At 37.6% G+C, this 106,536-nt stretch overlaps 16 protein-coding genes and 2 long non-coding RNA genes across 47 annotated transcripts; 11 read left to right on the forward strand and 7 right to left on the reverse strand.

Moving 5' to 3' along the window:
* Positions 1–363: 363 nt before the first annotated feature.
* LOC113707900 (uncharacterized) lies at positions 364–1,795 on the reverse strand. Its single transcript, XM_027230295.2, has 5 exons — positions 1,393–1,795; positions 1,156–1,267; positions 968–1,049; positions 805–856; positions 364–735 (listed from the first exon to the last, which is right to left on the reverse strand). The coding sequence occupies exons 1-5, from the start codon at positions 1,735–1,737 to the stop codon at positions 592–594; spliced, it is 735 nt and encodes a 244-aa protein (XP_027086096.1). The 5' UTR covers positions 1,738–1,795; the 3' UTR covers positions 364–591.
* Positions 1,796–3,030: 1,235 nt separating this feature from the next.
* LOC113708922 (uncharacterized) lies at positions 3,031–7,060 on the forward strand. Its single transcript, XM_027231647.2, has 8 exons — positions 3,031–3,425; positions 3,534–3,627; positions 5,124–5,243; positions 5,361–5,409; positions 5,779–5,878; positions 5,959–6,020; positions 6,174–6,232; positions 6,598–7,060. The coding sequence occupies exons 1-8, from the start codon at positions 3,271–3,273 to the stop codon at positions 6,700–6,702; spliced, it is 744 nt and encodes a 247-aa protein (XP_027087448.1). The 5' UTR covers positions 3,031–3,270; the 3' UTR covers positions 6,703–7,060.
* A 6,181-nt stretch (positions 7,061–13,241) lies between these two features.
* On the forward strand, positions 13,242–15,037 carry LOC113708715 (uncharacterized). The gene is made up of 2 exons (XM_027231293.1): positions 13,242–13,396; positions 14,106–15,037. The coding sequence occupies exons 1-2, from the start codon at positions 13,382–13,384 to the stop codon at positions 14,592–14,594; spliced, it is 504 nt and encodes a 167-aa protein (XP_027087094.1). The 5' UTR covers positions 13,242–13,381; the 3' UTR covers positions 14,595–15,037.
* A 1,190-nt stretch (positions 15,038–16,227) lies between these two features.
* LOC113707722 (E3 ubiquitin-protein ligase UPL5) lies at positions 16,228–22,812 on the reverse strand. Of its 4 annotated transcripts, none has more exons than XM_072064314.1 (4): positions 20,536–22,812; positions 17,921–18,516; positions 17,247–17,301; positions 16,228–16,744 (listed from the first exon to the last, which is right to left on the reverse strand). In XM_072064314.1, exons 1-3 carry the CDS (start codon positions 22,436–22,438, stop codon positions 17,263–17,265), a joined length of 2,538 nt encoding a protein of 845 aa, XP_071920415.1. In that variant the 5' UTR covers positions 22,439–22,812; the 3' UTR covers positions 16,228–16,744; positions 17,247–17,262. The 4 variants fall into 4 exon arrangements, 3 of the variants coding, with proteins under 3 accessions (XP_071920415.1, XP_027085814.2, XP_027085815.2); XR_011820884.1 differs by having other exon boundaries at positions 16,643–16,744; positions 17,870–18,516; XM_027230013.2 differs by lacking the exon at positions 17,247–17,301.
* Positions 22,813–25,214: 2,402 nt separating this feature from the next.
* On the reverse strand, positions 25,215–29,278 carry LOC113707764 (F-box protein CPR1). Of its 4 annotated transcripts, XR_003452328.2 has the most exons (5): positions 27,902–29,277; positions 26,729–26,806; positions 26,451–26,512; positions 26,111–26,338; positions 25,215–25,544 (listed from the first exon to the last, which is right to left on the reverse strand). XR_003452328.2 is itself a non-coding variant. In XM_027230076.2 (3 exons), exons 1-2 carry the CDS (start codon positions 29,110–29,112, stop codon positions 26,767–26,769), a joined length of 1,251 nt encoding a protein of 416 aa, XP_027085877.1. In that variant the 5' UTR covers positions 29,113–29,278; the 3' UTR covers positions 25,215–25,544; positions 26,729–26,766. The 4 variants fall into 4 exon arrangements, 1 of the variants encoding a protein (XP_027085877.1); XR_003452327.2 differs by lacking the exon at positions 26,111–26,338; XR_011821103.1 differs by having other exon boundaries at positions 25,215–26,338.
* A 5,329-nt stretch (positions 29,279–34,607) lies between these two features.
* On the reverse strand, positions 34,608–37,926 carry LOC113709003 (F-box protein CPR1). 10 transcript variants are annotated; one of them, XR_011820995.1, is made up of 4 exons: positions 36,613–37,922; positions 36,206–36,279; positions 35,204–35,312; positions 34,608–34,927 (listed from the first exon to the last, which is right to left on the reverse strand). XR_011820995.1 is itself a non-coding variant. In XM_072064778.1 (3 exons), exons 1-2 carry the CDS (start codon positions 37,719–37,721, stop codon positions 36,240–36,242), a joined length of 1,149 nt encoding a protein of 382 aa, XP_071920879.1. In that variant the 5' UTR covers positions 37,722–37,922; the 3' UTR covers positions 35,791–36,029; positions 36,206–36,239. The 10 variants fall into 10 exon arrangements, 4 of the variants coding, with proteins under 4 accessions (XP_071920879.1, XP_071920878.1, XP_071920881.1 ...); XR_011820994.1 differs by having other exon boundaries at positions 34,608–34,931; XR_011820993.1 differs by having other exon boundaries at positions 35,204–35,400.
* An 8,324-nt stretch (positions 37,927–46,250) lies between these two features.
* Positions 46,251–49,617, forward strand: LOC113708964 (tonoplast dicarboxylate transporter-like). Its single transcript, XM_027231711.2, has 6 exons — positions 46,251–46,836; positions 47,708–48,185; positions 48,343–48,386; positions 48,466–48,561; positions 48,672–49,182; positions 49,314–49,617. The coding sequence occupies exons 1-6, from the start codon at positions 46,369–46,371 to the stop codon at positions 49,388–49,390; spliced, it is 1,674 nt and encodes a 557-aa protein (XP_027087512.2). The 5' UTR covers positions 46,251–46,368; the 3' UTR covers positions 49,391–49,617.
* Positions 49,618–50,359: 742 nt separating this feature from the next.
* LOC113707627 (cysteine proteinase inhibitor A-like) lies at positions 50,360–51,036 on the forward strand. The gene has a single exon (XM_027229890.2). It carries the CDS (start codon positions 50,443–50,445, stop codon positions 50,815–50,817), a length of 375 nt encoding a protein of 124 aa, XP_027085691.1. The 5' UTR covers positions 50,360–50,442; the 3' UTR covers positions 50,818–51,036.
* Positions 51,037–55,721: 4,685 nt separating this feature from the next.
* On the forward strand, positions 55,722–61,866 carry LOC113707952 (putative MO25-like protein At5g47540). Of its 2 annotated transcripts, XM_027230361.2 has the most exons (12): positions 55,749–56,465; positions 57,018–57,179; positions 57,353–57,471; positions 58,224–58,298; positions 58,487–58,580; positions 59,062–59,121; positions 59,890–59,958; positions 60,687–60,785; positions 61,110–61,154; positions 61,259–61,361; positions 61,453–61,574; positions 61,708–61,866. In XM_027230361.2, exons 1-11 carry the CDS (start codon positions 56,343–56,345, stop codon positions 61,527–61,529), a joined length of 1,026 nt encoding a protein of 341 aa, XP_027086162.1. In that variant the 5' UTR covers positions 55,749–56,342; the 3' UTR covers positions 61,530–61,574; positions 61,708–61,866. The 2 variants fall into 2 exon arrangements, with proteins under 2 accessions (XP_027086161.1, XP_027086162.1); XM_027230360.2 differs by having other exon boundaries at positions 55,722–56,465; positions 61,453–61,866.
* A 599-nt stretch (positions 61,867–62,465) lies between these two features.
* Positions 62,466–67,750, forward strand: LOC113707949 (inositol monophosphatase 3). Of its 6 annotated transcripts, none has more exons than XM_072065128.1 (12): positions 62,466–62,712; positions 63,474–63,523; positions 63,750–63,800; positions 64,552–64,632; positions 64,762–64,865; positions 64,968–65,052; positions 65,456–65,510; positions 65,597–65,640; positions 66,201–66,269; positions 66,357–66,514; positions 66,737–66,843; positions 67,423–67,750. In XM_072065128.1, exons 1-11 carry the CDS (start codon positions 62,667–62,669, stop codon positions 66,831–66,833), a joined length of 840 nt encoding a protein of 279 aa, XP_071921229.1. In that variant the 5' UTR covers positions 62,466–62,666; the 3' UTR covers positions 66,834–66,843; positions 67,423–67,750. The 6 variants fall into 6 exon arrangements, with proteins under 6 accessions (XP_071921229.1, XP_071921228.1, XP_071921232.1 ...); XM_072065127.1 differs by having other exon boundaries at positions 62,467–62,712; positions 66,737–66,867; XM_072065130.1 differs by lacking the exon at positions 62,466–62,712 and adding an exon at positions 62,767–63,326 and having other exon boundaries at positions 66,737–66,867.
* An 80-nt stretch (positions 67,751–67,830) lies between these two features.
* LOC113707951 (uncharacterized) lies at positions 67,831–70,648 on the reverse strand. Its single transcript, XR_003452383.2, has 2 exons — positions 70,449–70,648; positions 67,831–68,281 (listed from the first exon to the last, which is right to left on the reverse strand). It is a non-coding gene; the product is annotated as an uncharacterized lncRNA (long non-coding RNA).
* Positions 70,649–71,525: 877 nt separating this feature from the next.
* Positions 71,526–72,962, reverse strand: LOC113709002 (cytochrome b561 and DOMON domain-containing protein At4g17280-like). Its single transcript, XM_072064699.1, has 2 exons — positions 72,281–72,962; positions 71,526–72,107 (listed from the first exon to the last, which is right to left on the reverse strand). Exons 1-2 carry the CDS (start codon positions 72,911–72,913, stop codon positions 71,526–71,528), a joined length of 1,215 nt encoding a protein of 404 aa, XP_071920800.1. The 5' UTR covers positions 72,914–72,962.
* Positions 72,963–75,709: 2,747 nt separating this feature from the next.
* LOC113707947 (mannosyl-oligosaccharide 1,2-alpha-mannosidase MNS1-like) lies at positions 75,710–82,357 on the forward strand. Of its 5 annotated transcripts, XM_072064381.1 has the most exons (12): positions 75,710–75,726; positions 76,593–76,691; positions 77,014–77,058; positions 77,163–77,265; positions 77,357–77,950; positions 78,071–78,282; positions 79,307–79,450; positions 80,702–80,791; positions 81,040–81,210; positions 81,398–81,441; positions 81,831–81,939; positions 82,033–82,357. In XM_072064381.1, the coding sequence occupies exons 7-12, from the start codon at positions 79,310–79,312 to the stop codon at positions 82,174–82,176; spliced, it is 699 nt and encodes a 232-aa protein (XP_071920482.1). In that variant the 5' UTR covers positions 75,710–75,726; positions 76,593–76,691; positions 77,014–77,058; positions 77,163–77,265; positions 77,357–77,950; positions 78,071–78,282; positions 79,307–79,309; the 3' UTR covers positions 82,177–82,357. The 5 variants fall into 5 exon arrangements, with proteins under 5 accessions (XP_071920482.1, XP_071920486.1, XP_071920484.1 ...); XM_072064385.1 differs by lacking the exon at positions 81,040–81,210; XM_072064383.1 differs by lacking the exons at positions 75,710–75,726; positions 76,593–76,691 and adding an exon at positions 76,789–76,807.
* Positions 76,015–77,433, forward strand: LOC140004437 (putative MO25-like protein At5g47540). Its single transcript, XM_072064700.1, has 5 exons — positions 76,015–76,080; positions 76,593–76,691; positions 77,014–77,115; positions 77,163–77,265; positions 77,357–77,433. The coding sequence occupies exons 1-5, from the start codon at positions 76,015–76,017 to the stop codon at positions 77,431–77,433; spliced, it is 447 nt and encodes a 148-aa protein (XP_071920801.1).
* Positions 82,358–82,597: 240 nt separating the features above from the next.
* Positions 82,598–83,490, forward strand: LOC113709108 (uncharacterized). The gene is made up of 2 exons (XR_003452559.2): positions 82,598–82,740; positions 83,159–83,490. It is a non-coding gene; the product is annotated as an uncharacterized lncRNA (long non-coding RNA).
* Positions 83,491–84,733: 1,243 nt separating this feature from the next.
* LOC113707693 (inositol monophosphatase 3-like) lies at positions 84,734–88,802 on the forward strand. Of its 4 annotated transcripts, none has more exons than XM_027229977.2 (11): positions 84,734–85,006; positions 85,127–85,176; positions 85,403–85,453; positions 86,206–86,286; positions 86,416–86,519; positions 86,622–86,706; positions 87,107–87,161; positions 87,248–87,291; positions 87,853–87,921; positions 88,009–88,166; positions 88,389–88,802. In XM_027229977.2, the coding sequence occupies exons 1-11, from the start codon at positions 84,967–84,969 to the stop codon at positions 88,483–88,485; spliced, it is 834 nt and encodes a 277-aa protein (XP_027085778.2). In that variant the 5' UTR covers positions 84,734–84,966; the 3' UTR covers positions 88,486–88,802. The 4 variants fall into 4 exon arrangements, with proteins under 4 accessions (XP_027085778.2, XP_027085779.2, XP_071920480.1 ...); XM_027229978.2 differs by having other exon boundaries at positions 84,735–84,979; XM_072064379.1 differs by lacking the exon at positions 85,403–85,453 and having other exon boundaries at positions 84,735–85,006.
* A 422-nt stretch (positions 88,803–89,224) lies between these two features.
* LOC113707948 (cytochrome b561 and DOMON domain-containing protein At4g17280-like) lies at positions 89,225–91,720 on the reverse strand. 2 transcript variants are annotated; one of them, XM_027230357.2, is made up of 3 exons: positions 91,310–91,720; positions 90,237–90,868; positions 89,225–90,047 (listed from the first exon to the last, which is right to left on the reverse strand). In XM_027230357.2, exons 2-3 carry the CDS (start codon positions 90,852–90,854, stop codon positions 89,460–89,462), a joined length of 1,206 nt encoding a protein of 401 aa, XP_027086158.1. In that variant the 5' UTR covers positions 90,855–90,868; positions 91,310–91,720; the 3' UTR covers positions 89,225–89,459. The 2 variants fall into 2 exon arrangements, with proteins under 2 accessions (XP_027086158.1, XP_027086157.1); XM_027230356.2 differs by having other exon boundaries at positions 90,237–91,065; positions 91,310–91,719.
* An 8,011-nt stretch (positions 91,721–99,731) lies between these two features.
* LOC113708587 (uncharacterized) lies at positions 99,732–102,844 on the forward strand. Its single transcript, XM_027231080.2, has 2 exons — positions 99,732–101,692; positions 102,367–102,844. The coding sequence occupies exons 1-2, from the start codon at positions 100,295–100,297 to the stop codon at positions 102,427–102,429; spliced, it is 1,461 nt and encodes a 486-aa protein (XP_027086881.1). The 5' UTR covers positions 99,732–100,294; the 3' UTR covers positions 102,430–102,844.
* The last annotated feature ends 3,692 nt before the right edge of the window (positions 102,845–106,536 follow it).

The raw sequence follows: 106,536 nt of genomic DNA on the forward strand, positions 1-106,536 counted from the left end.
TAAACTAAACTTACTCTGTCAAAAGTATGTTTGGAATATAAATTAGTAATTTATCTCTTTACAAAATAAGTTTCATATTTATTCCAATTTACCTTTTGAGACACAAAAGTTACTAATTATTACGGTTAACTTACTATTTTAGATGAGAAACTTATTTCCTTATTTTTAGGCATCATCCTATTTAGGTGGATAGATCCAACAGGTAATTAAATGGTCATTAAAAGTATAATAACCTGTTATATTAGGTAAAAACTATTTAGTTAATAGTTACTACAGCATTTTCCTACTTTGAAAAGCTTATTAACAGTGTAAACTAAATTTGGAGGATGAACTGAAAGCTTTCAGTGTGAGGTCCATGCACAAATGCCCTTGATACCGTTGTTTGGAAAATACAAATTTGGCACCCTACATCGCGTTGGATCTAATTTATGCAGTCCAAACATGTAATTTCTCATTAATTTTTGGCATTGATAACTCTACATTTGCCGCTGCTGTCTGATGAATGGTTAATTGCAAAGAATGATGTTCTTCTTTTAGCCTTGAAACTGTCACCCCTACCAGTACTTCTCGACTCCATGGATACATACATGCCTAGAAACGATGCCTGAGATAGTACAGTAATGCGGCCACGAGAAATAAAATGAAGAAAATTTTCATTGCTGCTTTTGCCTTTCCTTGAAATGAAGCCCTGGAATAGATGTCGTCCATGGCACTCGTCAATGATGTAATTGTTTTCTGTGGAACATCAAGGTTAGCCCATTCATATTGCACTGGGAAGTAAAATTGAACTCTAACCATACTCACCAGTCTGAGGGGTTCAATATGAAGGATTGGCTCCAAGAACATATCTACGTTACTGGATTATAAAGCAATCAAACAGAAACAATTAGCTAGTCACAGTTGAAGCTGACAGTGAAGACAACAAACTAATGCAAGTTAAATTTCTTTCATCTGTTATGCTACTTACTTTATGACCACCTTTCCCTGATAAATGTGACAAGTGTAGAAGCTCAGACCTTTGCCCAGAGGGACGCGATTCTTGCCCCATTCTGCAGAATGGACATAAAGACGAAGGATATTCTTTAGTCCACGTTTAGACAGGAAAAAAAATAATTAATAAATATGAAAGTTGTTGTGATGAGAGGGGGAGAGAACCTAGTTTCCAAGATACACCAACATTCATTCCGTCATGGAATGTCGGCTTCACCACGATTTCAATGTTATTTCCCAAGTTCTTCATGAGAGAAGAGAAGAATCCCAATACTTGCTGCATGCGAGGGTATACAGGGAAGCCCAGACCAGAAGGTTAGATGTGCACTCAGGAGGGTTGGACTTGGAATCAAGATGATCAGATGCAGGTACTCTTTTGTGTGTGCGCGCTATTAAGCTTACCTCCTTACCATGAAAAGGGTGGAAGGTGGAGACAAAATTGCAATTGCATAGGCATTCTTCTCCAATTATATCAGACAGTTCATTGAAGTTCTTATTCTTGATTGCCTTGTAAAGCTTGAGAACTGTTTCCAGAGCTCTGCGATCATCATCTTCTGACCCTAATCCTTGAGCACTGCATTTGCATGCCACCGACAATGTAGGCTGGTCTCTGGGCCACAGCTTATTTGTGGAAGAAGATTGAAAACAGTGAAACCTGTCCGAAAGACATGCTCTTTGGCGTAGGGGTTGGCGTGGTACTTCGTACGGCATCGTCGGGCACGTAAATGGAAAGGAAATAGAGATCATTTGGCTGAAGAATATGAAGGCAGGAAGGAGATTGAACCTGTGAATTGAAGATCCAAGAAATGAATGTCGGATTTAGAATTGTTGGAGAAAAAGAACAAATGTAGTGCATGGATGGAAGGTAATAAGATCGTATATAAAGAATAAAGCAACAATGCCGCAGCTGCAAGCTTGGAACCTTTCTGAAAAGTTGCGAAAGAAAGCAATACTCACATGGACTATTACAAGATTTCCTCTAAAATAAGTTTCTCTTATATACCTTCAAAGAAATTTAACGCCAAGATTCCGACATCATTCTGCAATCGAAATTCGAAACCTATACTAGGCTTGAAACGAAAATCACATGTCACCTGTTAGTAGTGTACTTTTTTTCTTAACAAGGTTTTGTTTGACTTTTTTTTTTTGGACGAAATCAAGGTTTTGTTTGACTAGGAAGTGCTTATACTTGGATTGCCATTTCTCCCAAAAAAAAATCTTCTATTTTTCGTGAACATATTTTTTTAACTATTTTTTTAAAAAAAAATTAACGAGGTTTTGTTTGACTGGGAAGTATTATTTGAATTGTCATTTCTCTCAAAATTTTTTTATATTTTCTGTGAATATATTTTTTTAATAATTTTTTGTTTCACATATATTAAATCGTTATAATATATTTTTTTTAGAAAAACTCTAAAGTAGCAATCCAAATGAGAATGCAGCACATCAATTACTAGAACCAAAGGTTGGTTGGGACTCCAAAGAAATTATTATTGAACCCCCCCCCCCCCCCCTCTTCTTTCTGTAGATGCTTTTTCTAGAGTGATTAAAAACACTCTAGGAAGATGAGTCAGTACATTATGATATTGAGATGGAAATCACACTTTTCAAAACAGTTCTACATTTGTTATCTCAAATTACTTAGATTTTATTGAGAAGCATTTAGAAGAGTGCATGCACCAATTATTCTCCAAACCCCTTTAGGGGTTGTAGTTTGTGTTAGAGTTAAGAGGTGAACTAGATTATTCAATACTGGAATTGATATCGATTTCATAAGAGTCCGTTCGAATTTAATTAGCCAATTAATCAAACTAAGTTTGAACCATATTTTATATTCAATGAAATACAAATTCAATAAAAAAGTTTGTTCAACCTTGATTCGAAAAATAAACAAATAAAATTTAAACAAAATTTTAAATTTATTAAAATAATCAAATAAATTTGAGCACCAAATATTCAACTTGATTGGCATATGTACACCCTAGCTTGCATTGGTTCAAACAAACTTTGCATACAACTGCTTGGGCTAACAAATTTAGTGAAGAAAGCCCAATACATAACAACGGCGTTTGACTGGGAAACCGGATAATTGCTAACTTCCTTTCGTTTTCCGTTTTCCCTCAAGGGTCAAAATATCCGCCGTCACTAGACTGTAGCCTTCTGGTTCTAAATCCTAACGAAGCTCTGTGAAAGAGAAGCATATTCTTTTCGATTGGATTGCGAGAAAGCAGAAGCCTAATAATCAATTAATCAGTCAAGGGGAAGGAAAAAAAAAGAGGAATGGCGGAGGATTTGGTACTGGACACGGCGATAAGGGACTGGGTGTTGATACCGCTATCGGTGGTGATGGTCCTAATCGGAGTCCTCCGCTACTTCGTCTCTAAGCTCATGCGTAGTTCTTCCCAATTGCCCGATCCTAAGATAGTCAAAGAAGGGTATACTTGCTTTCCCCTAATCTGGAGATCTATGTTTTGGGTATAACCAAAATATTTGTCTGTTTTTTTGCCTTTTTTTTTAAATTTATTTTCAACTTAATTGTTCAGGCAGGTGATTATTAGGGCTAGGAATTTAAGGGCTGCTGCCAATTTTATCCCTGCCAAGTCCTTTCGTGCTCGTAAAGTTTACTACAGCAATGAGGTTCGATTTTCCTTCTTCTCCTTTTTTGTTTTTGTTTTTGGCTTAGGTAATTGTTATGCAAATCCCCCTCCCCACTTAAAAGAAAAGGTTCTTGTGCCCTCTTTTGCATCGGGATCTAAGAGTCGGTAATCCCAAAAGCATTTTTACTCGTTGCCTTTCATTTGTGCAAGCATTTTGACTTTCTAGTTAAGAAAATTTATCATTTTCCCCGGCCCCCAGGGAGGTGGCTTGGATTGGCGAGCAGGAGGGTTTTTAGTCTAGTGCTAAAATAATGGAACTTTATACAAACTATTGAAGAAATGAAAGGGAATGCAAAGCCAGACGTTAATCTGAGAATTGAATTACAATAAGTGATAACTAAAATCTGTGAATATTTTGTAGTATAATGTGTTTACTGTCAGATTTAAGGGAGGATTCTATTGATGATGAAGTTATTGTGGAAACTACAGCATTACTTAGATATTCAGAGCATGTCCAGACTGGAAATATGTGGGATGCCACAAATCTGTGAATATTCAGAGCTGCGAAATAAATGAATAAGCTGAGAAGAAAAAACTTGAGCCAAAGGCCCAAGGGGATGCCACCAATCCTGCCAGAGATAAGACATCTGGCCATTACCAACAACTATCTGAATTCACTTCCTAGCCGCAGCACATAGCTTTACCACTCACTTTAGAAGTCTTATGCCTAATGTTGCTTCATTAGTCATCCTTTACCTTTGAAATTAGTTTGAATTCTGCTGTTGGGGCTGATAATAGACTAGACAGGTTTAAGAAATACAAACCCAGGGTGCTGATCTTATGCTTGGGACTAGCATTCTTTCTAGTCTTCATGTTTATTACTATCCCCTTGAGAAAATGCCTGGCTGCTAATAAGGTTGGAAAAAATCAGTATGAAACTCTGTGTTGTTTACTAGGTAGTGCACTTACACTTGTTTTCTTAGGAGTAGGCCTGGACTGTGAACTTAGACTGCTGAAAGGGTCAGAGGAGATGCAGCCATATGTTCCTGTGACTAAGGTGCAGCAGTGCTATTGATAGAACAAAAACTGTTTATCTGAAATTTCAAATTAAGTAAGAAGATAGATGATGGACTACTTATAAGGAAATTTGATTGGAAGAAGTTTGAGCAAACTATTGTGCCCTCTCTCAAGGCTTCTCATAGATGCAATAATCTTTGGCCTTTTCTTGGTCCATAAAAATCTAAATATAGTGAAAAGCTGTAAAAAGAAATTAACTTATGGGGGCAGGCTAGGGTAATCTAAAAAAAAAAAATTTTCAGTAATGACAGATCTAGGGCGAGATAAGTATAATTTACTCAGGAAGTATGTTAACTAATTTCTGTATAACATGGGCAATGGAGGTTACTTGATTAGAGAGTAAAGAAGCGAGGTTTCTCCATGATGTGGGTCTGTAGAAATCGAAAATGAATGCATTTTGTTTACTCATCATTTGCTTAACTTATATTTTGATATGTGGATTATAATGTGACATTTCAGGAAAATGGACTGTTATTCGTGCCCAAGGGCCAAGCTCAAAACGCACAGGCACAAATGTTTTCTGACCCCAACATGGCTATGGATATGATGAAGAAGAATCTTTCAATGATCATACCACAGGTGAGAAATAATCGATTAGTAATTTTTCTTGATGACACAGCCTATAGCTGAATCTTTAATGGTTTTACAGAGATAAAGCTGAATCTGGCCATTATAACTTTATCCTCTCTTCTGCAGACTCTAACTTTCGCGTGGGTCAACTTTTTCTTCTCGGGTTTTGTAGCAGGTCTGCCTGTTCTTTTTCTTTCATTCTTTTTACCTCGTCTAGTACTACATTGATATTGTCTCTGTGTTACTTCTGTATGACGAGCCATTCTATGATCTGGTCTTCTTGATGTAGTTGCTAAGTTGGCTAGAATTTGAAGGTCTTGGTTGTCATATAGTTTATTGTATATATGTATCTGCAACTTTGATTTCTACATCTATGTTGTTGATTCAGTCTGGCTCTTTCTTGGGGATTGAAGCATGACGTTTTTGCCTTTTGCTTGGATGACATACTTTCTATAGTTCTCCTCCTAGTCACTGATATTTTTTTGATGTTGGTCTTGTATCCTAATGGATACTGATGTAAGCGTCTTAATATGTTCTTCCTCAGCAAAGATACCGTTTCCACTGACACAGAGGTTCAGATCAATGTTGCAGAATGGTATCGATTTGAGTACTGTTGATGTCAGCTATGTCAGCAGCCGCTCATGGTAATTGAGTGTTGTTATCAGTAAAGTTTTTCTCTAGTATTGCATTGCTTGGATGTTAATAAATCTACACTGCGTATCAGGTATTTCCTCAACCTGTTTGGGCTAAGGGGCTTGTTCAGTCTTATTTTGGGAGAGGAAAATGGTAAGTATCCTGAACGTTACTGGTTCTTTTGAATCATCAATCTGGATATGCATTTTCCTCTCTCTCTCTCTCTCTCTCTCTCTTCTGTTTGCCTATATGAAAGAATGAAAACGTTATCATTCAGTGAGATCTTAATTTGCTGCTTTCATACAGCAACTGATGACACACAACGTATGATGCAAATGAGTGGGTTTGGTATGGATCCTTCTAAGGTATGTTCTTGTGGACTTTACTGTTGACCATTGATGCTTGGAACTATTAAATGATGTGAATATCACTTCTTGGTTTTCGAAATGGAAGTATGCACTTTGAGGTGAAAACCCTCCAGAAAAGCACGTAAAGCTCAATATCCTGATTAGTACTCGACTCTTTTACTGACATTAACTTGTTTAGGGTTTTCAGTTATTGCGGAAATGCTGTTGTGCTAAATGTGAAAATAGTGTGTTTTTAGAGCCAATCGATTGATTAATATTTTTGCTTTCAAGTTTCCCTGTGAGACATGGCTAAAGCATACTCTGTCACGTTTGATAATTTGACGAGTGCTTTTAACTTGAACCTTTTTTGCTACTCTTGTCAGAGTTTGAGTGCCGAGAAAGATGGTCTAGATATAGTCCAGCATGAATGGGCCTTGCCGAAATTTGAGCAGCGGGCGGAAGCAGTTTTGAGGAAACTCGTCAGCTAACAACCGATAAATGGAGAAATTATGCGTTGCCGCATCTGATCGTGCAACTGTATTTGGGGATTATGTCATCAGCCTGGAAGTTGGAAAAGATTTTACCTACCATGTAGAAAAAGATCAAGATGACCGAGCCCTTGAGCTCCCTGCTTTTGGTGCTTCCATTTGAGAAATAATTTTATTAGGCGATCGGCCTCTGCTTCAACATATTTCAAAGTGTGTTATGTAGTTGAATCCATAGGTTAATGGCTTTGGAATTTACGCTAGTAGTTGTAATGCAACAGCTCTGAAAGTTTGTAGAATCTTTTTTTCGGGAAAAAAAAAGGGTGCAAGAGACCATCTCTGGTTGCCCCTCTTGGATTTTTTTTTTTGTTCTATTTATTCAGAATTTGCGTGCAGGGAATTGTGTATCTGGATGTTAGTCTAGTCTGTTATATTTATTGCTGATTATTCTCTGGAAAGACAGAATAGGAAAGCTGCGCCAATATAAAATTCGAGTGTAAGATGCAGTATTGTAGTCAATGAGGACCTTGACGAGGCACGGTGATGATACGCTAAACGAATCCACCGGCAAATAAAATTTGAAAGTTTCAGCTGATGCTGCAACTAACACTGTGGATTAGGGACGGCAACGGCCTGCTGCCCACTAATTTCCCCCGTCCCTTGCGCCCCCCGCCCCTCCTCCTCCCCCCAGCCCGCTTCTCTCGTGGGGGAGCTAATAAAAAGTTGCCATATAATTTTTTTTTATAGTCAAATTTTGACAAATAATCAAGTAATAAAATATTAATACATTATTTATTATAATTTTACAATTAAAACTTACAAAAATAATTAAAAAAAAGTTATTTGAATATAATCCAATATCATGAAACAAATATAACTAAAGTAGCCAAATTTTCACTTTTGATACAAATATAATAATTATTTTTTTTGAGAAAAAAAGTGTTATTATGTTAAGTGTAATTATGAATTTAGTATAAATTTATTAGTTCATCTAATATAATTAATTAATAATTTCTATTAGAAAATATGTATAATTATTAGTCTAATTGATAGTATCAATTATATTACATATACTAATATTCATTATATAATACATATAACTAATAATATTATTATTATAAATTTATAACTAATTAAATTAAATATTATATATATATATATATTAACGCGTGAACGTTTCTAAACATCGGGGGCCGGGGCGGATTTCCCCTGTCCCGTCCCATGAACACCCCCCCCCCCCCCACACCCCCAATGAGGCGGGTGTTTGCGGGCTTCCGTCCCGGTTGCCATTCTTACTGTGGATCCTCTGTGAATGACAATACTCTTCCCAAATTAGGCATGTCAGGGTGACAAAGTGGCTGCTGATGTGTTAGAAACATACAAACTACTTTTATCTTTAATATGATGGTAATGGAAATTATATGCACTCCGTTCAAATATGGTAATGGAAAATAGAAATGACTGAACGAAACGATCCTGCAGCACGAGGACGGCAGGGAGGAGACAGAATTCTGTGGTCTCTCTATTTTCTTCCTTGTGCCTTCACTAACTTTTTTTTTTTTCTTTTAATTGTCGGATTGGTCATTATGCTGCCTCGGAACTTGAACTTGCCATAATCTATGGTGGAGACCGTGTCAAATACGAACAAACACAGTGCCCAAAGCACATCCAACTCTGCCAGGTGCCAACCCCGAAAATGTAAACTTCAAGATTTGATTATTCACTGATTACCACCACCGTAGCCGCTGCATGAACTGGTTCTGCCTGCGATCATGCTAGTTGGTATGTGCATTGATCCTTCATTGAGGGATGGGACAGAAACGAATTTAAACGTTCAATTCTTGAGTTAGTGGTCTTCAAAACGGCTGAATCTTTAACAGAGAAAAGCTTTTCGTAGCAGAAATTAAGGATTCTTGACTGCTAAAAAAGATCACGAGACAAAAGCGTGAAAGCGGACCAGGTAAGCTGCCCAAAGTAAGGAATTTACGAAAAGAAGAGATGATAGGGCCCCGTATCTAACAGTCCACGGTTAAATTTATCACTTATGTATCACTGGCTGGCTTTAGCCTTTCGTTTGCGTGATTAACGGGGGTTTGCAGGGAAGAGCGTGGCCTTGTTATTATTCATTAACGAGCTTAATAAGATGATGTCCCATCCAACCCAACAAATGCAACTTAATTGCAACTGTCTATGGGTTGATTTGAGAGATCCCACATCTACATAAAAAAATGTCGGGACCGAGTACCGAGTGCCGCTTTGAAAAAATTATTATGCTCTTCTTCTTTACTGAGTCATGATTCAAAAGATTGTTGGCGGTGAACCCTCCTGTTTTGGATCTTATGCCGAACCCTTTTTTGAGGCGTCTTACTCTTTGATGGTGAATGCCACCAGTAGGAATGACAGTACCATGAAGAGGAGACACCGTTAGGAATTACGGTACCAAGAAAAGGAGGAGATGGCCAAATACTAAGCTGCAAAAGACTTGTTGGTGGGTTCTTTCAGCTGCTGGCTTGTAGTTTTGAAGAGAGGAAACCTTTCTCCATCATCCAACGTCAACTTCACCAAAAAGTGTTTCCGCTTGCTAGTTACTACTGTAGTATTTACTTGGGACTTTTGCTGTGGGGAGGGAAAAAATGAAAGGCTACAGCTGTGCCTTCTATCTATGCATAGCGGACCAAGGTCTAGGAACCAGAGAAATTTATCAACCACTCCTTCCTTTGTTAATTTTTTCCCAATTCGTATTGCATTAGAGATATCGCCTTTCTTTCTCCTTTTTTCCCCACATTGCGTCAGCCGCATGGTCCTAAATTTTGAGGCAGCCGATTCGATCGATGAACCTGTTTGAGAAGACAATTTCAACAAGAACTGCATCATGTCCACGTCTTCTCTAGCCAGCTATGCATAGTAACTCCCTACATTGCTGCCCCGCAAAAAATGTCCTATTACAATTGGTTCTCCCAAAAAGGAGATCAAAGCTTGAAATCATAAACCCGTTGGAAGGAACCAAGTGCCATGACGTGAAAGCAAGAAATTAGGACGGGGAGATGACCGGATGATTTATACATATTGTTGGGATCCATAATATGTAGAGAACAGGAGAAAGGTGGAGAGTGAATGTTAAAGGATCATCACGTCCATCCCATCACATATAATAATAATATTCGGATGGCAATTATGTTATGCAAGACCGGACCAAATAATATGACGAATGTGTGATATTTTTTTTATTTTTTTTCATACTTTTAAAATTAGTCAGTTGAACCTAATTCTAAATTTAACCTAAAAAATCGACAATTCTGAAGATAAACTCGAGAACTTAACTACCACATACCCCAATCCTCTCTGCTAGCTAGCTAGGTCTTAAAAAGAAAAGAAATAATGAATGTATGAAATGGAGGAGAGAACTGAAGAACGCGGTCACGTCCGATGTGATGTCTGGGAGGCACACGTGGCATGCGTCCACTTGGTCAACAAAACCAATCGAAGTGGGCCCCAAACCCACCGTCCAACTCACGCTTGAATCGACATTTTCCTCTTTTTCACCTTAACTTTACAGGCCAGCCGGAGGCGGAGAGGGAATATATATACGCCAGGAGGAAATAGGCTTGAGTCACTCGAGAGAGAGAGAGAGAGAGAGAGACGAATGATTCTGATGGGCAGCAAATTTCACATCTCGCACCACCTAGGCTGCCATGCATGCCTCTCCAAAGAATCTCTACTTAATTACTACTTCCTATTCCCAGGTTATTTATCAACAACAACAATCAAAATAATAATAAATTAATGCGGCTCTACTCTACAGTCATTGCCAGCTGAACTAATTAGTTTTGAGATGAGGCATCATCGGGCCATTAATCGAATGTAATTAGCAGCAGCAAATCAATACTACTGCGTAGGCCTACCGGCTAATGAATGAGATACTGCGGTTTGCTAAAACCGGAGGCAAAAGGGGAAGAGAAGCTTCTTCGAAGACATTTGATGGTGATTGTGCACTTTGTTCAATGGTTAGATGCCCCTCATTCCCATTTGATGGTGATTGTGCATCATCAACTTCCCTCTGTGTACATACATATATATGTGTGCATAGCTGGCAGCTGCCGTGTCCACCGTGGAATGTTAGGCAGGTGCCAACACCAAGTACGCCCGTGGGGTGCCCTTGATAAACCAAAAACCAATATACAAAGTAATTTGTGTTACAGATCTTGCCTACCCATATCATCCTTGGATCTAAAAAGTATTAGTAGCGGGTTTAAAATATATTCCGGTGACCGAAACAAGAACCATGGGAGGGACCCCAGTCTGGGAGATTCAAAATCCAAGGCCACAAAAAATTTGCATGATTTTTTCTAATAAAAAATATAATATTATCGTTTCATTAAATTTGCACTATTAATAAAAATTACACCAATTATACGCGAGATTTAAAGAACGAAGAATACATAAATACTATAGGTTTTTAAAAAATAAAAATATACTATCACACGGAAGCTCCAAATGGGTGGCATGATTTGATGAGAGAGATTGTAGAATGGCCGAATGGGGTGATGAGTGTGATCAAGCGTGGCAAATCAGGCGGCACGCAAGTGGGTCCCCCTTCACGAGTTGTACTATCTGGAAAGCAAAGCCAGCAGTTGCCGCTGAAAGATGGATTCAGATGGGACCCATTTTTAGAAAGGGCGGTTTCCAAAGCTCTCAAGTTTTTTTTTATTGTTTGTTTGGTTCTGCAAGTACGCAGTTTTTTTTTTTTTTTTTTTAAATTCCTTTGGGTAATTTTCCCATTATATCAAGGTTTAAATTCATCCCCTCGAGTGTTTGCATAAAAAGTTTTATCCAAACGAGCCTATTTTTCACGGTGTCCGCACCAAATAGGGGTTTGTTGTTTGGAAAGGAATTTTTTAATGAAAAATTTGTACGTTTTTCGTGAACATATTTTTTATTTCACACATATTAGATCGATACAGTATATTTTCTACAAAAATTTTAGAAAATTACAATCCAAACACGACCTTAAATCTCAATTCTAAGAAGAATAATAATAATTCCAACAAAAAGTGACAGAAGTTTTGATCTAATAGTAATAATTAAAGCAAAGAATCGAAGAAGAGTTAGGGAGTTATTGAACTCAAATTCTCCACTGCTACTTCTGGCTGCAACTTGCCACGTCACTGTTTGATGAATTTTGGCGGGTCCACGTAGGTTGGTAAATATACCGATCCACGTCAGTGACAATGGGTCACTGTCCCCATTGACGTCTGCTTGGATTTTGGCTGATGTCCACGCAGCGGCAGCATCAAAGTCCCAAGGCCGAGAGCGAGCGAAATTTCATGGCATGGGTTTAAGCTTTGCACCTTCCTATTTTTTGGCTGCTGATGGAGATGGCATTAATTGGTACCAACAACACATGGGGTAGATAATTATTACTTTCACTCCTAATTTAGCTGCTCAAGTTAATCAAGAATTCAACGTATTTTATTAATATATGATTGATTACTCCGTAAACAATAAGGAAATCTGTTTTAGCTAGTTGATAGTATTTTAGAGGGTTTGGAAAAAACTCTCTTTCTAGCTGCACAAGTTCTTGATACTCTTTCTATCAGACTGCGACAGTTGATCATGAAGAAGCATATTATTGTTTTTGACGTGGCCCTCTGTCTGGATTTGAATGACCCCTAGAAAATTCAGTTACTAAAATTGGACAAAGAAAAGAAGAAGAAGAAGAAGCAAAAGAAGAAGAAGAAGAAATACCGTCCAACGAATAAAATCCGACCAGGGTTTTGCATGAAGATCCTGACTAGAATTAAAAAGACAGTTTTTTTTTTTTTTTTAGGGTGGCCAGTTCCCAATAGTCTAAATGCATTCAAGTCAACAATAATCTTACCAAAAAAAAAAATGTCTGCTCGGAACAGATGTATTAGTTAACCGGGAAAAGGAGCTACGAAGCCAAATTCTTGGGTTGAGAAAACTGATCAAAACAGAAGAGAATGCCATGCCATGCATTCTAATATATTTGTTCAAAAGCACTTGAGCGGCAACATAATTCAAAGTTCTCATTCGGCTTTGCTACTGCAGATGCAATGCTGCATGGCTTAAAATCATTATGCCTTTCCTCTTTTTTTTTTTTTTTTTTTTTCCTTCTTTTGGGACTTCAGTTTATGATATAGTTTTTAGATTCTTTCTCCCTCTCAATTTGACAGTACATCAGATAATTACCATTTGACAGACAAGTCACCTGCGTGCCCTACTGCACAAAACACAGAATGAGCCACTCAAGAAAAGCTATGATGGCCAACGTTAAATGGCCTCCACCATGTGGAATTGCCAATCCACAACAAAAAGTTATATTATCAAACAATTAATAATGCACAAAATCCTCAATCAACACAATATATAGTTTAATTTCATCCTCTGCAAAGTAAAAACATTTACAACTAGACATCGTCCTAGTGTCCTTCCTGTCACAGATTTGATGCGTGATGTCCCCCATTCCTCTCTACCATTGTTTATGATTAATCACCACTCTTTTACTTCTCTATAAATACCCTCTCACATTCCTCTCTTCTCGTCACCTCCTCATTCGCTCGCTCACTCCCTCACTCACTCTCTACTTCTGCCTTTTGCTTCCGGCCCGCTTCTATCTTTTTCTTTTTTGATTCCATAGTTCACTAGTTCTCTTTGATTAGCAATGGCTACCGCTGAGGTACATAATATTACTTTTATTTTTCTTTCTTTCTTTTGTATTTTTTCCCTCCACTTTAGCTTTTCTCGTATTCATAGTCTCGTTGAGCGTTGTTGTATATCTGAATTCTGAAGTTGAAAGTTATCAGAATTCAATACACAGCCGACGAAGCTAGCTCAAGAAACCATGTTAATTGGGTGTATAAATTAAGACTTTGCTAGTACTCCTACTTAAAGGGTGAAGTATTTATATTTTGTATTGATGATCAAGTTTATGATCTTCTACAGGTTCAAACGGAGAGTTTATTTCTTGATCCGTGTCATCCTGTTTCTTCTCAAAAACCATTAACACTTTGGAACACACGTACTAGCAAATCATACATGTAAACGATCGGATCAACTTGTGATCGATTCATCAAATAGCAGTTTGCCTTAAAATAGGTAAAAGCATGGAAGTTAGTAACCTAAATAATACAGCAAAAAATAGATTGAGGGCCTGTTCTAAATTTTCCTGATACCATTGGAGTGGTGTACAGTCGGTTGGGCTAGCCAAAGCCGACCATTAATATCATCCAAAGATCCATCACAATCTATAGCGCCTAAGGATCATATCACCACTATCTAACTCGATAAATTCGCAAGCTTTTTACTTGCAGGCCAGCCAAATGCTCATGATCGATCAAGCAAAACCATTTACTATCATTCTCATAGTGAGTCTCTGTTGTTTTCAGGTTGAATCAGTTCCAGGTCCAGTTGCAACCGAGGTGGAAACTACCATCCTAGAGGCCCCCAAGGAAGAGACAACAGTGGAGACAGCAAACCCTGAGCCAGCGGCCGAAAAAACAACAGAAGCCCCAGCTGCAGCTGAGGAATCAATTGCTGTTCCTGAAGCCGAGAGAGAAGCACCGGTTGAAGTTGAGACCAAGGAAGTTGTGCAGGAGGAACCGCCCAAAGTTGAAGATCCTGCTGTTGAAGAGAAAACAGAAGAAACTCCTGCAGTCAAAGAAGCTCCAGCAGCAGAAGAAGCACCAGTAGCAGAAGAAGCAGCCAAGATCGAGCCTGTTGAAGAAGTAACAGCCCCGGCTGCTGCTGCTGCTGCTGCTGCTGAAGAAGTAGCTCCAGCTCCGGCTGAGGAAGCTCCTGCAGCCAAAGAAGAGCAAGCAGCTCCGGTTGTCGAGCAGGGGAGCACTGATGTTCCAGTGGAGAAGAGTGAAGAGTAGAAGGCATCCAATACGCGTAGGTTGAATTGAGATACTGCAATATGTGGTGGTTTCTCTTCGATTTTCTACTAGGCTTGCATGCTAAAGTTGGTTTAAATAGTTTGTTTTGCTTTTTGCTTATATTTGGTTTAACTATTGTTATGGTTATGGGACTATGAGGCGAGGCTTATTTTTAGTATGGGTTTCAAGAGCTAGAGCTTATACTGTCCCTGGGGTTTGGTTGACCTCACCATACAGGCACAGCAGGGCTACCTGATCTTGCGTGACAGCAATGAGCAACTTCCAAGTGTGATGGTCATCGGCAGTCATGCTAGTGGATTGAACGGGATAGAAATTGTCGTGGTTATTGGGTTAATTTGATTTACTTTGTCTACCATGGTTTGATGGATGTATCTCTAGCTTCCAGTAATAAGAATATCATATTGTTGATTTTTGTTTTATCATTCTCACGTGGTCTGGTTCTGCATCTACCTAGAGTTTCCTGTTACCTTATGGCATGCTTCAAAGGTATTCTTTTTTCGTTTCTTCTCCTCTGCTCCTCCTTTTGTTTGGAGAACAGATGGTCGGACATGGGAACTTGAATTGGACAATTAATTCGGGGGGTTTCCATCATCCACAAAGAAGATGATAGAAGATTTCCAAACGGAACTGTAAGTGAGATGCGCATCTCACTTTCTATAGCATTTCCATACGGATGTGACATCAAAACCGTATCCTTTGATCACCTGCCTAGATTTTTCTGAGCAAAGAGAAAATTCGGGCATTGAATGGGAATTCCCTCAGGTCCACGCATCTCCCCTACGACCGCTACTACATTACCTGCTCGCCTTTGACATGAATCCTCACTTCAACATGGTTGAGGACAATTCAAGGGCAGCAACAAAACAATTCATTCCTGGACGCCAAAACAGTTGGTATCTTAAAAATGGCATGCTTCATTCCATATCCAGCTGATAGAGATAAGCTGTTAAAGAATGGCCATTTGCCATGAACTCATGGCTGCTCTCTATCTCAATAACACCACGTAAAATTAACAATCGGCTTCTGAATCATGCATTGTTTTCTCAGCCAACACTTGTCCGCTTTCCGCATCAGGAGAAAGAGAGAGCCTTCGATAATCGGGTACAATAGAAACATGTAAGGTCTGCATACATCTCTATGTGCACCACCCAAAATGTACAGTGTCTCTTTGAAACAAAAAAAATTAGACACAGGAAAGCTAGCTGAACACAGATCAAACGACCAGCCTCCGACACGCCCCTGCACCTTCGAGGCGGCCGGAAAGCTTTCATTGGCTCTCAAATGAGAAAAGGTCCAAGGCGTTCCCTGCACATGAATGATTTAGAAAGACACTATATTTTTTTTCCCCTTAACAAGAAAGAGGTAGGATTTAAGAAATGAGGAGGGAAAAGAGGAATTTGAGCCCAGAACTTTTTTTTTTCAAGTCCAGAATCTCAACCTTAGCTATCAAACCAAAGGCTCCTCAATACGAAAACATTGATTTCTAAATGTCAGAAACCCCAATTTGCCCAATTTGTTAGACGATTTGATCCCCAAGTCTAATAACAAAGAAAATAGCAAACAATACGATTTGATCTCTACGCCTAGAAACAAGGATAATAACGCTCAGACAGGACCAACCAAAAATTCAGTTGATGTTTAATCCTTTCAGCCTTGACTATTTATTGTTTACTATATCAATATAAACAATTGATGGATGAGGAGACCACCAAATTACAACCTTTCTGGAAGTAGACAGAATTGGAACAACACCTCCATCCAAAGTTCCAAACCTTGAGATGAGAACAAAAAGAAGAATTTCTATATTCTGTACAGGCTGGCTAAAGATCTTTATGTGCAGTTCAAAGTCCTAGCATTTCCAGTTATCACCACGTGCCAAAGCTGCAACCAACATGCTCTTGAGTGATGAGAGAAAGCCGATCCTGCATAATGGGCATAGAAGGGTATGGTGGAAAACATAATCGGTAGAAGCAGGTATGAGAGGAAGGCAGGCGATCATTAGGTTCAAGAGTCCTGTAAATGTATAATTTAGAAGCCAAACCACCAAAACCCTCAATAGGTAAATGTTTTATTGAGGTCCAAAAGAAGAGAAGAATCTTTTTCTGCTCAGCTGACATTTGTTCAACAATCTGTAACAATTGCATTTTAAGCGTATGTTAATAAGTCAAGAATTGATTCCAAAACTTTAAGTTCATCTTTATAAGCTTACTGTAAACACAAGCACAACAAGCTGAGAAGAAATTGACATTTAGAGTACCACAAGTAACATGAAGCAGATTAGTCTACATTTGTCATTGCATTATTATCCTGACCCTCCAAGGTCTATGAAACATAAACCTCTATCTGCATATAACACATTTACTTGGACTGGCAGCGACTCACCATAGTGCCCTATGAAAACAAACCCACACCCACCAGTTAATTCCAGCCAAGTTTGCATACCCATGCTTGGCTGGTGCAGTTTCTATAACTTGGTGAAAGCATGGAATACACAACACTTTTCCAGGAGATTTTACCAGGAAGGCGACGGTCTTGCTTTGCAAGTAACACGGTAATCAAGTATAAATAAGGCTGCCATCTTGTTCATATATAAAGAAATATGTGTGAACAGTGTGAGGAAAAGAAAGCCACCTGATGACAGCTTCAGTCATTGAAATGGATGCACAACCAAAAAAACTTCAATGAGCTGAAAAGAATAATATATGAACCATCTCCGAATTTCCATGAAGTAAACCACAGTCCACACAAATACATACAAGCAAGCCAAATTAAAGAGTTTCCCACAACCTGGAATTAGGATGTAGTAGTAGATGAATGCAAATTTGTGCGAGTTTTAAAAGTCACTGCTTCATACATCAAAATGATAGCTGAACAAATAATTAATGATCTAGATATTCAACAATAGAAGAGGCAAGACAATGAATAAAATCCTAAAAACATTCTTAAAACCTTTCACTTCCTACTCACTTCAGAAGCCAATGTTATAACACAAATAAGACAGGCTCCCTTTACCATGTAGCAGCTAATGACAACTTTAGAGTGGTCTAATGACACGTATAACCATCAGAGGTACAATTCCTTTCATCTATGAAATCTCGCAGCAATTTAGGGACACCAAGACCACTACAAGCAGGAAATTCAACCGTTGTTTCTACAAGCATATTGGACAGTAACTATCACTCTAAAGAAAAGGGTAAAGTAACAAAAAAGAGTGCACTTAGCATTAAAAAAGCAAAAGCACCAAGAATGGATACCTCTAAATATCAGAAAATGGAGATAACACAGAGGAATCAAACAAGTGCTACCTTCCAGAACCAGGATATCTGAGGATCAGTATCTTTGTAGCCATTCAATTCTGTATGTGCTATCCAGTCTTCCACAGAAATGGCATTTTCACTCCCACGTAGCATCCAGTTAAGATCTTCAGGCTCCAGGCTTTGGAAAAAGGATTTGTGAATGTGAATGCTTGAGCCACTCATAATGTTGGAAAAACCTTCACCAAATTTCCTTACAGGCTCAGAAATTGAAGTAACAAAGCGATGCTCAATGAGAAAATCAACATACTTCTTCCTATTTTTGCTATTCACAACAATGTTTTGCCCATCAGGACAAAGCTCAATAACCTTCCTGGTGCCCAATTCTTCAACTTCTTGAACAAATGTCAGACCAAGAACATCTTGATCCACAACCTCAGGATCCATCTCCAGTATCTGCTTGCAGCTATTGTACAAGTACGGGTCTACATCCTGTATGTCCTCTAACGAAACATCCTTTCCAGCTAATTGCAGGACAAATGCACGATCCAAGACTATGCCCACTTGTATTTTGTGCATCAACGCTAATGCTATCACTCTGCCACAGAATTTATAATAATCAAGGTGCAGAGGGTTCACCTTAGATGCTGCAAACAGAAAATGGTACAAATGACTAGCATTAATTTTCTTGCAATGAAAATGACCTTGTCATATAAATATCTTTTCCAATGTGCTAAAAGCATAGAGGAACATATAACTTCAACCAACAGTCCATCAGAAAATCTGCATTTTCAATGAAAATGCAAGTAACAAAGTAATTTTGACAAGGCCAATTACACTTAAGCTAAACAATCAGAAGTTTTTCACTGTGAAGTAACAAAAAGAAGAGCACTTCATTCATGACACATCCAAAGGTAGTCTCGTGTTAGGCGATTATTTCCAGAAAGACTCTATGAGCTGGTTTTTCAAGAAGGCATCATCAGTACTAAAACAAATTGACATAAACAGTGTTAGACTTCCATATTATCCCACATCCAATTTGTAGTGTAAGCATAAAGGTCTACTGCATATTCCTGAAGAATTTTCCTCAATTGGATACTATACTCTCTATAGTTCTCTTGGTGAACATGCTTAATAATAACTGGTGAATATCAAAAGGCTATAGTGCATGGATCCACAATGTGTCAATCCATCCCTCCCCATAATGAGCACAGCCTCAGGGTTGCCAAAACCATACATCTCAAAAGTGCAAACCATTAAATCCCAAGCTGCTAAAATGCTTCACTTTGTTAGAAAATTGTCTAGTGCCAGCATTAGGTTCAAAAAGGCAAGATTTCACGGCAATACTTGGCCTTGAGGATAGAATGAAGGAGGGATCTGAATTACTCAATGTTTGCTTAGCAAGCATTGCTTGGTTAAATGCTCTAAGCTCTCTAATAATGGGTTAAATTGCTTAGCACTAATCATGGGTCTCTTAACTTCAAGAGTTTGTCTCATCAGGACTTTACCCTCACATGAAGGTTCTGCTCAAGCTTATAAACCCTTACCATAATAAGATGAGAAGAAAGTAACTGAGAAAGTCATGACGGAAAGGGAGAAGAGAAGATACAAAACAGGAAGTTCTTAAGCTATACTTTTCCAGTCATTGTTAAGCAGATAATATATATTGAAATCAATCTCAAAGCAGCAGCTTGAAAGCACTCAATCCATTTGGAGGATTCTATATCATCTATACGTTAACAGTTACCACTGCGATTGCAGAACAAGTACGATTTAGATCATTTTGATTCTTTCAGCCATCTCATCAAAGCCTTTTACCTTCTGAAAGGTGATAAACAGAAAGGACTTGCTCAACTCAACTAAATTTCACGTAAAACCCAATAAGGTCTATCCCTAATACCTGGGTCAGGTGGGAAGCAAAAACAAAAGAAAAGGCAAAACGGAAGCATCAACATTCAGTATGGTAACTTTAAGGGAAGGACAAAAATGAGAAGGCACCTTTCCATAAAGCAGCAATAACAGTCTTCCACCATAGTGAAAGTATTAGCATCAAAGTGTAACATGGGATGAGAAGTGTAAGTCGACATAAGAATCCCTCAATTTACTCAAATTTATGATATCCACAAATAAAGGCATCAGATGAAGACAGTTTTTTTTTTCTTTTTTGGGTGGGAAGGGGGGGGGGGGGGAGGGGGGATTGGGAAGCAAGTGTGGTGTAATCCAAATGGAAGCACTCAGAATAATAAACTGCTATAAATTTAGCGAGCAATATTTTAGGATTTTTTTTAAGGGACAACATTTTTAGCGGTTTGGCATCAAGTACCCAGGAGCTAAATGAAACACCAAATGGTGCCACATTTGAACAGTTGTTGGCCTCAACCACATATTGCAGCACCTCAAACAGATAACCTAAGTTTGACGAAAAAAGGAGTTGACATGAAACAGACATCAGCAAAACATGCACTATGGATCCAATAAAGATTAGACTATCTCAACAAGAGATGGTTAATTGTACCAGTTTACAATAAATAACCAGTCATCCAAAATGTTAAAAGTGATGTCAACCAACAACCAGATGTCATTTCAATTTATCACAAACATGTCAGACTTCAGCACAAGGAACTATCAAACTTACTAAGAATGCTCAAGATGCAATAAAAGCTTACCTGGATTTGGAAAGAACCTTCTGCGATCCTTTGGACAAGCCTTAAAGAGAGCATTTTGAGGATTGAAGATTTCTTGACAAACCAAGAAAAACCACTCCCGCAACACACCAGGTCCAGTAGCTTCCTCATTCTTGAACTCCATAAATAAGCCAGCACGCAATGAGTCAGAGGCTGCATTGGCAATGTATTCAAATGACTCTGATAATAACTGCGACCTATCAATAAGCATCTCATGCAGCTCCTCATAATCATCCTTTACCTCAGGCAGTAACATCATTGCTAAATGCCTCCTCACCTCAAAGTTAGTCACTTCCTTATGGTCAGTAATCCAATCATTATCATCACTCCTCTTTGCAAATTTGAGAACCAGATAACATAACGCCACCTTTCTTTGCCCCATATGCGTCCAAAATATCTCCTCAGCACCCTTGTACAATTTTGATATGCTACCCAGTTCTTTCAAAATAGTAAGATACTGGCACCAACCAGGTAAAAGATGCTCTCCCTTCCCTTTCTCAGCAGCTGCCAAATGCTCCTCCAATTTCTTTAAGCATAGGTCCATCTTCCCCAACAAATCATCAAAAATTACACGCAGAGATTTTATCTCATCAGCATAATATGGAACGTTACACTGCCCAGCAATACCACCACCACCAGCAGCTGCACGGCGCCTATTAATGCCCAAGTGAAATGCAATTGTATTCCTTATCGGAAATGAAAAGGCAACAAAATCGAGCACATCACCTACTGCTGGTCCACCACCTGTGCTTGACTCTAAACTCGATGCTAAGTCCTGTGACAACCTACCCGCCAACTCACGAAGAAATGGAAAAATCTCTATGACAGCAATACCTCCATCCTTGGACATTTTAGTCTCCCTGCCCCCAAAGCCAACATATTCTACCATCGAACCTAAGCAACTACGACAAGTATTGTACAAAGGGTCCTCAATCCCAGCTCCCCTACCCAATAACTTACAGAACTCTAAAACTAAGTGAGCCAAATGCCCGTAAACCTGTCCCTTGCAAAAGGTCTTGCAATTCTGGATGAAATGCTTAATGCAATCATCAGCACAATCTCTATTACTCTTTACAGGTGACAAGTAAAGCATTACCAGGGCGGCAGGCACAGAAGACGAAAGGAATATCTGGAGGTAAGAGATGGATGATTCTACGTCTTCATCTTTCTGGGGAATGTCGTTGAGGAATTCGGCAAGGCGCGATTTCACGGTAGGCCCCACGGGTCGGGTCCGGTCGCCCTTGTAAAGATGTAAGATTTTGGATAACATATCGTCGACGCAGTGCCAAGCATTGGGATGCCTAGTGCTGCGCATGCGGCTGACTAGTTGCAAGCCGGTGTCGTTTTGGACGTCACATTCCGACAGCGACTGCTCCCACTGGAGCTGCTTCCCCCGGTAAATTAGCCTCTGCTCCTCGATAGGAATTCTGGTGACCGACTGAATTTTCTCGTGAACTGACTTGACGGAGTCGGAAGGATCGGCGTGGATGACGAGCGTCTTACCGCCGGAGAGCATCCGTACAAAGAACTGGAGTCCAGGAGCGAAGAAGGAGGAGGAGGAGGAGGAGGCGCTGCTGCCGCCGCCGCTGGAGTCGTCTTCATCGGAGGAGGCAACGGCGGCAGCTGATGATTCCGAGGACGAGGGTGAAGATGATCGGGAGGGTTGGGAGGGAAGAAGAGGACGGGGGCAGGTGAAGGAAGGGGCAAGATGGTCTTTTCGCATCCTGGCCAAGGCGGGGAAGAAGGAGTTTCCTAGGGAGAACAAGTCGTCGTCGTCGGAATCATCAGAGTCGCTGTGAAAGTCGTCGAGCTTGCGCTTGATGGAATTGGCGGCGGTGGTGGTGGAGACGGTCCAATTGTGGATGGTTTCGAGACGAGAGGACATTTGGGAAAGGAGGTGAGAGGTTTTAGCCAAAACAAAAAGAAAAGAAAGGGAAAAAAGGGGATGGACCGAAACCCACCGAATCGGAATTCAATAAATCTGAAGGAGAAAGGCCATGGGACGAAAAGCTAAGCTGCAAGGAGGCGGGGTGGTGGAGTAGGGACTAATGTGTGAGTGTGTAGGAAAGAAGAGGAAGGTGATAACGATTGACGATCATGAGAAGGGACTGAGCAGACCTCACCCATAGCCAGGGAGAGAGAGAGAGAGGACTAGCGCAGCCGCAACCACTGAACAGTGAGAAAAGAGGAATTAGAAGACCTAGGAATTAGTTGAAATGACTAAAGAGGACTGATTGCTGCTTTGCCGCAACGCATTACGATTACGACGGTCTCACTCTCTTCTCTATCTTCCACGTTATACATATCGCTATCACACGCGCCTCGTTTTGCTTACTTGCTCGTAGGTGTCGTTTTTTATTTAATGATTTATTACTCTCAGCCTGTCTGACCCTGTTTTCCTTTTTTATACTGATCCCCATTCCGATGTTGGCTATCTACGTCTACGTATATATCAAGGTTTGTAAAATCGGGATCCTACGTAGGATCGATTTTAGTTTCACAGGATCGGATCGTAGAATCGTAAGATCCTACCAAAAGTTATTAATTGCAATTAAAGGTTGCAATTCTTTGATAAATTACAAATATATCACAAATATTTTCATTTATTTGCAAAATGGAGCTTCGTATTTCACAAATTTACAAAAAAATTGTAGGATCCTACGATCCTACACGATCCTGCACGATCCTGCTACGATTCTATGGGATCCTGCAAAAAATTAATATGATTTGCGACTCTGCATACGATCCGGATCGATTTTGGTTATCCGGATCGTAGGATCGTACGATCCTACGATCCGGATCGCGATTTTGACAATTATGATATATATATATATATATATCTATTGTGGACATTGGATATTGATGAGTTTTCTTGTAGGGTGGTTTAACGCTTAAGGTTCTGGGGATTGATGTGAATTTGGATAATTATTTCTAAATCCTATTTTATTTATTTTTTTTATGCCTAATAAAAACAAAAATATGATGTTATCCAACAGCTTTTTTTCCTCTCGTATTAGAAGAACTTATGGGACTGACGACTATAAGGCCATTGTTGGGTTAATATATACTCCTTCCGTCTGACTTTGATAGTCCAGATTTTTTTCACACAGTATAATAAAAAGTAATTAATTTTATTGGAACAATCAATTTAGGTAGCTATTTTCTTAAAATACTCTCACATTAATTAGAGTACAATTTTATGGAAACTTGAATTGATGGTAAAATAAGAATCAACTCTTATTAAATGGAATAAGTTTATAGTAACAACAACTTATATTGAATAAAATTATTTTAGAAAAATTAAAATACAACTACATTTTTCAATTAGAAAATGAACTATAATTTATGATAGACGAAAAAGGAAAACAGGACTATTAAAATGGGACGGAGGGAATATATATATATATATATAAACACGCACAAATATATAAGATATTGACATATCAAACTAATACACATGTACATATGGAAATTGAATCAGCGAGCGATGGTTTTAACTTTTAACATGCGCGCTGCCGACTTGTAGAGCATCTTATAAGCCAGCCGAGTTTGGATTAGAGTTTTTGGGAGCTTTTGTTACAAAATAAAAAAAAAAAAAGAAAAGAATATTGTGATGATTCACCGAATTCCCCTGACTTATTTAGATCTCCCCTAGATTTTCTTTAAATCATCCTCCCTCTAAAGTAGAAGCAGCCATGGTATAGAATTCATCGTATTAATAAAAAAAAAAAAGAACTTTTTTTGAAAAACTCATAATAATGCAAGTGGGACCAATCTGACTTGTGTCAGAATCTTGTTTGGGTCGAAATCGAATCATCCTGTACTAAATAGTATTGTTTGGGCCCAAATAGGATTGAGCGCACGAATTTCACGTACGCACAAGAGGACTTGTTTGGGCTTTTTTTAAATTTTCAATCAGCTCATAGATATTTGTTTTTGGATCTATTTATATAAGAAAATTTTCTTTACACACCATTTTTTGGTTAATTGCACTCTCACCACTTGTTGTATTATATAGTTTAGTAAATAAAAATCACGTGATAAAAATAATAGTGAAAATGTTATTAAAAAAAAATGGGAGTGCAAATAATATTTCTTTTATATATTAAAAATTCCATGTATTTATTTTCCTCTTCTCACTTTTTCTTATTTGCCTATTCTTGTGCCGTCTATATATCCAATAACTAGTAGATTTAAACTAGTGCATTGGATCATGAAAAGTGTACTATTCAATAAATAAATAAATAATACACTCATGCACCGGAATATACTTGAACTTGAGCGTTTTCGGATAAGAAATTACTTGAAATATAATTAATTACTGTAACATGTGTTTATCTAAAATTCAACAACTATGGATTGGAGAGCATATCTATTTAAGCAGGAAGAATATCTATTGACGTTGGAGTGTATATCATTAACTTTGCATTTGAAGTTTAATTAACTATACATTGGAAATGAGTTAAATTTTTAGGAGAGTTGAAATTTGTAGGATCCATGTTGGTAAAAATGGAGAAAAAAGAGAAATTCATCAAACAAATTTAAAATACAACTAAAGTTTTTAACTTCACCATATGAAAAGTACATCAAAAATTTTTTTTTTTTTTAAACCCCCCCCCCCCCCCCCCCCCCCCCCCCACAGTCCACAGACATGGAGAACATTAAGGTCAGAAAGAAAAAGTCTAATTACAGGAACTACTCTCGAGTTCAAGATAATGTTGATGAGCAAACCCCAACAGCAACTACAACGAAAATGATGGAAAGTGGTTTCACGGCCACAACAGCTCTAACCAGAACACCACTAAATCTAGCATCATACAATCATCAGCTCATGCTTTGATCATTCAATAAAATACTGCTCATGGATTCAGAAAGCATCCCTCTCTAATTTTTGGCTTCCAGCTCCAGCAACTCAACACATCCTTCGCATCAACACCCAGAAACAATCCAACCCACCAACATAACAAACAAGCTCAAGAAATCAAGCAAACCTGGAATTGTGCAACACCCATAATCAACTCCAACAATATCCCAGCAAGAAAGTAACAAAAGTAAAAGGCCCTCAAGAACCGTGTAATTTCCAGGTGAGAATGCATACCATCACAGTTTTATTCAGCTGCACAACCTTCCCTTCTTAAAAAAAACAGTCTTTTAAACATAGATCTACAAGTAAAATCCTAAAAGATGGCATCTAAGCATCTTGTAGTCACGAATGACATGACCAAAAGCTATACCCATATCCACTATGATTGTGAATCCAATGCCAAGAACAGCTCGCCACAACCAAGGCACATCATCCATAAACTAATGCTGGGACGTTGACTGATCATGAAGATTCTAGCAAGGGCAATACGGTGGAACATCACAACTTAAGTTCGTGCATCTAATAAACTCTATTCGTGCATCTAATAAACTCTATTCTTGTTTATTTTATCTTTCAGCCTTTGCTTGCTCTGAATTCTGAGTGCATGCCAATCCCTCATGGGTATAGTTTCAAAAAACTGTCCATTCCTATCATTAATAAGTCAAAGAGGTATGAAACAGAGACGATGCTCACCTCAGCTGACACTCCTTCCCAAAGCATAAGATCATGAAATTCAATACAGCATAACCGAAGGATAATCCTCAAAGGGACAGAAAGTTCAGCTCTAAATTGAAAAGGCAGAAAGGAGAAAGAAGCATGTTCAGACTAGAGACATCAACAAATGAATTGAGGATCGTAAGCATCAGAAAATCCATTTTAGCAGCTTCCATGAGAAACTATTCGCACTCCTGCTACATAATTCTACATATTTCAGAGACAGATATTTAAAGACCGTCAGGAATGTGCAGATGCACTTCATTAAAATAACACAAACAAGAACAAAACTGGTTCAAAATTCTGACTGAGTTATTACCTGTCTCTTTCTCTGTCCTTAAACTGTCTGCTAGATTTTGTGCCATTATAGAACATATTCTTCTGAGAGAGCATTATAAGTTTTGTCAGTAACAATACTATTGTCACAAAGTTACAAGGTTCATCAGATAGTAACTCACCACAATAAACGATATAGAATTAGTCTTTGCTACAGTGTTGTTGTTAGAGAAAAACTATTAATCAACTCCTTTAGTAAAGATCAAAAAGTACGGCTCATACAGATGCTATAATCTCCCATAAAATTGCTGAAGAACTTACTTTTATTTTTGGCTCCATAAACATCCATAGCTGGAGTCTTAAAGGACCAGTTTAAATCCCTTCGACAGGAAATCATCCCTGAGAAACAAAGTAAGTAAGATTAAGCCAAAGGTCATATTCTTTCAATGGGATGGGAAACAAAAGATTCTCTGTAGAGACAGTAAATTCCCCCCCCCCCCTCCTTTCTCTTCCTTCTTTGTTAAAACCAAAGGAATGAGGCAGTAATGACCAATCTTGAGTTGACCAGGAAGGTTAATGCAGATATCTGTTCTTTATGAGCTGTAAAAACTGAAAACATGAGCGCTCCCAAACAAAATAATCACCAAAAAGAGCTACCCAATAGGAGGAGAAAGAGAACTCATATAAACTTTTGCTTCCACTAGGAGGAGGAAGGCAAATAGAGGAAGAAAAATTTAACCTTCTATTATGCACTTGTTCATATGCAAATACTTGACTTGTTCTTCAGGGCTTTATTGCTATTCTTTTTTCTGTTTGTGCCCACTGATCAGTTACCAGTTTAACAAGTTTCAATATTCTGAAGTCAATAATCCTAGCTACATGCGAACTTCACTTTTTCCCCCTTTTGTTCTTGCATGCATCTCACCTATACTTTGTTGTTGGTCTTTACTCAAGAACTAGCAATCAGGGGCGGATATGTTACGGAAGGTCAAAGGAGGGCAGTGACCTAGCTATATCAGCTGTAATACCACCAGTGTGAAATTGTCACAGCATCCAGTATCTATCCCAAACCTTATCAAATCCGTGTTTCAGGATTCAGCTAAAGACTAAATGAAGCATGTGACAAAGTTCACAGTGCAGATTGATCTGAAAGAAAAGAAGAGTTATTCTTATATATTTTTATGTCCAATTTAGCAGCTTTGGATAAAGAAGTAAATTCATAGCACCCCTCATCCACCAGCCCAAAAAAAAAGTAAATTGACGGTATTTTTTACTACCTTCTAAGTCTTGAAAATCCGGAACAGATCTACCTTCACATGAAGTAAAATCGGGAGTTCCAAAAGAAATATAATTTTGACCTTAGTATTTCCAAAAGGCTGTTAAAAATAGTAGTAATATTGGTACCCGTGGAAAATTCAATGGAAACAGAACAGCAATTACATTTAAATAACGCGACCAAGACTTTAGTAACATTAGACTCCATTTTATTAGTACCTCTTCTTCCGGGTGTCGTTCACCTTTGTATTTTTTTGTCTAGTAGCCCTTCTCGTGATGCCAATCTCATCCTCTCCACCACCACCACCACGACAGCCATTTTCAAGAGGAAGAAGGCTTCCAACAAAAAACTCGGCGTAGAACCTAAAAGGCAAACCCTGGACATCAACGTCTCTAGTAGTTTTCCTCATCAAATCATACCAAACAAGCTTTTCATCATCGCAATTCAACAGAACCTCGTCGCCCCTCCTTGAATAAGCTAAAGGGCTAATAAGAGAACAATGCTCATCAATAAGAGGAGGAGCAATCGACAAAAGCTTAGTCCAGGAGCTCTTCACATGGTACTCCTTCATGATCCATATATTAATCCTGCGTTTTTTGCGAACAAGCAAGCAGAGACACCCAGCCATTTCATCCACACTCAACTCAACGTTCTCAAGCAAAAGATCCGGTTTTGGGATCGTATAGTGCTTTTCAGTCCTCAGATCAAAAGCTACAATTTCTTGGTAATAGTTGTCGAGCGATAAGACTGTATGCACAGCCCCGTTAACATGGACACCCCACCCTCTTATTCGGGGGAGAGGAAAAGGATAATGATCAACCCTTCTCCAGGAATTGGTTTTCAGGCTATAGATTTTAGCTTCAGAACCGATCCAAGTGGAATCGGGAGATCGAAATTCGACAACCCTAAGAACTTTATAATCATCGTCTTGAGCAACATAGCCAAACCCATACCTCTTGTACAAAGCGTTGTAGTCCACAGGAATCCCAGGAGGAGGATATTCATGAGGGGAATCGGGTAAAGTCTTGTATTTTCTGGTACATGGGTTCCACAGAAAAGGCGTTTGATTTTGACCCAGGAGAAGAACCAAGCCATTGCAGGAATTCGACACATCAGAACTGGAAAAGGGGGGCCTGAGAGGGCGGGCGCAGTCGAGGGAATCCAAGTCAATGGAATAGATTCCCAGAAACCCAAGGATGAGGCTTCGATTGGTGGTGCCGGCGGCTTTCTGAGATTGGCGCAGGTGCATCTGGACGAAATCAGGGCTGTCAATTAAAGAGCGCCATGGCTTAGAAACGCATCTGAATCGCAGGAGAGATGTCGCCGGCAGACGGGAGAGGATGTCCAGGATGAGCTCCCAGGGGAGATTCGGCATCCTGGGGACTTGCGAGGGTAAGGGAAGAGGAGTGGAGCACACAGAAGGAGACATTGAAGGGGATGATATGCTTCAGCCTGACGGAGAAACAATCCACCATGTTAGGGTAGGTCGGAGCGGTGCTTTCGGTTTGGGTGGCCAAGTAAGGGATGGCATGGGATGGGATGGGATGGGTGGTTGCGGGATTGTGACGAAAAAGAGGCGTGTAGGGCTACACGTGCCGCTGCTTATTGTTGGAGCTGTGGCCTACTGGCCTGCTTTAGTAGTACGCAATCTGTTGGGGACAGCAGCGGGACCCCCGTGACATTACAAAGTGCGGTGGCCGGCCCAGGTTAGTTACATCTGTAAAATATTACTAGTGTAGTAGTTTGCTTATATAAATGTTTTATTTAGAACTGAACGACGCATTCAACCAAAGAAAAAAATTCAAAGAGTGTGCGAGTGCATTTATCTTACCCGAGGAGGTGGCTCGCCTTGACCGCTACACGAGCCAGCCCAATTAGACCGTACCAATGTCATAACGTATGAGTAGAGTAATACCAAATTTTTCGTAATCATATTTTTTTATTATAATTTTTTTTTCTTACGTACATCAAATCATTACAATAATTTTTTAATAAAAATGACGAAAAATGCAATCCAAATGGGACCTAAATTATTGATAATTGACCCAAAAAAATCAATGATTCACCATTTATTATTTCAATAACACATGTATTTTATTGATTTCTTTATCTTTTTTTTTGTGGTTTTACCAATTATTAAAATCAATTGTGTGCTTTCAACTTTGAAAGCGTGGTTCTTCAAATAATCAAACGCCAAACCACGGGCCAAGCCCATTAACCAAAAGAAGAAAGTTTTAGAACTCTCTAATTCAAAAAAAACTTCTATCGCTGTCAAGATCAGAGTTTAAAACAGCCCTCCTCGGTGATTGAATTCTATGATAGTTAGCGTGGGAGGGCCAAAAATAAATAAACACCATCTATATCTATATCTATATGTATTCAGGAAGGGATTTTTAGCAGAAACCCTCTCAATGACCCCTAAATTTCTCATTCTTTTTTCTAGATTTTTGTATTTATTTTAATACATAAAATGTAGTGGGTTATAACCCACCTTATCACCCATCAATATTCCCACTATCTCACTCCCACTATCCCACTATCTTAACTCATCCTATAACCACTCCTACAAATTCTCTATTCCCACTATCCCACTATCTCACCCCCCACTCTCTCTCATTTTCTTATTTGTTTTTTGTTCTCTATTCATTTTGTAAATGTATTGATTTTGTTTATTTTATGAGCAGTAATGGAAGATATTATGTGCAGAGACTTTAGCAGAACTCAACCTTCTTGCGGAGAATTGGAAGTATATTCTTGCCAACTTAATTTTTCAGGTCAGTCCCCTCTGCCTTTTAAGTATGTTTTGCTTTTGCTTTGCTTTTTATCATGAATGATATTGCATTGATTTTCTGATCATCCATTATTTCTGAAATTTTTTTACAAAATCCTATGAACGGTTGTTTGCTTATTGTTATACTGTAAAGCAAAGATAGTCAATAGTGAGATAAAATATAAACACAAAATCACAATCGCATTTCTAACATAAGGTATTGCTTGCTTATATAATTGCGAATGGTATAGATTCATGATTGAGGGTTTTACTATTTCTAACATAAATTGTATATTATAAAATTTATTTGTTTGTATTACTGAAATTTTTTAATTATTTTTTATTGCACATTTATCACATAAAAAAGGTGTTACGATAGTTATTTTCATAATTTTATTCCAAAAATGATCGTGCATGAAATAAAAAAATATATTTTTTTATAATAAAAAATAATTAAAAATGGTTTATAATTAGAGAAAAACAATTCAGATACTACTAATAACTAAGGCACTATACTCCCATTATTAAAATTGGATTAATTTTTAATTTCGTCAGAAATTCTTTTGGCAAAATTGCATTCTAGCCTTTCTTTTCTTTATCATTTTCTCTCTGCATTGACTGCAATAATTTTCACTTCACTTTTAATGGTTGGCCTTTCAAAATTGGTAGAAAGAGAGTTTATTAACATTCAAATAACTGTTTTATGTTGCATCTTTTTGAGATGCTAAAGAAGGCATGAAACTTCTTGAATGATGGTATCCTACTTTTTAGAGTTTGAATCACAATATTACCTTCATTCTTTATATTTTTGTATTTTTGCATCCACTGGATTAGAAAAAACGCGTCCTTCTAAACTTGGATAATGTTCAGTAGTGATGCCAAAGACCTAACGATATCTATATGAAAAAAAAACCCAAGGGACATAATTATATATCATACCAGATATCAGGAAACTGCACAAAAGAAATAATCCTGACTCATATTTCGGCGCTCTACCTGACTCAAGACAGTGATTTTAAAAAAAAATCTGGGAATTCTAACTGAACTTAAACCAAAAGAATAAATTAAAAATTATAGAGGCTGCCAAATTAAAAGACAATATTGAATTGGATATTAAAAGATGGTTTAAACATAGTAGGGACTACGAACCAAAATCTTTGAAAAACAATTCTGTATCCAAAAAATAAAAAAAAAAATCTACAAGAACAAACTCATTTTCCCAAAAAAAAAAAAAGAAAATAAGCCTATAAGAACATACGCCCTTTTCCAAATTTAATAATTTATCTATATTATGAACATATTATAAACTAATACATTCTTTTTTATTTAATATTAAAAATTGATTTTAAATATACAAGTGATAGCAGAGGGAATGAAGCAGTTAGCGACATGTGAAAAAACCGAAAAGGACAAAAGCAATTAGAGGGATGATTTCGCACAAAATTCATGGGTTAAAGTGCAATTTGAGGTATAGATGGGAGGCATTTTAGTGCATTTATTGGTTTGTTTTCAATAAGTGGTAATTGGTTTTGCGGGATTTGGGGGGTCTACATATACCAAAATATATTTATATAGGGATTACTTCATTAACCATGAGTGCTAATAACGATTCTATTGGTGCGTAATTTTCATTTGATTACAACACAATTGTATTAAATTCTATTGATGCTACTTCTATATTAACTATTGTATTTTTTTGTTAACAATTCTCATACAATGTATCACTTACTACACATAAAATAAATACAAAAAATTATTTATTTTTGATTTAATATATATATTTTTTCTCGATCAAAGAAATGAAAATATTGCCTCTCTTCAAGTTCGGCAACCATCCGCATCACCAATACTTTTGCGTGATCATGGTAAATATACAGTTTTTTATATCGTCAAAGATCGTGCATTTTCATTTGTAGTACATACTCCACAAAATTCAACATAGTTAATTAAATTATCAATTTTGACTTTCGTACTAAAAGTGGATTGGTGTGAAGAGTGTTCGCACCTTCAAGAAAGATTATCAAATCGAATGCTTAGTATTTGTAAGTATTTCATTTTAACAACATTCAATTGCATTCATTTGTAGAAATATATCATTCCCTTTTTTAATATAAATTTTAATTTTTTTTTCGGGATCCATCTTTCGAAAAAAGACAGTTCTTGAATGATATACACATTCTATTATATTTCAAACTATTGTTAAACAGATATTACATTTAAATTTTGTTGGTTCAATTTTTTCACCTTTAGTTGTTCACCATTTTATTTTTTTCAATAATATCAGCACCGTGCGTAGCACGGGTATTCACACTAGTTAATTATGTATTGGGGATATTCATATTTGGTTAGACAAGGACTAGTTTTCTTTAAAAACAAAAAAAAGTTGAAATTGCTAAAGAATAAAAATAAACTGCAGTATCGAATACAGATGTTAGCTTTTTGTGCAAGTTCATGTAACGAGCCTTTTAAGAATTAAACTCAATTAGAAAATCTACACGAGAAAAAGGACAAGTTAATCGGAGGGCAAGTCTCAAAAATAGCCAATAGAATCTCAAGCCTGATGCTTGGAAAATGAACCGCTATAGGATGTAGAATTCTACATTTTTCAATTCTTTTTAAAAATAATGTACGGTAATGATTTGATATGTGTGAAATAAAAAAAAGTGATTAAAAATATGTTTACGAAAAACTTAAAAAAATTTTTTATAAATAACTTCAATCCAAACAAGAACTAAAGGTTTTGTTTGGATTGCATATTTCTAGATTTTTTTGTAGAAAAATTACTATAATGATTTGATATACGTGAGATAAAAAGGTGATAAGAAAATATGTTCACGAAAAAGTATTTGCTATCCAAACAGGACCTAAGTCCTTGTTTGGAATATGTACCCAAATTTGTGTATCGGGTAGAATATGTACCCAAATTCAACAACTTTTCCACCCCACCCAACTGTTCCAACTGCCACTTCCTCCTACCCGACAACTATTGGATCTGAATTTTAAAGGACATAAAAAGTACCTACCACAAACTTCTAATCGGAATCTACTAGCTGTCAGAAGTGGGCAGTGGGCACTCTGCTTTTTCTCCTCATTCATGAACTTTTGTACGGTTCAATTAATCCTTGGAAACAACCAATTATACAAGTAATAATTGTTGGATAGGAGAGTTTTAAAACTTTTCTCGGACATGGACGAAGAAATTCGATCCTTTGATCCATATTTTTGTCCAAAATTTCTTGAAATTTTCATAGCGGATACTTGGTTCTGTGGCATTTCAATCTCTTTCGAATTCTCCATTTATCCCCTTAGATGCATCCCTTTCACTTAATATAAAGTAAGAATGGGTATAAAATAAAATTTATCATGTTAAAAAAAAAAAAATTACCCCCCAAAAACCACTGAATTTTGACTCGGTCACCATCAAAAAATGATTAAGTCCTCCTTTGAGCCATAGGTTAAAGATTTGAACCCCACTTGCAGAAAAGAAATCTAAAAAAAAATATCAAAACACACCTTTAATCTAATCAGATTCATATATTTACTAATCTTTTATACACAACCTTTTTAAACTATTCTCCCGAGAGAAAAAAAAAATATTGTCATTGCCGGAAAAGGGAACAAAAATGAACCCCCCGAATCTTGCAAAGGTAAAGTTGCAACTAGCAAAACCGGATGGCCTCAATGCCATTCGCACTTTTTTGCTTTTTGAATTTATTTTTCTTTTCTTTATTAATGACGTTCATCTTTGTTGGAGTTGCAAACCCTTTTTTTTTTTTTTTTTTAAACCTTTTGTAAGCCTCCAATGTCCAATAATCACATTAAGGCTCGTCGATTAATCCAGGGTCGAGCATTGTCGTACCATTTTGGAGAATGATTCTCTCAACGTTGATTTCTCAATCCAAGAACCCATTTGCTTAGGAAGTATCTATCAAACTTCTTGCCACTTTGACTCAATAATCATTCATTTGTTTGAACCACATAATTGTCAGGAGAGCCATATCGATTCTCAAATTTCAAAACTAAATTGTTAGTTTGTAAAAGTCTTTATTAAAAGAAAATAATGTAAACATTCCGTGTGTGTGTGTGTGTATATATATATATAAAAAAAAGATTAAAAAAAATAATTAAAAATATATTTACAAAAAATGTAAAAATTTTGCTGCAATCCAAACCAATGGGGGACCGCGTCATCTATCGAATCACCTACCATTCACCCGGAACAACATAATGGTAGTAGGTCATTTCTTCAAACTTCGTATTATGATTGTTTTGAAAATCGTCACAATTTACCAAAGAAATGATCCACTACCATTTGGTTGAGATGGTGGATAAATCGCCACGTTGCATTGCCTCCGCAGAGTATATGGTGTACAGTGCAACGCGTGATACACAATAATATATACCTAACATCTTTCCCTTGGCGTGGGCTCTCCCTGACCAACATCATTTTCCGGTGTGGGCTCTCCCTGACCAGCTTCCTTATAAGAAGGGAAAATCAAGTTTAGAATGGCCAAGACCTGTCTAGATCCCCATTAATTGCCCAAAAAAAAAAAAAAACCTGTTGCTTCACAAAAACATTTTCCAATCCCAAAAATTGCTAAAACATTATTATTATTTTAAAAAAAAAAATTTCAAAAAACTGTCAATCTTGCGAAATCAAAATTGCCTCCCATTCACACATAATTTGACTCTTAAAGAATATATCTACACGCTAAAGAGACCAACAAAGAGAGTCGAAACAGAGAATTACCTCAAGGTCTTGGTTCTTCTTCGTTCAGGTATACCACAGTGGGACTCTGATAACGTTGATGCCAAGTGAAGCCATGTTCCAGATTTCTTTAAAGCCCTAATTATACAACCTGCTCTGTCCAGTCACCACAAATAGCACAAAGCTCATTCCATCAAACTGCCTTCCAGATGATCATCATAAATCAATGATCATTTCACCTTGCAACACAACCTAACTTCTTAGCTTAGAATCACCAACATTTTACTATAGCATGTCCCTTGATATATAAAAATTGCAAAAACACAAACGCCAGTGTCAGCTACTGCACGCAATTAATATCACACACACTACTCCAAAGTTAAATGCATTGGCCAAAACAAGATATCAGGCGGATATATTCAACAAGCGGCTAAAAAAGGTTTTAAAACTACATAACAAAACGATTAGCACTACTCTTCACTGTCTTCACTTCATCAATCGTACAAAACTGTATGAACTACACTTTCACATCTGTTCACCAAGTTCCCAGACAATGCATTAGTTCCCAACTTTCTTTTGATGCAAAACAACATTGTGTCGGAAAAATTATGAAAATATCACCCTCTCAATCATCTTAAAAACATCAGCGTTGCATTGCATAATTATTCCTAGCGTTAGCTACAGCGCACAATCGATATAGTATTCAGTAGTCCAAAGCTAAATACATCAGTTAAAATAAGATATCAGGTGCATATTTACAACAAGAGGCTACAAAGTTCAAGATTACATAAGAAAACGACTAGCATTATTCTTCAGTGTCTTCACTTCATCAATCCATGAAAAACCGTATGAAAAAGACTTGTCACATCTGTTCAGCAAGTTCCCTGAGAATAAATTAGTTTCAAAAAGTTCTTTCAATGCAAAACAAACATTGTGTCTGGAAAATCTACCGAGTTATGATAAAATTAACACCCTCTCAATCATCTCAAAAACGTCATCATTGCATCCAAAACTTATTATACCGTGTAATAGTAAACACCTTACCAGCTTGGTTCGCTCCAGTTGCTGCCAATTTTTTTCATAGCACCAGTTTAAATCCCTCTGACAGGAAATCAACCCTAGTAGAACAAAGCGAAAATTAAGCATGCGGCGTGAGGCCTACAGATGCAGTGTGAGAGATAAAAACAAGACTTAACAAAGATAGAAGCAGACAGCTTCTTCATATCCGTAATTACCAGTGGGGAAAAAAACCAGACCTGTAATCATTAAAATCTCAACTAGTCATGCTGCCACACTTACGAAGCCTAAAGCACAAGAAGAGCACAAGGAACTAAATTTGCCCTAGTATACATGATATGTAATATTTCTGTGTGTTCATGCAAATGTGTATTTAAGAGAAAGAATAGCCTCGGAAGAAAGCACAACAATTCTAGACAATTGAAACAACTTACCTTTTTTTCACTCTACTTTTCTCCTGTTGGCGTAGCTCCTCAGTTTCATCCCCTTCTCCGGAGACATCAGGCTGAATGAGGCTTGCAACACATACCTCAGCATAAAAGACAAATGGCAAACCATCAACAGAGACATTCCTAACAGTCTTCCTTCTCAAATCATACCAAATAAGTTGTTTATCGTCGTGGTTTAAGAGAACCTCTTCACCGTTCCTTGAATAAGCCAACGGGCCAATGGTAATATACCGCTCAACGAGTGGAGGCGCGATTGTTAGCAATTTAGTCCAAGATTCTTTCACTCCATATTCCTTCATTATCCATACATCCGTTCGATACCTCTTTCGAGGACGAACCAAACACAGACAACCACCCAAGACCTCCACAGTGAACTCAAGATCAGTACCTGTAAAATCCGGTTTTGGCAAGGTATAATGCTGCTCAGTCCGAACATCAAAAGCCCAAATCGACGAGTCGAAGTAACCAAGATCCCCTGTTCTCACTCCCGTATGCAAAACACCATTCAAATGAGCACCCCAGGCCCGCTTATAAGGAAGCTGATAAGGGAAATTTTGGATCTTTCGCCACTTATCCGACTTAGAACTATAAAGCTTCGCCTCAGACCTAATCCACTCCGAATCAAAGCCTCTAAACTCCTCAACCCTGACCACTCTATAATCATCATTCACAGCATCATAAGCAAACCCATGAGTCACATAAGCAGAACCAACCTCAAAATCAACCGGTTGTTCGACCGGAGTAGCCGGTAATTCCCTGTACTTTCGAGTGAAGGGGTTCCAAATAAAAGGGATTTTAGCCAAAACAAGGATCAAGCCATTGCAAGAGTTGGATACATCTGAGGCGGAGTATGGCGGGCGAAGCCTATTGGCAGCGTCGAGCGAATCCAACTCAACAGAATAAATCCCCAAGAATCCAAGCATGAGGAACAAATTTGAGCCAGTCTTTTTGGACTGAAGCAGATGCATTTTGATGAAACTACGGCTATCAATCAAGCTGCACCATGGTTTCGATACGCACCTGAATCTCAGGAGGGACTTGACGGGCAGCCGGGTGAGGATGTCGGTGATGAGCTCCCGCGGAAGATTGGGCATCTTTATTAGGGCTTGGAAGAGGGGAAATGAAGTTTGGTAAACGCGGACGAAGGGCCGATTTAGTAGCACTTCAGCTGATTAGTCAGTCGTGAGAGAGACTGAGGGGGCGTTTGGTAAAAAGGTATCTGAACTAAGGAATGGAATAAACTCCATATCATAATTGGTGTTTGGTTCACTGGTACAAAAATTGGTGTTTGATTCAATGGTACGCGAACCAAACGCCACCTGAAGGAATTGGTTAAGTCTTCCAACCTCGGGATGCTACTCTAGTAAATAAATATACTATAGATTGGAGTGTGGTATGGCTTTGTTCGATGGTTCAATCCCAATATTAATGGGTTTGTTTGGATAGAGAATTATTAGTCAAAATTTATTTGCTTACATCATCATTACAATTTTCAACGCACCTTTTTATCTTCCCAATTACCTTTTTATCTCACATACATCACATCACAAAAAGTGTTACAGTAAAAATATCTCAAATAATTTACAATCCAAACAGAGCCAATGGTTCGATCTATCTTATTTCTTCAAATTCATATTACTCTGTTAGATTATACGGTAGCTCCTTCAAATTCACATGAGCATAAAATGCACTCGTATGATTTCATAGTTCAATCTCTATTAATTTTTCTTTGTTCAATTGAATCACCTTCTACGATAGACTTAAGAGTAGAAGGAGATAGTTCAATCTCTATTAATTTTTCTTTGTTCAATTGAATCACCTTCTAGGATAGACTTAAGAGTAGAAGGAGATGCAGAGTAAATTGTGATGGTTGACCCCAAAAAAAAAAAAAACATACTTGGAATGTCGGATGGACGTCATTGTCGTTGAGATGGTGGTGGATTGAAAAATTGTGGAGTAGGAAAAATTGGTCGCCAAGTGGTAGAGAGAAGTTGATAAAAAAGTGGTAGAGAGAAGTACCCCATTAATTGTCCAATTATCTACAACTAGACTAGACTTGAGAGTATAGTATAGTCTTTCAGGTGATGTGGGCTATTACATTTACAGTGGAAGCAGATGGGGGCAGGACTCCTAACCACCTCTGGAATACTTGATTCCTTGGCCTGCATTTTTCTTTAGAATTTTTTGAAAATATTTATCAATGGGAGCAAAGGCATCTATCTGTCTAGTTTGATTGATGACTATTCAGTTCCTCCGAATTTCCTATTAACCCCTTTGAATCTACCACTTGGACACAAAAAAAAAAAAAAAAAAAAAAAAGGAGATAGGTAGGGACTGCTATTTTTTAAGAAAAAATTCCAACGTTTTATTGGGGACTGCTTTCCATAGTCTATGTGGGTGTCTCCTCTTTCCATGTCTGCAGTGCCAATAGATAGATGGGGAGCATATTTCGAAATCGTGATCGAGGGATCCAAAGTGTACCACTGCCAACCCACAGGCCCACACACCCCATTCCCGGCCCCCGCCGCCCAAAAAAGGGCAAAAGAAGGACTGGGTTGGTCACCTGGTCCAACGCGTTGTTTCGCCTTTCTCGTGGTAAAGATGAGTAGACAGCTCATCAAGCTGCAGAAAGGTTGGTCATGCATAGGGAAGTTTCCACCTTCAAGCTTTTCCCGCTGTCATTTTGTTTGCTTGCGTAAGATTTGGAGTTTTTAAAAGTTTTACTGTAATAATATATTCAGTGTAGATGATTAGGTGTTTATTAGGGTAAATAATAAACAGCAGTGTATCTATTTGATTCGACGGTGATTTCATCCACGTCGATTCCCTAATTAGCCTCTCTCGGCCTTCCCTCCTCTTCTTCTTAGTATAAATCAGAGCAGGAGCAGAAGAGGCAAAACAAAGAAAAATGAACGGTGATGGATTTGAATATCATTTGGTGACTGATACAATGCTGACAAGATTGCTGATGTTTTTTGGGCCCCAGTTGTTGACTCCGTTCTCCGGGTAGTGTGACCGTGCAGGCCATCTAACTTATACTGTGACCCTACGCCTACAGAATGGCTCTTGGGCTGGTACAGTTCTTTGAAACCTCGAATCTCAAATTCTGAAGCCCAAACGAACACTTTTGCCGGCTTCCATATAGTAGAAATCACTCAAAATCAGTTGGGCTTCTTGCATTAAACAGACTGGCAGTTAATTGGAACCCTTTGCATGTTTTTTTTTTTGACTACCGGTCTTGTTTTAAGTTGAAGGTTGGAAAACATCCGTGATAATCTCCTTTAGGTCTTCGTGTCATGTTATACTCCCTCCGTCCCACTTTGATAGTCTCGTTTTCCTTTTTCGTCTGTCCCAAATTATAGTCCACTTTCCAATTGAAGAATATAGTTGTATTTTAATTTTCCTAAAATACCCTTATTCAATGTAAGTTGTTATTACTATAAACCTACCCCATTTAATGAGAGTTGATTCTTTTTTTACCATCAATTCAAGTTCTCATAAAGTTGTACCATATTTAATGTGAGGGTATTTTAGAAAAATAGTAATCTAAATTTACTTTTCCAACAAAGTTAACTATTTTTTCTTAAACTGTGTGAAAAAAAAAATGGGACTATCAAAGTGGGACGGAGAGAGTAGTAGTCAATCTCTTATGCATTCAATATCAACACCACATCAGTATAATTCCAATTTCCAATGCGAGATAAGAGATAAGTCAATAACATATTATTATTATTATTGAACTCTCCGAAGAAAATGATGTACTGTAATTCTAAAAAACCGACATGGGAACCGGGAAGTAACTGAAGTTTTATAAATTGCTACTGCTACAAGCCGAGGAACATTTGATGCAAATTTATGTTGCATGTTCCAAGGTTTTGACATTTGTTCCACAGAAGAAAGAATTAAAGATTGGCTTTGGCTGTTGTGTTGGCTGTTGGCTGAGAACTGACAGAATGGAGTAAGGCTGTTCGGTGGCAATCCAGAAGTCTACTGAAAGAAATTTTAGACAACTGACTTTGCTTCCCCAGTCGCACAATCCAAACTAGTTTTAAAATGTGCAATCTTGGCTTTTATTTTATGCACCCGAAAAATTGATTTTCTTTCCTTTGGTCTTAAATTTGGCCGCTATACTATACATAATAAGTAGTAGTTTCTTTTGCAAAAGAAAAGTTTGCTTAAACCATGCGAATGAATGAGACCTTCACCACTTGCTTCCTCGGAATCAAACTCAGTTTCGTGTTAGTACATTTTGCGTGTAAGTGGATGACAAAGGAAGCAAACAATAATATAAAATTATTATTCAAATGCTTGGTCAACAGAAGCCTTGCATCAAGAATGATCCATTATGCAGTAGTATGGTGGTGTAGTTATAGATTTTAGTCGAAGATTGATTTTTCAACCGCCGTGATAAAACAGATGCAGCTGAACGCAAGAACAAACAAGAATAAGCAATAACAAATTTGGAAAAAATCAAATTTTTATTAGGATTCGAAATATATACTATATTTTTGTACAGAATGAATATAAGGTGTATATATATATACAACTAAATAACCAAAACGTACTGGACCATTAGCCTCAAAAATCGAGACCCAAACTAAAACGGACTCAACGAAAGTCGAAGATCTGATTCAAGGCATTTCAACACCCCGGAAGTCTGAGCCTGCGCCTGCATGTGAGGCAAAATTACAGATTGATCCCTTGGCAGATCCCGGACCACAAATTCATCCAAAATCAGAAGGGACTAGCCTCCAATTGTTTTGGCCGGCCGTTCATTATTATTTTATTTGGCTTCAATTCGTTGTTGTTGGTCGTTTATTGCTTGAACCACCTGACAACTCTGCTTACCTTAAAGTAAAAACCTTGGAGAGATGCCTTCTTGGTCCTTTTGTTAAAAAAAAAAATAATAATAATAATCAAAATGTTGCTGTGATGTAATGCAGAAAATTCATGAATATTATTGGAGATTGAGATTTGTCCAAGTCATCCTCTTAAGTCAGTCATCAGGGCCGTCATGTGTGCATTATTGGATCAAGCTGATTGATACATGTTAGCCAGTCCACACGTCTCATCCTCTTATATTTATATTAAATTGGCAGATGAATGCACCAGCTCGGATGCAACACTACTGCCTGCCTGCTTAATTCTGATTATATAACCATCAATTTCATTGGCAATTGTTAAAGTATTTTCTTCCAAATACAAAAATTGGCTACGACTTAACCATACAGGCCTGCCAAGTGTATCCAATGACAGAAGGCCACGCATCGTCCACAGGTTTATCAGCAGGTTTTTTTTTCCTTCTTCTTGGGAGCCACATAGCATTGGCAGGTTCGGTTCTTGCCCGATTAGTCATATTATTGGCAGTGTTTGACAAGAAGAATGAGGTTGAGAAGTCCATGCCAAAAAAAAAAAAAAAGGATATGCATTTGAAACGACTGTTGATAAATATTTGTATTAGTCGAGTCGATTCTCGATTTGATCTCAAATTAAGCGTGCATAACAAGATTATTTGTTTGCCTTCTTAAAGTGAGAGAGAAATAAAGACTAGTAAATAGGGATTAGAAAGACTAAACACAAAGAAACACGTGTTATGCATATTTCTTCTATTTCTCCAAACAAAGCAATTCACAATAAAGAAATTATGACTATATTGATGATGGGTGTTAAACACCAAAATTTAAAATTCCTACTCTACAATCTTAAATTCAAGTATCAGGATCATCTCCTCAGATATCGGACGATTAATTTCCTTAAGAGTAGTAGTTAACTAGGGGCTTTAGGAGTATTAAAACTAAACAATCAACGTAAATAAAAATAATCAAACGTAAGCAAATTAAATTTAAATCAATAACAAACAAGTTATAGTCAAAGAAAAAGTTTCGAAAGTAACTCATACAGCTGCTTATAGACGTAATAATTATTTCATTTATTCGATAATAAATATGTTATTAGTTACCAAATATGCCCGTTAACTACTTCTGTAATCAAAAAATAACTATAGGTACGTCCCTAGAATTTAGTTTTTTGATTGTATTAAAAACTAAGTCTATATTGAACATTGAAACAGTCTAAAAAGATGACATCCGAGGAAGACTTTTTGGTTGCTATTGGAGAAGTCGTCCGATCCTTACGATTCTCCAGTTTTAATGAGACCGAGGAAGTGGCACTTGTTCCTCAATCACACGGTTAGTTTATACTCCAATTTAGGAAGTGCCGAAGCAGCAATAATTTTCATCCCAAAGTATGTGGTACTGGTCACTTTTCATTTTGATAGTTACATGCAGAACAAAACTGGAAATCCAATGGGGGCAGTTTTAAGGTTACGCGATGGCATTCATTCGAGTTCCCGCACATGACATGTCACGGTCGGCAGCCCTCCTCCACCACGTGGCACCACGGATGGGGCTCTAGCAGTTACAGGTGGACCGACAGTAGCGATTGGTCGACAACTACGAACCGTAAATAATACTACTGCCTCTACGAACCGTAAGGAGGCGTTTGCTTCCTATTTTGAAATCGACATCATAAGCGCCCTCTATATAATGACCTTTTGTGACTGTAGGGCTGCAAACGAATCGAGCTGACCTTGTGACTGTAGGGCTGCAAATGAATCGAGCCGCTCGCAAGCGGCTCGAGTCAAACTCGAGTCGAGCTCGAGCTCAAAATATTAAGCTCGTTAGCTCGCGAGTTTGGGTATATATATATATATATATATATATTATTTTTATTTAATAATAAAATTACGTATATTATATATATTTTTTTTTATTTTTTTATTTTCATAGTAAAATTACGTATATATCCTTAATATTTTTATTATTTATTAAGAAAAAAATATTATTTTATTTTTTTTAAAAAAAATAAAATAATTATTTTTTATTTTTTTTCGAGCTCGGCTCGACTTGATTCGAGTCGAGCTCGAGCTCGAAATTTGCCGGCTCGTCGAGTTCGAGCTTGAGCTCAAGTTTGGTAAAATTTAGTCGAGACTCGGTTCGATTAACTCAAAACTCGACTCGACTCGGCTCATTTGCAGCCCTACTTGTGAGATAGGATTCATATTGTTAAAGATGCGAATCCAGTCGCTTGTGAGAATTATTATGTTAAAAAAAAAATAAAATGTTTAAGCAGACGCACCTGCACCAGATGATACCAGATACACGGTAGTAGAAGTTTTTATGTCATCCTTGGCTCCACGTAACTGCATATGTGGAATAAATTATTGACATTTTATGATAACTTCTTTTTTTTTTTTTTTTTTTTCTTTCTAAACCTTCGCAGGAGAATCTGACGCACTAAATTTCGTATTTTTGGATAAGAGTAAATACTTGTTGTGATTGTGTGTAGAAAAATTCATGAGGTGCAATTGGTTGACATTAGCGATTTGTCTGGCTGTAGCGATTAATCTTCCACGTCAGGAAGGACAGCGCAGCGACTCGACTGCGCTTGCAGATTTCTACTCGGACATATATATATATATACGTACAAAATATATATATATATATATATATATTTTTACACAAGCGAGTATAGATAGATATACGATACAGTCCTTTTATTTGTATTTAAAAATTTTCCGTTTACACATGTATGGATTTAGATATGCGATGCATTAATTGTCTTCATTTATAATCAAAAGTTCTCCTTTACGTGTGTGATGAATTTTGACTCGTTCCTGCAAAGAATATATTGTAAGTACACGACATAAGTGTTCAATATTTGATTTGAGCCGGAAAATTTGATTATTGAATAAGCAAATTATACATTTTTTTATGGGTTCACTTTTTATTATTTATATTAAATTTAAAAAAATATATATATTATGGTTGTTATTTAATGGTAAATTTTTACTATCTTTTAAGAGATACTATTTAGTTTTTTTTTAAAATGTTTGTTGTTAATTTCTTCTTGAGCTTTTGTGCTTTATCTAGAACAAATAGTTGTATGTCAGTGTGGCCGTTATCTTTTTACTAATTTTGCTTGCAAAATGTGGGCTAAAGATAAATTTGAGTTGCTTTTGGAAACCTCCTATTTGAATTGCTATTTTTTAGAGTTTTTTTTAATAAAAAAATGTATTGTAATAATTTGATATATGTAAGTTAAAAAAATAAATATGCTCACAGAAAAAGTAGAAATTCTTTTGGGAAAAAATATGACTGTCTAAACAAGGTTTCGAGGGAAAAAATAGCTCATAGACAACATTAAAATATTGCAATGCAAATCAAAGGATGTTTAGAATGAAACAAGTGATATAAATGTCCAAAAAGACACCAAATAGCTGAGACAGAAAATACCAAAGACAGTGACTTGAAGCAACATGACAGAAAAAACTAAAGACATTAATGACTTAAAGCTTAGAGAGAAGAAAAAATAGGATGAAAACGAAAGACGAAGCAACATGCAAGAGCAAGAATAAGATAAAAACAAAAGAAGAAGCAACATGGAAGAAACAAAACAGCAACGAGCAGCAATAATGCACAAGGTACATCTATGTGTAATAGATAGATAATGTACATACAAAATATGCACAAAAAAACAAAAGAAAGCCAGGAAGGAGAACCTGAAGAGAAGTTAAAAAACCAGTGCAGATGAAGAGAAAAGAGCAATTAATGTCTTCTGGTGCTTTTTTTTTTTTTTTTTTAACCACTTGTAAAACTGAAACCAAATTTTGGAGTTGAATGATAAGCAAAGCCAAAGGCAAAGCGGCGGGCAAAACTGATGCAAACCAGTCTCGAATGCTATACAAATACGATTAAGAAGAAAAAAGATCATGTAATTAAGTAGCATCTTAAAGGAGAAGGGAGTAATTACACTATGTGAGTCACTATTTACTGATTAAAGGCCTGAATCGCATCCAACAAAAGCTCTCCCGCTAATTAGAGTGGGCAACCATACAAAAGGAATCTAGCAGGGCAAAAGTACAAGTAAATAATACTACATTGGTTAAGGAAAAAGGATAAAAAAGCCATGAAGTCTTCTTCTTCTTCTTCTTCTTTTTTTTTTTTTACATTTTTTTAAGTGGAGTGCACTTGAAAATCAACTATTATTCTTTTTTCTCCCAAATGCACTTGAGAAGGGAACTAAAAGTAAAGTTGCAAAGTGTTTCTTATGTAGTTGAAGGATGTTCTTTTTTATTCACAATCTCTTTTTTAAAAAAAAAAAAAATTTAAGTGGAGTGCAGTTCAAAATGCATTTTTTTAAAAAAATATTTATGGTTAAAATGCACTTGAAAATCAGCTGTTATTCACTTTGTTCTTCATATTGAGCGTAAATATAATTATTTATATTAAACAAGATTTTATATTAAGTGAACTGGGCAAAATTACATTAAGTCAAATAAAAACACTTGAAAAGGGCAGTCAAAGAAATAAAAAAAAATTTATTGTTACCCGTTTTTTTAATAAGTCAAAGAAAAAGCACATGTCAAAGAAATTTAAAAAAAAATTATTGTTACCCGTTTTTTTAATAAGATGTATGCAAGTGGTTGAAAATGAGTTAATGATTAAAGCAAAAATTTTTCAATGATAAAGCAAATAAAAACTTTTCCACGACTTCTCTCTGCAGTACGATACTACTACACCAATACTTTTTTCTAGTCTTCTAGCCTTACCCATCACACCGGTTCCAGTTACCAATTACCATACCTTTGGCATGCATATATAGCTAGCTCATCACAAGCCTAAACCAGAGGAAACTTGATTGATTTGTCATCTTTTCTGATCCTGTCTTGGCAAGAGTAAAATGGATGGCAATGAGAGTAGGCATCATAATGTCCCCGACGACTCAAAAGCCCCTCTGCTTCCAATGTCTGATTCAATCACTGTCAGGTCATCCCACAGCCTGAATTCATGTATTCAATCCGTCTTCACCCTCCAGAACTTCTTCATTCTTTTAGGCCCTTTACTGTGCGCCGTGATCTGCCTGTGCGTAAAATTTGATGGTCCGGGGAGTAGTGGGACCGCCACCGCCGCCACCAGCCGGAACATGTTGGGTGTTCTGGCGTGGATGTTCGCTTGGTGGCTCACGGAGGCAGTTCCGATGCCCATCACTTCCATGTCGCCCCTCTTTCTCTTTCCCCTCTTCGGGATTGCTTCCTGCGACGATGTTGCGGAAGCTTATATGGATGATGTGATTTCCCTCGTCCTTGGAAGCTTCATACTTGCTCTGGCTGTTGAGCACTATAACATACATAGAAGATTGGCCTTGAACGTGAGTCCTCCTCGTACCCATCAATTAATTAAGTACATGTTTCTTGCTCCCTTTTTTTTTTTTTTTTTGTTTTTCATTTGGATTTTATGGTTTGAGTTATGAAACCAATATTTCAAAACTTGGAATGAATGGATATGAAGTTCTAACTTCCAATTTTTTTTAATGGATTTTGGATCGTTCTACTGGTTGGGATTTTCCAGTTGTGTCAGCTTGCCGTTTTTTGTTTTTTTTTTCCCTGATGGACGTTTTTGCTTCCACCCGCTCACGTCCAACCACAGATAATATTTGTGTGCCCAATTAAATTTTCTGTTTTTAACAAGAATTTTGTGAAGCAGAAGGAAGTAGAACGAAAGTGTCTACTTTAAGAAAAGGTTGAAATGATAGGAGGGGTCCTAGTGGCTATTCCCATGGCTTGTAGTCGTCATAGTTGAGCTTATTTCACTACTATTTTTGCAAATTAGTTTATTTCATTATTTTTTGAGCATTAATTTTTTTTTAACTAACTGTGGGCAAATTTTGAAACATAAATATCAAGTTGAGAGGACAAAGTGACAATTGCAAATGGAGCGAGCGATCAATTACTGCTAATTCTGTTCCGAATATTTTAATTAATGAGGGAGAGGACAAAGTGAACCTAATTGTCCCCTCCCATCTTTTGACTCATCAAACCCACGTCCATCCATCATCACAGGACCAAAACTGCTAGCTAGCTAGTCAGTACCATGTTGTCCTGCTCTTACCTCGCCCCCCCCCCCCCCCCCCCCCCCCCCCCCCCGCGTCCCCCAAAAAAAAAGGAAAAAAAGATGATGATGAACATTTTGGGTGATTTTTTTTTAATCTTGACTTGCATTATTTGGGGGTCCATATGCAGATAACTCTGGTATTTTGTGGTGATCCCTTGAATCCACCGTTACTTCTGCTGGGGATTTGTGCCACGACAGCGTTTGTGAGCATGTGGATGCACAACGTGGCAGCGGCGGTGATGATGATGCCCGTGGCTACTGGAATTTTGCACAGGTTTCCGTCGGGCCCCACTCGGTCCAACGAAGTCACTAATTTCTGCAAGGCTGTCGTGCTGGGTGTAATTTACTCCGCCGCCGTGGGGGGGATGAGCACGCTCACCGGGACAGGTGTCAACCTCATATTGGTGGGGATGTGGAGGAGTTATTTCCCCGAGGCCGACCCCATCAGCTTCAGTACCTGGTTCTTCTTCGGCTTCCCGCTGGCTTTGCTCATTTTCTTTGTTTTGTGGGCTATACTTTGCTTGTTGTACTGCAGGAAGAGCTCCGGCCAAGCTCTCTCAGCCTATCTCGATAAATCCCACTTAAGAAGGGAGCTTGACTTGCTTGGTAAGCCCGGGACTTTTACAGCTTCCTATTCTGCTCAAGAGCAGATCGTTTCTTTCTTCTTCTTCTTCTTTTTTTTTTTTCTTTTCCAAAAGAAGAAAGCCCTTTCAATTTTTATTTATGATTACAAGTCTAAAGTTTCATCTGATCTACTGTGCAGGTCCAATGGCTTTTGCTGAAAAGATGGTTCTAGCCGTGTTTTCTGTAAGTCTAGTCTGGATTTAATTAGTGATCAAATGTTGAGCTACTTGATTTCTGATTTTGGGCTAGTTGTTACTGTTAGATATTGATACTGTTATGGATGACGAGAAGCATCACAGATGATACTCCCGGATGGGGCGCTCTATTCCAGGGGCGCGCTGGTGATGGAACTGTTAGTGTAAGTGTTATCCCACCTTGATGCTTCTTGGCTTCTTGCCAGCCATATTTATTAAAGTAGTAGTTTCTGTTTAGATAGCTTTAAACGCTTGGTCTGCGATGCGTGCGTAGGTGATGATGGCAACCCTGTTGTTCATAATTCCAAACAAGAAGCAGAAGGGAGAGAGATTAATGGACTGGAACAAATGCAAGAAGCTGCCATGGAACATCGTACTACTCTTAGGGGCAGGTTTTGCAATAGCTAATGGAGTGAGGTCAAGCGGGCTGGCAGACATCTTATCCAAGGCTCTGGATTTCTTGGAGGCTGCCCCATACTTGGCCATTGCTCCAATTGTTTGCCTGATTAGCGGGGCAATCACCGAATTCACTTCTAATAACTCCACCACGACCCTTGTGGTCCCACTCCTGATCCAAATTGCAAAGACGATGCATTTGCACCCACTCCTCCTCATGGTGCCAGGTGCCATTGGAGCACAGTTTGCTTTCTTGCTCCCAACAGGAACTCCTTCAAACATTGTGGGTTTTACAACCGGACATATTGAGATTCCGGACATGATCAAGACCGGATTGCCCCTCAAGATTGCTGGCACCTTAGCGCTGTCTATTTTGATGCCTACTCTTGGTAATTTAATGATCCTTTTCATTTTTTATGCAGTAGAATTGATTGAGGCACTGGACTTTATCCTCATGTAGCCAGGCCGGCCTCTCACGAACAAGATTCTCTGACATTTACTTTACTGTCTCTTCTTGCAGGTACTGTTGTATTTGGAACGGACAAAGAAGTTGTACACATGACAAACGGTCCCTTCCTGCACAGGCATCGAATTTGAGCACTCAGCCAGCCATTATGGTGGTTGTTTATTCATTAAGCAAGCTTTACTTTCATTTGCATCTATTATTAGACGCAAGCTTAGAATTTTTTTTTTTTTCTGTATTTATTTGTAAGATTCTGATAACTTCGTAGGGCTAAGGAAATAGTCATGCACTACTAATGAATGGAGAACGCTGCTGCAGCATTTTCAGCTAGTTTTCAATGGAAGCTTCGTATGATTTTAAATCGTGGCGTCGTCTTCTTTTTCGTTTATTTTAGTAAATTATAAAAATTTCTGCTCTTGGTTTTCTCCAAGGATGCTAGAGCCAAATTACGTGATGATTATACACGTTTTCTACTGGAGATGTGATGGAGCCAAGGACAGGTCATGTTCAGGCGGACTCCATATTTTGCCAATAGAGATTAAACGAAGGTCCACATGTTTTGCCACTAATAAGGAAAACACAACCTCTACATTTATTCAACTTTTAAAAGGAAAGAAATAACTGCTATCAAAAGAAAGGAAGGAAATAATTATTTGTAACAAAAAAATCAGGAGAACAACATTTATTCACAATTTAATACAGATTCCATGATGATAAATTACTACGTCTCAGCACAGTCAAATTGAAACCCATTCACCAGTACCAACGCATAAAACATCAAAACAAACGTAGCCTTCGGGAATGGTTTTTGACTCCAATTCCCGCAGGGTCTGATTCCGGTTCAAAATGGAACTGTGGTCGATATCTAAACTGGAGCCAAGGACAGCAGGACAGGTCATGCTCAGGCTGTATGGCATTGAGCCAGCCATCGACGCTAAAATAACATCATCGTACTGATCTTATAATTAAGGACAGCCACTAATTAAGGAAAGTAAAATCTGTCTTTTCATTAAACATTTTACCACAATGAATGAATGAAGTCAATAAATTGTTTCGTAACAAACACGGAGGATGTTTTCTATAATTGATCAGGGATATAAATAACGCCCCCACTAGATTGAAACCGCCCGTTCAAAATCCATCCATCCATCCATCAGCCCCAACACCAATAACCGACGCTGCAAGAATGGCTTCTGCCTTTCCCCATCTCCTCCTACTCACCACCCTGGCAGCTATCTGTCTTTTCTCCGACGTCCCTTCCGCGGCTTTGGGTGGTCGCCCCAAAGATGCCTTAGTCGGCGGTTGGAGTAAGGCTGACCCCAAGGACCCAGAGGTGGTAGAGAACGGAAAATTTGCCATAGATGAGCACAACAAGGAGGCCGGTACCAAGTTGGAGTTTAAAACTGTGGTGGAGGCGCAGGAGCAAGTGGTGGCCGGCACAAATTACAAGATTGTGATAAAGGCATTGGATGGCACTGCTTCAAATCTGTACGAGGCCATTGTTTGGGTCAAGCCCTGGCTCAAATTCAAGAAGCTTACTTCCTTCAGGAAACTTCCCTGATCAGATTTAAGAGGATGTAATAAGCATGTGCATTTCTTGCTTAAAACTGTGGCATGAGAGGTGTATGTATAATCATGTGTATTTCTTGCTTAAAACTGTGGTTTGACTATGAGAGATGTTTGAAGTGTACTGTACTACAAGAGCTTTCATACATTTGCAAGAGTTGAAGCACTTGTTTGCTTCTGATAATAATAATAATACATCGTTTTATTTGATCCATCCCTCATTTGTTTATCGGCTTGTTTAATTTAATCCTGTGTGTATCCTGCTCTAAATCTTTTTTTTTTTTTTTCAGTTAATCCTAGAACCTCTTTATTTTCTTAGTTAATCCTAGAACCTTGCCTGAAGAAAGCCAAAATGATCTGCCTAATAGCGGTCTCTGTCGCTTGAGTGGTGGAGTGGGGATGCTAAGAACGACTGAGAGAGTGCAGTCTACATCTGGGAATGCAACCTTACCAGGGTCAAGCCCACAATTAACGCCATGCTTATGAATCAGAAGTCTCTCTCTCTTTTTTTTTTAAAAAAAAAAAAAAAAATAAAATAATATGAATGAGAAGTCTTCCCCAAAGCAGCCAACCCAAGCATCAGAAAACCGTATAAAAAGGGGTCTCCAATTACCGCTGAATCACAAATCTTATGATCTATTGATATTAAGCATGAAAAATTAGAATACCAGTTGGGAAATCATCTCATTCTATGTGCATGACCATTGTCATTATCATCGAGTTCCCCATGTTTTCTTGTTTCGCTACCATCCATTGTTAACTGTGGGCCGGCCTGCTCGGATCATGTATGCAATCCTTACCTAATTTAATTTAGTTTTTCAGTTATCGTAAAATATTGTCTAAAGATAAACCAGCCTATCTTGCCTACGCTTGGAGGTTGATCCATCCAACTCCACTCGCTAATGAATATGTTTAGGCGTGTGATACATTTTGAAGGGTTTAAATGAGTGACTCGATTAGACCAATTTAATTAGTGGGTAGTAGGTTGAGTTGCGTTACCCATTTATGTCCATTTAAAATTTAAAAAATCACTCAAAATATCCCTTACATTTCGCAAAATGAATTTTTCAGCCTTCACCTGTAAAATGTTAACTTCACGTCTCTAAATTCAAGCTACCAAAATTTAGTTCCAATTTAAGTTTTCGACTGCTTTTTAGTTGAAATCACAGCGTGGCCCACATGAAGTCATGTTTTATGTATAAAAAATGTCAAATCCCACAATTTTAGTGGCAACAATAATGATTATATATTTGATCGGATCTTACTTTTTTTTAGGGAGAAAAAGGAATATAATTCAGGCTAGATTCTATTTTCCTATGAGCAAAAATAAATATACTTAGATCGGATTATTTGTTTGACTATAAATAAGATTTATAGTAATTTTTTTTGCCAATAAAAAAATGACCATATATGAGTCATGTAATGGATTTAGAGTAAAAACTAAGAGAAAACTGAGGTTGGGATCAAATTTTACTAATTTAATTTTGTAAGGGACGTAAAGTTACCGTTTTAAAAGTGAAGGACAAAAAAATTTATTTGACGAAATGTGAATGATTTTTTGAATGATTTTTCCTTTAAATTATACATTCAAAATTAATTTTTTGGTAGGTGTTGAGTGGATAAATTTGAATTTCTTATCAAACCAATAGTAATAAAGTATCGATATTTCTAATTAAATAACAATCAAAAAGAAAAAGAAAACAAAAAAGTAAGTGAATTTTAAGCAGGCCAATTTGGGTAATTAGGTGGACCCACACCCTTTTGAGAATATACACAGTTTAATGCATTTGTTAGATAGATATAAATAAATTCAACCAATTATGATCAGTCTCTCGTCCGAATCGCCGATTTTCACACTTTTACCTAGCCTTGAGAAACAGACGATGACCCCGAAATGACAAACAGTTGAAATTTTAAAACCGAACTCAAACTGGGAGCTGATCATCTCTCATGGGCTTGTAACCTTAGTTTAGTAATATCAAATTTGTGAGATCATAGTCAGGCTCAATAGAGCTAAGTTGCACCCATTTCGTACAATTCAATCTTGATCCAAAATAATCTTGATTCAAATAATTTTATTGTTTCAAAGAAATTAAACAAGGCTGTTTGGATTCATGAGATTCAAATAGCCTGTTTATTCATGAAGGGGGAGGGGTTGGTGGTAAAATGGGAGGGATTATAAGTAGAATGTTTTGGGTTCAAACCTTCCCACTTTTTGAAGAAAAAAAAAAAAGTGTTGATTTTAAAATTGTCAATTGCATTGCCATCATAACTTGGTTACTTGGGCAATTACTGAAAGCCCTAAAAAATTAATGAAATCCTAGGGACCAAACTTAGGTGGGGCGAGGAAGGGCCACCGCATTACGGAGTAGGGGTGATGTTGAATCGAGTAGCTCAACTTGAACTAGAGCTACTCAAAAACACTGTCAGGTCTTTTTCAAACTTAAGAATCAGGTACTCGGTGAGCTTTTATCGAGTATTGCATTAAATAATTAAAAGATAAATATTACACACACACATGCACGAAATGGACAATACCTGCTTGGCATTGTTTTCGAGTCTTGTCAAGTATTTCTACAACTTCCTCTAGACAAGTTTGAGTTGGAGTTCCTTGACTCGTTCGAACTCGAGTTCGAGTTTAAATGACACTCATATCCTTCGGGTGAGTTCAAACTCGAGTATGGTGCTACTTGTGCTCGGCTTATTTTGACAGCATGCCTACTATGGGTGGGTGAAGGATCAAGAATGCACTTGGGGTGCGGTTTCCATGGGATAACCAACTGATGTGCGAAATGTATGTGAAGTAGGGGTGTTAAGAAACCATCAAATAGGTGTTGGTTATCTTTTGGACGCTTTCCCCGTACATATTTAGCAAGGTTCAATCTATTTTTGTAACTTTGATAACAGGATAAGCACACCGACAAAAATTGTGGTTCTACTATCTTCTCAGAAAAGAAAAAGTTTTTTTTTTTTTGAGGGTCTACTATCTCAAATCAGTTATGCAAAATTATCTCTGAAGACAAGTATCCATTCTGTGGCTTGCAGTCCTTATAAGGTGTAAATCAAAAAATCAAAATCAAAATCCCTTGGGGCACCATTTTCTGCTTTGGTTGCTTGAACCTCTGGCCTAATCGGGATACAAAGCTATTTCATAACAGGCCATCTTGTGAAGATCCTGCTAACTTCTGCTTGTAAGATTTGACCATATGTTTCTATATTTATGCATCAATTTCAACACTTCCCCCTTTTCCACCCTCCAAAAAAAAAAAAAAAAGAGTTGTCAGTTGTTACTGACTAGTAGATTGCTACACAACATTCCGTCAGAAAAAAGGATTGCTACATAACTATTAACTGCATGTTTAGTGAAAATGTTGGACCACATTGGGCCCTGACTTTTACACAGAACGAGTGGTACATATATGAGCAACTCCTTTTCTTTTTCAAATCACTCGTGAAGAAGGCGATCAAGTAAAATCAGCTGAAATCTTGAGTGGTTTGATTCAAATTTCATGCCTGTATCTCATGGAACTAGTCGGTTTTTCAAAGATGTCATTGTCTTAGAGTCTAACAGATAAGATATATATTTTTTTCCCTGAAGTGAAGAACGTCAAACTAATAGCCCAGTAAAATATAATTATCCACAACAGCTAACGATTAATCAAAAAAGTTACGAAAGAATCTGGAGCTTATCCAAAATCAGATCCTTATGGTGATAATCAAATTGGAGTACCTAATTTTCATCCCGACTAGGGAGATTTAACTAGATCACGATTGGATTTATGGTTCCTCATTTGGAGTCTGCCTTGAACTAAAGGGATTTTACGATCATCATTGTGTGAAATGGTTAATTTGAAAAATATACGCTAGATGGTTAAAATGTTAGATTTTTCTCATAATAAACTAGGGATTCATTATATTTTGGTCCTCTAAATTAGGGTTGTTGCGCTAAATATTTATTATTATTATTATTAATCAAGACCAAGTAAGTACTGATTGTTTTATTGGTCCCAAAATGGGCAATAGTGCTTCAAAAAAAAAAAATTTTTTTTGACTGGCTAGTTGATTTCCGATGATCGATATCATTAAAAAATCACAGCAACAAAATTGGCATCGAAGTTGATTTCAAAAGTGGATTTCGATAAAACATCATAATTTCGTTAAAATCTACACTAATGACAGAAATTATATCATCAAACATATATAGATGTTAAAGAATAGATCTGAAAAAGACAAATAAAAATTACACTGTCTCAGGGTTCTCAAACTAATACAAGGGGTTTGGCATTATCAACTCATGTAAGTAGATACAAATCAGCCGACTCATGTAATGATTTTTTTGACAAGTTAACTTTATACGTAATCCGATTTTTTTGCTAATCTTTGCTTTCTATTTTTTGATTTTAAAATTAACAATAAATAAAAAAGAAATGCCCAAAATCACTACTAAATTATGATAATTTCACTACTCAAAAAATTTATAAACTCTGAATCAATTATTTCAACATTTTATTTTCTATCTTGTAAATCCATAAAAAAATACCATCAAAAGTATCCTATCGTAGTGATAAAATTATTATTACATTTGTTTATCAAATAGTATATATGGACATGAAAAATTTGGCATCTTTTCCTTACAATTATATTAGATAATCTTATAATTCTATAGGAAAGTAAATTAAAATTCATTATACAAGGGTATTTTGGGTATTTACTTAAAAATTTGACTAAGTCAGTATTATTTTAAGATTTTATTACTAAAACTATCAAATTAAGGGAGGTATGTGTAATTTTTAAAATTTAAAGAGAGCTCAGGGAAATTATCAGAAACCTCAGGGGAGGTTTCTGTAATTATCCAAAAAATTTTGTTGTCTAAGACGACGAACGGAAACCTATTTTATTATGAGGGGTTCATTTAAAATTATCGTTGTAACGCTTGCTCCGCGTCACAAGTCACGCTTTCTCTCGATGCTGCAATAAAATCCAAAAAGGTTCGTATTCATGTGGTCGCAGATATATCCAAAGATTTGAGCTAAGCAAATTCAAAGTGGCTATTACTACTGGCAGTACATTTCCCAGAAGAACTGCAGAGGACGATGGAATCTGATAAACCGATGCCCCGACACGAAACATACGAGTAAACTGTTAAACTTGTTTTTTTTTTTTTTTTTCCCCCAAACCCAGGAGAGTGATGGGAATAAAAAGGAAAAAAATGAGTTGAGAAACAAATATCTTTAGCTTAATTTAGGTTTAGAAAGCAACAGTTTTTAATGCAAATCTGGAGAGGTTAAAAGTGGATAAATAGTGGGTGGAATTGGAAATTAGAAGGGATTAAAAATAGGGGTTTGCTGGTCAGGTGGAACCTCAGCTGCGACGCACGGAGCCTCGGCGTCGTCAGCTGCATCAGTGACTCAGAGGCAACAGCAGCAGCAGCAGCCGCCGCCGCCGCCTCGAAGGCTCCCATCGTCGGCGGCATCGGATAGCAGCGACGGTAACGGTGGCGGCACTGGTAGTGGGAAAAAGATGAAGGGCTTGTTTAAGTCCAAACCCAAGACCCCGGCTGACCTCGTTCGTCAGACTCGGGATCTTCTCATCTATGTCGATCGCGGCCCCGATGCCACGCGCGAGACCAAGCGCGAAGAAAAGGTAAAGCTCCCTTTTTTTTTTACGCTTCTATTTTGTTTAGGTTTTCTAGCTCTTCGGTTTTCCCTTGCTTCTTTTCTTGTTGTTTAATTAGAGGAAAGAGCTGATCTGGGTATGATTTAGATTTGTTTTTCTTTTAAATGGAATTGTGTGCATTTTTATGTGAATTTAAATTATGGTTTTTTTTTTTGGGAAATGCTAGATGAAGTGGAGTTAGATGTTCTAGATAGGAATGGAAGTGTTGCAACTGGATTCAATTTTTCTTCCGTGTTTTTTGTTTTTCAATTTTTTGGATGAGGAGGGGTGAGAAAGTGGTCGGGGATCGGATGCTGAGAATCTAACCATCATGGTAGGACGAGTTTGGAATTTAATATTCTATAATAGTTAACTGTTTCGTGCTGTATGTATACATTTCTGGTTTTTGGCAAGAATATCCTGTTTCTTTGTTGAAGTGAATGTATTTAGTGGGAGTTTTGTGTGTGGATGTAGGTCAGCTTATAATCTGTGTTTATTTAGTTATTGAGACTGTAGCCTTTTTCAAATTGACGTCTGCAGATGATGGAATTAAGCAAGCTTATGAGAGAATTGAAGTCAATTCTTTATGGAAATAGTGAAGCTGAGCCTGTAACAGAAGCTTGTGCGCAACTGACCCAGGAGTTCTTCAGAGAGAACACACTACGCCTCTTAATCATCTGTCTGCCAAAGTTAAATTTGGAGGTAAGTATGATGGATATTCTTCTTAAATCCACTCTGTCCAATTAGTGCTGATTTGTGATGACAACCATCATCACCTATTTTCACTATTCTCGCTTTAAGGTGCGTTGGAAGTGGAATTTGGATACTTTTTATTTCTGCTCATTGTTGATTCTGACATGGTTATCCTTTCACAGACCCGTAAGGATGTTACTCAAGTTGTTGCAAATCTGCAGAGGCAGCAGGTCCAGTCACGATTGATTGCCTGTGATTACTTGGAAGCAAACATAGATTTGATGGATATTTTGATAGGCGGGTAAGCAGCTGTTTTAGAGCTTTCGGAATGTTGTATTAGTGAATTTTGATGAATCCCTGGATTTCACTTTTCTTGTTTCAGTACCGTTTGGAATGTTAATCCGATTAATCTAGGTTTAGAATGATATGCTTTTCACAAGATTCTTGAACAGAAGTCATTGTGTTACTTATCCACATCATGTGTTGCGAGAGGAAATAATTTATCTCATGTCGAGTTTGATATGTCATTATGCATTTATCTGGCTGTACTTTCAATAATGAGTTCCAGTCAATGAGAGATGGAACTCAGCAAGCTCATGTAATTGTGAAATGAATGTGATCTTTTATATGTATAGAAAGAGAATACTACAACAACTTCTGATGGGAGTATTTTCTTGCTCTTTTTTTTTTCCACCGTGGGGGTGATAATTAAGTAATGAAGAAGAAACTCTGAATCTCAGTACAGTGTAGTATATAAAGCAAGTTAAAATGTACATTACATTGGGTACTGATATAGTTGAGTTTTAATTGGCATCATCTTAAGTTGCAAACATTTGCTCTTATGCAAAGTGCCTTTCTTTCTAATTACACAGCTTAAAAGTCATTCATTTATGTCTTTCTAAATATCATCTCTGGAAGATGTGTTTTTGGCTGTTCCCCGTGTCTTAACCTTACTAGAAGTGGGGTTTCTTGTTTCCCCTCATTGTTGAATTATTGTCTTTTTTCTTATTTTGGGTTATTTAACTCATTCATCTTTGATGTTGGATTATTCAGTTATGAGAATACAGATATGGCTTTACACTATGGTGCTATGCTTAGAGAATGTATACGCCATCAGACTGTTGCAAGGTGCAGAAAGTTAATCTTTGTTTTGGTTGTAATTTTGCTTATTTGATTTTTGGGCTTAAGTATTGGAAAGGGAAATAACACCATACGTTTGCCTCCTGTTTTTGGCTCTGATTATTTGACAGTAATCTTCTTTATGAGCTGTTTTACCTATTTAACTTCCATATTCTAAAACTTGCCATCATTCACAGGTATGTCTTGGAATCGGAGCATATGAAGAAATTTTTTGATTATATTCAACTTCCAAATTTCGATATTGCTGCTGATGCTGCAGCAACTTTCAAGGTAAGGTGCTTCTGACTAAAAGCGCAAGAGCTGTTTTACTACAGAAAGTCCTTTTTCCTGTTAATGTGTAAAGCAAATGTATATAAGCTGTGCTTAGGATAGTTTCCCTTCCTTCCATAGTTTGTTCTTCTTATTTCTTCAAGTGATTTGTAAATATTTATGTTGCTGGTTGAGCTTCATGTACCTACTAATGCTTCAAGTAGAAAGGTGCTACAAGCTATGTGCTTTGCTAGTCTTTTCTATAAAATTATGTTGGAAAAGAAATGTTGACCAAGTTTTATGTCTGGGATTGCAATTGGAGAGTAGTTTCTATAGCATTTGCTTAATTTTTATGCTGTTTACTCTTTTTCCACAATTGGCAATCCACCATTCTGCTGTTGTCTTGTGATAACTGTGCACTCTTTGACTAGTGATAGCAATCATTTGTAATTTCATCTGGGATTTATCAAGCATCAGGTTTGACAAGTTCGTCACATTGCAGGAACTCTTGACAAGGCACAAATCAACTGTAGCTGAATTTCTTTCAAAGAATTATGACTGGGTAAAGGATTTTGGCTTGCTGCATGCATATTCTGTTATCTCTCTCTGTTGCCCCCTCCCTCTCTCAGTGTGCCTGTGTGTCTAAAAAATATCGAATGTACCCTATTTGGAGCTTCAACAAAAAGATTTTCTTGGATATTTTGTAAGTCTAGCTGTTAAAAGTTTTGTTATTGCATTAGTTTAATTTATGTTTTGGCATCAGGGATTCACAATACTTATTCAGTTAATTCTACTTTTTGTAAGATATTCAGTTAATTCTGGACCTCCCTACCCTGTGATGCTCGTGTTGTTGATCTGGCATGATATTATATGATTCTTGTGTAGCTGCTTTGACATGCTTGGGAAGCTTTTCTACTTGGTCGTCTAATAATGTTCTTGAATGTGTTTAGGAGCTGTTGTTTAGATTACAAATAATGTGATGATTGAAATACTGAATCAGCATTTCTCTGTGCTTCCCCTATTTTGAATATTAATCTCAGTCGACCATTTGTTGTTGTTCCTAATGGTTCTTCTTAGCAAGGATTGACATTTTGTTATGGAGCAATTGTAGACTGCTATTCAGTATCTAATGTGAAATCTGATATCACAAGATGCCAATGATCAATACTTGTATCGGTTTATTACATCTGTTGCTTTCTGTGTGCAACATGATTCTTTGGCTAAGCAATCTATGTTACCTTCTTCTTTCTCTTTTCTTTTCTTTAATATGTAGAAAAAAACTCCCATGGCAAGCTATGCTTTGGATCCTGATTAATGTTCATGGTTGCAGTTTTTTGCTGAATATAACTCAAAGCTGCTTGAATCTCCAAACTACATTACCAGAAGGCAAGCTGTCAAGGTAGGGTTTGGATTGTGATTGTACCTTGTATGGTTATCTAATTTCTATTTCTCAGTCTTGTTTCTTGTCTTTGATATATTTATTTACAATAAAATGTTAATTCTGCCATTCTGTAGGGCCTTACTGTGATATATTTGATTTGCATATTCACTATGGCGTATATTATGAGAGAATGCTGTCCATTCAATTTTATGTATGTTGATTGAAAATGGTGTATGTGCTTACTTAACGGTTTATTGAGATGCAAGGAGTAGTAGTTTTCCAATGAAGGCATCTGCATAAGTGTTCCTTAATCTATGCCTTTCAACATTTTTTTTTTTCAAACTAGGAGGAATATTGAGAAAAGGATTGGAATTATAGTTGTTAAAATTTCTAAAAGCCAGGCATACAGGAGAAAATGAGGGCCATCTTGTAGTAAATTTGTGTTCAGGGGTTTCTCTCCATTCTTTTTGAAGTGCGAGTCTCTCTGTTATTAAGAGTTCCAAAATTTTAACTCTCTAGTTTGCATTCTCTTACTCAAGTGAACTGAAGAGCTATACCATGGCACATGCATCTGATGCATTTATTCTGTCCATTTGGCCTTCTTTTATCCTATCAGCCAAAGAAAATTTAGGCGTTCATAGGATTGATTGTAATTATCGTTTTATTCCAGTATTTATTATTATTATTATTATTATTTCTGTTTGAAAAGTTATTGTTTAAGACAATTATTCTTTTGGTGGTCACAGTTGCTGGGGGATATGCTGCTTGACCGCTCAAATTCAGCTGTCATGACTCGATATGTTAGCTCAAGAGACAACTTGAGGATTCTAATGAATCTCCTTAGAGTATGTTTTCTCCTCTTGATTGAGAAATACCATTTGGTTGGGCCTCTCTCTCTCTCTCTCTCTTCTTGGCGTAAATAAAGATATTGAAATAGTCTGGAGATCATCTTACTGCAACAATGTAATAAAGAAATTGTTCTAAACGAATAGATAGATATTGGCTAAGGTCAAATCTTATTGTACTTTGAATGTGTCATTCACCAAACTCCCTTTTCTTCCTTTCTTGCCCCTTGCCGTTGTAGACGGTGAACTATATTTTGTTCTTTTGTCTCTTTTGATCTGTTACATCTGTTGTTCCATACTGAACAAACACTTGTTCTCTGGCAGGAATCCAGCAAGAGCATTCAGATTGAAGCATTTCATGTTTTTAAGGTATTGCTTCGTATCTCAAGCACCCTGGTATATGCTTTGCCAAGAAATCAAGGCCAGGTTGGTGTTGGTTCTTCCTGACCAAAAATGCAATTTTTGTCCCACAGTTATTCGCTGCCAATCAACACAAGCCCCCAGATATCGTTAGCATCCTTGTGGCAAATAGAAGCAAACTTCTGCGCCTCTTTGCTGATTTCAAGTTGGATAAAGGTGAGAGAGAACAAACATGGACGGTTTACCCTCTCCTGGAGCTTATTGGGTTTAGCGCATTCTAATTCTAGTTGTTTGCGTCTTGGTGCAGAGGATGAACAGTTTGAGGCTGACAAAGCCCAAGTTGTCAGAGAAATTGCTGCGCTAGAGCCGAAAGAGGGCCCATGAATGCGGCTTTTGTGTAGTTCCATTAGTTGACACGGCCATGTTATTGTAATATCTGTCGGGAGTTATTTTCTTCCCTCCAATTTTATTTTATTTGCAACGATAGTTTCTAGTGACAGAATATCTGGAAACATGGACCCCCTTTTCGTAAAGCTTTTCATTTCTTTTTCTTCTTCTTTAGTTTGCTGGAGGTTTCAATATTCCGGATACAAAGCTGGAAGACGATAGATTCAGCAAGAGAGAGAGATGTGAATATGAATGTGAATGGTGCATGATATATGACAGCGAGGAATGTACATGGCTGGTATTATTAATAAGAATGATGTAAACCTTCAAAGCATTTTGCAGACTTGTTGGTATCTTGAGCATTGTAGAGGAAAAACCTGTGTGCTGCAGCAAATGAATATGGTTTAGAAACTGTAGTGTTCTGTTCTGAATTCTTGATCTAGTTTTTGTTTTGTTCCTTAAAAGGAAGGTGAAGAATGGTTTTTTTTTTTTAATAAAAAATTTTAATCATTATGACAGTTTAAGTGTACAAGTCAATGGAAGGAAGCAAAAGAGAACAAATAGTAATCGTCTAATGTAGCAGTATTTGTCGAGCAATTAAAGAAGGTCCTAAAGTCGCAGTCCGGTGCACGGTTTCACCGAGGCTTGAGAGGAAAAGGAGACTCATATTGCATTCCTAAGAAATGACAAATTGACGGGGGAGTATCATAGTGGTTAATAGTAAGTAGCTTCTCATTCACAGTGGTTAATAGTAAGTAGCTTTCAGATGAGAGGAGAAATGGTGTCGAGAATAATAATAGAAGCCTTCGACAGGAAACAATCAAAATAATTCGCCAGATGGAATCAGAATTCTGGCTGGCATATTCCTCAGCATCTCCCTTTCTGTCAGGCTGCTTGGTGGAAATTCTGGGGTTCGCTTCCCCTCTCTCTCTCCATACAACTAACTAAAATCAAAACATGTTTTTAGCCGTACGAAAATTGAAACAAATGTTACCATCTGGTTGGTTTCCAGAACGGCTGATTTTTTAAGGACCAGGAAAGAAAAAAAAAGGGCGGCTTTTCCATTTCATGTAAGCTAGCGACTAGCGAGGAACATCTAATGAGCATATTACCAGTTGTTGTAGCAACCAAATAATGCAGGCGAGAATTTTCAAGAATGTCATTCGCTCCGATCTCCAAGGCAAGGATATCTATCTACCTTTCAATCATGTTTAACCCTATTGATCCTCCTTTTTCCTTTATTTTTGTTTTTTTTTTTTTTAAAAAAGCATCATGTTCAACCCTTTTTAATTAAAAGTTCATATCAAAACTTGTTTTGTTATTTCAAAAATCATAAGCAGAATTGGTTCAAGTTGAATTTGGAATCAAAATTGGCAAGTCGGACTCATCTCAACTGTATTTAAGATAACATTTTTTATTTGAACTGTTTTAAAACCTAATAAGGTGAAAATGCTACTAATCAATTTGCTTTAGTACTAATCAGTGTGACCAGTCGTCCCATAAATAAATAAAATAAAATAAAAAATGCCTATAAATTACACCCCCCTGCTACTACTATTAGCAAAATAGTTGGAGGCTGCCTGCCCTGTTTCAATTCCATCCCCCCCATGCAACGAAGCATCGGCAGTCCTTGTTTTGGTATCAGCCAAATTACGAGTACCAGTGGGATCTAAAAGCGCGTCCAACCGTCCATCATCCCCAACCCGCTGCACCCCCACCCACTCCATTTCTCTTCACGTCTGCGTCGCCCTCTTTTTCCCATTTTCCCCCAGGAGAGAAGAATGGCCCAAAATGGTAGGACCCCAATTAATGTTTTCACATCTAGAATTTCTTTTCCTCTTTTTTTGCATGCATCTGTTATTTGATTGTGAAGGAAATTGTACCGTCGCTGTTTGTAACATGTTTCTTGGGACTGAAAATTCGTTTCTTGATTGAAATCAGTGGAGGAATTCCTGTCCGTTGCAGTGGATGCAGCAAAGAAAGCTGGAGAGGTTGAATACTCTCACACTCATTCAACCAATTTTCTTCTTTTCAAGTTTAACGCTTTCTCCATTGTTGCTTTTCCCTTGAGTTGCTTGATTGATTTCCTAAGCTCCCCCACCCCCTTCAATTTGTTTGATAGGCTTTTATTTTATGGTTTTTTCGCCTTCAACATCTTCAAAAAGGTTGTCATTTTGGGTTTACCTTACTTTTCATTTTTCTCTTTCATCTTAACAGTTAATTCGTAATGGGTTCTACCAGACCAAGCATGTGGAGCATAAAAGCCAGGTGTGGTGAACTTTTATTGTTTCCCCTTCGAAGTTCATTGAGCTCTGTTCTGCTGATGTTCACCTTTTTGTCTTTGAAGTTCGCGTGAAAGGCCAAAACTTTTGAGATCATGTCTTCGAGTCTGGGGAATTTTTCGATTTTGATTTTGTTGCTGATACTTTCAAATTTGACCGATTGCCGTTAATTGTGACTAATGTGCTTTTACTTGATTAACGGTGGGTGGAAAGATTGATTTTTTTTTTTTGGCCCGGGGGGGGGGGGGTAGTTTCCGCTACATTCAAATTCAATGGTAGTTTCCGCCAATGGGAGTTGGGTACGGTATAAGGGAAAATTTGTTCAATGACGACAAAACAAAGATTTTCAGGATTTTGGAATGCTTATATATGTGGTTTCTTGATGCCCACATGAAGGCAAAATGTTCAATGCTTGCTACAATGGGGCGTGGAGGTTCAAAATTCTAAGAGCAAGGACCATTTTTAGTTGTTTACAATTGCATGTGATATGTGGTGCGGTTTTTTTTTCCCCTGCACTTTTCCTATACATTTCTTTGAGGACTAATTTTCTATACACTGATAGTATATACAGTTTCATCATTAGATACATAACACATAATCCGAATTTGAATTTGAAATCCAAATTTTGCATGTGTCATACATACAACTATAATAGTGTATACAGTTTACTCTCTTTTTAAAGGCTCAATGACAATTGGTTATTGTTTACCTTCCACGCTATCATCCCTGCAATGAAGGTGGATTTGGTCACCGAAACTGACAAAGCATGTGAAGATCTCATATTCAACCACCTTAAGCAACATTTTCCAAGCCACAAGGTAAACTGTCATTATTCTGTATGCCTTGTTTTGGGCTGGGCAGTGTAGTTTGAATTGTGCTTGATGAGGATGTGTTTTTTTTTAATGACATTTGCACTAATATTTGTTCTAATAATCTGCTCCTGCTAGTTCATTGGAGAAGAAACTACTGCTGCTTGTGGTGTCACAGAGCTAACTGATGAACCAACTTGGATTGTTGATCCCCTCGATGGAACAACAAACTTTGTGCATGGGTAAAAATTTGGCCTTGCCAATAAGCATAGCTATTGAGACAGACTTTCTGATATATGGCAAGTTACTAAAGCAATTTACTTTGATAATATGGTGACTCGTAGGTTCCCTTTTGTGTGCGTTTCTATTGGTCTTACACTTGGAAAGGTTCCAACAGTTGGTGTTGTCTACAATCCCATTATAGATGAGGTGAGACACTATGTTTTTTATTACGAAAAACCTACTCGTTTTGGTATTTGAACTATCAATGTTAGAGAAAATGTACATGTGTAGAAAGCTAAGAAATAAAGCCAGAGGGATCTGTCTTAAATAATTGAAATGTTTCATGAGTAATTTCTGTAGTGTCTGCCTGAGTCCATCTTGCAAACCTGTTAAGCACGATGCTTCTGTTTTCTTGGTCCCTTCATGCTATTGGGGTTCCTTTATCCAGTGGATAGTGGGTTTCCAAAATTATGCTCATCATGCTCACAAATAGCAAATCCAATAGATGTATAGCAACAAATGCTGATTGAGTTGTGGCACCAAAAAATAATAATAAATAAATAAAAAAATTGCTGGTTGAGTTGAGAAAACTCTTTCTTCTACTTTGCAGCTTTTCACTGGGATAGAGGGGAAAGGAGCTTTTCTGAATGGAAAACCAATAAAAGGTAAGTTTAGTTCTGCAATTAGTGTGCTATATTTTGATGCTATGCAAACTTGAAACCTCTCAGTAACTCCTTTTGTTCATATGCAGTGTCTTCTCAGTCTGAACTCGTGAAGTCTCTTCTTGCTACAGAGGTAGGTATTCAGCTATATGTAGCTAAACGCATACTGGTATCTTTTTCATGGAACCATTGGGTAACTCTTCATCCATCAGCTGTAGCACATTTTAAGAATGTATGCTGGTTACAACATTGAGGCCTTCCCTCATTTTATACTTGTGAGCACCACCAGCTTTCTTCAGCAACATGAACGTATCATAAGCATGCAGAAATAGAACATTGAATGAAGTTTTTGGTAATAATTTAAGTTCTTGAAGACCATGGACATTTTTTCAGCAACAGATTATGTTTTTGATGAGCCTTGTCTATTTCTTTTACCCTTTTAAAATTTGCAGTAAGCATTCATGTTTGAATAACTAGCTCGAAAAGCGCTATAGCTTTGCCCTTTGGGAACATCGAGACATTGGTTCTGATCCAGCAGCATCAGATTGTGGATGACTTCATTTGATCCTTCTTCACTCTCTCTCTCATGTGTGAATTCTATGAGATAGTACAAACTAGCATAAAGTTTATTCATCTTAAATTGTGGATGTTTAGTTTGCTTCCAGCTACTGAATGAATGATTCCTGGAAGCAGGCTGGGACAAAGCGTGATAAACTAACTGTGGACACCTGTACCAACAAAATTAACAGTTTACTGTTCAAGGTAAAATAAATCCTTGCAATGGGATCAGGAGTTTAAATATAGTTTTTAAATTGCATAATTAATATTACTTGTTTCTCAATACATCAGGTGAGGTCTCTTCGGATGAGTGGCTCCTGTGCTTTAAATCTCTGTGGTATTGCATGTGGAAGGCTTGATCTCTTTTATGAACTTGGATATGGAGGCCCTTGGGATGTGGCAGGTGGTGCTCTCATTGTTAAAGAAGCTGGAGGTGTTCTGTTTGATCCGTAAGTCCTCTGAACTTCTGACATCTTCCTGGTCTATTAAAAGAATTGGATCTGCATGCTGCTCATCCAGTAGTTCTGGAGTTCAGAATGTCGTTCCAAAATGAAACATGCCAAGTCTCTAAATGTCGCATCCGTAGAAATAGCACTGAATTTTATAATTGCTTTAACTTATATATATGATAAGAGGCTATTTATGAGTATTGCATGTTGCTTTTGCTGCAGGTCTGGTGCTGATTTTGATATCACCTCGCAAAGAATAGCAGCTTCAAATTCTCTTCTCAAGGATGCCTTCATTGAGGCATTGCAGCAATCCAAATGAGAGAAACATGGTAACTCAGAGAGCTACCACAACAGTTCCGTAACAGTCACCTTCTTATATATTATGAAGAATTACAGATTATTCATCTATTCAGTTCACATCAAAGGCTTTAGAAGCACTCTAATTAGCTGGAAAATGGCCTAGTCAGTTTTACTGAGTTGCAAAATATTAGCTGCACCAAATGCGCTGTAGTGTCCAATTGATATGACTACCTTAGTTCCAAGTTCACCCTACATTGGATGGAGCTCCTAAAAATGCTTTTTCTTGATATCTGAAGCTTATGGCTCTTGAGAAATTGCTAGTTCTATGTTTGAGTATTTTCTGCCTCTCCTCTCTGCGCTTTGCTGTTTTTATAGCCATGCCGCGGAATGTGCATCTTTGCACTATTGTAGTTTGTTTCTTGGAAACTCTCGTGGGCATTTTTTTTTTCCCAAGAAAACGTAAGATACTTGATTTTAGCATTGGTTGCATAATTAGGGCCTAAATTTGTGGTTCGCATTAGAAACTGATCAACATAAAAAGTTAAGCTTTTTTTCATGGATGGTTGAGAATATGATAATTAAATTATTGATATCAGCACATGTTGCAGGAAGTGGACGAATTGACTGGGACAAATAAAGTAGATTAATGAAACCAACCGTAACGCGAACTACTCTATGCAACAGGACGGACGGAGTAGGTAGTTAAGCTATTGATGTCACGACATGGAATTTGGTGGCGGCAAACCATTACCAAATTTCTGTCATCAGTTCCTCCCTTGTGCTAATGCAGCGATTAAGGTATCCTTTTTTATACAAGGATTCGAAGCTACTGTACTTTTTTTAAGAAATTGCACATCGTTTAGAATTTGCTCTGTCTGTCAATATTTCTGGGTCTCTGCAAATAATGAAGTGTGTCATCATACGCCTATTGCTTTTTCTACAGAGCACAGACACCTATTGATCATCAGAAATAAGAGTATGGAAAAAAGGCACATATAGATAAGAGATTTTAATCGTCGAAAAAAAAATAAATCCGCAGATGCCATTCAAGAAACAATAGTACCTACATATCGGCGTGGAGTTCTAAAATTCTACTACTACTAAATCATAAACTCATTTTAAAACCCCTACCGTCGAGTTGGAAAATATACATGTGTGACGGTCCTACCTTCCCCTAAGGCGTACCAAAGGGTTCGGCGGGTCGCCTGCCCAACTCTCGCCGGGATTCAGTCGTTTCTTAATCAAATTCGGAATATAACCAAAGAAATAACATACAACAATCCAAAATTTAAGTGAAACTTATATATACATTACTATCTCAAAAAAAAATATAACCATCAAAGGTACAAAAGTTCTCACTTCACCATACAATCAGCCCGTGCCAAGCACTAGGGCGAGAACCATTACAAAATCAAAGAGTTAGACCAAGCTAGTCTATACTAAGTTCTCATCCTTGCATGCCTTCCCCTGTTAAGGAAAACAAAACTAAAGAGATAAGTTAAGAGCTCAGTGAGATTCCGAACACATAATCAAATAGTCATTTCAATACATGAAATATGGAGTATCAATAATTCAAGAAACATTTACAATGGAAAGCGATAGTAACACATTCATTAAAAGGATACGGCTCACAATGAGCAATTTGTTTGTTCGTTCATTCTCTTGACATTTCCCCTTATTCCTCCAATCGTTTAAAAATGCATTTTTGTAAGTAAAATCTCTCGTTTGTTCTTTCGTTCGTTCATTCCTTCCCAGCCGTTGGTCAGGCTCCACCCATCCGGACGTTGTCCGGACTACAAGGTAATACTCGAGTATACCGACGTTCACACCCAGGGTCACCATATCGCCCGACCGAGTCCGCTACTGGCTCGAGTCGATCGGTAACGAAGGGCAGGGCCCAGTTCAGCCAGAAGGCTTACATTCATGCATAACTAATCGTTTGTTCAATCATTAAATCATGAAAAAGTTCATATGTATTTAGGTCGAGTGCGATGAAATACACACTCGCCCAGAAAACTTGTTTCGAAAATCATGGAAAGTACTTAACACGTTATCAAACAATAACACAAGTCATGGAGTCAAGAATAATATAGCAAACAAGGAACACTCACCTATGTACGCAAAATAACTTACAAAATTTCCTTCCGGATATTATCCTTAGTCACCGAGAAAACCTAAAGTTAACGAGACAGAATATTACAGCTCATCCATCACAAACAATTAGGTATTTAAAGTGAAACCAGGACATTTAGACCCTTAGATAAAATAATTAGGGTTTCGTAGACCAAATGTAAAACCAAACTCAAAAGGATTATAAAATTTTTCAATGAAAACACTTGAACCAAAAACAAGTCGGAATCCAACTAGATAGGCTAAGAAATACTGTTTTCAGAATCGTTTATATGGTTCAAAATCATCTCATATTCAAGTAGATTTTATAAACTAAAGGTCTTAATGAAATTCATGTAAAAAGGATAACAAAGTACCCAAGAAAACCCTAAACCACTTCTCTTTATTTGATAAGAGTAAGCAGACATTTGGAGTTTTCAATTAAAAAATGACCACGTTTTAAGATGGAAAAACGGTCATAGTATTTGTCAAACGAAAATATACAAGTTCAAATAGAAAATTAGTTCTCGAGCGAAAATTTGGGCAGCACCCCCTTTGTATTTACCTATTTTTCAGCCATTTATGGCTTTATTATTTTCCTCAATCAATCCCAACATTACACACAACATAAACAGCCACTCAATATGCTCAGGACAATACAAGGACAAAAATTTAAGCTAATAACAAGTGTGGAAACGAAGTTTACAAAAGACAGTTTTAACGGATTTTTGCGGAATGGGCACATCCGAGGTTACGCTTATCGGATTGAGGTGCAACTTATACCATTTTGAAACTAAGACAAGGGGCTACAAGGTTGAAGAAGGCCACTTAGTCCAGTTTGCAATGTATCTAGGTCAAATTTACCAAAACAACTCCAGATTTTTCAATTCGAAGTTTATTATGGCAGTCCTGAGTCATTCAATCATATCTCAGAATATACAACTCCAATTCAAGTGATTCTAAATCCATTTGAAAGCTAAGATATAAGACTATATGTCTTAAGAAGACATCAACATCCAAATAAGTAGTATTCCTGGTCAAAACAACCAATTACAGAAGCTGATTAGTATGTTCGGATAGAAACAGGGCAGCAGGGATATTTCGGTCTTTTCACAGGTTCCGTTGCTCCGATTGAGCTAAAATTTTGTAGAATACTATAAAATATCATTCTCTACAACTTTCATGTTTTGTACCAAGCCTAATTCAGCCTCTAACATAGGGCACTGAAACAGGACAGAACTGAAGCATAAGAAACCGATATTCTGGAAATTTGCTCCATTCAAGGTATAACTCTCATTTTAAGCTTGAAATCAGCACTACAACCTCATATACAAGCTTATATATATCATATACCATTCATACAGCAAGTATAAGAAGAAAATCATTCAAACCCAAAGCTGAAATTTTACACTACAAAGCTGGAATTGACCAAATCTACTACTAAACCATGAGATCTACCCAACAAACCATAACTTTCACTTGTAAACTATTAAGTAGTACAACCATGAACTAATACCTTCCTCACCTAGTATTGGAGAAGCACAACAGCCTCTAGGAAGCTTGAACCACCAAAACTCTCCACTCCAAGATAGCAATTCACCTTTCTAAGCAATTTTCATGGATTATTTGGTAAATCCATCGGTTAGTTTGCAAGATTGAGTAAGAAATTAAGATGGAATGAAATGTTTCTTTCTCTCCTTTTCTCTCCTCACTTTCACGGCCAAATGTGCAGAAAATGAAGAAGAAATGCAGCCCAAGGAAAGATAAGAAAGCAAGAAAAAAGCTTGGTCAAAATTTAACACATGTCACAATTTAATTGGTGGTCAAAATTTTCTTTTCTCTCTCTTGTTTTTTTTTCCAACTTTTCGGCTGCTTTATCAGATATTTTGGGGCTGATTTAACTCAATTAATAGCAAGGGTATTAAGGTAATAAAGTGGTGTTCACATGGTGCACTCACTCGATAACAAACGGTGCATGTCGGTTCTACCCGTTTTTCCTTAACTCGCACGTACTAGGCGTTTTACTTATAATTTACTAACTTATTATTCTCACTTCTAATCTCATATTATTTCTCATCTAAAACTCACTCTTAATTACAAAATTTAGTACACAACCCTCCACACTTAATCGCATTACCAAAATACGTGAAAACTCTAATTTACCCGAACTATAAAACTAAGCGTAAAACTCTTAATTCTATTCTTTATTCCAACCCTTGAGGATGTAAATAAGTAGTATAGCTATAATAAGGTAATGTATTTCAAATAAAAGGGAATTTTAAGAAAAAATGTGATGAATTTTACAATTTCATAGAATAAAATTAGGGTTTTCAGTCAAATATGAGGGATTTAAACACAACCTATTAGTCACAAGTAAACTAGGGTTTTAAAATACAAGTAGGGTTTTTAGTCTTTAAAATAAAATAATGTTTTAAAATAAAAATAAAATAAAGAAACCATAATCTTTTCTTTGAGATTAAACAAAAATAATATCCTAAAATTTGGGGTATCACAACATGCGGTGCATAAATAGGTACGACCGAAAAGGAAAACACTAAATGAAAAGAGTTGTATAGGGAGGAATAAATCTCAAGTTGGTAAACTAGACTGTCTCAGGCTTCCTTTCTCCATAGCCATTTAGTCCATTTGTCCCATTGGTGCCGTGGGACCACTTGTCAGCACCTGCTGATCTCTTGCTCCTCTTCAGGAACCATATAATTACTTCCAAGAGAAGGGCAAGAGATGCCAGGGTCACCAAGATGCCAATGTATGCTCTTTTCCATTTCTTCTCCGGGCTCAGGATATCCAATCCTTTGGAAATGTTGGCGATGCTGATGCCGAGAATTCCGTATCCGACCAGGTAGTGGTAGCAATTCCAGTAGCTTCTCCACTTGTGATCCTTCTTCGGCCTTATAAGCAAAGCACTCACCTGAACCAATGCCAGGGTAAAGAGAGCAATGCCAAGGCCCCTGTGGACTGCGTACGTGATTCCTGGAGACTGGCTCCCCAGGCGGCGCCCAGCACCAAATCCGGCCACGCCAAGGATGAAGGCCGATAATTGGCAGGTAACATGAAGGTAAAACCAAGCAGGGTCCGCCAAAGGAAATTCCTTAACGTATCTTGCGATTATAGCCCCCAGAGGTATCAGAATTCCCAAACTCACTGCGTTCAGCACCCCATGAATCTGAAACATATCAAAAAGCGGATTGGGTCAGCAATATCATGATTAACTTTTTCTTTACAAATAACATGCTAAATAGATTCAAGGAATGTCCATCTATCTACAAGTCTTTATATATTTTTTTTGGGGGAAAGAAAAGATATATAATCACGAACTCAAGAAAGAAAGGGAAAAACGATTAAAGGACTTGCATTCTTAGCCTTGAGTTTTGAACTTGAGGCTCCTGCTGGGGTCTTAGATTCTCCAGAAAGTAGGTTGAGAGTGCCCATGGATTGGACATTAGGACCAGTGGTGGGATGCATTCCAGGACTGTCGTTTGAGAGTGGACCTTCTTGCCACACCTGGTTCAGAGTAGAGCTCGAATTCTGCAGCTTCAAGGTAGCATAAACGATCATCTCATTATTCGAATAAGTAGCAGATAAATCCGAAACTGGGAAGCTCAAATCTCCTTCTTGTAATCCCGTCTGGTAACTTTTTATAGGCGAAGTGTAGGCTCTCATGGTTCCATCAGATTTCTGGAAAGCCACGAGTGCTTGTGATCCCACCATTCCTTGAGAAGTTGGATTAATAGCCCAAGAAACCCATCTTGATGATGATGTTCCCAAGCGCCTAAACGCTATCTCAAGACTCTGGGAAGATGGGCTGTACGTCCAATGAAGATAGGAGTTCAAATATGGAAGATCGCTGCAGGCACTGAAAACTTTATTGCTGGCAAAGTTGTACTTTGAACATGACTGTGCAGAAGTGGACGACAGAAACAGAGCAAACAGGACGCCAAGAATCACCATGCATCTTCTTGTTGCACCCATCTTTGTCAATTAGCCTGTTGATCAGAAAGATAATTAGTGCGAGAAATATAAGTAGTGCTTGCATTGGAGAGAAGGGAAGATTGAAGGGAAAGACTTGGAAGAGAGAGTCTTAATATAGGAGACTGGTGGGGCAAGAGTAGTTAGCTAGTTTGGTGAGGGGTTTGCAATTGAAAAGGAAACACGGTTCCAAGTTTTGTTGGAGATGGGGCACCCGTCAAAGATCATCAGAAGTCATTCATATTATATGTACTTCAACGAGTATACTTCGACTAGAGGCATTTGCACGGCCTGTGCCCCTTAGAAGTGTAGTTAAACATAAAGCAATATATCTTTTTGGTAAATATAGGAGAAAATTTGAGCATCAAAACAATTAAAATTTGCTGTGAAGAAAAATTTCGTTTATGAAATAAAGATTTTTGAACCAATACTATGTGTGCATAATAATACCAAAAAAAGGAGAGATAATAAGTACACCATATTATCAATTTAATAGCAGCATACTTTAATTGTGACTAAACCAAAAGTAGTCATAATACTTCTAGCACTTTAATAATTAGAAAAGGTTTAGAAAATCACCAAAATTTGTCACAATTTTCAACATCAATAAAAGATACAAACTTGCACATTTTTCTATCCTTTTCAAAACATACAAACCTACACATTGGTTTTTTTGTCTTTTTCAAAGAAAAAATGAGTTGTTAATCCATCCATTTAAATCCTTTTTAATAGCATTACAACAGGTGATAACATTATTTGCCAAAAAGCTTGAGGATACAAATAACAATATTAGATAAAAATATGTACTGCCATGTTTGCAAATGTACATATACAAATTCGAAACAAACCATTTGTTTGATTGTAAAAATGTCTTCTTAATCAAGATTGAATTTTTTTACAATTTTTTTGTCGAATCACACTCTAGGTTAAAAGTCACAATTTTGACTTCCACCACCAATTGCAATTCCTTAACAACAATAATCAATTCAACTACTTGAGTTTACAAAAATTTATCAACTCCTTTAGCCAAATAGTCATGATATATCGAGTTCCACATCTAGCTTATATAAAAATACAAATTCATAGAACCAACTTAAGCAAATGATTTTAAAATCTAGTTTTACACTTTTTTTTCTTCTCAAACTATCATGCAATGAAAATAAACCACTTGTCATGGATACAAGTCAGTAACCTAAAATGAAGAGATTATACGAAATATTTTATTCATATCCTAAATTGCTAGCCCCGACAATTCCTTTACATATCATCCTTCTCATCTAATAAATAACCATTTTTCACTATTAAGAAACTTTAAATAAATCAAAATATGGAAATATAATTATCTATCTATAAATTAAGAGATTTTGATTAATTTTAAATTCAATAGACCTCTCTATTTCCTTCAGAGTCATCATTCACCTTCGATCTTCACTTGTCAAATTCTTCCTCCTCCATCCCAGCACTATTGGCCTATTGTCAAATAACCATTTTAATAAATGAAAACTAAAATAGGAATGAAAATAAGTTGAGGAAAAATTGTTATCTTCCCTCAACAAAAATTGCTATCTTCCCTCATCCACTCAAACAACAAAACCCATTCATTTAGTTAATTATAGAAAAATTGAAAAAAAATGCATCAACTAATTCAATATAAAAAAAAGAGTAAATGATTAAGGTGAAGGAAAAAAAAAGAGAAAAAAATGAAAAGAGTACAGAGTGAAAATTGAGCATGCAAATGATAGTGTAGATGAGGATGAGGGTTCTTGTGGTTGTCTTTGCCAGAAAGGAAAGAGGAAATGAGGGGAAAAAAGAAAAACACAAGAAAAAGGGAAAAAAAATAGTTTCCTCAAAGGATTAATGAGCCGCATGTCAAAGTAGATAGGAGCCATTTGGCAGCCATCATTCACCTTGGATCTTCACTTGTCAAATTATTCCTCATCCATCCTAGCACTATTAGTCTATTATCAAATAACAATTTTAATAAATGAAAACTAAAATTGGAATGAATATAAGTTGAGAAAAATTTGTTATCTTCACTCAATAAAATTTGCTATCTTCCCTCATCCACTCCAACAACAAAAACCATTCATTTAGTTAATTATGGAAAAATTGAAAAAAAAATGCATCAACTAATTTAATAGAAAAAAAAAGAGTAAAAAATTTAGGATGAAGGAAAAAAAGAAAAAAAAATGAAAAGAATACAGAGTGAAAATTGAGTATGCAAGTGATAGTGTAGATGAGGATGAGGGTTCTTGTGGTTGTCTTTTGCCAAAAGGAAAGGAGGAAATGAGGGGAAAATAAAAGCCAAAAGAAAAAGGAAAAAAAAATAAAGATAACTTACTCAAAAGATTAATGAGCCATGTGTCAAAGTAGATGGGCGCCACTTGGCAGCCATAGAGATTGCTACAGCAATCTCACTTCTTTCTTATATAATAAGTAGATTTATGTTTCAACAAACTGCCCTTTTCAACCCTTAATATCTCCAACTTCAACTACAATCGTACTATAAACAACTTCCTGCTACATTATACTAATGAGGCTTCTCGTAGAATTGATAAAATCCAAAGTGAGAAGCAAGGCAAGGCGCATGAAGATTGAAGATTAAAGATTCGAAGAATAGAGAGATTACCTGAATGAATTCGCGGGTTAAAACTTCTAAAGTGCTGGGGGCTCGATAGCTATAATCTTAATGTCGAAGAGGGCTTGATGGCCTCTTATATATAGACTATGGAGCGCCAATTTCTGTGACCGTGTTGGAAAAGGAAATACTACCAATTTTCAGTCGTTTTAGAATAACCTTCTTAATTCAGATTATGGTAACGTTTATTTTATTTTATTTTTCTTCCGCACCGAGTCAGTCTAAGATTGGGAAATCGATCTCACCTAATGGTTTCCTTTTCCCTTGCGTTAATATTGGGAATGGAATTAAGACTCCTTTTCGTTAGAGATTTAGGTAACCACCTGGAAATGAAATTCTTGTAGGACTTGGAAAAATACTAGGCAAAACACAAAACTTATTCTTCCCTACCAGCTGAGATTATTTTTTCCTACACGTGGCAGAAAATTTATGTACTTAATATTATTATCGAATAATAACAACAATAATGATTCATTCAACAGCGGTATGGGAACCTCTTCCAAGATGTGAAGTTGATGCTGACTGTTTACCAGTATGTCAGACATGCAAATTCTGTCTCTGCTACAGTACTTGGTGCATCCGGGGTTGCCAATTCGGGAAAAATCTCAGATGGGAACCTCTCAAAGGATTTTTTTTCAAACTAGGAGGAATATTGAGAAAAGGATTGGAATTATAGTTGTTAAAATTTCTAAAAGCCAGGCATACAGAAGAAAATGAAGGCCATCTTGTAGTAAATTTGTGTTCAGGGGTTTCTCTCCATTCTTTTTGAAGTGCGAGTCTCTCTGTTATTAAGAGTTCCAAAATTTTAATTCTTTAGTTTGCATTCTCTTACTCAAGTGAACTGAAGAGCTATACCATGGCACATGCATTTGATGCATTTATTCTGTCCATTTGGCCTTCTTTTATCCTATCAGCCAAAGAAAATTTAGGCGTTCATAGGATGATTGTAATTTATTGTTTTAGTCCAGCATTTATTATTATTATTATTATTATTTCTGTTTGAAAAGTTATTGTTTAAGACAATTATTCTTTTGGTGGTCACAGTTGCTGGGGGATATGCTGCTTGACCGCTCAAATTCAGCTGTCATGACTCGATATGTTAGCTCAAGAGACAACTTGGGGATTCTAATGAATCTTCTTAGAGTATGTTTTCTCCTCTTGATTGAGAAATACCATTTGGTTGGGCCTCTCTGTCTCTCTCTCTCCTTGGCATAGATAAAGATATTGAAATAGTCCGAAGATCATCTTACTGCAACAATGTAATAAAGAAATTATTCTAAACGAATAGATAGATATTGGCTAAGGTCAAATCTTATTGTACTTTGAATGTGTCATTCACCAAACTCCCTTTTCTTCCTTTCTTGCCCCTTGCCGTTGTAGACGGTGAACTATATTTTGTTCTTTTATCTCTTTTGATCTGTTACATCTGTTGTTCCATACTGAACAAACACTTGTTCTCTGGCAGGAATCCAGCAAGAGCATTCAGATTGAAGCATTTCATGTTTTTAAGGTATTGCTTCGTATCTCAACCACCCTGGTATATGCTTTGCCAAGAAATCAAGACCAGGTTGGTGTTGGTTCTTCCTGACCAAAGATGCAATTTTTGTCCCACAGTTATTCGCTGCCAATCAACATAAGCCCCCAGATATCGTTAGCATCCTTGTGGCAAATAGAAGCAAACTTCTGCGCCTCTTTGCTGATTTCAAGTTGGATAAAGGTAAGAGAGAACAAACATGTACGGTTTACCCTCTCCTAGAGCTTATTGGGTTTAGTGCATTCTAATTCTAGTTGTTTGCGTCTTGGTGCAGAGGATGAACAGTTTGAGGCTGACAAAGCCCAAGTTGTCAGAGAAATTGCTGCGCTAGAGCCGAAAGAGGGCCCATGAATACGGCTTTGTGTAGTTCCATTAGTTGACATGGCCATGTTATCAGCATAATAAGTAGATAACATCCCAACAGAATTCAGCCAAAACTTTCGTCGTCCTCTGACGTGCCCGGCATGTGGATTGGAAGCATTCAGTCCTTCGCGCCTCGCGCGTTAGCTTCCCACCTGGCCTCGCTGCCAGTATCCCATGTGCTTCTGCTGCATTCTCTCTTCTCGCTGCCTTCCCTCTGCAGCTGCTTTCTCTCTCTTTCTTCTGTCATTCTTTTCCCTTTCTCTTCCTTTTTTTTCTCACAACAATGTTGCTCTGTCACTTATCCGCGTGCTCTCCTGACTGGTACAAAGCTTTGTTGCGGTGTGGTATTCCGTTCTGCCAATTCCATTGTCTTCTTACCGCCCAAGGAGCTACCGCCTTCGCTGTTGTTTGCATCGGTCCAGATCTTGTGCCGTTCGTTCACTTTTCCTCCTCCTTCGTCGCGAGCTTTCTCCTTCTTACTTTCCAGTGAACTCCGATCTTTTCTGTAAGCTTCCTGTTTTCCTCCCCCTCCTCTGGAGTTCGTATTTTTTCCGCCCCTTGTCCTGGGCTCCTTGGTGGCTACCATAGTCGGCCATCCAAAAATAATTTTTTTGGTTTTTCACAGGATCCGCTTAGGTGATGGCTCTGCAGCAGCAATTTTGGACCTTAAACATCCAAATTCTGATATAGATCCAGATCCAGATTTGACTGAGGCTGCTTCAGGAGGGCAAAATTATTTTACTGAAGGTGTGCCTGATCGAGATGTTTGGCGTAACGGTTGTGGATAGAAGCTTTTTGCAATGACTTCAAGACAGCCGAAGAAATAATGAAAAGAAGGTAGCTGCCTATATTACTAGTTTAATTCTCCATTTCTCTTTTCTTCTTGTAAGATCTTAAAATCTCTCTTGGACTAAAAAAAATTAATGGAGAACTGCTCAAGAAGTTTTTTTTTTAAAATTCTCCTTTTGTCATCCTTACTTATGATTTGTTGGCCTTGTCCAATAGCTTCATACTTGGAATTTGCTTGCAATATTCCTGTTGGAAATTTTCTAATGTTTCAGTTTCATTTTTTATACCTTGTTCTCCTTTTCGTTGACATTAAAGTTGAATATAATTTGATAATACTTGCATTATTAGATTCGGTGGAAAGAGTCCTAGACATAAAATGGACTATGCGCAATATCTGCTAGGCTGCTGTATGACACTAATATGAATGTTGGTCCATAATTTTATTTTTTCTCTGTATTAAACCTTCTTTGCTATCTTTGTTCACACATGTATAAGTTGTCACTATCTTTGTACAAATTTGATTCTTTGACCTTTGTTGCCTGTTAAAAACTGTTTGCTTATTATATGTTTGTCTTGGTTAATCTGAACTTTCTCATTAAAAATTTCCTTCTGTAGTGCAAACTTTTCTCTTCTTTAGCTTTAAGTAGAAGAAATTTTCATTTATAATGACCTTATGTAATATTTGAATTTGCTGTATTCAAATCAGAAGTTTGTTGTCTGTTTTAATATAAGGATGAACATGGGCATCATGAGCATGAATCATATTTTGGCGATCAAGACATTGAAAGTCTGGTCCAGGTAAGAAACAATATTGAGTTGCATGCCCAAAGTTTTAAACGGGAAAGGCAAAAATAAGGTGAAGTAAAGCAAGGAAGTAAAAGAACAAAACAAAAATTAAATAAATAAAGGAAAAGGAAAATGTATATGTAGCATGACTCTGCACATCTATCAATGCAGTTGATATCATTTTTCTATACTAGAAACCTATGATTGAATTGTGTAGTCCTGCATAGGTGTTGATGTTGTCACCTATTATATATGTGGCATTACTGGGTTTTTTAATTATTTGCAGACAATGGAAACTTTGGTTGCATCTGTTTCACTAGAGTCTAAAAGACTTGCTTTAGAGGATAAATCTGACAAGACAAAAGATCCAAAAAGACCTGCGCTCTCAGTAGGAGGATGTAGAGTTGAAGGTTTTGTATGGGTTAAGAAGGTAGGAATTACACCAATTTGAAGACAACCATACTTGGCATTTTTTCGTTTTGGTATAGCCACGGTGCTGGATTTGATTTCTGTCCAAAACCCTTTATGCTTTAATTTCAAGAAAGAAAATGAAGTTGGCAGTGTAAAACAAGTTAAGACATTTGAGCCACTTGCATAAATGTAAATTTTGCTTGTTGACTTTTTCTTCATTGAAGATTAGCAGCAATGTCGTAGAATTTCCACTTGCTGTTTAGTTTTTCTGTAGTCACCATGTTAAAAAATGATTGCTATATCTTTGTTCACACACGTATAAGTTGTCACTATCTTTGTCCAAATTTGCTTTCCCTCCCCCCTCCTGAAAGTTTCACTGTAGTAAGGTGATCTTTTAATTGCAAAGTGTCTTTAATCGGTAAGTATTTGCTTATCCATTTTTCCTATCTAATCTTATCTGGTCATTTGGTGGCAAGTGGGTTGTAAATTCCTTGGATTTTAACAAAAACTATGATGCAAGTGTGTTTGAAACAACCATAAGGTTGTTTTATAAGGTTTAATGTTTCGTGTGTTTTAGGTTTGTGTTTTCATCTTTTCCTTTGTATAAGTTTTAACATCTGAAATTCTTGTCAACTTTTTAAATGGAGGTAGACAAGATATTCATATAACTGGTGGTTACTTATGAATTTTTCATAACAAAATCCAGAGTGGTAGGAGGACTTCTCAGTGCATATAATCTGTCTGGGGATAAGGTTTTCCTTGAAAAGGCTCAGGATATTGCGGATAGGCTACTGCCTACATAGGACACACCTTCTGGCATTCCTTATAACGTTATTAGCTTGGCTCATGGGAATCCGCATAATCCCAGATCGACTGGTGTAAGTTGATACATATGTTAATTTGTTTTCTGTTTCATGAAACATTTAGACTCAAGTTCATTGTCCAACTGTGACTTTTGCTATACTTTTAAGCAAAACAAAATTGTTGTGGGCCCTTTCAAGACTCAGTTGCACGATATAATAATAGCAATACCTGCCACAATAATTATCTAAATATTCCCTGATTCTTCACAATTATATAATGGCAATTGAGCTTTACATTGCTCTTATTAATCCTGGCTTTCTTTACATTGAAATCATGTATCTCCCAATCAACTTCTGTATTTCTACTTCTCTGCATGAACTACTTGCATTGTCTCTGCTCATTGTCATGTCTATGCCTTGAGTATACATATGTATGACAAATTGTGTAAAACTTTACCTTTTCTCAGGTTGATAGTATTTTAGCTGATTCTGGTACAGAGCAGCTAGAGTTTATTACTCTTTCTCAAAGGATTGGAAACCCAAAGTATCGGCAGAAGGTATCCAAAAACTAGCTCCTTACACTTTCAAGTAATTCGCTCACTCATTCCCCCTTTTCCTTCTTCTGTGCGTCTGAGAGAGACAAAAGAGATGAACATTTTATGAAAGTTTTAATAGTCAAAGTGTATATTAAGATTTTATAGTGCTCGAACAAGAGAGAATTTTGGCTGAGTTAGATAAGGATAGACCTTTTTTTTCCCAATAAGTTTCTGACAGACAGCTGATGATTCATATCCATTACTTTCAGGTGGAGAATGTTATTTTATTTCTTAGAAGGACCTTTCCTACTGATGGTTTGCTTCCCATCTATGTTAATCCCCATAGGGGCACAACATCCTATTCTACCATCACTTCTGGGGCTATGGGGGACAGATACAATCTATTCAATATGTTTACATTCCTTAGCAGTACTTGCTTTGTAATTATCTCATAATCTATAGATAGCATTTGTTTTTCATTTAGGTCCCTTCAAAATTATCCTCCTGTATATCTCATTTCCATGGCTTTGAAAATATACTTTTTTCTTTTCTTTACTTTGTATTTTTTGTAATTTGAATAATGGTAAAAGCTCTTCTTTTGGCAACTTTTATGAATATTTACTCAAGGTGTGGATACAAGGAAACAAAACTGCTTCTGTAAATCATTACAGGTAAACATTGGCATTTCTTTCCTTAGATATATCGATCTTTTCCCAAAAGGCATACTTTCTGCAAAGCATTCACATTTCTATTTTAATGTTTGTGTGTGTGTGTGTGTGTGTATGTATGTCTATATATATATAGACTTGTATCAAAGTGTGTCAGCTATCCTGAGAAAATATAGGTAAAAGAAAAGTCACGTATATGGGATTAGAAAAATGTATTATGAGCTCAAAGCGAGAGACTAATGACATTGAAGTTTAATGTACATATTGCTTATTGCATTGTTGTTGAGCATGGAGTAGATTTCTTTACTTTGCTGTCTTAAGTTCTTTTTCACACTTTGAGATAAACTTAGAATATCCTGGAGAAGTAACTCTTCTCATGAATCTGCAAGCAGAAAAATGTGGGAGACATCAATGAAAGGTCTTTCAAGCTTGGTTAAGAGAACTACCCCTTCATCCTTTGCATATATCTGTGAAAAGATTGGAAATTCCCTAACTGACAAGGTGACGTGTGAACTTGCAAGATTAAATATCCTAATTGTTTTGTGGAGGAGTAATTATTAATTTATAGTATTTGTCTTTCAAAATTATATGCAGATGGATGATTTAGCATGTTTTGCTCCGGGAATGTTAGTTCTAGGTTCTTCTGGTTATGCTTCTGATGAGTCTCAAAAGTTCCTGTCACTGGCTGAAGAGGTGAATACAGTCTTTAAGAGATTCATAATTTCACGTTCTGTATAGGCCCCCTCAAACAGTTGTCATCGTGAAACTTTGATATAGTGTTGAATGGATGCTTAAGATTGTAGTCTATTAGACCACATTATAGGCTTGTTTAATTCCAATTGTGTTTGCTATTATAGGCCACAAAAGTTTCTCAATCAGTAAATAACCAACTCGTGGGATGCTCTTTCTTTTCTTGCTCTGTATTATATACTACATTGGTTCCATTTTTGCACCAGAAATGGTTTTGCAAAAAATGCAAGTTGACGGTTGCCATTGACTAGACGCTTTGTGAGAAACGGCCAAAAAGTATCAACAAAACTTAACTTGTGGAATAACTATGCTAAAAAATATACTTTTCTAAATAAATTGTTATTTTTATTACTTCAAAACTGGACAGGGCATTTTATATTTCTATCGCGCGAAGCGCGTTCATGCCTCCTAGTTGTAATATCTGTCGGGAGTTATTTTCTTCCCTCCAATTTTATTTGCAACGATAGTTTCTAGTGACAGAATATCTGGAAACATGGACCCCCTTTTCGTAAAGCTTTTCATTTCTTTTTCTTCTTCTTTAGTTTGCTGGAGGTTAGGGCTGCAAACGAGCTGAACCGAGTTGAGCTCTGGCCTTATCGAGTCGAGTCTTGACTTAATTTCATCGAATTCGAACTCGAGCTCGAGCTCGACGAGCTGGTAATTTTCAAGCTCGAGCTCGAAAAAAATAAAAAATAATTATTTTATTTTTAAAAAAATAAATAAAATAATATTTTTTCTTAATAAATAATAAAATATTAAGAATATTTATGTAATTTTACTATTAAAAATAAATAAATAAATATATATACTCGAGCTCGCGAGCCGGCTCGTGAGCTAACGAGTTTAATGTTTTGAGTTCGAGCTTGACTCTGGCTCGACCAGCTCGAGCTCAAGTCGATCGAGCGGCTCGATTCAAGCTCGACTCGAGCTGCTCGCGAGCGGCTCGATTCGTTTGCATCCCTAACTGGAGGTTTCAATATTCCGAATACAAAGCTGGAAGACGATAGATTCAGCAAGAGAGAGAGATGTGAATATGAATGTGAATGGTGCATGATATATGACAGCGAGGAATGTACATGGCTGGTATTATTAATAAGAATAATGTAAACCTTCAAAGCATTTTGCAGACTTGTTGGTATCTTGAGCATTGTAGAGGGAAAACCTGTGTGCTGCAGCAAATGAATATGGTTAAGAGACTGTAGTGTTCTGTTCTGAATTCTTGATCTAGTTTTTGTTTTGTTCGTTAAAAGGAAGGTGAAGAATGGTTTTTTTTTTTAATAAAAATTTTTAATCATTATGACAGTTTAAGTGTACAAGTCAATGGAAGGAAGCAAAAGAGAACAAATAGTAATTGTCTAATGTAGCAGTGTTTGTCAAGTAATCAAAGAAGGTCCTAAAGTCGCAGTCCGGTGCACGGTTTCACCGAGGCTTGAGAGGAAAAGGAGTCTCATATTGCATTCCTAAGAAATGACAAATTGACAGGGGAGTATCATTCTCATTCATAGTAAGTAGCTTCTTTTTTTTTTTTTTTTCTTTTTCAGGGCAACAATAATAATTATATAATTTATTTTATCTTAATTTATAGGAGAAGGAAAATCTAAAGAGACTTGTATTAAGAACTAAGAGATGTAATAGATCAAAAAAGTGATTGAACACTACTTTTAAATTTTTTTCTCTGCAGTGAAATTTGAACCTCCACTTGCAGCCACTGAACCATGCTCAAGCTCAGATGAGAGGAGAAATGGTGTCGAGAATAATAATAGAAGCCTTCGACAGGAAACAATCAAAAATAATTCGCCAGATGGAATCAGAATTCTGGCTGGCATATTCCTCAGCATCCCCCTTTCTGTCAGGCTGCTTGGTGGAAATTCTTGGGTTCGCTTCCTCTCTCCCTCTCTCTCTCGATACAACTAAAATCAAAACATGTTTTTAGCCGTACGAAAAATGAAACAAATGTTACCATCTGGTTGGTTCCCAGAACGGCTGATTTTTTAAGAACCAGGAAAGAAAAAAAAAAGGGCGGCTTTTCCATTTCATGTAAGCTAGCGACTAGCGAGGAATATCTAATGAGCATATTACGAGTTGTTGTAGCAACCAAATAATGCAGGCGAGAATTTTCAAGAATGTTATTCGCTCCGATCTCCAAGGATATCTATCTACCTTTCAATCATGTTTAACCCTATTGATCCTCCTTTTTCCTTTTTTTTTTTTTAAAAAAAAAGCATCATGTTCAACCCTTTTTAATTAAAAGTTCATATCAAAACTTGTTTTGTTATTTCAAAAATCATAAGCGGAATTGGTTCAAGTTGAATTTGGAATCAAAATTGGCAAGTCGGGCTCATCTCAACTGTATTTAAGATAACATATTTTATTTGAACTGTTTTAAAAGCTAATAAGGTGAAAATGCTACTAATCAATTGATTTCAGGTATCCTGTTCCTAGTCCCTACTCCTTAGCTTTAGTACTAATCAGTGTGACGGGTCGTCCCATAAATAAATAAAACAAAATAAAATAAAATAAAAAATGCCTATAAATTACACCCCCCTGCTACTACTATTAGCAAAATAGTTGGAGGCTGGCTGCCCTGTTTCAATTCCATCTCCCCCATGCAACGAAGCATCGGCAGTCCTTGTTTTGGTATCAGCCAAATTACGAGTACCGGTAGGATCTAAAAGCGTCCAACCGTCCATCATCCCCAACCCGCTACACCCCCACCCACTCCATTTCTGTTCACGTCTGCGTCGCCCTCTTTTTCCCATTTTCCCCCAGGAGAGAAGAATGGCCCAAAATGGTTGGACCCCAATTAATGTTTTCACATGTAGAATTTCTTTTCCTCTTTTTTTGCATGTATCTGTTATTTGATTGTGAAGGAAATTGTACCGTCGCTGTTTGTAACATGTTTCTTGGGACTGAAAATTCGTTTCTTGATTGAAATCAGTGGAGGAATTCCTGTCCGTTGCAGTGGATGCAGCAAAGAAAGCTGGAGAGGTTGAATACTCTCACACTCATTCAACCAATTTTCTTCTTTTCAAGTTTAACGCTTTCTCCATTGTTGCTTTTCCCTTGAGTTGCTTGATTGATTTCCTAAGCTCCCCCACCCCCTTCAATTTGTTTGATAGGCTTTTATTGTATGGTTTTTTCGCCTTCAACATCTTCAAAAAGGTTGTCATTTTGGGTTTACTTTACTTTTCATTTTTCTCTTTCATCTTAACAGTTAATTCGTAATGGGTTCTATCAGACCAAGCATGTGGAGCATAAAAGCCAGGTGTGGTGAACTTTTATTGTTTCCCCTTCGAAGTTCATTGAGCTCTGTTCTGCTGGTGTTCACCTTTTTGTCTTTGACGTTCGCATGAAAGGCCAAAACTTTTGAGATCATGTCTTCGAGTCTGGGGAATTTTTCGATTTTGCTTTTGTTGCTGATACTTTCAAATTTGACCAATTGCCGTTAATTGTGACTAATGTGATTTTACTTGATTAACGGTGGGTGGAAAGATTGATTTTTTTGGGGGGGGGGGGGGGGGGGGGGTTAGTTTCCGCTACATTCAAATTCATTGGTAGTTTCCGCCAATGGGAGTTGGGTACGGTATAAGGGAAAATTTGTTCAATGACGACAAAACAAAGATTTTCAGGATTTTGGAATGCTTATATATGTAGTTTCTTGATGCCCACATGAAGGCAAGATGTTCAATGCTTGCTACAATGGGGCGTGGAGGTTCAAAATTCTAAGAGCAAGGACCATTTTTAGTTGTTTACAATTGCATGTGATATGTGGTGCGGTTTTTTTTTTTCCCTGCACTTTTCCTATACATTTCTTTGAGGACTAATTTTCTATACACTGATAGTATATACACTTTCATCATTAGATATATAACACATAATCCGAATTTGAATTTGAAATCCAAATTTTGCATGTGTCATACATACAACTATAATAGTGTATACAGTTTACTCTCTTTTTAAAGGCTCAATGACAATTGGTTATTGTTTACCTTCCACGCTATCATCCCTGCAATGAAGGTGGATTTGGTCACCGAAACTGACAAAGCATGTGAAGATCTCATATTCAATCACCTTAAGCAACATTTTCCAAGCCACAAGGTAAACTGTCATTATTCTGTATGCCTTGTTTTGGGCTGGGCAGTGTAGTTTGAATTGTGCTTGATGAGGATGTGTTTTTTTTTAATGACATTTGCACTAATATTTGTTCTAATAATCTGCTCCTGCTAGTTCATTGGAGAAGAAACTACTGCTGCTTGTGGTGTCACAGAGCTAACTGATGAACCAACTTGGATTGTTGATCCCCTCGATGGAACAACAAACTTTGTGCATGGGTAAAAATTTGGCCTTGCCAATAAGCATAGCTATTGAGACAGACTTTCTGATATATGGCAAGTTACTAAAGCAATTTACTTTGATAATATGGTGACTCGTAGGTTCCCTTTTGTGTGCGTTTCTATTGGTCTTACACTTGGAAAGGTTCCAACAGTTGGTGTTGTCTACAATCCCATTATAGATGAGGTGAGACACTGTTTTTTATTACGAAAAACCTACTCGTTTTGGTATTTGAACTATCAATGTTAGAGAAAATGTACATGTGTAGAAAGCTAAGAAATAAAGCCAGAGGGATCTGTCTTAAATAATTGAAATGTTTCATGAGTAATTTCTGTAGTGTCTGCCTGAGTCCATCTTGCAAACCTGTTAAGCACGATGCTTCTGTTTTCTTGTTCCCTTCATGCTATTGGGGTTCCTTTATCCAGTGGATAGTGGGTTTCCAAAATTATGCTCATCATGCTCACAAATAGCAAATCCAATAGATGTATAGCAACAAATGCTGATTGAGTTGTGGCACCAAAAAATAATAATAAATAAAAAAAAAATTGCTGGTTGAGTTGAGAAAACTCTTTCTTCTACTTTGCAGCTTTTCACTGGGATAGAGGGGAAAGGAGCTTTTCTGAATGGAAAACCAATAAAAGGTAAGTTTAGTTCTGCAATTAGTGTGCTATATTTTGATGCTATTCAAACTTGAAACCTCTCAGTAACTTCTTTTGTTCATATGCAGTGTCTTCTCAGTCTGAACTCGTGAAGTCTCCTCTTGCTACAGGGGTAGGTATTCAGCTATACGTAGCTAAACACATACTGGTATCTTTTTCATGGAACCATTGGGTAACTCTTCATCCATCAGCTGTAGCACATTTTAAGAATGTATGCTGGTTACAACATTGAGGCCTTCCCTCATTTTATGCTTGTGAACACCACCAGCTTTCTTCAGCAACATGAACGTATCATAAGCATGCAGAAATAGAACATTGAATGAAGTTTTTGGTAATAATTTAAGTTCTTGTAGACCATGGACATTTTTTCAGCAACAGATTATGTTTTTGATGAGCCTTGTCTATTTCTTTTACCCTTTTAAAATTTGCATTAAGCATTCTTGTTTGAATAACTAGCTCGAAAAAGCGCTATAGCTTTGCCCTTTGGGAACATTGAGACATTGGTTCTGATCCAGCAGCATCAGATTGTGGATGACTTCATTTGATCCTTCTTCACTCTCTCTCTCATGTGTGAATTCTATGAGATAGTACAAACTAGCATAAAGTTTATTCATCTTAAATTGTGGATGTTTAGTTTGCTTCCAGCTACTGAATGAATGATTCCTGGAAGCAGGCTGGGACAAAGCGTGATAAACTAACTGTGGACACCTGTACCAACAAAATTAACAGTTTACTGTTCAAGGTAAAATAAATCCTTGCAATGGGATCAGGAGTTTAAATATAGTTTTTAAATTGCATAATTAATATTACTTGTTTCTCAATACATCAGGTGAGGTCTCTTCGGATGAGTGGCTCCTGTGCTTTAAATCTCTGTGGTATTGCATGTGGAAGGCTTGATCTCTTTTATGAACTTGGATATGGAGGCCCTTGGGATGTGGCAGGTGGTGCTCTCATTGTTAAAGAAGCTGGAGGCGTTCTGTTTGATCCGTAAGTCCTCCGAACTTCTGACATCTTCCTGGTCTATTAAAAGAATTGGATCTGCATGCTGTTCATCCAGTGGTTCTGGAGTTCAGAATGTCGTTCCAAAATGAAACATGCCAAGTCTCTAAATGTCGCATCTGTAGATATAGCACTGAATTTTATAATTGCTTTAACTTATATATATGATAAGAGGATATTTATGAGTATTGCATGTTGCTTTTGCCGCAGGTCTGGTGCTGATTTTGATATCACCTCGCAAAGAATAGCAGCTTCAAATCCTCTTCTCAAGGATGCCTTCATTGAGGCATTGCAGCAATCCAAATGAGAGAAACGTGGTAACTCAGAGAGCTACCACAACAGTTCCGTAACAGTCACCTTCTTATATATTATGAAGAATTACAGATTATTCATCTATTCAGTTCACGTCAAAGGCTTTAGAGGCACTCTAATTAGCTGGAAAATGGCCTAGTCAGTTTTACTGAGTTGCAAAATATTAGCTGCACCAAATGCGCTGTAGTGTCCAATTGATATGACTACCTTAGTTCCAAGTTCACCCTACATTGGATGGAGCTCCTAAAAATGCTTTTTCTTGATATCTGAAGCTTATGGCTCTTAAGAAATTGCTAGTTCTATGTTTGAGTATTTTCTGCCTCTCCTCTCTGCGCTTTGCTGTTTTTATAGCCATGCCGCGGAATGTGCATCTTTGCGCTACTGTAGTTTGTTTCTTGGAAACTCTTGTGGGCATTTTTTTTTTCCAAGAAAACGTAAGATACTTGATTTTAGCATTGGTTGCATAATTAGGGCAAAGTAATCAACATAAAAAGTTAGCTTTTTTTCATGGATGGTTGAGAATATGATAATTAAATTATTGATATCAGCACATGTTGCAGGAAGTGGACGAATTGACTGGGACAAATAAAGTATTTGCTGTCTGTCTGTCAATATTTCTAGGTCTCTGCAAATAATGATGTGTGTCATCATACACCAATTGCTTTTTCTACAGAGTACAGACACCTATTGATCAGAAATAAGACTATGGAAAAAAGACACATATAGATAAGAGATTTTAATCATGGGAAAAAAAAATAATAAATCCGCAGATGCCATTCAAGAAACAATAGTACCTACATATCGGCGTGGAGTTCTAAAATTCTACTACTACTAAATCATAAACTCATCTTAAAACCTCTGCCGTCGAGTTGGAAAATATACATGCGGGTGCATAAATAGGTACGACCGAAAAGGAAAACACTAAATGAAAAGAGTTGTATAGGGAGGAATAAATCTCAAGTTGGTAAACTAGACTGTCTCAGGCTTCCTTCCTCCATAGCCATTTAGTCCATTTGTCCCATTGGTGCCGTGGGACGACTTCAACTTGTCAGCACCTGCAGATCTCTTGCTCCTCTTCAGGAACCATACAATTACTTCCAAGAGAAGGGCAAGAGATGCCAGGGTCACCAAGATGCCAATGTATGCTCTTTTCCATTTCTTCTCCGGGCTCAGGATATCCAATCCTTTGAAAATGTTGGCGATGCTGATGCCGAGAATTCCGTATCCGACCAGGTAGTGGTAGCAATTCCAGTAGCTTCTCCACTTGTGATCCTTCTTCGGCCTTATAAGCAAAGCACTCGCCTGAACCAATGCCAGGGTAAAGAGAGCAATGCCAAGGCCCCTGTGGACTGCGTACGTGATTCCTGGAGACTGGCTCCCCAGGCGGAGCCCAGTACCAAATCCGGCCACGCCAAGGATGAAGGCCGATAATTGGCAGGTAACATGAAGGTAAAACCAAGCAGGGTCCGCCAAAGGAAATTCCTTAACGTATCTTGCGATTATAGCCCCCAGAGGCATCAGAATTCCCCAACTCACCGCGTTCAGCACCCCATGAATCTGAAACATATCAAAAAGCGGATTGGGTCAGCAATATCATGATTAACTTTTTCTTTACAAATAACATGTTAAATAGATTCAAGGAATGTCTATCTATCTACAAGTCTTTATATTTTTTTTTTGGGGGGAAAGTAAAGATATATAATCACGAACTCAAGAAAGAAAGGGAAAAACGATTCAAAGACTTGCATTCTTAGCCTTGAGTTTTGAACTTGAGGCTCCTGCTGTGGTCTTAGATTCTCCAGAAAGTAGGTTGAGAGTGCCCATGGATTGGACATTAGGACCAGTGGTGGGATGCATTCCAGGGCTGTCGTTTGAGAGTGGACCTTCTTGCCACACCTGGTTCAGAGTAGAGCTGGAATTCTGCAGCTTCAAGGTAGCATAAACGATCATCTCGTTATTCGAATAAGTAGCAGATAAATCCGAAACTGGGAAGCTCAAATCTCCTTCTTGTAATCCCGTCTGGTAACTTTTTATAGGCGAAGTGTAGGCTCTCATGGTTCCATCAGATTTCTGGAAAGCCACGAGTGCTTGTGATCCCACCATCCCTTGAGAAGTTGGATTAATAGCCCAAGAAACCCATCTTGATGATGATGTTCCCAAGCGCCTAAACGCGATCTCAAGACTCTGGGAAGATGGGCTGTACGTCCAATGAAGATAGGAGTTCAAATATGGAAGATCGCTGCAGGCACTGAAAACTTTATTGCTAGCAAAGTTGTACTTTGAACATGACTGCGCAGAAGTGGACGACATAAACAGAGCAAACAGGACGCCAAGAATCACCATGCATCTCATTGTTGCACCCATCTTTGTCAATTAGCCTGTTGATCAGAAAGATAATTGGTGCGAGAAATATAACTAGTGCTTGCGTTGGAGAGAAGGGAAGATTGAAGGGAAAGACTTGGAAGAGGGAGTCTTAATATAGGAGACTGGTGGGGCAAGAGTAGTTAGGTAGTTTGGTGAGGGGTTTGCAATTGAAAAGGAAACATGGTTCCAAGTTTTGTTGGAGATGGGGCACCTGTCAAAGATCATCAGAAGTCATTCATATTATATGTACTTCAACAAGTATACTTCGATTTATGTTTCAACAAACTGCCCTTTTTTTTTCAACCCTTAATATCTCTAACTTCAACTACAATCGTACTATAAACAACTTCCTGCTACATTATACTAATGAGGCTTCTCGTAGAATTGATAAAATCCAAACTGGGAAGCAAGGCAAGGCGCATGAAGATTGAAGATTCGAAGAATAGAGAGATTACCTGAATGAAAACTTCTAAAGTGCAGGGGGCTCGATAGCTGTAATCTTAATGTCGAAGAGGGCTGGATGGCCTCTTATATATAGACTATGGAGCGCCAATTTCTGTGACCGTGTTGGAAAAGGAAATACTACCAATTTTTAGTCGTTTTAGAATAACCTTCTTCATTCAGATTATGGTAACGTTTATTTTATTTTATTTTTCTTCCGCACCGAATCACTCTAAGATTGGGAATGGAATTAAGACTCCTTTTGGTTAGAGATTTAGGTAACCACCTGGAAATGAAATTCTTGTAGGACTTGGAAAAACACTGGGCAAAACACAGAACTTATGCTTCTTTCTGCAGAGCAGAATGAGATTTGCATGAGGAAACCTTTTTTTTCTCAACATTTCCCTCTGTATTTGCACACCTCTTTTTTTTTTTAAGAAGACTTGCACATTTTCTCAACATATATATAATGATCGTTGCCTAATGCTTGGGGAGAATTGAAGGTCAAACCAAGTAATAATTGTTGCGGAAGAAGAACTGCAACTGTAAAAGAAGTAGGGAGAACAGTTTTACATGGATTGCCTTATTCCCAACAGTCCTAACCACCACACTTTGCAGTTTGACTCGGGTGAATCTTGACCCACTAACAGATGAACTAGTAGTAACAACTCTTTCGTAAGACTATCGTCAGATGTAGGATTGTAGTAGTAAATTGGATTAGGTTTCATGAGATGATAGAGTTCTGCTGCAACACCCATATGACCCGCCCAGCCTGGTCAAACCAAACCCTGGCTGCCTCTGGATGGGGCCCATGGGGGCATAAACTGAGAGATTTTACTTCGTAAGAACCAACCTAGGCTGCCTATATATATATATATCTACAACTATATTGAAGCAATTCCGAGATTCAACCTTCACAAATCCCTTTTTTTAAAAATAATTAAAAAAAATTTCCTTGGGTTGAGTTTTGGCCCAAAATACCATCTCCCACCAGCGCATGTTTCCAGGGGGAGTTTTGGCCCAACTAAGGGTGTCGCTTTGCTCTTGGCCTCTAGGCCCTACTCCTTACCAGGGTTACCGAACAGTAAAATTAAGTAAGAAGAAATTTGGACTCTATTTTTTTTTTGACTTGTTAATGATGCGACGATATTACTTACATAACGAATCTGTATAAATATATATAGCTCCTTGATCCATGTTGTTACACTTGGCCCACCCCACATATGATGATGGGAATTGGGAAGGGAGGCTTTTAGTAGCCTAGAACAAATCAGCAAAAAGGGGCATATAAATGGATTTCCTGAGAGCCTAGAACCTTTTTTTTTTTTTTATGTTGTTTAACTTCTCATTATTCTACTTGCAATTCACCGTGGCGTACACAACCTCAAGGCGCCGCCGTGGTGGATTTGGACTTGAATTTGAAAACTAAAAAATCAGTACTGTGTGTTTAGAAAATGTTGATTTCAGGTTGGGTCTCTTGAGTTAGGCCTTAATTTGTTCCGTTATATTTAGTAATTAGTGCCCTCTGCTACTTTACCTTCTTGTTATTCCTGCAAGCAGCGCAATCTGACGTCTGTCGGACGAGAACTAGCTGCAACTGCAAGCCACCAAAAAGATGGTCAAGAAAGTGACAGAACGGTGGCGGCTTAGCTTAGGAAGTCAGAAATGCTGCGTGGTGTTTCTTCAAAATTTATACGCGGCAAATAATCACCAGAGCCTTGCATTATTTAACTGTATCCACTCTTTAAATCACTTGCAGCATGTCAAAAACGGGCCAATTGGAGACTCTAATAGGCCGCCCGCAGCACAAACCGCCCACATCTAGAAGGTTTCCAGGACTGAGCTCGAATAGAGTTTCAAATCACAACAAGTCCATATCTCATAAGAGAAACAAATAACGATGGAGAAACTAACCCATCTGTCAGGTTCTGGCCCATCAAAATTAATCACCGCCAGCAGCCAATTTTGGGCACGTGGCATGGACTGGTGGACCCGCACTACCCTGCCGCCATTGTACACCCAATGCTTTTTTTCTTCTTTCCTTTCCTTCTTTTCCCTCAATGGATGGACCCAATGCTTTGCTTTGACGATTGCCGCCTCACCGCAGGCAGAGCAGAGGAGTGGTTGGAATAAATTTGCAAGGTTCAACGAATGGGCCATATTAAATTTTGTTAGCCTTAGCCAGCCCCTAGCAAAGATGACGCACGCAATAATATGTTGCGTCTCTTTCATACTTTTTTTCTAAACGGTTGTTCACTCCTTGAAGCAAAAATCTCTAAATTATCAGAGAAGGAAAAATGGTTCTTTAATCTCTTCTTTGGTGGTGATAATCCCTGGTTCTGTCAAGAAATTCTTTAAGTTGCAAGAGGAGGAGGGAAAGGAAAAAATATACATATATATATATATATAATTGCTGCTACTAATGAATGAAAGAAGAAGCTTCGTTTTGGACCAAAAAAAGAATGAAAGAGGCTTCAAGGAAAAGACTTCTGCCTTTGAGCAAGGCACAATGCCAATATTCCTTCCCCTTGCAGTTGCTGCCCCCACTTCTGGTATCCAAGGATGAACGAAAGCAAGGAATCGGCGCTTGCATGAGTTTAACAACTTTTGCTTGGAGATTCTGGGGTGGGTCAGATACTTTTCTTTTTTTTTTTTTGGCGGAGGATATGCCACGACACGATTGCTTTTTCTTTGTTTGTACCAATAGCTTGTTTAGCTAGAGGATCCGTACGGCAACTTGGGTCTGATTAGTACTAATCATAAGTGTCAGAATGACAAAATTACTAATTCAACACGCCTAGTTTGTTTATAGGGAGTATATATTATGGTTGGAGTCGCTCGAACACCACCTTCTATAAGGCATTGTTGTTGAAGTACTTTTGGACCACAATCAGACGCAATCCACCATGCCAAGTAGGTCTGGTCTGCTATGTATTTGTATTCATCATGTATTAAGCAGCAATAAGAGAGCACTCTTAAAAGCTCCTATTAATAATAATTGGATTAGTTGACTCAATATATATATATATATATATATATACATAGAAGAAGAAGAACGTCTGATTGGTCAACCACTTAAACCCCTTTCTAGATGAACCCTCCTGTTTTTAACGATACAAATAAGTCAACTGCGAATAATGGGCAACGTCTACAAGCAACAAATCGCATCACATATGGGGTTTGTTTTTGACATGAGAAAATTAATTCTCTGTCATTGAGAACAAGAAAACGTCAACTTGTACGCAGACCCTAAAAACCGCGCAGACTAACCAAAAAAAATTTACTCCAATTTGAATTTGGGTTGGACCAAAAAAATTGTGTATTTCTAACTATTTTAGGAAGGGACAGTAGTCGCATGTGCCTTGGCGACCACCAAATTACTTCTAATTGGTGGCGGGAATTTTTTTTTTTTTTTCCTTAATTGGTTTTCAGGCAACAGGAGAAGATATCTTAAAAAAAAAAAAAAAAAAAGTTTCTTTTAGCATCTTATTATTGTTTCTTGCACACAACTTCCTGTTATGACCTGCGTCTGTTCAGGTTCAAGGAATATAATCAAATCAACTACTGTACTACATTAAGAAGCATTAATACAGGAAGCGAAGTTTACACCAGACCATTGGACGGAGGACAGGATGTCCTTCCTCTTCATCATTAATTGCACACGTCAATATTGGATGACAAAAGTGACGATTATTTATACTCTGGACACTCCAAAAGATTTGACCATGACACATACTGCATCATTAGCAGCAGCAGCAACTTGCAGCTGATAGTGGCTGGTGTGGTCACCCCAAAGAATTAATACATCATAGAAAGAATGAGTGTACTTTTTGCAGGAAATAATTTACTATAACTCAGAAACCTCGTCACTCCAACTTTTAAAGGTTAACCCCAACTTACTTTGTACTACTACTTTACAAGTGCTTTAATCCACATCCTTAATGCGTGTGTCGGAAAGCTATTGCAATGATCTACACGCTACTGCAATGACTAGAAATAATATGTTTCGTTATTGAGAATTGGGTTGTTCATCTTCCTTTTCTCGCAATTTTGTTGAACTGAACATTTATCATATTTTTTTGTCCTACCCTACATTTTGATTGCGAGGACCTCCCATTCCCCGCCCCGTCAGCTTATTTAAGATTTCTTTTTGCCCCCATGCCATTTAATCACAATGGTCATTAAGAACGTGAATTTCAACTTTATGGTGTTTCTCATCAATATAATACATTAAAATTTTCAAATAATTTTTATAGTACAATTTTTTCATATACATTATTACAGTAAAATTTTTCAAGAAAAATACTACTTATAATAGATAGATAAAGAGGGGGGGGGGGGGGGGGGGGGGGGGGGGGGGGGAACGTGCCGGTCCTCTACAAAGTTGGTAAACAACTAAGCATGCTGTGTATCATGCAAGGACAACATGGCATCAGAAAATTTCCACGTTTGCCAAATTAATACTACTGGACTGCAACTATTTTGACATTTTTAAGCTGTTTTGGTTTGGCTAATACTTATTAGTTGGCGACAAGCAATCGGCAGTAGTTATAGGTAGCAAATTTTGGGATTTTGTAATATGTGTTGCTAGCTAGCACTAATTGTTGCCTAAATATGACCATTCTGAATCTCTAATGTGGCATCATAAATATCGCGAGGACTATCTGTCCCACTTTTTAAGAAAACAACTAAAACATGATGTTTATTTGTCAATTAATAGTTATTGAATCTTAAGAAAACAAAAAAAAATTAAAACATGATGTTTATGTAGGAAAAATAACAATATAATAAAAAGTGGGATAGAGAGTGGCACAGAATATGGGACAGAATATCCGTTGCGCATAAATATTCATAATATGCAATAGTGGCTACCACTGAGATTTTTTTTTTAATATTTATTTTTCAATTATATCCATCGCTCAGTACATCCATATTTCATGCATGGTAGCTCCCTTCCGAAAAATAAAAAATCAAAAGAGAGATAAATAAATTCACGGTAGCTAGCTAAGCCTCTGCCTGCCTGCCGCCCGGTAAAACAAATGCCCGCCCATGACCATGAGTGGACCTTGCCCAGAAAATTAATGAGATGGATTTCTTCGAGACTTTGAAAGTTGAAACTACAAACCTTCTGCGTTGGTTTCTCTTCCAAAACCAAAAGAAGAGGAATTTTGATCCGTACTGTGGAAATTTATAACATCAACACCAGAATTTGATCATGACAAATTGAACGCCGCAACGTTACATCGTGCTGCTCCGGCATCGTTGACCATAAATAGAAAATTGGCTAGAAAAAAAGCTACTAGAAGATTGCAGACAGAAGCAAACCACCAGACAAAAGGAAAAAAAGGAAGGGAAGAAAATTTCAAACCAAGAACCAAAATAAACCCAGAAGAAGCTGGAAAGAGACTAATTAATTAGAAAGGGGTAACAAAATCTTGAAAAGAGCAGCATATCTGCTTTTGATTTCTTGATTTGAGATATAGTAGCCGGCCGGAAGTAGTAGGTGATGGAGGCGCCGGCCTCTCCAGCCAGCGAGGACGTGTTACGGGGAACGGTTAATGCCTTAAAATGGGTCCATGCAACTGCGCTGTATTAACCGATGCCATCATTTTTTCCAAGTAAATTGCTTACCCAATTTGACATATCGAGCCTCTCGTACCAGGTAATCACTTGAACCGATTGCTTGGTTTGGATGGGGATATTAATAGATCAGAACCTATTATCATGTGAGTTAACTAATCTGCTACCTATCTCCAAGAAATCAGCATTAATACAAGATAAAAGCGTGCCGAAATCAAAAACAAACTCTACTTGTACAATGCCAAATACTTGCAGAACATGGCTACGCAAATTGGGCTATATCAGCGATTGATAGCCAGCCTAATTGGTGAACATTTGGCTTCTTTTTACTATTATTTTAATCATATAATATTTATTTGTCGAACTATCTAATAAAATAAATGATATGAGCGTAGATAATTTAAAAAAAAATGGAATGAAAATAACAAAATTTTTTTTTTTTACTCCAAATTGAATTCGACTGACTTCAACTAAATTTTACTTGGGAAGAACCGGACCCTATTTGGTCAGCCTCTGTCAACAGCCAGCGAGCTGCTGCATGGCGCAAAATGCTTTAGTAGTTGACTGGGGGATCAATTTTCAAAGCCCCTGACACCGTCCGATGAGGATCCAACGAACAACTTCACCACAAACCGACCAATCTCCAGACTCTAACCTGGAGGAAAGTTTAAGAACAGGAAGGGATTAGGCATTTATTAACACCACCCGTCCCAGTTGACAGTTGTGAACCACTTCCCAAACGCTACTCTCCTCCTACCAAGTGGCCTCTTGTCGTAGCGGCACCCTCCATGCGAATCTGCTTCCGCTGTCACTCTCTCCCGCAACCCAAAAGAATCGAGAAAAATGAAAAAAAGGGAAAAAGTTTATTCCTTTAAACACTTTATCCCCTGCAGGCCCCTTCAGGCTTCAGGTTGAAAAAATCAGCTCAGCGGAAAAGAAAACGGGAAAAATAAAATCTGTTCACCAAATTATAAACGTTTTCATTCTTCATTCTCCTCCTCCTTTTTTTTTTTTTTTTTTTTTTTTTTGGGTTTACTGTCTTATTTTTTTCAGGATACACTGCATCAAGTTCGCATCACATCATTTTCCCTGGTAATTAACCAAAGTGGATAAACAGTACCTAACACCCATGAGTAACACTTTTTCTTTTTCTTTCATTTTTAAAAAGGGGAAACCTTTGACAGTTATATTTATATCATATTAATCTCAGATCACCTCTGACTAAAATCTGTATGTATCTTTTGAATTATGGCTTGCAATCAAATGAATGGTGGAGATTGGCATGAACTCCTACTTATTTATTCTTCACTCAAGTAATTGTAAGGGAGTGAGACTGACGTTAGTCTCTATCTGCTTGTGAAGCAATTCCATGTCAACCAGAATTTATGTGCACAAATCAATATTCGTTTTCTTAGCCTTCGGATATCACTAGTTTGTGACCACCGGCCCTCCACCAGGTCCTTAAGGCTTGGTGGGGTGGGAGGCTTTGTGAATCCTTACCTCCTACTAATTGTTACATTATGCGATTCTCTAAAAAATTCATACAGGTATATAGTGCATTCGTTCGATCCGATGGTGATTTGGTTCAAATTGGTTATCTATTGACCCAGTTGGACTCCCCTTAGAATATGTTCGAGTAGAAGTATGAGTAGACTATTGCTGACTGTCGAAAAAAAAAATATCACTAGTTTGAAATAAAATTGTTTGGATTGCATTTTTTAAAGAATTTTTAGAAAAAAAATTATTGCAACAATTTTTTTAAAAAATGCGATATATGTGAGGTTAAAAAAGATAATTAAAAGGATTATTCACGAAAAATGAATTTTTTTTCCTCAAAACATAGCAATTTAAACAAGAAACCATTTACAAGAAAGAAACTGCTCGTGGAATTCCACAATTTCCAAACAAGTTGAAGTCACGATTTTGCCCCATTTTTTGTATGCAATCCTTTTACTACTAGTAGGAGTACTTTTTTTTTTTTTTTTTTTTTTTTGGTTCATTTTTTTTATGTTTGTCTTCACGGAGCTTCACAAGGAACAGTCAAGTGAGGGAGCTCCGTTCCTTTTTCATTTCTTTATAAAAATAGTTTATGGTTCTGTGTTGTGTGCTGATATTCTTCTATATCTAATACATCATAATAATAATATTTTTGGTGCATGAAAAGATTATGAGGAGGGAAAGAGTTTATCTCATTCTGAAGCCTAAAAGCCGTTTGAATCAAAATTTTGTTAAAAAAAAAAAAAGAAATACTACTGTACCGCGATATCATATGCATAGTTGGATTTGGAGTTAGAGTTGAGTTTGAATTGTTTAAAAAAGCAATTGAATCGATTTCTAGCAAGTTAAATCACGATTTGTGCACTCCTTAAATCTTATCAGATGGTATATTTATAATATAATTTTAATTATTCATTATTATAAAATTTACTACAAAAATCAAACTTGAAAAATCGATTGAACTCGATTCAATCAAACTCGAATAGCATAAAGTAGTTCAGAGTATGAACTCCAGCAAATGCACTGCTTAAAGTCGATTCGACTTAACAGTTAACTCTGCAGTAGTGGCCACTACTGCCGGTGGTAGCCTAGGGGGTAGCAAAGAAACGACGACGTCACCTAGTATCCATGTCGCCGACGTTCCACTGTTACCATCATTGGCATTTGCTAGGGTCACCTGATCTCTTCCACCCCCGGGAAGCTTTGCCTCACACACTTCTGAGAGTGGGGCCCCCAGCAGTGGATCACATTCCAGCTGTATGTTCCTTTGTGAGGCCCAATATAACAACACAGCGCCGTGAACTTATCAAATATAATAAATATAACCTTCCATCCACCCTTTGCAAGCAAGCAGAGCCCACCAAATGGACCAAACCAGAACCTTCCATCACTCTCAGCACTCAAATTCATCCATATGTAAGGTAAGGTAAGGTAAGGGGTACCCTCCCTTTTTAATTCGCCAAACCCCCTCCCATCATAGTATTCACTTTACCCTCCTCATCCTCTTGCTAGTCGTCTTCTCCATTATTACTATAGCTACGACCACAGTACGAGCCAAACACGCCACTCACACGGATGACTGACTCTTCATTCCACATCCACTCCACTCCAGTCCCGAGGCTCCAGCAAAGCATATAATTTCCCGGATTATGGAAATTATCTCGCCACCACCACCCACCACCACTCACCACAACCACCGCCACCACCACCCCAAGCAGTTAGTTAGTTAGTTAGTTCTTTCTGCTATGTGTGTATATGAAGGTTGTTTAGTCTAGATTTTCAGGTGGAAAGCATATTTGTATTTGTTGGTTGGTCATCCAAGGAAACAAACCATCAGTAATACGAGGAAACACAACACAGCAGTCTACTCTTCTTCCACTCCTCAGGATTAGAAGCATTAGGATTAGGATTATAGCGATAGGATGGTGTCCGTAGAAGATTCCCATTCCCATACTTACTCTCACTCCATTCCCAATTCCACCTCTCGCTTCCCTCAAACGCCTCAACAACACCATTACTATTACACTCCCCCGCCCCTCTCTTCTTCTGCTAAACTTCACCGCTCCATGGGCCGTTCCATGCGCACTATTCGCTCCAATTTCTTCCAAATCCATGACGCCTCCCCCGACCACCCTTCCCTTCTCTCCCTTCCCCAAATTTCTACCAATGTTTCCGAAAATTTGTCTGACTCCGCCCTCATCGACCTCCGTCTCGGCGAACTCGCCACCAAAACTGCCTCCCACACCCCCGCCGGAGGGGTTCGGGATCCCGCCGCCCCGTTCGTAGCTGAGGATTTTACTTACCTTGACATGATTTCCCGTTCCTTCGGCAGCGACTTGTCCGCCTGCTCCAGCGACATCTCCGGCGAGCTCCACCGACTCGCCACCGTCCCCGATCCTGCCCCCATCTCTGAGCTCCAGCCCCAGGACGAGCCCGAACCCTGCACTGGCTTTCTCCAGAGGGAAACCTTCTCCACTGAGATTATCGAGAGCATCTCGCCGGAAGACCTTCAGCCCACCGTCAAACTCTGCGTAGACGGACTCAATTCCTCCTCCGTCGCAGTTCGAAGGTCGGCGGCAGCTAAACTGAGGCTCCTGGCCAAGAACAGGGCCGATAATCGGGCTCTCATTGGCGAGGCTGGAGCTGTCCCGGCCTTGATACCGCTGCTCCGGTGCTCAGACCCCCTGACGCAGGAGCACGCCGTCACGGCCTTGTTGAATCTTTCCCTCCATCAAGATAACAAAGCTCTGATAGCTGACGCTGGAGCTGTAAAATCACTCGTTTATGTGTTGAAAACCGGCACCGAGATCTCGAAACAGAACGCTGCCTGCGCCCTGCTGAATTTAGCTTTAGTCGACGAGAGTAATAAATTGTCAATAGGCGCATGCGGGGCTATTCCTCCGCTAGTGGCCTTGTTGATAAATGGGTCGAACAGAGGGAAGAAAGATGCTTTGACAACTCTCTACAAGCTTTGCTCGGTCAAACTGAACAAGGAGAGGGCGGTGACTGCCGGCGCGGTGAGGCCGCTGGTGGGTTTGGTCGGAGAGCAAGGGACAGGGTTGGCAGAGAAGGCGATGGTGGTGCTGAGTAGCTTAGCCGGGATTCAAATGGGCCGCGATGCAATTGTGGAGGAAGGTGGGATTGCTGCCTTTGTGGAGGCTATTGAAGATGGCTCTGATAAGGGGAAGGAATTCGCGGTGTTGACATTATTGCAGCTTTGTGGGGATAGTGTTCGGAACAGAGGGTTGTTGGTTAGGGAAGGGGGGATCCCTCCCCTTGTGGCGCTGTCTCAGACTGGGACTGCTAAGGCTAAGCACAAGGTGAGGTTTTGATCTTCTCTGTGATTGATTGAAGCTTCCGTTTCTCGGCTATTTCTTGTGTTTGCGATCAAATTAAGCTAGTTTCACGTAGTTAGATATCTTTCTGCAGCATTCTGTTTAGGGCGTTAGATCGAATGACAGGTGATAACAAGCCAATGTTCCTTCACCTGCAATTTTGAGAATTTGTTGTTGCGGAAATCTTGAACTTAATTTGTTTGACTTTTTATCTGAACGTATTGATCCAGCATACTTACTGAACTATTTGGACGCCCGTAATTGGTAGAGTATCTTAACAAGTTGGTTCGAATCAAGTTTGAAGCCTCTAGTTAAGATATATAATGCTGAGATTTTACAGGGTACCGCTCATTGATCGTTGAATTTATCGTTCATTGATCGTTAAGGTATATAGTGCTGAGATTTTACAGGGTATCGTTCATTGATCGTTGAATTTATTGTTTTCTGGGTATTTGTACCGAGTATTGATTTTTGTTTACGAGGTTATGAATGCCCTGTGGGCTATTTAAAATTTGCTTTGCCATGATTTTCCCCATCCCCGTCCTGCTGCCTATGGAAAGGATTAGAGTGATATGTTGCCTTTATATGTTCAATTAGACTCTCTATTTCTTGACACATGAAATGCCGAACCTTGACGCCATTTTCATCCTCTTTGGCAGGCTGAAAGGCTTCTGGAGTACTTGAGAGAACCAAGACAAGAGGCTTCTCCTTCAACCCCGTAGAAGGTATTTGATTGGTTGCCTTCATATCAAACTATCAGCGCTTGCTGTGGTTTGTTTTTGGCTGTATATAGGAAGGAAGGTTTCTGATAGTTTGTACAGAGTGATGCAGAGTTTGGGATTCTACTATTGAGTGGGGAAAATATAGACTGCTAGGAAATAGTATGAAGAGCTGACTTTTAGAAGCATTATTATTATTAATTATTATCGGGTAGGTCTTTTTGAGGGTTTACATCCCTCCTTCATTAACACTTCTATTGTACGGCGTTGTGGGTGAGATTTTGGTTGCCTGGTTTTGGTTTTGTTTGCTAAGGATTTGGATTGTAATCCTGTAGCTTGTTTTTGGATGTCCAAATTCGTTGAAACTGATAACAAGTGATTATCTGATTCCTATGAACATGCGGAGCGTTATTGGTGATTTTCTTCTTGACTAATCATGCTAGACTATTGGTGATTCTCTCTCGCATATTAGTCACCTTGGTTGCGCCTGTTTGGTGGTTCTCAAAGTCAAAAAGGCCCCCACTAGCTGATATGGAACTATGCAGGCAGCTCATTCTTGCTCCACTTTGCTTGCTCAGCCTCCTCCTCCCCCTCTCCCCACTTAAAATCATATTATTGTTTTGGGTCCTCTTTCACTTTCACACATGTTTTTACTGATTGATGTCTGGCATCTTTTATTAGTGGGGGCTGCTACTCCAATACGAGGACACAACTGCCTTTTCTTCTCATTCTTCCTTTCAGTTTCTCCATTGAAGAACTTAAAAATGTTCTAGCATACTTGGTATCTCGGACCCTGTTGCCGCCATGGTTGGCAAATCAAAGATGGTTTGTGATCTTACTAGAAAAACAGTGAAAAGTAAAAAGGATGGTGTTTTTTTTTTTTTATACCCTCTTGGTTATTATTGGACTGGAAATGTTCACGAGGCTAGTAGGTGGTTTTTACTTTTAGGGTACATGTTATGTGTCTCGATGTCTAATTCTTGCTTTTTAACTTGTTGGGAGAGAAAAGGGTGAGGGGCAGAGGGGGGCAGTTTTTGATTTTGAAGCGACAACGCAGAGGATGAAAAATGATGAAAAGTTGAGTAGGGTCCCTTTTAACTTGCTAGTGTGCTTGTTGTAAAGTAAGTTTGAGTTCAAATGGAACCCCCCCGGGCGGGGGTGGGGGGGGGGGGCGCTGCATTTGCATACTTGCGCTGTATATAGCCTCCTCCTATGGAAAGTAAGAAAGCTGGCTGGCGCTGGCCACCAACTTTTTATGGTTTTGGTGAATTCATTCTTCTTCGTTCTTCAGTATTAGTACTACTGTGTTGTCCTTATTAGCTGGCGGAGCAACTAAAAATATGTGTTTGGATAGTAGGGGTCGTCCGCTCATCAATAATAATAATATATTTTACTCAGTTTGAATTTTCTTTTGCCATGGCTCTCAAATCTTTTTTGTCCGTCTGGAGTTTGTCCGTGTGCCCTTGAGTTCAGACAATTGTCCTGTGTGTATTTGGCTTGTGATGATTACTTTCTGCATCATCAATAGTTTTAACTCAAGATTGTGAGCCTCGTTACCGCTGCTAAAGTCGGGCTGTAATGACTGGTAGTTTGTTTTATTGTGGAGTTTGATGAAAAGAAGAGAAGTTGTAATCAGATATTCGAATGCCGACTAAAGTCGGGTTGTTTTGCAGTCCATTTCACTAAATGTCTAAATGAGTTTGCACCAATCATTCATAAAACGAGAAAAGAAGAGTGCTTTAAAAGGATTTTTTTTTTTTTTTTGGGGGCCGGGGGATGGGGGCATAGCTTAGAGGTCGAGAATAATTGTTGAATTATTAGATGACATATTTGCCGACAAAAATAAAACAAAATATGGGTTCAAGTAAAACAAATGCTGCTGTTTCCTCACCAAGTCAGTAGAATTTGGGATCATCATTTTATCAATTGTTGTATTAAACAAAAACAAAAAGGACTTCTCCGGCGAGGCGAGCACAACTCAGGCCGACGATGATTGCTACAAGTGTTAGTATTTGTTGTCAAAAAATTTTCTTTTTTGTGTGTGTTTGTTTTGGGGGGGGGGGGGGGGGTACTTGTCTCCTGGGAGTAAATAATAATAATAATGATTTGATAAAAGTGGAGGCATCCGCGCTCCACCACCATCACGATATTTATCCATTCATTGAACTGACCAAAAAATTAAGGAAATAAAGCCTAGACGGACGGTAGAGATTAATTGCTATCCGATGGATAAAAGTCTCAACAAAGCAAATTGGTCCGAGTCCGAAATTGTTGTATTTGTAAGTTTACCAGCACCTCTTTGGCCAAATAATATATAGTAAGTACTTCACTTGCCAAAAACCAACGTATCATATATATATATATATATATATATATATAATAAAGTCGTATGCTCGTTCTTATCCCTTTATATTTTCTCTTTCTTATATGATTTAATGAGACGACAAGTTGTTTTCTACATGACTTGTTTCTTTTTTTGTTTTGATATATATCAATTCTTATTTTTTATAAAATTTTTTAATATTATATGATTCTTATTTTCTACCCAAAAAAGAAACTGGAAAGTAACGCGATATAAATAAAAGAGACATAAATCTCCTCTATTAGATATATAGGAATAAATGATAATATTTTTTTATAGTGTCCTTTTTTTTAACAGCTTCATTATAGATCCTTTTTATTTTAAGATAATCTATCCATATATAGAACAACATACAAATAATCTAAACATGAAAATTAAAGAAAGTTAGCCCGAGAAAATTTTTATAAGACTCACAGTTCCCATGCATAATTGATGTACAAAGAGAAATGACACTTCATCTGATTGAAAATTTCTGGAAAAGTCCATAAAGAAATGGAGTGTCATTAACCAAAGAAATAAAATCCCATTATCATAACTAAAGAAATATGAGATAAAACATTAGATATTTGTTGAAGTTTTGCACCCCGAAGACCCCTACCCGACCCTCCGTCCTTAGTGTCCTCCAATCCAAGAGAAAGACCTCCGTCCGTAGTATCCGTAGTGTTCTCCGCCCGTCTTTTTTTAAAATATATTTATATTAATAATTTTTTAATCACAATACATCTCTGCCCAGATGGTGAGGAGTATTTCGTGTGTAGACTCACATTATAGGAGTTCATGCACTTAAAGGACTCGATATAGTGGAGGTGGTCTTTTAAGGTCGGTAAAATCTATCTTGATAATGCATTTGTAAATTTATTACGTACAGGTTTATATACGTGCATAGTATGGGTCACATAAGATCTTATTTCCTACCCAAAATTATTTGGACGATTATGATTTTATTTCCTATAAGAATTCTTTATATTGTAGGATTCTTATTTCCTACCCAAAGTTACGTACTTTAAGCAACTTAAATTAAGATAAACATACTTTTAATGTTCTTATCAATTCTTATTTCTTATACCTACACTATATATAGTCTCTAATATATTGATTTCAAGCATCAAATTCATGTTTAGATATTTCCAGTGCAAACGGTTGTCATATTAAAGTATCGATTTTGAGTTTCCACTTCTCTTGATTATCAGGTAAATTTTCTTTCAATATATATATATTTTAAAAAGGCATGTTGATCTTCAATTGTAAGAGCTTACTAACATATTTTGAATTTTATTTTTTTTTGTTTTATTTTCTATTTGTTTTGTATGAAGACATAGGATTTAAACAAGTACTTTCATTGTTATTTTTTGTAGGATTTTTTCTATCATGTTTGTTAATTGATTTTTGTGGTCATATACTACGATGTTTGTTAATTTGCCTTCAGAAAAAACAACCAAAAACAAAAGGCACTAGAAAGTAATGCGATATAAATATAAGAGACATAAATATCTCTATTAGATATATCTGCAAATTCATTAGTTAATTAAAAGACTCTGGCCGTTTGCTTAATTATAATCTTTACGTATTGTTATACACAACCTTGAATGCGATAAATCATTTATTTTTTTTATACTTAATTATCCTACTTTGCTATCATGCAGTGATAATAGAAAATCAATAAATGCTCATTTGCACGGACAAATCAAGAAAAATATTCAAACAGAAAAAACAAAAATAAGTTTATGAAGAGTAGAATGTTATTTGAT

This window comes from Coffea arabica, chromosome 9c (genome assembly GCF_036785885.1).
Source record: "Coffea arabica cultivar ET-39 chromosome 9c, Coffea Arabica ET-39 HiFi, whole genome shotgun sequence".
In the NCBI taxonomy this organism is placed as follows: domain Eukaryota; kingdom Viridiplantae; phylum Streptophyta; class Magnoliopsida; order Gentianales; family Rubiaceae; genus Coffea; species Coffea arabica.

Bases quoted from the DNA above. Each gene is read 5' to 3' on its own strand.
- LOC113707900 (XM_027230295.2), bottom strand. From the start codon at position 1,737: ATGATCTCTATTTCCTTTCCATTTACGTGCCCGACGATGCCGTACGAA. The intron at 1,268-1,392 runs GTAAGCTTAATA...CCTCGCATGCAG, and splicing joins ACCCTTTTCATGGTAAGGAG to CAAGTATTGGGATTCTTCTC. The intron at 1,050-1,155 runs GTTCTCTCCCCC...TCCATTCTGCAG, and splicing joins TGGTGTATCTTGGAAACTAG to AATGGGGCAAGAATCGCGTC.
- LOC113708922 (XM_027231647.2), top strand. From the start codon at position 3,271: ATGGCGGAGGATTTGGTACTGGACACGGCGATAAGGGACTGGGTGTTG. The intron at 5,244-5,360 runs GTGAGAAATAAT...TCTCTTCTGCAG, and splicing joins TTTCAATGATCATACCACAG to ACTCTAACTTTCGCGTGGGT. The intron at 5,879-5,958 runs GTAATTGAGTGT...ACTGCGTATCAG, and splicing joins TATGTCAGCAGCCGCTCATG to GTATTTCCTCAACCTGTTTG.
- LOC113707722 (XM_027230013.2), bottom strand. From the start codon at position 22,438: ATGTCCTCTCGTCTCGAAACCATCCACAATTGGACCGTCTCCACCACC. The intron at 18,517-20,535 runs GTAAGCTTTTAT...TTCTGTTTGCAG, and splicing joins AAGGTTCTTTCCAAATCCAG to CATCTAAGGTGAACCCTCTG. The intron at 16,745-17,920 runs GTAGCACTTGTT...CAATTGTTACAG, and splicing joins AGATATCCTGGTTCTGGAAG to ATTGTTGAACAAATGTCAGC.
- LOC113707764 (XM_027230076.2), bottom strand. From the start codon at position 29,112: ATGTCTCCTTCTGTGTGCTCCACTCCTCTTCCCTTACCCTCGCAAGTC. The intron at 26,807-27,901 runs GTACTAATAAAA...TTTGTTTCTCAG, and splicing joins AACGACACCCGGAAGAAGAG to GGATGATTTCCTGTCGAAGG.
- LOC113709003 (XM_072064778.1), bottom strand. From the start codon at position 37,721: ATGCCCAATCTTCCGCGGGAGCTCATCACCGACATCCTCACCCGGCTG. The intron at 36,280-36,612 runs GTAAGTTGTTTC...TTGTTCTACTAG, and splicing joins AAAAGTAGAGTGAAAAAAAG to GGTTGATTTCCTGTCAGAGG.
- LOC113708964 (XM_027231711.2), top strand. From the start codon at position 46,369: ATGGATGGCAATGAGAGTAGGCATCATAATGTCCCCGACGACTCAAAA. The intron at 46,837-47,707 runs GTGAGTCCTCCT...GTCCATATGCAG, and splicing joins ATAGAAGATTGGCCTTGAAC to ATAACTCTGGTATTTTGTGG. The intron at 48,186-48,342 runs GTAAGCCCGGGA...TCTACTGTGCAG, and splicing joins AAGGGAGCTTGACTTGCTTG to GTCCAATGGCTTTTGCTGAA.
- LOC113707627 (XM_027229890.2), top strand. From the start codon at position 50,443: ATGGCTTCTGCCTTTCCCCATCTCCTCCTACTCACCACCCTGGCAGCT.
- LOC113707952 (XM_027230360.2), top strand. From the start codon at position 56,343: ATGAAGGGCTTGTTTAAGTCCAAACCCAAGACCCCGGCTGACCTCGTT. The intron at 60,786-61,109 runs GTATGTTTTCTC...GTTCTCTGGCAG, and splicing joins TTCTAATGAATCTCCTTAGA to GAATCCAGCAAGAGCATTCA. The intron at 61,362-61,452 runs GTGAGAGAGAAC...GTCTTGGTGCAG, and splicing joins TGATTTCAAGTTGGATAAAG to AGGATGAACAGTTTGAGGCT.
- LOC113707949 (XM_072065128.1), top strand. From the start codon at position 62,667: ATGCAGGCGAGAATTTTCAAGAATGTCATTCGCTCCGATCTCCAAG. The intron at 65,511-65,596 runs GTAAGTTTAGTT...GTTCATATGCAG, and splicing joins GAATGGAAAACCAATAAAAG to TGTCTTCTCAGTCTGAACTC. The intron at 66,270-66,356 runs GTAAAATAAATC...TCAATACATCAG, and splicing joins TTAACAGTTTACTGTTCAAG to GTGAGGTCTCTTCGGATGAG.
- LOC113709002 (XM_072064699.1), bottom strand. From the start codon at position 72,913: ATGGGTGCAACAAGAAGATGCATGGTGATTCTTGGCGTCCTGTTTGCT. The intron at 72,108-72,280 runs GTTTTTCCCTTT...GATATGTTTCAG, and splicing joins AGAATGCAAGTCCTTTAATC to ATTCATGGGGTGCTGAACGC.
- LOC140004437 (XM_072064700.1), top strand. From the start codon at position 76,015: ATGATTCATTCAACAGCGGTATGGGAACCTCTTCCAAGATGTGAAGTT. The intron at 76,081-76,592 runs GTATGTCAGACA...TGGTGGTCACAG, and splicing joins TTGATGCTGACTGTTTACCA to TTGCTGGGGGATATGCTGCT. The intron at 77,116-77,162 runs GTTGGTGTTGGT...TTTGTCCCACAG, and splicing joins TGCCAAGAAATCAAGACCAG to TTATTCGCTGCCAATCAACA.
- LOC113707947 (XM_072064381.1), top strand. From the start codon at position 79,310: ATGGAAACTTTGGTTGCATCTGTTTCACTAGAGTCTAAAAGACTTGCT. The intron at 80,792-81,039 runs GTATCCAAAAAC...CATTACTTTCAG, and splicing joins ACCCAAAGTATCGGCAGAAG to GTGGAGAATGTTATTTTATT. The intron at 81,442-81,830 runs GTAAACATTGGC...ATCTGCAAGCAG, and splicing joins GCTTCTGTAAATCATTACAG to AAAAATGTGGGAGACATCAA.
- LOC113707693 (XM_027229977.2), top strand. From the start codon at position 84,967: ATGGCCCAAAATGGTTGGACCCCAATTAATGTTTTCACAT. The intron at 85,454-86,205 runs GTGTGGTGAACT...CCTGCAATGAAG, and splicing joins ATGTGGAGCATAAAAGCCAG to GTGGATTTGGTCACCGAAAC. The intron at 86,287-86,415 runs GTAAACTGTCAT...TGCTCCTGCTAG, and splicing joins AACATTTTCCAAGCCACAAG to TTCATTGGAGAAGAAACTAC.
- LOC113707948 (XM_027230357.2), bottom strand. From the start codon at position 90,854: ATGGGTGCAACAATGAGATGCATGGTGATTCTTGGCGTCCTGTTTGCT. The intron at 90,048-90,236 runs GCAAGTCTTTGA...GATATGTTTCAG, and splicing joins CAAAACTCAAGGCTAAGAAT to ATTCATGGGGTGCTGAACGC.
- LOC113708587 (XM_027231080.2), top strand. From the start codon at position 100,295: ATGGTGTCCGTAGAAGATTCCCATTCCCATACTTACTCTCACTCCATT. The intron at 101,693-102,366 runs GTGAGGTTTTGA...CCTCTTTGGCAG, and splicing joins CTGCTAAGGCTAAGCACAAG to GCTGAAAGGCTTCTGGAGTA.